The sequence below is a fragment of the Furipterus horrens genome, unplaced genomic scaffold (genome assembly GCF_987537825.1).
Source record: "Furipterus horrens unplaced genomic scaffold, mFurHor1.1.pri manual_scaffold_13, whole genome shotgun sequence".
In the NCBI taxonomy this organism is placed as follows: Eukaryota; Metazoa; Chordata; class Mammalia; order Chiroptera; family Furipteridae; genus Furipterus; species Furipterus horrens.
The window spans coordinates 56,183,033-56,304,928 of record NW_028327183.1 but is presented as its reverse complement, the minus strand read 5'-3'; the positions used below and the strand labels follow the sequence as shown (position 1 = coordinate 56,304,928).

At 60.7% G+C, this 121,896-nt stretch overlaps 14 protein-coding genes and 1 long non-coding RNA gene across 22 annotated transcripts; 8 read left to right on the top strand and 7 right to left on the bottom strand.

Moving 5' to 3' along the window:
• Positions 1 to 567: 567 nt before the first annotated feature.
• Positions 568 to 19,912, bottom strand: SSC5D (scavenger receptor cysteine rich family member with 5 domains). The gene is made up of 14 exons (XM_090260586.1): positions 19,857 to 19,912; positions 19,326 to 19,352; positions 18,716 to 19,024; positions 18,450 to 18,569; positions 18,155 to 18,268; positions 17,563 to 17,871; positions 16,385 to 16,702; positions 15,978 to 16,154; positions 13,575 to 13,892; positions 11,628 to 12,188; positions 11,240 to 11,554; positions 10,914 to 11,084; positions 3,584 to 3,748; positions 568 to 2,201 (listed from the first exon to the last, which is right to left on the bottom strand). Exons 1-14 carry the CDS (start codon positions 19,879 to 19,881, stop codon positions 697 to 699), a joined length of 4,434 nt encoding a protein of 1,477 aa, XP_090116712.1. The 5' UTR covers positions 19,882 to 19,912; the 3' UTR covers positions 568 to 696.
• Positions 19,913 to 20,843: 931 nt separating this feature from the next.
• NAT14 (N-acetyltransferase 14 (putative)) lies at positions 20,844 to 23,735 on the bottom strand. 4 transcript variants are annotated; one of them, XM_090260148.1, is made up of 3 exons: positions 23,433 to 23,735; positions 22,634 to 22,741; positions 20,844 to 22,022 (listed from the first exon to the last, which is right to left on the bottom strand). In XM_090260148.1, the coding sequence occupies exons 2-3, from the start codon at positions 22,703 to 22,705 to the stop codon at positions 21,474 to 21,476; spliced, it is 621 nt and encodes a 206-aa protein (XP_090116274.1). In that variant the 5' UTR covers positions 22,706 to 22,741; positions 23,433 to 23,735; the 3' UTR covers positions 20,844 to 21,473. The 4 variants fall into 4 exon arrangements, with proteins under 4 accessions (XP_090116274.1, XP_090116273.1, XP_090116276.1 ...); XM_090260147.1 differs by lacking the exon at positions 23,433 to 23,735 and adding an exon at positions 23,130 to 23,347; XM_090260150.1 differs by lacking the exon at positions 23,433 to 23,735 and adding an exon at positions 22,993 to 23,059.
• Positions 23,736 to 23,884: 149 nt separating this feature from the next.
• ZNF628 (zinc finger protein 628) lies at positions 23,885 to 29,621 on the bottom strand. 2 transcript variants are annotated; one of them, XM_090260146.1, is made up of 2 exons: positions 29,414 to 29,621; positions 23,885 to 27,077 (listed from the first exon to the last, which is right to left on the bottom strand). In XM_090260146.1, exon 2 carries the CDS (start codon positions 27,070 to 27,072, stop codon positions 23,998 to 24,000), a length of 3,075 nt encoding a protein of 1,024 aa, XP_090116272.1. In that variant the 5' UTR covers positions 27,073 to 27,077; positions 29,414 to 29,621; the 3' UTR covers positions 23,885 to 23,997. The 2 variants fall into 2 exon arrangements, with proteins under 2 accessions (XP_090116272.1, XP_090116271.1); XM_090260145.1 differs by lacking the exon at positions 29,414 to 29,621 and adding an exon at positions 27,268 to 27,730.
• Positions 29,622 to 37,471: 7,850 nt separating this feature from the next.
• Positions 37,472 to 42,200, top strand: CUNH19orf85 (chromosome unknown C19orf85 homolog). Its single transcript, XM_090259253.1, has 3 exons — positions 37,472 to 37,644; positions 40,626 to 41,010; positions 42,084 to 42,200. The coding sequence occupies exons 1-3, from the start codon at positions 37,472 to 37,474 to the stop codon at positions 42,198 to 42,200; spliced, it is 675 nt and encodes a 224-aa protein (XP_090115379.1).
• A 93-nt stretch (positions 42,201 to 42,293) lies between these two features.
• On the top strand, positions 42,294 to 48,532 carry ISOC2 (isochorismatase domain containing 2). Of its 2 annotated transcripts, none has more exons than XM_090259863.1 (6): positions 42,294 to 42,420; positions 45,497 to 45,634; positions 45,771 to 45,980; positions 46,307 to 46,377; positions 46,467 to 46,584; positions 48,117 to 48,532. In XM_090259863.1, the coding sequence occupies exons 2-6, from the start codon at positions 45,500 to 45,502 to the stop codon at positions 48,195 to 48,197; spliced, it is 615 nt and encodes a 204-aa protein (XP_090115989.1). In that variant the 5' UTR covers positions 42,294 to 42,420; positions 45,497 to 45,499; the 3' UTR covers positions 48,198 to 48,532. The 2 variants fall into 2 exon arrangements, with proteins under 2 accessions (XP_090115989.1, XP_090115990.1); XM_090259864.1 differs by lacking the exon at positions 42,294 to 42,420 and adding an exon at positions 42,488 to 42,704.
• Positions 44,083 to 45,362, bottom strand: LOC149995505 (uncharacterized). The gene is made up of 2 exons (XR_016507725.1): positions 45,241 to 45,362; positions 44,083 to 44,212 (listed from the first exon to the last, which is right to left on the bottom strand). It is a non-coding gene; the product is annotated as an uncharacterized LOC149995505 (long non-coding RNA).
• Positions 48,533 to 52,138: 3,606 nt separating the features above from the next.
• SHISA7 (shisa family member 7) lies at positions 52,139 to 60,793 on the top strand. 3 transcript variants are annotated; one of them, XM_090259860.1, is made up of 5 exons: positions 52,139 to 52,881; positions 54,258 to 54,412; positions 55,781 to 55,846; positions 56,594 to 56,743; positions 58,228 to 60,793. In XM_090259860.1, the coding sequence occupies exons 1-5, from the start codon at positions 52,202 to 52,204 to the stop codon at positions 58,869 to 58,871; spliced, it is 1,695 nt and encodes a 564-aa protein (XP_090115986.1). In that variant the 5' UTR covers positions 52,139 to 52,201; the 3' UTR covers positions 58,872 to 60,793. The 3 variants fall into 3 exon arrangements, with proteins under 3 accessions (XP_090115986.1, XP_090115987.1, XP_090115988.1); XM_090259862.1 differs by having other exon boundaries at positions 52,158 to 52,905; XM_090259861.1 differs by lacking the exon at positions 55,781 to 55,846.
• Positions 60,794 to 73,684: 12,891 nt separating this feature from the next.
• Positions 73,685 to 77,750, top strand: UBE2S (ubiquitin conjugating enzyme E2 S). The gene is made up of 4 exons (XM_090260627.1): positions 73,685 to 73,896; positions 74,458 to 74,605; positions 75,936 to 76,126; positions 77,287 to 77,750. The coding sequence occupies exons 1-4, from the start codon at positions 73,894 to 73,896 to the stop codon at positions 77,614 to 77,616; spliced, it is 672 nt and encodes a 223-aa protein (XP_090116753.1). The 5' UTR covers positions 73,685 to 73,893; the 3' UTR covers positions 77,617 to 77,750.
• Positions 77,751 to 82,853: 5,103 nt separating this feature from the next.
• RPL28 (ribosomal protein L28) lies at positions 82,854 to 84,788 on the bottom strand. Its single transcript, XM_090260585.1, has 3 exons — positions 84,700 to 84,788; positions 84,480 to 84,603; positions 82,854 to 83,104 (listed from the first exon to the last, which is right to left on the bottom strand). Exons 1-3 carry the CDS (start codon positions 84,778 to 84,780, stop codon positions 82,896 to 82,898), a joined length of 414 nt encoding a protein of 137 aa, XP_090116711.1. The 5' UTR covers positions 84,781 to 84,788; the 3' UTR covers positions 82,854 to 82,895.
• Positions 84,789 to 85,974: 1,186 nt separating this feature from the next.
• TMEM238 (transmembrane protein 238) lies at positions 85,975 to 90,666 on the top strand. The gene is made up of 2 exons (XM_090260594.1): positions 85,975 to 87,223; positions 90,547 to 90,666. Exon 1 carries the CDS (start codon positions 86,680 to 86,682, stop codon positions 87,214 to 87,216), a length of 537 nt encoding a protein of 178 aa, XP_090116720.1. The 5' UTR covers positions 85,975 to 86,679; the 3' UTR covers positions 87,217 to 87,223; positions 90,547 to 90,666.
• Positions 90,667 to 91,568: 902 nt separating this feature from the next.
• On the bottom strand, positions 91,569 to 92,988 carry TMEM190 (transmembrane protein 190). Its single transcript, XM_090259252.1, has 5 exons — positions 92,894 to 92,988; positions 92,769 to 92,804; positions 92,031 to 92,156; positions 91,858 to 91,946; positions 91,569 to 91,685 (listed from the first exon to the last, which is right to left on the bottom strand). The coding sequence occupies exons 1-5, from the start codon at positions 92,949 to 92,951 to the stop codon at positions 91,569 to 91,571; spliced, it is 426 nt and encodes a 141-aa protein (XP_090115378.1). The 5' UTR covers positions 92,952 to 92,988.
• Positions 92,989 to 97,015: 4,027 nt separating this feature from the next.
• On the top strand, positions 97,016 to 100,420 carry IL11 (interleukin 11). The gene is made up of 5 exons (XM_090260351.1): positions 97,016 to 97,157; positions 98,296 to 98,468; positions 98,633 to 98,719; positions 98,844 to 99,005; positions 99,906 to 100,420. The coding sequence occupies exons 1-5, from the start codon at positions 97,151 to 97,153 to the stop codon at positions 100,074 to 100,076; spliced, it is 600 nt and encodes a 199-aa protein (XP_090116477.1). The 5' UTR covers positions 97,016 to 97,150; the 3' UTR covers positions 100,077 to 100,420.
• Positions 100,421 to 102,324: 1,904 nt separating this feature from the next.
• GARIN5B (golgi associated RAB2 interactor family member 5B) lies at positions 102,325 to 106,165 on the top strand. The gene is made up of 9 exons (XM_090259251.1): positions 102,325 to 102,474; positions 102,640 to 102,794; positions 102,872 to 103,127; positions 103,686 to 103,710; positions 103,862 to 103,926; positions 104,027 to 104,130; positions 104,210 to 104,262; positions 104,355 to 104,468; positions 104,745 to 106,165. The coding sequence occupies exons 1-9, from the start codon at positions 102,325 to 102,327 to the stop codon at positions 106,163 to 106,165; spliced, it is 2,343 nt and encodes a 780-aa protein (XP_090115377.1).
• Positions 106,166 to 107,622: 1,457 nt separating this feature from the next.
• Positions 107,623 to 108,986, top strand: COX6B2 (cytochrome c oxidase subunit 6B2). The gene is made up of 3 exons (XM_090260608.1): positions 107,623 to 107,963; positions 108,594 to 108,694; positions 108,807 to 108,986. The coding sequence occupies exons 1-3, from the start codon at positions 107,861 to 107,863 to the stop codon at positions 108,858 to 108,860; spliced, it is 258 nt and encodes an 85-aa protein (XP_090116734.1). The 5' UTR covers positions 107,623 to 107,860; the 3' UTR covers positions 108,861 to 108,986.
• A 4,308-nt stretch (positions 108,987 to 113,294) lies between these two features.
• Positions 113,295 to 118,904, bottom strand: KMT5C (lysine methyltransferase 5C). The gene is made up of 8 exons (XM_090260509.1): positions 118,685 to 118,904; positions 118,374 to 118,539; positions 117,909 to 118,018; positions 116,888 to 117,051; positions 116,770 to 116,789; positions 114,934 to 115,070; positions 114,654 to 114,826; positions 113,295 to 114,455 (listed from the first exon to the last, which is right to left on the bottom strand). The coding sequence occupies exons 1-8, from the start codon at positions 118,792 to 118,794 to the stop codon at positions 113,950 to 113,952; spliced, it is 1,386 nt and encodes a 461-aa protein (XP_090116635.1). The 5' UTR covers positions 118,795 to 118,904; the 3' UTR covers positions 113,295 to 113,949.
• Between the last annotated feature and the right edge of the window lie 2,992 nt (positions 118,905 to 121,896).

The following is a 121,896-nucleotide window of genomic DNA, read 5'->3' as shown; positions in this document are numbered from 1 at the left end:
AGGAAGCGGCTCAGGTTCACACCCATGAGGACTCTACCGCAGGCACTCGGGCTCCCAAGTTCACGCCTCCCTGCTGAGCTGCGGGAACAGTTCCCTCAGCAGGACCAAGGAAGGTGAGATGCCCTCCCACAGAGCCGGACCTATCGGAAGTGCCCAGTGAAGGTTAGTCACTGTTGTTATTCTTATGCACTCAGGTGTTCAACAGACTTATGGGCATGACTCTGTGCCAGGCTCTCTTCTCGTTCACGCCTGTAAACAAGACAAAGTTTTCTGCCCTCGTGGGGCTTCATCATCACCGTCATCACTACCATCACGACCATGTTCATCAACATCACTATTACCACCACGACTACCTCCACCATGGTCATCCTCATCGCCATCATTCCCATCATTATCATCACCATCCTCACGATGATCACCTTCATCATCATCATATCCATCATCATCATCACCATCACCACAATCTTCATCACTACCACCATCATCACCACCATCATCCTCACTCTCAGGATCACCATCACGGCACCGCCTTGCGCACTCTCTGTGGTATCCATAAAGAGATCAGTCTTGCGGTTCCATCTCACCAGGGCTCCTCTAGTCCCCAGAAATGTTGTCCACCTCTTGTTTTTAATTTGACACTTTGGTTTTCCTTTTTTGGTTGTGCGTGTCTTAAGCCCCCTCGAGTCCCAGCTAGGGTCACACGTCTCCCCTCAGAGGCCTCTCTTCCTCCTCTGGGGTGGTGGTGCTTGGTGCAGGTGTGCTGGGGGGCCGAGCCACCTCTGCCAGTCTCTTCACTGCCTCGCCCAGCTGCCCCAGACCCCGGGCAGCCTCCACCAGCTGGGTCAGCCCTGGTCCCAGAGCCTGGCGCTCTTGCTGGTCCCGCTCCAGGGCCTGGGTCAGCCTCTGCAGCTGGTTACCCACGTCCCGTACAGCAGCCACCAGCTCTACCAGGGCAGGTGGCTCGCAAGCCATGACCCTTACAGGGGGCACTGGGGCCACGCAGGGACCAGCGGAGCCTGGGCTCTGGATCGGCTCTAGGGTGACATTGTCAGGAGGCTGATCTAAGGGACGGGCCACAGGGAACAGGTAGCCGTGAGGGGTCTCAGTGGGGTTGGAGGCTGCGTGTGGTGTCTGCGGAGGTGCAGGGCTTAGTTTGGGGCTCTGGTTTCTGGGTGGTTTGAAGTCCTCAGTGGATGGTGTGTCCACAGTTGGGGCTGGAGAGGCCGTGGGGGGACGGGCTTCTGAGGCTGGAGAGAACTCTAGGCTTGTCATACGGGATGTGGAGGGGTGGGGGGCCCCCCCGGAGGCCAATCGGGGGTGCAGGCTGGGCTTGCCTGTCGGTGCTGGAGTGGGAAAGGGAAGTTCTGTTTCCAAGGAAGTTAGGAGGGACTTAGTAGTGAGCATAGGGGCTGAGGTGGGGTCAGGAGTCAAGGTGGGGTGAGAGGTCGTGGCGGGGCGAGGGGTCGTGACAGGGTTAGGGATTGTGATGGGCTGAGAGGTTGTTGTGGGGTGAGCAGTTGTGGTGGGGTGAGGGGTGGTGGTGGGGTGAGGGGCCATGGTGGGGAAAGGTGTCATGGCGGGGCGAGGGGTCGTGGCTGGGCGAGGGGTCGTGGCTGGGTGAGGGGTCATGGTGGGGTCAGGGGTCGTGGTGGGGTTAGGGGTCGTGGTGGGGTGAGGGGTTGTCGTGAGGTGAGGGGTCATGGTAGTGTTAAGGGTCATGGTGCGGTGAGAGGTCGTGGATGAGGGAGGAGTGGTAGTGGGGGGAGGGCCTGTGGAGAGGTCTGTGGATCTGGAAGGTTCTGGGACTATGTCGGGGTATGGCGCTGTGTCCCAGCCTGGACTTGTGTCAGATTCTGGGGTCAGCTCGGAGGCAGGGGAAACACGAGTCACAGCTGTCGGTGCAGAGGGCTCAGAGGTAAGTTCTTGGGGAAAGGCGGGCGGGGGCGCAGCTGAAAGCTCAGGGGTCAGCGCTGGAAGCACGGCGGCATCGACGGCGGACAAAGCAAGGCCAGGCGTTGTCACGGGGAGGTCCGAGTTCTCCCTGGAGGCCGGGTCCGGGCTGGGTGGTAAAGCGTCTGGAGGCCGAGAGGTCACCTCCGTCAAAGGCGAAGCGGCATCGGGGATGAGCTGAGGTGCCAAGTGAGAGGTCAGGGCAGGGGGCGCGGTCGGGGCCGCTGCGGGCCGCGGTTTCCTCCCAGAACCTGAAGGAGGGAAGACGGACAGCTGAGGTCAGTCTGCCCCGCCCACCCACAGCGCAGCCCGCCCAGGAACGGGACGACCAATAGGGAGGCGCAGGGCCTCGTGATGTCATCGGTCGCCGGCAGAGTTCACCCCGCCCCATTGCCCCCCACACACCCCGCCTCCTCCGATGTCTCCAGGCGCCACCTGGCGGCCTCCGCTGAGGATGGAGGGGGCCTGTGGAGGGGTAATGGGTGCGGGAGGGGCAGAAACAGAGGGGGATGCAGGGCGGTTGGGGGGCGGGTGCAAGCATGCGAGAGGACGCGGGAATTCGGGAGCGTTGGGAGGGGTCCAGGGCAGGAAGGAGCGTGGATGGGCAGGGGGGGTGAAGTCGGGGGTAAAGGGGGAGGGTGAGAGATGCCGGAAGGGGTGGTGCAGGAGGGTTCGGAATGGTCATCTCAGTGATCAGGATCAATATTTTTATGTCCTGTTTTAAAAACAATCAGAATTAATGCAAAATCCACGGTGAAGAAAAAGTTAGCATTCAACCCAAGACAGAGCTGCGATGAGGGGCGAATCTGTTGAGGTGGGTCAGATCCTGTCCTTTACTTAAAATTTTTGATACTTAGTTAACTGTGGTTTACTTTTCCATTATTTTTTATTTTTAAAACTATTGTATTAACAGCCCTGGCTGGGGTGGCTCAGTGGATTGAGCGCCGGCCTGCGAACCCAAGGGTCGCCGGTTCGATTCCCGGTCAGGGCACAGCCTGGGCTTCGGGCCGGGTCCCCAGCTGGGGGTGCGCGCGAGGCAACCACCCATTGGTATTTCTCTCCTGCTCTCTCTCTCCCTTCCCCTCTCTGAAAATAAATAATATCTTTTTAAAAAACCGTTTTCTTCCCCATTACTGAGGGTTTCGGCACCCCCTACGTGTTGGGCCCAAATGAGAAGCCTCTTCTTCCAGGTCAGTGAGAATTTTAACCCTTTTTAGAGATGAGGAAAATCAGGCCAAGAAGGTAGGTAATTTGTCCAAAGTCACATACACAACTGAAAGGACACGATTTGAACCCAGGTCTGAGTGCCTTGCAGAGTACAGGTTAGGGTTTCTGAACCTCGGCACTGGTGGGATTTGAGCCCGGATGATTCTTTGCTGTGGGGGGCTGTCCCGGGGTGATGGTAGATTGCGTAACAACGTCCCCAGCCTCCCTGACACTAGGCTCCCAGTCGTGACATTCCACACCAGCTTCAGAGATTGCCAGCTGCCCCCAGTTGAGGCCAAGGCTGTGGACAGTTGTCTGTTGGGTCTTTCTCGGGTAAGAGATGGGTCACCACGGGGGAATTTGGAGTCTCTCTACCCCACCACACAGACATCCTTGTCTGTCCCCTCGCCCCAGCCGTGTGCCTCACCTGCGTCTCCACGGGCCCTTGGGGCTGGCGGGGGGTGGCCTGGGCTCCTGGTGGTGTTGGTGGTAACGGTGGCTCCAGATACACCCGCGGTGGGGACCCCCTTGGCCAAGGCCCCCCCCGATGGTGTGTCTCGTGTCCGGGAAGGCTTGTGACCATCCTCATCACCTGGAGAGGCACAGGAAAACTGAGTGTCCCTTGCCCTTGATACTGACCCTCTGCTCCCACTGGGCCCCCCACTCAGGCCTCAGCTGGTCCAATGGGACTATCACCCCGATCTCCGCCCCGACTGTGCAGCCACCCTGGCAACTCAGTCGGAATGTTCTCGGCCCCTAACAACAGAAATTGGGAACGAACCAGCTCATTTTTAACATTTTCCCCCAGAAAAAAAAAAAAAAAGAGGAAAACAAACCCTATAGTATCTTTATTACTAAACTGCCTGGAATAGTTATATAGTATTATTTTCCCTGTGTTTTGGCTGAATACTTGGACATCTCTGACAACTTTCGATAAAGCCTCCTTTTGTAATATATATTGTATATACTATTTCATAGAGGGAAACCAGGAAGATCACTCAGGCCTCTCGCCTGGTTGAAAACTTACTTTATCAATAGCTTTGTTGAGATATAACTCGCATGCCTAACAATTCACCTTACAGTACACAATGCTGTCGTTTGTTGTGTGTTCACCAGGCTGTGCACCCAGGGGGTCCCTCAGAAGCCGCCTGCCCACCTCTGCAGCTGCAGCTCTCGGCACGCCTGCTCCCACACATGCTCTGCTCACCCCTAGCCCTTCTGCTCCCCTCACCCCTTGCCCACCCTGTTAGCCCCTGGAATTCCCTGCCCCTGCATTCCTCTGTCCATGTGAGCCCGTGAGGATGTTTTCCCACTCCCCACACAAGACCATTCGGAAGAACCGTGTCCCAGACACCAGGGGCATCTGGGAGCTCGCTCTGGGGCTAGCTGTGCCAACCGTACAAGTTCCTTGCTCTGTCATCTGATAATATATTACATGCTGAGAACAGGGGTCAGTTTTCACTGTGATGCCCAGCACTGCGGACACCTCGGCCAGGCCTGCGTGTTACTGACGGTTCTTAATGAAGTGCCTTTCCCGTGCCTTTTAAATACCGTAAGGGGATAACCGTGAAATCCTACCTGATGGCTATAGTCAGTAGGAATTTTTTAAAATCCGCCCTGGCTGGTGTGGCTCAGTGGATTGAGCACTGGCCTGTGAACCAAAAGGTGGCCGGTTCAATTCCCAGTCAGGGCACATGCCTGGATCTCGGGCCAGGTCCCCAGTTGGGGGTGTGTGAGAAGCAGCTGATTGATATTTCTCTCCCTCTCTTTCTCCCTCTCTCTCTATAAATAAATAAATAAATAATTTAAAAAGACATTAGTGATGCCCTGGTTGCGGGCTCAATTTGTTGGAGCATTGTCCCCATACATCAAAAAGGTTGAGGGTTCGATCCCTGGTCAGAGCACGCTCAGGAGGCAACCAATCGATGGTTTTCATATCTCTTCCCCTCTTTCCTTCTCCCCCCCACCCCCCGCCTTCTCTAAAATTAATAAACATATCCTTAGGTGAGGATTTTAAAAAAATAAAAACCATTCGTGGTGAATCACTAAAGATTTCTTTCCAAGATGCTGGGTTGTACAACACAAATTAAAGCTGTCTCCCCGTTGAAATGTCAGCCGAGCAACTGCGGGCATGCTCCTCGGGTCTGTGGACTCCTGAGACCCGGGGCCACCTGCTCAGGGGCCACAGCGCATGATGTTGACTCATTAAAATATACATTTCTGCCCTTGCCGCTGTGGCTCAGTGGATTGAGCATCAGCCTGTGAGCCAAGTGTCACTGGTTCGATTCCCAGTCAGGGCACATGACCAGGTTGCACGTCAGGTCCCCATTTGGGGGTGCGAGTGAGAGGCAACCACACAGTGATGTTTCTCTCCCTCTCTTTCTCCTTGCCTCTCTCTCTAAAAATAAATAAATAAATAAACAAATTATTAAATATATATATATATATACACACACACATTTCTTATAAAGCAGCAGTGCGTAGTGACCTTGGCCCTTGTGAGGCCAAATCACACCCCATCCCTTTGTTGGGGAAACCACTGCCCGAAACTTAGCTTATTCCCAGGCACGTCTTTGTCCCTTAACTACGGACATAGGACGGAATGCAGCCTCGCTGTGCTTTGGCTTCCTAAAGCGATCTGGCACTGGGCACCTATGCGTACATACTGCAGACACCCTCCTGCCACTTGCTTTTAAGCTGGACCTCTTCCTAGCTGCGTGAGCACATCCCTTAAGTTCCCCATGACTCAGCTTCCTGTAAAATAGGGACCACGATGGCCTGTGTTCTACAGTAGAGTCACAGGGCCTGGCCCGCGATAAGCTGCTCTTTGAATGAAATATGGAGACCTCCAGTTTCTTCTTTGGAACCTCTGGGTAAATACATACTCTGCCATCGGAATATACAAGCACTGATTTATCTATGCTGCTGTTGACAGGCATTAGATGGTGGCCGAGGATTCGCTGTCACAAGTACGGTGGCAGTGAACTCCTTGCCCGAGTCCTCGGGCACAGACAAGCATTCCTCAACACGTGATTGCGCAATTGCTGCAGAAGGCAAACGCGTCTCCCTAGATGCTGTCAAACTGCCTTCCTAGGTGGGTGCTGATTTTCTTGCCCACCTTTACGTCACATCCTGGACGCTGTCAGACACTGTGATTTGGCAGTCTCTTGGGGAGAGGGTGGGCAGAGGAGCCTCAGTTTCACTACAGACCACCAGACTGAAGCCCAGAGAGGGCAAGGAGTTTGCCCAAGGTCACACAGTTAAGCGGTAGCCTCAGGCTTCAGATCCAGGCAGCTGTACCTGGCTGTCACTGGGGACCTCGCTCCCTCTGGGTGCAGACCTCCCAAATCTCACCCCACTCTCTCCCTGGGGAGCTTTCACTCACCCTCCATGCTGTGGTGCCCCGCTCTACTGCCCCTGCTTCTGCAGAAGTAATTCCACCACATGCTCCTTCCCTGCCCCCATCATCCTTTGCTCTCCTGACCTCCCTGTACCTCGATTTCCTTATCTGTATCATAAGTGTCCATGGGGAGCAGGTGAATTAAGTCACTTGGATGGTACCTAGCGCATGAAGAGGATACAATGGACATTAGCTATTGTTACTGTTAGTTATCCTGACTTCTAAATAATCTTGCACGTGACCGTGGACCCCTCCCCTCTGTATGGCTTCATGCAGCCGTAACAAACAGTGCTACCCCAAGTCCATGAGGCACCCTGCCTCCCCAGCTGCGCGTGGGAGCAACATTAGACATGGCTCTCTCCACCTGGCCTCGTCCATTCCCACAGCCGCAAATGCCATCCTGTCCATTTGCAGCTGCCGTCCAGGCGGCCCTGGGCTCCAGGGTTGCAAATCTAATGTCTCCATCTGGGGGTGCCGCACGTGTCACCCATGCACCTGGCGATACTCCCGCTCTGGAGCCTGTGTGCCCCTGCCCAGTAGAAGGAGGGGCCCTTCCCCTACCTCCCTCTCCTCACCCCATTACCAGACTCCATCAGCTCAACCCCCAGAATACAGCTTGAACATGTGCACGTCTCTGTCACTCTCCCCTGCCACCCTGGTCAAGGCCACTGTCACCTCTCCAAGAACCTTCCGGTCTCCCTGCATGCATTCCCCATGCATTATGCTGAGTCAGTGCTTTGCAAATGCACACGTGGTCATGTGCTTCCCAGCTTAAAACGCTCCTGCGAGGCCTGTCACCGCACATGCGCCGAAACCTAGACTGTGAGCCCAGCACCTATTCCTCAGCGTGGCTTGCTCCACTCCAGCCACGCTGGTCTCCCGAGTTCCCACCTCAGGGCCTTTGCACATGCTGCTCCCTCTGCCTGGAATGCTCCCCGCAGGCTCCCGTTCCCAGCAGATGGACCCCAGAGCTCATCTCCGGCCATCACCCCCATCAACCGTCCTACCTCAGCCCCGTTGACCTTGTTGCTATTTCCTGAACCAGCTAAACACACTCCCCCCCCTCAGCACTTTGCACATGCTGTTCCCTCTGGATGGAATACTCTCCAACCACATATTTGTCTGCTTGTGTCCTCAACGTGGTCACTTAAATGGCACTTTCTTAATGAGTCATCTCTTGACCACCCTATTTTATATGTCAACTCAGCCTCCCTTTCCCCTCTCTTGCCCTGCCCGCCACTGCTATGTTCCCAGAGGTGAGCACCCACGCCTGCCACACGGCAGACGCTGGACACACACATCAGTGTCTGCACCTCCACATCCCACCGTGTGGGAAGCCTCAGGCAATGGTGCTTCAAGGAAAATGGAAAATGACAATCCGAACTTCACAAGCCTCTAGCGTCATCTCCTGTACACTCAGCCTAGACTTACACTGTGGTCTCTCATTCATTCATTCATTCATTCAACAAATAAGTAAAAAGTTTCTACAACACAGATCCTGTGGCATACAGAACAATGCTCCCCAGACGTCCATGCCCTCATCCCCAGAACCTGTGACTATGTGACCTTAAGTGGCAAGAGGGACTTTGCAGATGTGGTTCATGGGCCAGCCTCGAGATGAAGAGATTGTCCTGTATTATAAACCAAGGACGGGCCCAATCTAATCACCCAACTCCTTAAAACCTGAGAACCTTTCCCAGCTGTAGTGACAGAGAGATGTGGAGGCAGAAAAGGGTCAAACACATGCTAGTCGCCAGCTTTGAAGAAGGAGGAAGGGGCCATGAGCCAAGAATGTGGTGGCCTCTAGAAGCGGGAGAAGGCAAGGCCGCCGATTCTCCCCCAGAGCCTGCGGAAGGAACGCAGCCCCGTGAGGCCCCTGTCGGACCCCTGGCTACAGAGCTGCAAAGTCAGTCCGTGGTGTCTCCAGCCACGAAATGGGTGGCGATGTGTTATGGCAGCAACAGAAACGGATACAGCTGAACACGCGCTCGAGCTAACGGCCAGGGGAGATGGCACGGTCCTGGACCGGCAATGCCGCTGTCTCAGCTCTGGCCTTCGCTCCCCTGAGGATGCCCTCGCTCCTGGTGTCGCCCCGGGGCAGATCCTAGCGTCTCCTCTGTGCGGTTTTCCTCGTGGCTCGACCCAAACAATCCCTCCCTCCCTGGGATCCTGCAGCTGTTATTCATTTACAGTAAATAACTAACAACGGTTTGTGGTTTTCAACAATTTCACACACATTTGGCTCGCTGGCTTGGGACCGAGGTCACCCAGCTAGTTCTGATCCCAGCGGAGCCGCCCCTGGACTCCGGGGAGCTACACGGTGCCGGAACTCGCGTCTGTCGTGACTCCAGGGATTCGGTCATCTTTCCCAACCCAAAGAGCAAAACGTGTGTGAACTCGTTTAAAATGACCTCGGGCGTGGATCCTGGGTTCAAGTTCGGCTTCTCTGAGCCTCATGGTTTCTTTACCTGTAACATGGCTGTAACAACAAGACCTGTCACCCACTTGTTGCAACCCGCGTGGCTAACACAGAGGAGGCGAGCTTTCCTCGGCTCTTGACAGGAGCCCAGGGGCTGTTTTTTGTTTTGTTTTGTTTTTTCAGAGGAAGAAACTGAGGCTCCAAGAGGCAGAGTCGTATTTTCCAAGGTCACCTTGCTAGGGAGGGTGGGCGCGCACGTCTGTGGTTTCTCCTACGTACCCCCCGCCCCCGCGCGCCTCCCTCCAAGTCTTCCCATGACTGAGGCTGTGCATGGGACTCTCCTGAGAGCTCCCCCGCAGTGTGCAGCTCCGCACGGATCTCGGCTCACGCACTGCCTTCTCTCCCCGCAGGAAGGGCCCCCGAGGGCGGGAACCGGCCTCCTCCGGAGCTGCCCGCGCCCGGCACCGGACCGTCTCCGCCACGAGGGGGCGCTAACGGGCTGGGGAGGCAGGGAACACAGGCTCTGGAACCCTGGCTACCCTGCACCGAGGGGCATCACCTCTAGAAACTGGGTAGATTAAGCCCTAACACAACTCGGGTACCCGCACATAGCCGAGCCCCTAGCGCCTGCTTCTCTTGTCCTTGCCCCACGGAGAGCACAGCCGTGATACCCGCAACTGCCCGCTGGGACCTCAACGCCTTCGCCTGGCTTTTATAGCCATGCGTGTGGACCAGCTGCCCAATCAGAGGCACAGCGCGCCGATGACGTCACAAGACGGTAGGCTGATCGACGCTTGCTCTTCCCACCCATCCGTCCTTCGCTCCGCCCCCTGCACAGGGCAGCGGTGTGCGCATGCGTGCTGAGTTCATGGAAAAGGCGGGAAAGGGAACGAGGGGCGTGGTCATCCTGAGGGGGGACCGAGGGGGCGAGTCTCTGAGGAGAGGGCTGGAGGAGGGATGCGTGGCGGGTGACAGGGGCAAAGCCAGGGCATTGGGGGCGGGCTGGGGTCGCGAGAGAGGCACAAAGAAATGGAGAGGCTATGAGGGACACAGCTGGTGTAACGGACTAGAAGGGACAGAAATGGCGACGCCCGGGAGCCCGAGGGAACCAGGGAAGAAGCCACGTGCGAGGAAGAGGGAGTGAGCAAGTGAGGGGGCGACGGGGACAAAGTGGGCTGGGCGCTTGGAGAAGGGGGCAAAGGGAGGGGCAGCAGCCTGAGAGCGAGAGGGAGGAGGGCGGGAACCTGACCCCGGAGCATTGCAGGGCACCGGCGGCGGGGGCGGAAGCGGACAGTGAGAACCGGAAACGGAAGTACCGGCCTCGGAACTGGGTGCTGAGCTGGGCTGGAACATGGGTCTCGCGCATGTGCACAAGCACACGCGCGTGCACACACATGTACACGCATGCACATGCGGGGACAGGAGGAAGACGGGGCCGAGAACCTAGAGAGCATTTGTGAGTGGTGACCCCACGGGGTCTAGGCAGGTGGCGGCCCCAGTGGGGCAGCAGAGATGGAAGGCGACGGAGTGACCCAGGCCGCAGGGCAGAGAGGGACTCCGCTGACCAGAGGGAGGGGTCAGGCCGGGGACAGAGCCCTCCGTCCAGGTGTCCCCACCCCCCCTCTGAGCAACAGGCCCATCCAGACCAGAGCATCAGCTTCAGAAAGGGATCTGGGGGAGCCCGGGTTGGGATGACGACGGGATGACAGGGCGCCCCCGGCCGTGGGGACGGGCTCCGGGCGTCGCGGCAGAACCGCAGAGGCCCGGGTAGGTTAGCGGAGGGCGTGGGTTCGCGCTGGGCTCAGCCAGGTCTGTTCTCGGGGACACGCGGTGTGTCCCCTTCTAGGCTCTGGAGGAGCGTTCGGATGGAGCCCCAGACCCGCTCACTCCCCTGGGGGCGCGCGTGGAGGCCCCGCCCCGCCCGGCCGTGCCCCTCACCTGGGCCCGGAAGGCGCCTCGCTGCTGCGGGGGAACGCGCCCTGGGGCTCCGGGTGCTGCCCCAGAAGAGAGTGTGTCCAGGTGCCTCTGCCGCTGTGGTCCCCTGGGTCAGGTCCTCTCCCGAGGTGGGGTCCCAGGTCCAGGGGGGATAGTCCTCCTCATCGGCGTGGCCTTGGGAGACGTTGGAAGAGGTTTGAGCCCCATCCGGCCTCAGAGGTCCCTGGCGCTGCTCCAAACTCCCTTTCCAGAGTCTCCTGGGTAGTCTCTGGGTCCCCGATCCCCTGGCACCCTGACTCCGTGCCCCCCCACCCCACTGTCCCCATTACCAGTGCACATGAGCCCCACGTCCTCCTCGTGGTCACAGTTATGCTGTCCCCATGGCCCGGCAGGGCAGTCGCTCAGCGAGGTCTCAGCCCCTTTGCAGCGCACGTCATCCAACCAGATGGGCCCGGTCCCGGGGCCATAGTGCGTTTTGCCCACGCGGGGCCGGACACGTCCACAGCCCAGCTCCCAGCAGACCACAGTGCTGTCCCGCAGGTCCCAGCTGTCATCACACACCGTCCCCCAGCGTCCAGCATGCCACACCTCAAGCCGGCCGGCGCAGCGGTTGGGCCCATCGGCCAGACGGACTCGGAAGGGGCCTGCAGCGGAAGGCCCCAGGTCAGCAGGGGTCGCCTCAGGTCAGCCTCTCCCCTTCAGGTGCCCCCCACTCACCTGACCCCGCGAGGGTGTCCCCAGTGGGGGAGAGGGCTGGGTCTCTGGACGACTCTGGAGAACCTTCTGCCGGGATCTTGGCGGATGGCCCCACAGAGGAGGGAGGGATGTGCTGGAAGGTGGTGGCCTCGGAGGGCAGCTCTCGGGGACCTTGAGTGGCTGGCACTGTCACAGTCTTAGAGGTTCGTTCCCAGGGCGGCCGGGGGGCCGGCGTTGTGGTGGTGTGTGAGGGCAGGCTGTGGGGGTCCTCGGTGGTCAGGGCTGCGGTGGTCTGAGAGGCCAGTTCTGGGGGACCCTGGGTGCCTGGAACCCTGGACTGTCTCGTGGTTGGCGTCACGGGGGCCTGAGTGGCCGGCCTCTTCGCGTGCTTGGTCACCCACTTCTTAGTGCTCTTGGGCACTTTCCCGGGGGCCTTGGTGGTTTTCTCGGGAACGCTGGGGGTCAGCCCGGCAGGGGGCTTGGTGGCCAGCTCCCCGGGGAGCCAGGCATCTGGGTCTCCGCCCAGGCCGGGGAACCAAGTCCAGCTGAAGGGGTCTGAGATGGAGTCCACGCCGGCGGTCCCTGGAAGATGGAACGGAGCGCAGACATGGTGGCAGACCCCGCAGTGCCGAGGTCGCCCACCTGTGCCCCTCCCCTTCTGTCATCTCCCCCTCCCCAGTCGGTCGCCAAGCTCCCTTTCATTCATTCACTCATTCATTCATGCTTATCAAATTATTGACTGAGCGCCTCCTCTGAGCCAGGCACTGCCCCGACCCTGGGGACACCGTCCCCGGCCTCCTGAGCACTTGCAGTCATGTGACTGACGCTCCTCACCTTTCACACCTGACCCGTCTTCTCGTCTCCTTCCTGCACCTCCTGATGGGCCTCCCCTCCTCCCCGGCCGGCTCTCACCGACCCGACAGGTCACTGCGCAGCCTACAGCGCTCCGTGGCTCCCACAGCCCTCAGGAGGAGAGGGAGGGGCCTCCGCTCAGGGCGCCACCTTCCCAGCTGCCACTTACTCACCCTGCGTCCTTCTGATTAGCACCTGGGTGCGGTAGTGGGTCAACGTCAACCAGAGAAAGATCTGGCCGTGGCCCCTGGCTTCTGGGGTGACCTGAAGCCCCTGGAATGTCCTCCCTGATAGGAGAGTCTCCTTTGTCAGTCTGTTTGTCTGACGGAGCTCCCAGGGAGGGCTTCCCTGGTTGGCGCGTGTGTTGTTAGAGCCCCCGGGAGAGGGCAGCAGAAAGCGGCACCCTGTGTCTCCTGGACCCTGCCCCACACGCCTGCTCCCTCGGCTGATGCTAATCTGTGTCCTTCTGCCGCAATTAACCATAACCCTGAGTGTGACAGTGTTTCTGATTTTTGTGAGTCCTTCCAGAAAATTATGGAAGCTGCAGACAGTTTGGGGGACCTTCCAAATTTTAGCATGTCCCACAGGTGTGCACGATTTGTTGGTGCAGCTTTTCCCTTGTGAGCTGTGAGCTTCCCCAAGGCCAGGCCATGTTCACTGCGTGCTAAGGAGCCAGCTCAGTGTCCGGCAAGTGAATGACAAAGGAGGGGGGGCCACGTTTACTAAAGTGGGCCTCCACTCTGGCTTCTCTCCATGTCCTGGTGCCTCACGTCCCCTTCCTCTCACGTTGGGGAGGACAAAGCTCCCCTCTGTGCAGGAGACTTCCCTGATTCTTGGGAGAAGAGGAAGAATCCCAGCTCTGCCACTTAGTTGCTGTGTGACCTTGGGCAAGTTACTGAACCACTCTGTGCCTCAGGGTCTTCATCAGTAAAATGGATGGGTCACCCACAAACCTGGACTTACTGTGGGGTGCGAGTACAGTCACATGTGGGAAAACACCCAGCCCAGGGCAGGCGCTTAGGAGGCAGGTGCTCAGCTGACGTCCGTATGGATATAATTTCCTGTTCCCTCCTCCAGAAAGCCCTCCCGGAGCCAGTGGATGGCTGGGACCCTCACCAGTGCAGGTGACGCCAACATCTTCATTGTGAGCGCAGTTGTGCTTCCCCCAGGGAGTGGCGGGGCAGTCGAAGAGCGATACCTCTGTCCCTGCACACGCCACATCGTCCAGCCAGATGGGGCCGGCACCCCAGCCGTAGCGGCCCGCAGCAGGGTCAGGCTGCTGAGCGCCCCCGCAGCCCAGCTCTCGGCAGACCACAGCCGAGTCCCGCAGGTCCCAGCTGTCATCACACACTGTCCCCCAGCGCCCGGCGTGCCACACCTCCAGCCGGCCTGAGCATCTGCTGGGTCCGGCCACCAGCCGCAGTTGGGGGGACCCTGGTGTGAACGAAACCCAAAGAATTAGAGTTGGGGATGCCGTCCGCTCTCTGAATCCTCCACCACTCCCCCTCAGTCCAAACTTCCTTCCCAGCAGCAAACATTTCCTGAGGCTGGTGTTGTGCCCTTGTCAGCATTGGACACAGGGATAAAGAGCCAGGCACAGTCCGGTGGTTCCTTGGAAAATGAAGCCTAGAATGACCAAAGGATCCAGAAATTCCACTCCTACGAACCTACCTAAATAGGGTGAAGATGGGTTTTCAAGTAGACACTGTCATGCAAAGGTTCATGGCAGCACTATTCACAAAGCCAAAGGGTGGAAACATCCTAAAGTTCCATCGACAGATACATGGACACACAAAACATGGTCCGGTGGTGCGGTGGAATATTATGCAGTCGTGAAAAAGGAAGGACGTGCCACAACATGGATGCACCTTGAGCGTATTATACTAAATGAAACAAGCCAGTCACAAAAGGACAAATATCATATGACTTCACTTAAATGAGGTCTCTGGTGTCATCAAATTCATAGAGACAGCAAGTATAACGGTGGGTGCCGGGGGCTGGGGCTGGGCAGTGAGGAGTTAGTGTTTAGTGGGTCTGGGGTTTCTGGAGATGGTGCTGGTGATGGCTGCACAACATTCTGAATGTACTGAATACCGCTGAAGTGTACACTTAAAAATGGTTAAAATAGTCAAGTCTGTGTTGCGTATATTTTACCCCAATAAAAAATCATAACAAAGAGCCCCGGTCGGGTGGCTTAGTTTTGGTTGCAGCATCGTCCTGTACACCAAAGTGTTGCAGGTTCAGTCCCCGGTCAGGGCACATGCCTCAGTTGGCGGTGCGATCCCCACCCACTCTGGGTGCATACAGGAGGCAACTGATTGATCCCTCTCTCTCCCGCTCTCTCTAAAATCAATAAGTATATCCTTGGGTGAGAATTAAAAAAACAAAAAAAGAATGTGGGCTCTGGGACAAACTGCCTTTGTTGGACTCCTGGCTTTCCCACAATGTAGCTGTGGCCTCACTGAAACGTGGAGACCGGCGTCCACAGTGTAAGGGGTGGGCCGTCACCTGTTACCTGCTGAAGACGTGCAGAGTGCTTGGAACAGCACTGGCCACACGTGAGCCGGTGAACGCTGAGTAGTTGTGGTTGCTGTTACTATTATTATTATTCAGAGATGGAGGCCTGGCCCTGGCCGGGTAGCTCAGTTGGTTAGAGCATCGTCCTGATACACTAACGTTGCAGGTTTGATCCCCAGTCAGGGCACATACAAGAAGCAAACAATGAGTGCATTTTAAAAAGAAAAGAAAAAGGAAAGAAGCCTTCACTAATAGTGAATTAGTCCCCACTTCTTTCAGCCTTGAAAAGACAGCTGTGTTCATCGTGCCTGATAACTTTCTGTGTTTCTGAGGCTTTGACATCTCTGGGCCTTGCTGAGGCCAAGGGTCTGCCCCTCTCCGGGGTAGCTAACCCCTAGAGACAGGAAACTGCTGGGTCCTGCCGTCAGTCTGATGCAAACCGGCCCATCCAGAGCCCACACCCAACCACCTCCTTTGTGGAGCTCACACCCCTCATCCCCCAGGGCAGGGACCACCCAGCCAGACAGCAGCCTGCTTCTCCCACAGGAACCAGTCGCAGCTCCTGCCCACAGCTCCCAGCCTCCCTGGCCTCCTGGCTGACCCAGGTGCGTCCCCGTGTGGCCATGCGTGGCGTGGCACGTCACTTCCTCTGGGGAACTGAGAGGCCACTGCTTTTGCGATGACAGTCTTCTCTGGTCTGTTGGCCTCACCATCCCTGAACAAATCATAATGAATGAAGCCTCGATCTAAGAACCACGGCCATGGTTGACCTGCCCCTTTCAGGATGTGAGGAGGAGGCAGCCTCCAGAAAGGGTCACGCATTTCCAGACCATTAAAGCAAGCGAGGCCTCTGGGCACCAGTCCTGTGCCCCGTGCCCTGTGCCCCTGTCCCTCTTCTCTTTGTCCCGGTGACAGTCTCTGAGCAGACAGGAAGGGCACCGGGGCCGAATGGGGGAGCAAACAGATGCTAAGACCCTGTTTGCGGGGAGAGAACGGACTCACCAGCTTCAGGGCCAGGCTCCCAAGGGGCAGCCGAGGAGGCAGGCGTAGGTGAAACGCCCCCTGTCCTTGAGGCCAGGCGCGCCGTGGGGGGCGGGGGCCTCGACGCCGCCTTCCTGGACACGGAGCTGTTGCTGGCCACCGCGGGGACTGTGGGAGGGACAACCGCGAGAGGCATACCTGGGGCAGGGACGGGAGGAGGGGGTCACTGCCTGCCCCACACTGACCGCAGAGGCTGCACCCTCTGCCCCAGGCCCCTGACGCAGGATGAGGTTTCTCGGCTAAGCTGGGGCCCGTGGGCAGTCAGCACAGAGGGCGTGTGGGGTGTGGGTGCGGGAGGAAAACACACAAGCCCCCCACCTCCTGCCCTCCACTTGAGGCTTTGCCCACCTGCCGGGCTCCTCCCTCACCGTCACACACGGCCCCCGCGTCCTCCCGGTGGTGACAGTCATGCTGGCCCCAGGGCCTCGACGGGCAGAACCGCAGGGCCGTCTCATTTCCCCGACACCGAAGATCATCCAGGAGGATGGGTCCGGCCCCCTCCCCAAAGAAGGCCCCTCCGGGGGCGGCCAGCGCCCCCCCGCAGCCCAGCTCCCGGCAGGCCACGGCGGCGTCCCGCAGGTCCCAGGCGTCGTCACACACTGAGCCCCAGCGCCCGTCATGCCACACCTCCAGGCGGCCGGCGCACCCGTGGGGGCCGTCAGCCAGGCGCAGCCGGGGGGCCGGGCCTGGATATGGGGGCGTGGGGGGAGAGAGAGATGGGAACCATGGTGCTTCCCACCCAGGATGAGGCCCGAAATGAGGAAAAGGCGCCGAGGCGGGAAAAGTGGCTCATGCAGAGTCCAGGTCTGGTCCTCGCACCCCCACGACCCTGCATGGGAGGGGGCGACTGCCATCCTGCTCCCCGGCCTCTGGGAAAGCGCCTGGGGGACCGTCCTGGGCACTGTCGCGCGCATCCGTCCAGCAGCCCGGGTTCCAACCCCGACGTGAGGCGCGCCCAGGGCTGCGCCGGCCCGGGGGAGTGGGGGTGCGGGTGGGGAAGTTGTGCCCCACCCCACCCCACCCCGCTGCACTGAGAACTGCCGGTCCAGACAGTGACCTCTCGCTGGTCCTAGGGAGCATGTGGGTTGGGTCATCTTGGGTCAGACTGGGATGCCTCCCGGGCCGTGTGGAGTCCATCCCTCCCTGCCAACATGGGGGAATCACCCCACGTCGGTGATCGAGGGCGCAGAACAGGCCCGAGGGAAGCCAGAAACTCTTGCTCTGTTCCCTCCTCTGACGTCACCTCGAAACCGACAGGCGCTTCCGAACCGAGTCGCTCTGAGAATTAAGGGTGTGAGGCCCCAAGCTCCCCAGGCGCCTCCTGGGGTTCACTCCGCCCCCCCCAAACCTGACCGTCTCTGAAGCCTCGACTTACGTACCCCCCGCTCCGGCCCCACGTGCTTCCCACCCCGGGGCACGCGGAGGGACCGCTCCCTGCCCACCCCGCTCCGGCCCGCCCTGTCCCGCTGGCCTCCAGCCGCAGCGCGCACGCCGAGCCGCAGACCTGGCTGTGCGGGGACGGCGCGGGCCCAGGCGGAGCACGCACCTGTGCAGACCAGCCCTGCGTCCTCGCTGTGGTCGCAGTTGCTGCGGCCCCAGGGGCTCCGGGGACAGTCCCGCAGGGCCTGCTCGCTCCCGCCGCACCCCACGTCGTCCATCCACACAGGCCCCGAGCCCTGGCCGAACCGGGCCCCTCCGGGGGCGGCCAGCGCCCCCCCGCAGCCCAGCTCCCGGCAGGCCACGGCGGCGTCCCGCAGGTCCCATCCGTCGTCGCACACGGTCCCCCAGCGCCCGGCGTGCCAGACCTCCAGGCGGCCGGCGCACCCGTGGGGGCCCGAGGCCAGGCGCAGCCGCTCTGCGGAGACAGAGAGGGACAGGGGCCTGCGTGAGGTGCCTGGGATAACGTACTCAAACGTCCCTCCCAGAGGACAGTGGCCTGAGGGTCGCCTACCCACCGCGTCAGAAAGGGGAGAGCACGGATCTGGGTGGGCCAGGGCGCCTGGGTGCTGGGAGCAGACTCCTCGCTCCCCTGGCAGCGTTGTTTGGGGGTGGCGGACCAGGCCTGATTCAACGGGGGGCACCCAGGGGCCCGGGCTGGGCCTCCCCTGCCCGCGTCCAGGCTTGTGGAAGGGACTCACCCTGGCGGGGGGCTCCAGCCATCAGCAGGGGGGCCCTGGTGGACTTGGTCTGCTTGGGTGGCCGGGGGCTTTTCTTCCGGAAGCTGCTCTGGGGGGTCCCAGCTGGGTGGGCGGCTGGGAGAGGAGACAGCAGAGAGGGAGGTCGGGAGCCACTCATCCCCCCCACCGGGCCTGGGGAGCTGTGATGGGGACTTTCGGGGCTGAGGGGAGACAGGTGTCTGTCCCCTAAGCGATCAGATGGGAAGACCCCTCTCCCCATGGCTGAGCAGGAGAGGGCATGGACGGGTGGACTCACCATGCGTCACGGGGGGCTCCTCAGAGCTGGGGCTCGGCTCCCCAGACAGTCCTGGCCAGGAGTCCCCATCCAGGAGTGAGGGCGACCCCTCCGTGTCCCTCGAGTTTGCCACACGCTGACCTGCGGGGAGCAGGGGACCTGTGGGGGGCGGGCCCTGCAGGAGGCCAGGCAGGACCCCTGGGCCGTGGTGGTAAGTCAGGGCCCTGGAGGGGGTGCAGGGACCTGTGGGCCCCCGAGTGACCGGGCTGAGGGCGTGGGGTGCTCACCTGCACAGACGACGCCCGCGTCCTCCTCGTGGGAGCAGACATGGGCCTTCCACCCGCGGTGGGGACACAGGCCCAGCTGCCCCTCGCCACCCCGGCAGGCCAGCTCGCTCAGCCACACGGGCCCTGCCCCCTCCCCAAAGAAGGCGCCACCGGGGGCGGCCAGCGCCCCCCCGCAGCCCAGCTCCCGGCAGGCCACGGCGGCGTCCCGCAGGTCCCATCCGTCGTCGCACACGGTCCCCCAGCGCCCGGCGTGCCAGACCTCCAGGCGGCCCGCGCACCCGTGGGGGCCGTCGGCTAGACGCAGCCGCTCTGAGGGGACAGAGGCAAAGCTGTGACATCCTGGAGGCCCTGGGGCCCGGAGCTGTCGTACAGAGTGGGACGGGGCGACCAGCGCCCAGGCTGCTGGGGTGGACCCAACTCCCGGGTGCCGAGCCTGGCGGTGGTCCCTGCTGTGAGTGGCCACAGGCCGCCCAGGTAGTTCTGAGGGGAAAGGTGCCCGAGGTCACAGCCAGATCAGGGGTGGCCAGGGTCCCTGGGGAGAGCGAGGCCAGGAATGGGATGAGCGTGGAGGTGGGCAAGGCCAGCCGGAGGAGCGTTCGGGGCCACTTACCAACGGCCTGGATCCCCATCAGAGCGGCTGGAAGGGAGGTTGGAGGGGTGAGACACAGTGAGGGTCCTCTCTCCTGCACAGGGCCTAGTCTTGAACACCCCAGCCACCCACCCCGCCACACACACACACACCCCCTCACACCTCTAGACCAGCAACCCCCCACTGCCAAGGAAACACAACTCTGGGCCCAGAAGGAGGGGGCCCAGATGTCCCAAGTCAGGGCTGGGGACCAGGCCTTTGTGCTCCCCAGAGGCCTGGCTCAAGGTCAAATGGTGGGTAAACACCCACAAGGGTCAGGGCCGGTTGTGGGGGGCAGGCAGGCCCCTGGGGCTCCTCAGAGAGTGGGACTTGGTAGGCAGAAAGGCTGGGTCCCTGGGGAAGTCAGGCCAGGAAGGGCAGATATCCTGTATCCCCAAGCCCCTGGAATGGCCCCTGGAGTGGACCCCGGAAGTCTGACTTCCTCAAGTGGATGAGCTCAGGGGTCAGGGGGTGGGGACCAGGCCCCTGAGTCCCCAAGAAAGGGCCACTCACCGAGGAGGCAGGCCAAGACCCTCATGTTTGCGGAGTCCGGGGCAGGGGTGGGGTGAAAGGGGATGGGAGCAGCAGAGGGGAGGAGGAAGCAGTCACCGGAGGGAGGGAGGGAGGGAGGGCAGGCGGGGGGACGCGCCTGCTGAGGCGCCCTGGACCCGGGAGGAGCAGGCAGGAGCTGGACGCTTTGCCAGGAGCCAGAGGCTGCCGAGGAGGCAGCAGGGGACAGAAGGGGGGGCGGGGAGGGGGCTGGCCAGCGGCTGAGTCCTGGGGAGGAGGGGGGTTGCGGGCGGGAGGGAGGGAGGGTGGCCAACTGCAGACACCCACACAGAGCCGGCCAGGCTCGCCGGCGCGCGCAGAGATGCTTAGCGGACAGCAGGCTGCAGGGAAGGGACTGAGGGGGTGCACGTGGAGGCGGTGTGGGCAGGGCGCCCACCCCTCTGCCTGCTCTCTTGTCCAGCTGGGGAAGCGTGCTGGGACCATGGTGGAGGAGCTGGAGCCTGGATTCACAGGAGTTGCTGGGCTCAGGGGTCATGGTTCAGCAGCAAGAGGGCTTCCAGCCAGACCAAAGGAAGGACTTCCAGGATTGGGAGAGGAGACTGAGAAATCCCTCTCTCCATTCTCCGGGCTGGAGTTGGATGCAATGCCCCCTTCTCGGGGAGGAGTGGTTGAACTTGGTGTGTCCCCTCAGGGAGCTGGGGTGGGGGATGGGCAGACCCAAGGTCGAGGCCTGGGTGGGGAGGCGACAGCACACTCAGGCACACTCACACATTCTGCCCCAGGCAGCTGGGAGGCGGAAAAGTTCGGTAATGGGGAGCGTGAGTCAGAGGGCTGGCTGGGAGCAGGGCTGCTGTGAGCTCATCATCTCCCCTTCTCCCAGGCCAGCACCCCCACCAACAATTAATGTCAAGTCGAGGAAAGGAGGAGCCAGACAGAAGGGGGTGGTTTGGAGACAGACTGGAAAAGGCATCAGAGAGAGGGAGCCAGGCGCAGAGGAGTTTCAGGCTTTATTAACAATCGGGTGTAAAAATCCAGATGGGTCTGGCTGCCCCTCTCAGCCCCCACCTTCCCCCAGGGAGGAGCAGCCGGGCAGCCCTGTGCCCACCCCCTCCTCTCCTGGCCTCTCTGGGAGACAAACCTCCCCTGCAGAGGCTCTACTCATCCCCTCTGCCTCCAGACTCATCCCCTTCAAGCACATCAAACCCCATCCCACTTGCAGGGGCCATGGCTCCAAGTTCTAACCCTTGGGGGTCAAATTTGCTCATATTCCTCTCTACCCCACTTCTCTCCCAGGCAGGTAGCACAAAGGGTGCAGACTTTGCTGTGAGAGCAAGACAGGAGAGATTTCGCAGTGCAGACAGAACCTGAGACAGGAGGTAGGACAGGCTGACCTCTCCGAGGAAGTTCACACCTTACAGACAGACCTCAGATGCAGTGAGGTCTCTTGCCCTCTGCAGGCCTGAGCTTCTTGGCCCTGGTTGGGCTAGGGATTCACATAGGGAGGATGTGAAGGTGCCTGCACACAGTAGGTGCTCACGCACACAGTAGGTGCTCGCGCACACAGTAGGTGCTCGCACACACAGTAGGTGCTCATGCACATAGTGGGTGGTCAGGTCAGAGTCACAGGTCCTTGCTGAACTCCCTCACCAGTGTGTAGCCCATGCAGCCCCAGCTCCCTTCAGCCTGGTAGCCACAGCCCTCCAACATCCCCGCCACACCCCAAGCCGCCACAGCCACGGGGACCACAAGGCGGGTTCGGGGCTCCCCCGCTCCCCCTGCCCAGGCACGTACCCGGGACTCCGCAAAGGCCAGCAGCCGCCTGCCCACGCCTTGGCGACGGTGCCAGCGGGAGACAGAGAGGCGGGAGACCCGGGCCCCATCCCCGGTGTTGGAGCCCAGAGCCAGGGCCAGGACCCCGCACACATCACCTGAGCCACACACGGCCACCCAGGGACCCCCCAGGCCGCCCGGAGGAGGCAGCGAGCCCCACCGCGCCCGAAGGCCCAGCTTCATGGCCGCCACGGCCAGGAACACAGGCAGGAGGAGGGCCAGAGCAAAGGAAGCCAGGACAAAGCGCAGGCCGCTGCTGGCCGCCGCCAGGAGGAGCAGGGCGGGTGGCCGGGTCAGGGCGTGCAGGGCCACTCGGTTCTCTGTGTCCTTCACGCCAGCCTGTGGGTGGGACGGGAGGTCAGAGCCGGGGACCTGGCCTTCCATTACCCTAGGCCCCCTGTGGGCACCAGTGGACTAGGACAGGCACCTGACCCTGGCCGGCAGGGACCCAGGGTGGGGGCTCCCAAAGGAGAAGGGCAGGCAGTGTGATGGGGCCTGTGGCGGAGGGCCGGGCAGGGCCAGGGCCACAGCTGCTCTAGGCCCCAGCAGACACCACCTCTGGCACCCTGCGCTGTGAGGGAGGGAGTGAGGGGTCACCCAGATCAGGAGAGGGGCAGGTGGGAGGCACCAGGGAGGGCTGAGGCCAGAAAACGGGCATGCTCTGGGCACCGAGAGAGGAGCCTGGAGTGGGGGGACGCGAGCACAGGGCTGAGGCCCCTGGGGCTCTGCTCCGAGTGAGGGGTGGCAGGCGGAGTCCCCTGCAGCCCTCCCTGACCCTGACAGAAGGAAGAAGGCACTGGAGGGAGAAGGGGCCAGGCCACAGGGAGCTTATACGGAAAGCTGCTTCTCCGGGGCTCCGGGCTGGCTCAGGCCCAGGCGGTGGCTGAAGCCGCTCCCCAGGCTGCCCTGCTCCCCCGCGCACTGGTGCCCCCCGACCCTGCAGCCCTCACCTTCAGCATCTCCAGCACCAGGGGCTTCTCATCTTCCCTCATCTCGCGCACCGAGAGGTGGCTGGGGGCCATGGCAGCCCCCGCGCCCCCCAGGGAACAAGCGTGCACCTGGCGAAAATAAGCAGGTCAGCATCAGGAACGCACCTCTAGTCCTCAAGCGCCCCACGGATGGCGACCAGCAGTACCATGTCCCAAATGAGGGCACTGAGGACGCTCGGGGCCCCCTCAAGTGAGGTTCGAGGCGGGACAGGCTGCCTCCTCCACTCGGCGACCTTTCCAACGTCCCCCGGGACCCTGCCCCCCACCCCACCCCGTGGTGTTCACCAATCTACCCCTAAATGCCATGTGGACGGCAACACCTGGCAACAGGGCTCCTTCCCAGGCTCCGGGGCTGCCCTGGGGATAGGGAACCGCCCCCACCCCGCAATGGCCAGGGGATGGACCGCGCTCCCCACGCCCCAGCGCCCCTCTCCCACAGTCACCGCATGACAAGGACCTGCAAGCACCCCCGTGAGTCGCTCCGATCCTTTGACAAGGTGTGTGTTTGGTGGGGGGAGCAGGGTCGGGAAGGGGTCTGCGGCGGAAGTGACGTAAGCCTCGCGCACGTTGCGGGTGGGGCGGTACCTACACTAGGCCTTAGCGATGTTGCCAAGCTCCCTGGCCGGGGTGGGCCGGGGAGGGGTGCGGCAGGGCGCAGGGACCTTGCCGTGATGGAGTAGGGGCTGGAGAGATGGAGGAAGGGGATCCACAGGACAACGGAGCAGATGCCGGCTGGGTGGGGGCAAGGAGTGGTACTTACTGGCCTGAGGAGGGGGCGCGCACGCTTGCTTCCCGACGTTCACTGGTTGCTAAGCAACCTGGGCGTGGGGGTGAGGGGATGATAGCAGCAAATCATTCTGATTGGCGCCCGGACTTTAGCCGGACTGCGTCACCATCCTGAACCCCAAGGGCTCCCAAACTCGGCCACCCGAGGGACTTCCGCCCCAGGCCACCCATGCTCAGTGACCTTCGGGACAAGAACTGCTCCCACCCACTGTTTAGATGAGGGGAGGTGTGGGCGGCTCACAGCGAACAGGTGGTAGGGCAGAATTCTAGATTCCACCGCCTCCCCGTTCCTGTGACTGCAGCCTCCCGTCTTTAAGGGTAAATAGAGCCCCACGTAGAAGTGGCTGGCCCCAAGCCGCGAAGCAAGTCACCTGCGAACGCGGGTGCGAGTGCTAAGACTCCAGACCCCCAATAAAGCAAAATATAGGAGACTCTGGTCTTTATTAGCAAGCCGCGCCTGCAGCTCTCCTGCCCCCAGCCCAGGCAGGCAGTGAGTCAGGGCCCCTGCGTGGGGCGGGCAGCGGTAGCAGCGGCTCCACTCAGAAAGTGTGCACCAGCTGCACGGCGGGCAGAGTCTGGACAATCTGGATGGAGGGCAGGCCCTGCGAGGCCACGCCCCCCGGCACGGCCCCTGCGGGCACCACTTGTACCATCGGGGAGGCCGCGGCCGCGGGGACGCCGGCGGGGGCGGGGCTGGGCGCCGGTGGGGCCAGCAGCTGCAGTGTGGTCGCAGCGCCCCCAACACTGCCGTTCTCCAGAATCTCGGCGGCCGGGGCGCTGCGGATGATGAGCAGCTTCTGTCCTGGCGGCCCGGGCGTGGGCGACTCAGCCAGTCCCGAGGGCAGGGTCTCCACCTCCTGCACACAGAGCTGGGTCTGCTCCCCATCCGCCCCGCTCAGCACCAGGACGCTCTGCAGCCCCTCGTCGGTCTGCAGCGTCTCAAAGAGCACGTCCTGGACCACACCAGCGGTGGCCTCGCCCTCGCCCGACTCCCCGGGGCCAGAGCCCGCCAGCAATTCCTCGGGCGCCTCACTCTGAACCACCAGCAGGTTGGGGGCCTCCGTGGTCACGGCTCCCCCACTGGGGTTAGACAGCTGGCCCGCCACAGGCTGGAGCTGGACTGTGGTCACCTCCTGGGCGGGCTGCAGCTGGACCGTGGTCACTTCCTGTGCCGGCTGAAGCTGGACTGTGGCCACTTCCGGGGCTGGCCGGAGGGGCTGGAGCTGGACCCCACTCACTTCCTGCGGCCCCGCCTCCCCACCGCCCACATTCTGCAGAAGGATAAGGCTCTGCCCTGCCCCGCTGGCCCCTACGCTGCCCGCTCCCTGCACCCCCAGTCCCCCAGGGCCTGGCAGCCAGACTACTCCGGACCCCTGCCCAGCTTTTCCAGCCGCCCGCAGCCCTTGCTTTGCCCCGCCACCCGCACCGGAGGGCAAAAGGATGAGCTTGGGAGGGGTGGGGGGCGGCGGGGACTGCACACTGCTGGGGATGAGCTGGAGGCCTTGGGCGGTCTGCACCAGGAGGAACGTCTGGGAGTTGGGGGCTGCTGGGCCCAGGGACGAGGCCTGAGCTGGGCCCCCTGCCACCTCCAGGGAGAGTGTAGCCTGCAGATGGGGGAGCACGTGGACATCCTGGGTGGCCGGTGGAGCTGGGGCGGCAGCCAATGGGGCGGGGGGCGGGGGGCCGCTGGCCGGGGCGGGAGGGGCGGCGGGGGCGTGCGTCCTCAGGTGCCGCTGCAGGTAGGCCGCCATGACGAAGCTGCGCCCGCAGATGGGGCAGGCGAAGGGGCGCTCGGCCGAGTGGGTGCGCTGATGCAGCAGCAGGTTGGAGGAGTGCGTGAAGGTCTTGGGGCAGAGCGGGCAGCGGAAGGGCCGCTCGCCCGTGTGCACGCGCTGGTGCTGCCGCAGGTTGGAGGTCTGCGCGAAGCTCTTGCCGCAGACGCCGCAGGCGTGCGGCCGCTCGCCCGTGTGCACGTGGCGGTGGCGGCGCAGGCACGACGTGTTGCGGAAGGCCTTGCCGCACTCCCCGCACGCGTAGGGCCGCTCGCCCGTGTGCAGCCGCAGGTGGTACTGGTAGTGCGACGACCACTTGAAGGTGAGGCCGCACTGGCCGCAGGTGAAGGCGCGCAGGCCGGTGTGCACGCGCTGGTGGATGGCCAGCAGCGACGAGCGCTTGAAGGCCTTGCCGCACTCGCCGCACTGGTAGGGCCGCTCGCCGGTGTGGTCCCGCAGGTGGTAGCGCAGCCCGGAGGAGCCCTTGAAGGCCTTGCCGCACTCGCCACACTTGTAGGGCCGCTCTGTGGAGGCGGGCGCAGGGGCGGGCGCCGGCGTCTGCGGGGCGGGGGCGGCGGGGGCCAGCGGCTCCTGCGGGCAGGTGACCTCGGCGGCCTCGGCCTGCGGGGGTGGGCGCCCGGCCGCAGCCTCCTCCACGTGGCACTGCTGATGCGCCAGGAGGCTGGCCAGCTGTGGGAAGGCGCCGTCGCAGCTGCCACAGCGGAACGCCTGTCCGCCGGCCGCCCCGTGGCTGTGCTGGTGGCGGGAGAGTCCGGCCACGGTCCGGAAGGACTTCCCGCAGGGAAGGCAGGGGAAGCTGGGGGTGGCGGCCGCAGGCGGGGGCTGCGGCTCGGCAGGCGGCGGCGCGGCCTTGGGTGTCTCCGGGGGTGCATCCCGGGCTGCAGCCACCGCCTCGGGCCCCGGGCAGGGCTGGTGCTCCAGCAGCAGCTCCTCGCTGCCGAAGCCCAGCTCGCAGCCCTCGCAGCGGTACACCAGCTCCACTGTCGTCTCGGCCGCCGCCAGGAAGAGCTCAGGGACCACGGGCGGGGGCGCGGGCGGGGCGGGCGCCGGCGGGCTGGGCGAGGGCAGGTGCGGCTGCAGGTAGGGGTCAGCGAAGACCTTGGCCGGCTCCCGGGGCTGCGGAGGCCCGGGGGCGGCGGCGGCGGCGGCGGCGCCGTGGGTGCGCTGATGCAGCAGCAGGTTGGAGGAGTGCGTGAAGGTCTTGGCGCAGAGCGGGCAGCGGAAGGGCCGCTCGCCCGTGTGCACGCGCTGGTGCTGCCGCAGGTTGGTGCTCTGCGTGAAGCTCTTGCCGCAGACGCCGCAGGAGTAGGGCCGCTCGCCCGTGTGCACGTGGCGGTGGCGGCGCAGGCTGGACGAGTTCTTGAAGGCCTTCGGGCAGTCGGGGCACGGGTAGGGCCGCTCGCCCGTGTGCTGGCGCAGGTGGTACTGGTAGTGCGACGACCACTTGAAGGCCAGGCCGCACTGGCCGCAGGTGAAGGCGCGCACGCCCGTGTGCACGCTGCGGTGGATCTGCAGCAGCGACGAGCGCTTGAAGGCCTTGGGGCAGTCGGAGCACTGGTAGGGCCGCTCGCCGGTGTGGCCCCGCTGGTGGTAGAGCAGGGCCGAGGAGCCCTTGAAGGCCTTGGGGCAGTCCGGGCACTTGTAGGGCCGCTCGCCCGTGTGCGTGCGCTGGTGGTGCAGGAGCCGTGAGGACCAGCGGAAGGACTTGCCGCACTCCCCGCACTCGTACTGGGCCGCCGGGGCCGGGGCCGCGGGGCCAGGCTTCTCCCCTGCGCCCTCCTCGGTGGAGGCCGGCGCCATGTCAGCGTGGGAGCCGACCATCACACCTGTCGGGGGGTGGGGGAGCGGATTCCGGGTCAGGGGAGGGCGGTGCCCCCGCCACGCACACGCAGAGCCATCTCAGCCCCAAACCTGTGCGCTCCCCTTTCAGAGGCAGGGACCCCTCCCCAGGCCACCCTCACACCACAGGAGCCCCCGCAGGATTAGGGACAAGTGGCCACAGGATGCAAGACTTACGGTGCTAAGCTTCCAGCAAATCGGGGCAGTGGGCCACCAGCCTCAGGGGGCCAGCCAGCTCCTCCAGGGGGGCTGGGCGTGGCCTGTAGGACTATGCCCTGGGAGATGGGCAGTGTCCTTGAAGGTGACCGTGGTCTCTCCAGCACCCTGGCTTCGGCCCCTTGGCCCCACTCACTGAAAAGACTCTCCTCCCGCCGCCTCAACACCTTTTCTGTAACTGAAGCCCCGTGAGCTCCACACACTCCACCGCCATCCACCCTGCTCTCCTGCTCCCTCTGGGCTCCCTGACCAAAATTCCCTGAGCACCACCAGGTCTCTGACGCACCGACCGGACCCTGCATCCTCTGTACCCTCTGCCCACGTCCAGAGCCCTCACTTCCCCTCACGCAGCATAAGGGCTGCCAGTGACCAGAGACAGCGGCGCTGCGGTGTCCCTCCGCATTCACGCCCACGGACTGCAGAGTCCCCAACAACCCGCACTGTTTGTCTGCATTTCTTTCACCCCCCAGCGGATACGTGCATGTTTCTTTACCCCTCAAAACTCTCCTTTCCCCTCCTGCTCTCACCAGGTGCCCCTGCCATCGATCTCAGCACTGAAAAAATAAAAGCAGTCAGAAGAGAACGTTACCGCCCTGGCTGCTGTGGCTCAGAGGATTGAGCGACGGCTTGCGAACCACAGGGTTGCCGGTTCAATTCCCGGTCAGGGCACAGGCCTGGGCTGTGGGCTGGGTTCCCAGTTGGGGGTGTGCAGGAGGCAACCACACAGTCTCTCTCCTTCTCTTTCTCCCTCCCTTCCCCTCTCTCTAAGGATAAATAAATAAAATCTTAAAAAGAGAATGTTACCCCTAACCCCCCATGGCACACCTGCCCCCAGGGGACATCGGACAATGCCTGGAAACTGTTCTGGTTGTGAGGTTGTCAACTGGAGGGGCAGGTGCTCCTGGCATCTAGTGGGGGGAGGCCAGGGGTGCTGCTCCACATCCTACAGTGCACGGGACAGTGCCCCGCAGCAAAGAGTGATCTGGTCCAAATGCCACTGGTGCTGAGGCCGAGAAACTCACACTATCCCCTCCCTGCTGCTTGCCTCGGGCTCATGGAGCCTACCTTCGCACCTACAGCAATGTTCCTCATCTCCTGGACTCCCATCAGTGTTCCCACAAGCTGTCTCCCATCTTTTTTAAAAAACCTTCACCCCACCTCCCCCTCCAGCTTCAATTCTCTCCACCCCTTTGCACCAAAGCAACTCAAAACTGCTGTCAATACCTACGCCTTCCCACCTCAGACCAGGGGACCAGACCCTCCTCCCCCAACTCCACTCATGGACTGGGTGTTTCCCACAGCATTTACCACCTTCTAACCTGCTTTATAATCAGCACTGTTTCACTCTGGGGCCGGACCAGTGCACTGCAGGGTGTTTAGAAGTATCCCCGGCCCTTACCCACTAGATTCCAGGGACAAAGTATTCACTGTTGCACCCTAGGGTCTAGAATAACTCCGGGCACATAATGTGAGTACTCAGTAAACCTATCCTGACTAAAGTCTGGGCATTCCCTTTGGACAGGTCATAAAATTTCCTTTAAAGAGATGAGCGGCTCCTTTCAAATGTAAGCAAGTCGTTTTAAGAGACAGTGATCTCAGGAAGCTGCATGTGCCTTTCAGAAGACCCGGCACACCTTAAACGAGATACTCTGCTCTGGAAGAGCCAGAACACATATTATCCTATAAAGACCCCTTCCAAAAGGCCGGACCACACCCTCCATCAGGTGCGACTTCCCCTTTAAGAAGGCGCTTCTGCTGCACCCCATCGACACCTTTGCTGAGCTAAACTAGGGGCTATTTTGAAGCCACCAGGATTCATAAGCTTTTTCCGTCAATGTCTCGGACACTGTCACCGGTATTTAAAGAGAGAACCCATTCTTAGTCGGGTTGAGAGCAGGAAGCTCCTGTATACTGCGGGACCTGCCCCGCCCCTCTAAAAGCAAGCCCCTGCCCTTTAAGAAGGCGGAGCCGGCATGTCCCATAAAAGTCGGAGGTGAAGTAGCGCCCTTCCCTTTAAGGCATCCCTTCCGGTTTCACTCTCGGCGCTTCCCCAACGTCTCCGCCCTCCGGTCCCTCCCCCCCCCACCCCAGCCCTCCTGTCTCTCACCTGCGGCCCCGACCCGGGGAACGAGCGGAGACCCAGAGCCTTCCCGCAGGGGCCGACGGGAAGGCTGGGCCCCTGGGGCTGCACTGCAGGAGCGGGGGCCAGGGAGGGGGGCGGGGGCGCGCTCCCTCCCAACGGCCCCCGGCGCGAGGCACCCAACCTTTATAAGCGGCCACTCGCGCACACAAACCCCGACGTTGCCGTCACTGCATCATGACGCCACGTGTGCCGAAGCCCCGCCCCCATTGGTCTCCGGCCGTTGCGGCACTGCCTGGCCTTCCAGGGCGCGACGCATCCTGGGAGTTGTAGTTCTCCGCGGACCCGACCCCACCACCACCACCACCACCACCACCTCCCGGCGGATCCCGGCGGCGGTCGTGGGGGGTCAGCCCAAAGCCCTGAAAAGCCGGGTCTGGATGCGGGATCGCACGTTCCCCTTCCTTACTACTGAGCCCCTCTCGTCTGTGATAGACACCTTCCTCGGCGGTGCGGTTCGAGTAGGCCTCACCCACCAGGGGCGTGGTCACTTGTGGCCTGGTCCCCACCCCCAGCCCTGGGGCTCCCTTTCCCAGGTCTGTAACCAGCACAGGGATTGCCCCCCGCAGAGGTCGCACGTGCCCGCGGTTCCGGGCCTCCTGCCGTGTGCGCGCGTGCGGTGGTGCGGGACCCCGCGCCCTGCAGAACAAGGGGCTGCCCAGCACTCCGTCCCGAGCCTTCCCCCTGCTTCCCACACTCAGACCCCAGACGCCGCCGGCCTCGGTCTTCCAGCCCAGTCACATTTTTCAGCGAGTCACGCAACACGGGGTTTCTCGACCGTGCGACATTTGGGCTTGATCAGACTTCGCTGTGGGGGCACCCTCTGCGTTCTAGGGCGGTCGGTGGTCGGCAGCATCCCTGGCCTCCACTCAGGCCAAGAGCCCCCCTCTCCGTCGGCCCCCCCCAGCCGCCTGCCCCACACGTTATGACAGCTGTCTCCAGATGTGGCCACGTGTCCCCTGATGACAAGGGCCCTTAGCCAGAGGGCCACCCTAAGTACTGTTTCTCAGACAGAACGCCCTCCTCCTCCTAACCCATCCCTCCTCAGCTGCTACTGGAAGGCACCCGTTGCGATCTGGGGTCCCATTACATGCTCAGTGGCTCTCGTCTGCGTTCCATGACAGCAGGGACCGGTCTGTCTTTGCCACTTGAGTGTCCCCAAGAAGAGCAAGGGGCCTGATCCAAAGGAGGCGGTACTCTTTGCTTCATGACCGTCGGGTACAGTTCCCCAAGGCCCACAGGCAGGCTGGAACTCGGTCCCGACCTGAGCTGATCTGGACCTGTTCCCGCAGGGTCTTTATGAAGTCCCCGGGATGAGTGCCTGTGACACCCCTGGCTGCCCGCTCGGCCCCAACATTCCTTTCTCTCCAGCTTCTACCCTCCCCGTCACTGCCCCCCCCCCAGTGGGCTATGGGCAGGGGTAGCCCAGGTGCAGAGCCCACACCCACCCGTGCCTCAGGCCCCCGAGGACCCCACAGGAGTACAAGGGGGCCCAGCCAGCTCCCATTTACATGCCTGTCCCAGGTGTTACGGGGAGGGAGGAGAGACAGAGTCCCAGCCCCTGCCTTTGTTATGCCAAGTTTCTTAGCCACCTCCTGCATTGCACAGATGATGTGTCCCCAGCTTCTGGAGAGTCTGGCTCCAGGGGAGCCCTGCCAGGACCAGACTGTGTACCCCGTCTCTTGGACCACAGGGTGGTGGGTATGCCCCATTCACGTGCCCCACCCATGCTCCAGGCGCCTAGGTACTTGAACCCCCAACCCACCCCCTTCCCTCTGTGGTTTTGGTCACTCTGTCTGTCACCTTGGCGAGGGCACAGCCTGCGGTCACCACAGGAGAGACAATTAGGGGCCCGAGGGAGAGGTGTGCCCAGAGGAAGTATCTGGGTCAAAGACAGGAATCCCAGGACCAGAGACTAAAAGTGAAATATCCTTAGGCCCCGGCCGGGTAGCTCAGTTGGTTAGAGCGTTATCCAGATACGCCAAGGTCGTGGCACCCATCAGGACACATACAAAAATCAACCAATGAGTGCGTAAATGAGCCCAACAACAAACCGATGTTCCTCTCTCCCTCCCTCCCTCTCTCTCTCTCTCTCTCTCTCTCTCTCACCTTCTCTCTAAAGTCAATAAAAAATAAAAAATAAAACCTGCAACAAAAAATAAGTAAATAAAAATAAAATATCCTTTTTCACACAAGAGGCAGGCAGGGGCAAAAGGAGTCCTGGGTCATGTTGCCAGCCACCCCATGGGGAGGGAGCCAAGGGGGCTGGCCTGACCCCCCCCACACACAGGCTAAGGATGCTCCTTTCTGACATCTTGGGGGCTCCCATGGGCTGCCTGGCCAGGGAGTGATGCAACTTCCTATAACCAGAAAGTGATGTCAATGGGAGGGTATCAGACTCCAGAGGCAGCCCCGACCCAAAGCTTATTTGGGGGGGCCTCACATGCTTGGGCAGGAGCCCATGAAGCTACCAGGGGTACAGGCCAGGGGAGACAACTCCCTGGAGGGGTAGTTCACAGGGAACACAGATCCCTCCATTTTAAGTACAGAAACGTGGACAGGGACAGACACACACCAAACCCATCCCCAAGGCTGGCCGCCACCTCCTGTGATGGTCCCCAGTGGGTTGTGCCCTTGTAAAATCAGCGAGTCTGCTTCAGGTGGACAGGACGGTGGATACCACGGCACCCCTGCCACAGCAGGTTACATTACAGGTTATAAGACATAGAGGAAAGGATCTTGGCAGGTGCAGCCGAGGCTCCTGCTTAGTTGACCTTGAGTTGATCAAGAAGAAATGTAATGGTTCATTTTACATGTCAACTTGACTAGGCCACAGGGTGGCCAGATCGCTGGTTAACAAGACTCCTGGGGATGTCTTCGAGGGTGTTCCCGGAAGAGGTCAGCATTTGAATTGGCAGGTGGGCCTCATCCAATCCCTTGAGGGCCTGAACAGAACAAAGGTGGGCAAAGATTGGACTTGCTCCCTGCTTGACAACCTGAGCAGGGACGTTCATCTCTTTCTGCCCTTGGCGCTCCTGAGGGCTCGGGCCTTCAGCCCCGGACTGGAAACTATGCCACGAGCTCTCTGGTTCTCAGGCCTTGGAACCACACTGCTGGATCTTGGGACTTCTCATTGGACTTCTCCATAATAACATGAGTCAATACCTTGCAATGGATCGCTTCATATACGCAAAACAGGATATAACACCTCTTTCTCTTGAGATAGATAAATGTCGATACAGAGATGTAGAAATATGTCTGGAGAATCCTGACCGATGCAGGAACAGTTCCCTGGGTGGGCCTGGTCTCATCATGTGGGCGCTTTAAACTTAGGTCTAGAAGACAGAGGTGAGAAGCATGGGCGACTCCTGCTGGCCTTGAAGACCCAGCCTCCGTGGGTTCCCAGCTGCAAGGACATGAGTGGCGCCATGTGACCTTGGACGGGACCCCGACCTCGGGTGCGGCTGCAGCCCTAGCCGACGCCTGGATGCAGCCTGTGGGGCCTGGACACCCAACCCACAGCAGCTGTGAGAAAAGGTGCCCATTGCTCAAGCCGTATGCGTGGTGGTTGGTGACAGCGAATAACTAGGACACTTGCTGTGTCCTTGGCTCAGGCCGCCATAACCCAGGGCTGCAGCCTGGGGGCTTCAACAACAGAACCGTATTTCCTCTCATTTCTGGAGGCTCAAAGTCCAAGGTCACCGGGTGGCCAGGTTGCTTCCTTCTGAGGCCTCTCCGTTGGACATGCAGGCGGCCACCTTCCGTGTGTCCTCCCACGGTCGTCCCTGTGTGTGTGTGTCCCGTGTGTCCTCACCTCTTCCTATAACGACTCCGGGCACACTCGGCCAGGTCCCACCTTAAAGTCCTCATTTTACCTTCCTTCCCTCTTTAAAGACCTTATCTCCAAGTACAGTCACATCCCGCCTCAAAAGAAAAGGTGTGGGACAAATATGACAGGGTTGGCTCCTCTGGGTTCGGAGCTGGGGACAGCAGGAAGCTGCCGCCTGTCATGTTTTACGATACATTTTAAGGGAAACCAAGTCCGTGTGGGACTGGGTGAGAGAACTGGCAGATGACCAGGGGGAGGCAGGGAGGGACGAGCCTCGTCTGGGCTTCCAACCGGACCTGACACCTGGGTTTCTCCCTCCCCTAGGGATGGGGGTCTCCCATTCCAGGTGCAGTGAGGCCTATAAAGGAGGCTGGACGCGGGGCTGTAAGGTCTGGGCACTACCTCTGCCCCTCACCCTCCATGGCTCCCCTTCACTCTTGCCCTCATAACGCACCCCCTACCTGGCCCACAAAGCCCCGCGGGTCGGGCCCCTGCTCAATTCTCCGGCTTCACCTTTTCCCTTGGCTCTGAACCCAGTCGAGCCTGCTCCTGCCTCAGCCCTTTGCACCCTGCGAGGCTGCCGGCTGCCACCTCTTGCGCTCAGGTTGCGGGACACTTGTCACCTCCTCCGAGAGGGCTTCTCCGTCGGAAGCATCAGCCCTCGCCGGCCCGGCCTCCAGCCTGCGGCGCAGTCCGAGCACCTTCCCAGCACACCCCCAGCGGGGACTCTCTTGTGCAGACTCCTGAGGGGACAGATGGGACTTGTCTTACCCACAGCTGCACCCCCAGTCTGCACACAGTAGGTGCTCCATAAATGTTTGCTGAATGACTGAATGCCCGCCCCCCATGGCCAGGACTAGGAAAGCAGCCTGTGAAGGAGTGCCTTCCACTCCCTGCCAGGGCAGGCCCTCGACAAACACCCGGTGAGGGCGGCCGCAGCTGTGCGTGACTCCTAAAACCCCTCCACTCCCACCCCCCCACCCCCACCCCCGGGACAGGAGGAGGCCTCCCCGCGCAGCCCGCGGTGTTGGCGCCCCCTGGTGGCGCGTCCGCGTCAGAGCCTGCGGGGGCGCCCGGCTGGCCCGCAGATGCTGCCCTGGGCTCCTGCGGGCGGATGCGAGTCCGTCCTGGAGCCAAGCGGCGGCGACCCCGTGCCTGTGCTCGGGGCCTGCCCTCCAACCCTCCTGCGACCAGGGGTCCACTCCCCCCAGCGCGCGCGCGCGCACACACACCCACATCTGCACGCACACGCACACACGCGTGCACACACACGACCCGCCCAGGCCAAGGAAGAGGCAGAGAGAGAGACAGGCCAAGAGCCAGAGACTCGTTCCCAGTCGGAGAGAAACGCGGGGGTCAGAGGGGTGGTCAGAGAGGCCAAAGGGCAGAGTCGGGGGGATGGTGCTGGGGGCCCCTGGAGGCACCCGGGCAGACCAGGCCCCCAGCCTGCGCCCACGGCTGCCTGTCCTCCGCGGCAACGTGCCACACTGGTGGTCCTGCGCAAGGAAAGGTGGCCCTGGGCGTCTGGTCGACCGACAGCTGCTGGCCTCACCGCCCTGGACGGCTGGTGACCGCGGTCCGCCTGCTGCTGGCTCTGGGCTGCCTGCCCTCTGCTGGCCGCGAAGGCGGGGCTGCTGGCCCTCCGGGCGCGCTGCGGGCCTCGGCGACCACTCCCATCACCACTGGGCCCCTTACTTGCTCCCTGAGCGTGGACAGGCCACGGAGCCCCCGCTGCCTCGTGGTGCCTCCCTATCCCAGCGTCACCTCTGAGGCCATGGAGGCTTACATCAGACGGGGGTCTCCAAGTAGTGGGGCCGGGATACATACATTTTTTTATTTCATAACATTCCACGTTATGGTGTGGTAGCAGCATGTTCCCACCTCATTCCCTTCGCTCCTCCCAGCCAGAGGGGGTTTCCCACCATAGTCTTTCATAATGGGCTGCTGCTAATTTTATCAGGGTATCATCTGGCAATACCCTGGCTGGTTTGGCTCAGTGGATTGAGCGTCGGCCTGCGAGTGTCGCTGGTTCGATCTTCCAGTCAGGGCACATCAGAGAAGGAAAACTCTGACTCCAAAAAACCTCCGCTGCCTTGCGGCATACCTCTTCAGGGGAAAGGCTAAGGGAGTAAACCCCGACAGAAAATCCGGAGCCGGAGTCCCTAAGGCGGTTTGACGTTGTAGTCAACACCGGCAACTCCTGCGGCGCACCTGAAGCCAAGCTGTATTGACTCCGTCTTTCCCTTGGACCCTTCAGCTGCGAAGAGAGGGGGGGTCTGCTGCATGGGCAACAGCAGACCCTCCATATTACCCTGCCCAGGCTCTGTAGCTTCAGCTTCACTGGAGAGGACACTCCAGCGTCATCGCAAGATGTCGATTCAACACGGGAGGAGACAGATACCGTGTCACTCCCGAGTCAGACTGCACAGCCATTCTCGGCAGTGCAGATAGACTCTTAAGAAGCTACACCATCGTCTCTCGAGACGGACGGCTGCCGCCGACGACGACGACAACATCTGGCAAAAAAAAAAAGAGCATATTTGCCCTGGCTGGCGTGGCTCGGTGGATTGAGTGCCGGCCTGCGAACCAAAGGGTCGCTGGTTCGCTTCCCAGTCAGCCCCAGGCCCAGCCTCAGCAGCTGCACCCCCTGGTCCAGTGAACACGAACTGGAGGGGACCCTGGGAGGAGCCATCGCTGAGGCGCCCTCCCCCTCCTGCGGTGGCTGAAAAACAGTCCCCAAGGACACCCACGTCCTAACCCAGGAATCTGTCACCTTACATAGAAAGGGGGCTTTGCAGATGTGACCGAGTTAGGGATCTTGAGTGGGGAAATGTTCCTGGTTATCAGGGCCCTAAATATCATCGTCGTAAGAGGGAGGCAGGAGGTTCCCAATCGGGAGGACTGGGAGGACAGAAGCAGAGGTTGCGTGACCCACTTTGAAGGCAGAGGAAGGGCCACGAGCTAAGGAATGGGGGTGCCTGTAGAAGGTGGAAGACGCAAGGGCGCAGATTCTGCCCTTGGAGCCTCCAGAAGAAACACCTTGATTTTAGCCCCGAAGACCCACCTCGGGCTCCTGGCCTGCAGAACCATGAGAGAATTCATGAGTACACTTTTAAGGCACTGGGTTCGCGGTCCCGTGTCACCACAGCCACAGGACACGCGTACACCCCCGGCGCAGTCCCCTCAGAGCAACGAGGAGACGCCCCTCCCACCAGGCCAGCCAGCACGCCTGGCCACCCTGCCCAGTGACAAGAGGACCCACTCCCCTCCTAGCCCCAGGAGCCAGCCCCGCAACCTGCCAGCGCCCACCGGTCTCTGCCTCCCCAGACTCTAGGGGCCCTGAAGTCCCTCCGCAAAGTGCCTTCGGTGAAACTGTGTCTGCTGCTTCTCCTCCCCTCCCGCCGCAGCCAGGCTGCACCCCACATGACCCCCAATGTCACCCCCTTCATTAGCCGGCCCAGTCCACAGGTGCCGCTCCCTTCTGCCCTGCTCACTGGCTGCCCTTGGGTAGGAAATGCAGAAGCCAATTCCTCCGGCTGGCTGGAGACCTGGGCCACAATGAGCCCCTCCCTGAGCCTCAGTTTCCCCAGGTGCTGGGCCTGGGGCAGAGGGAGGCAGGGAGGCACCGAGGGACTGCCTGGAGGTGGGTGGGCAGCTGTGGTGTGTCTGCTCCACAGCAGAGGCTCCTGTGCTGTCTCCCCCTCCCTCCCAGCCCCCCTTCTCCAATTAAGGGTCCTCAATGCTAACCGCAGCAGTTGACTCAGCTCCTGCCTCTCCTCCCTGCGGAGGCCTTTGTCACCTTAATTGGCGATCTCCGGGCGCTTTTCTCTGCCTCCCCACCTATGCCACCTGCCCCATATCCCAGGTCCAGCTATGTGCTAATTGGGCCTCTGGAGGGGGGCACACAGAAAGCCCCCTCCCCAGCCCACCCCTGCCTTCCTATATCAACCCCCCACCTACCGTCCCTCAAAACCCCGAGTCCAGCTGCCTGCACGTAGGGACCCGGAGGGCACAGGAGGGACTCCGGGTCCTAATTTCTGGGGCCCTACCCACCTCCTGCCCAGAGTCACCCGCCCCTCCCTGCTCTGCAGCCCTGAGCCCCCAGCCCTGGCTGCCCCTCTCCCCTCACAGGTTTGGGGGCGTGCTTTCTGACCAGCAGGAACGTAGTGCACAGTTGTCCCCAGATCACCCAGGCCATGCACCCCGGGGCTCCCACAGCCCCTCCAGTTCCCGAGCCCAGCCCCCGGGAGCTGTGTGCCTTCGTGAGCGGGGCCGCGGCCCACATGCTACGCACCTTGCACCCCCGGCGGACCCGGCCCCCCAAAAGGAGGCCCAACCACAGGAGGTTCCTGCACAACCAGATCTGCAGGTGAGAGGGGGATGGGGGTGGAGGGCGTGGAGAGGTGACAGGGCCCTGGATCTGGGGGAGACCAGACCCAGACAGAACTGGGAGAAGTGGCCCCGGGGCGGGATGCAGTCAATGCGCAGCATGCATTTATTAAGCGCCGACGGTGTGCTGCCCCCCCCCCCCCAAGACCCAAGCAAAGCACACTCCCTGCCCTCATGGACGTGTGTCTAGCGGGGGAGCCAGGCTGTAAACGATACATGTGATGTGATCCCATGGATGAACCTTGATGTGATGCTGAGGGAAAGAAGCCAGACGCCAACGGCTTCCCGTGTCTGAAGTGTCCAGAAGGGCAAGCCCACAGCTGGCGGGGGCTGGGGAGGCGGTGGGAGTGACTGCGGGTGGGGATGGGTTTCCTTCTGGAGTGACGAACAGCTCGAACTAATTAGAGGTGGGGGTCGCGCAGCATCATGGATGTATTAAATGCCACGGAAGTGTGCACTTTAAAACGGCTCGTTTTAGGCCATGTGAATTTTACTTCAATTTTTAAAAAATTGTATGGTATGCCAGAAGGGGGTAGGTGCTGTGGAGGTGTGCCGGGGAAGGGCTGGCCCTTGTGGTAAGGTGTCAGAGGGGAAGGAGGCCCTGAGGAGGTGACAGGGGAACAGAGGCATGGGGTAGCATCCCAGGCGGGGCCCAGCAAGGGCAAAGGTCCTGACGCAGGAACGTGACCGAGAAGGCCCTGTGTGGCTGAGCAGAGCGAAGTGGGGAGGGAACTGGGGCTCAGAAGAATCAGAGACTTGACTGGAAACCTCATGGCCCCTGGAGGGACCTGGACTCTGAGCAGAGCTGTGGGGGGGATCTGAAAGGGTCCCTCTGGCTGCTGAGTGGAGAACAGACAATAGGGACAAGTGTGGGAGAGACCAGGCGAGGTGCAATGACAGGGCTGCGGGCAGGGCGTGCAGAGACAGGGTCCGACTGTGGGACTCCCTGAAGGCAGCGACAAACTGGCTGCTCCCAGACAGGCCTTCTAACCCATGTGCCACATTTGTCCCCTCTCCTGCTCCAGGACCTCCCATGGCTCCCCACTGCCCTCAGGACAAAGGCTTGGGCCCATCAGCCCTGGCTTCCATCTAGCACTTTGTCATTCAGTCTGTGGGCCTTGGCACATGCTGTTCCACTTGCTGAGTAGTGCGATGCCCGCAGTGTCTCTGAGGTGTGAACAGGGACCTCTGCTCCTTCAGGTCTCTGCTCAAGCCTGTCCTGCCTCCCACACGTCACCAAGTCCGACCTGTGCCCTCCCCTTACCTCGGGACAGTGACCATTGTGTGAGCACTTGCGATCTGCCAAGTACTCAGTACTGAGGCTGCAACACTGTTACTGAAAGCTCCCAACAAACCTGCTCGGCAGGTTCTGTCTTTACCCTTATATTACGGACAAGAAAGCTCAGAGAGGTTTGATGCTTTGCCCGAGGCTACACAGCTAGTGAGTGGACACAGCCCCAGGAAGCCTACTTCATGTTCTGTACCACTTCACAGTCCTGCCTGCAGGCAGCATCTCAGGGGCCTGATGGTGATGATGGTGGTGATGATGATGATGGTGGTGGTGGTGATGGTGGTGGTGATGGTGATGGTGGTGATGGTGGTGATGGTGACGGTGGTGATGATGATGGTGGTGATGGTGATGGTGATGATGATGGTGGTGATGGTAGTGATGGTGATGATGGTGATGGTGGTGGTGATGGTGATGGTGATAATGATGATGGTGGTGGTGATGGTGGTGATGGTGATGGTGATGATGGTGGTGATGATGGTGATGGTGATATGGTGGTGACGGTGGTGATAGTGACAGTGGTGGTGATGGTGATGGTGGTGGTGGTGATGTGGTGATGATGATGGTAATGGTAGTGATGATAGTGATGGTGATGATGGTGATGATTGTGGCGATGGTGGTGATGGTGGTGATGGTGGTGATGGTGATGATGGTGATGATGATGGTGATGGTGATGGTGGTGATGGTGGTGATGGTGATGATGGTGGTGGTGATGGTGATGATGATGATGGTGACGGTGGTGATGATGGTGATGGTGGTGATGATGGTGGTGATGGTGATGATGGTGATGGTGATGATGGTGGTAACAGTGGTGATAGTGACAGTGGTGGGGATGATGATGGTGGTAATGGTGATGGTGATGGTGACGGTGGTAATGATGGTGATAATGGTGATGGTGGTGGTGGTGGTGATGGTGGTTATGATAATGGTGATGATGATGATGGTGGTGGTGGTGATGGTGATGATGCTGATGATGATGGTGATGGTGTTGATGGTGAGGATGGTGGTGATGATGGTGATGGTGATGGGCAGGTGTAGACAGCTGTTTTGTCCCTGTGTGCTCACACAGTTCTCCCTGTGTGTCCTAACACTAGTCCTGTCATTAGGAACCACCCTAATAACATCACTTTAACTCAATAACTCCTTTGAAAACCCTATCTCCAAATAAAATCGTATTTTGATGTCCTGGGGGTTAGGACATCAACATGTGAAATCAGAGGGGTCACAATTCAGCCCATCAGAACTTGTGAGACCCATCAGTATTGTTACTGAGGGGAGACCGTGCCGTCATGCAGGTGGGAAGAGCTGAGACTCCAGCCAGGGGTGGATGGAAATGCTCAGAGGGGAGCAGATTCAAGAGTTAAGGGGAAGCAGATGTACTGCAAGCCCACAGCACTTTCTATGCAGATTTGCATGAAATTATCTTTTAAAGGCACCCTTTCCTTCAGACATTTTTTACTTTATATGTTGGAATGTGGTCTTAACAAATCTGAATGTCAACAATGTGTACAGGGCACAAATAGAATTGTCATACTCAAGAAAACAGACTCGAGGAAGGGGGACTAGCACCGAAAAGGAAAGTGAAGAGGGCGAGAAGGGACACACCACTTCTGGGGTGAAAGGCAGGAGGAGACTCCTTCGTGGTCACCCAGCTAATGCCCATCTCTCCACAGGCAGTTTGCCAAGATTGAGGCTGCCACCCAGCGCCTGGCCCTCTCCATCCTGTCCCAGGAGGCACCTCCCCAGAGACCTTCGCCCCAAAGACAACCCCCACCACCTCCGTCCCCTTTCCTGGGGGTGGCCCATGCTGTGGCCCCCACTGAGGCATCCCAGGCAGGCCCCAGCCTGAGCCTTGCGGCACTGGACGCCTCCACCCTGGACCTCTTTGAAAACATTGCTCTCACCCCAGAATGTCCCTCAGGGCAGTATGAACTGCCCCACCATGCACTGGGCCAGCCAGAGCCCAGGCAGGCCCAATATTCCTATGGTCCTCTGCCCTTGACCCTGCATGCCCCAGGGGGAGGGGATGAGCTCCTGGCTCCTGAGGAGGGCTGGGGGGTGCGGTGGGAGATGCTTTGTGCCCACCATTTTCAGGGAGTCATGGAAGGCTGGGGGGCTTGCTTCCCATGATACCCAATCACAATCAAGCTCAGGTCAGGTCAAACCAGAGGCACCTCCATGACAGCTCTCTAGCCCCCATCCTCTGCCAGGAGCCCCCTGCCACTCCTTTCCTGGCAACTTCTGGGAAAATGACCCAAGCCCAGACTCTCACCTGAGACCATGGCCTCACCGCTGCCTCTTCCAGGCAGGCCCCCTGGCTCTCTCCCTCCCCTATGTTCTCCCTTTTTTCTTCCCAGCCCACCTTCTCCGAGTCCTCACTCCAGCTGCTCTCACTGTGGCTCATTGCTGACTAACGTCTGGTCTCCTCTCATTTATTCTCAACGATGCATCAAGCACCTATTATGTGCTGAGGATTCAGCAGTGAATAAAATAGACAAGATCTCTGCCTTGTGGAGCTCACATTTGGGGGAGGCGGGTCAGGGGCTGTCCTGACAGTAAAGGAGCAGTACATCCACACATTTTTAAATTCAAGATACACTTCCAGTTTCGGATCGGACTGGGTGCCGTGAAGAAGCTAAAGCTGGGACCTTACCAAGTGGCTACTTAACCCTGGGTGTTCAGGGAAGGCCTTGAAAGACAAAAACGAAGCGGGCCATGTGAAGGTCTGGGCTCCGGGCAGAGGCAGCAGTGGCGGCCAGACTGGGGTCGCGGAGCGGGGTGACAGCTGAGGCCCGAGAGGCTGACGCAGGCGGACCAGGGACTGGGGCGTAGTTTAGATTTTATTCCAAGAAGACGGGAAGCTCTCTCTCCGTCTCTCTCAACCGCATTTCCAAGCCCCGAGTCTACAGCCCGTGAACAGCACCCTAGGGGGCAGGTGCTGTACAGCTGGGGAGACAGGCTGCAGATAGGGTGGGGGGGCCTTAAGCTCCAGGCTTGATCGCGCCCCTAACCTTTACTGGAAAGTGCTTCTTGGGTCGCTCTAAGTTTCTGCCCGGCCAGAGGGGCCGGGATTGGAAGCCCAGGCCCTCCCCGGCCCCGGGCACGGCCCCCCCTGCCTCTCTCGGCCGCAGCGATCCCGTCCCGACAGCGCCGCGGGCGGCCACCCACCTCCCCCGCCGGAGTCCGCGTTCCCGCGCCGCTCCGCCCGGCCCGTCACTCACACCCTCTACCGCTACCCATTGGTCTGAAGTGCTGCCGTCCCGCCCAGGGCGGAGCAGCGGCGCTTGCGGATTGGCTGGGAGAGGGGGGCCGGGCAGAGCTGGGCGAGCGCCGATTGGACGGCTCGGCCAAAGTCAGCGGCACGCGGAGGGCGCGGGGGTTGGGCCAGGTGTCGCGACCCCGCCTAACAGCGACCCCGGACTGGGGACCGGGTGCAAGGACCTGAGCGGCAAGTCCGGGCTCTGAAAGGTGAGTGACCCCAGGACTCACCCGCGGAGGGGCGGCGGGCCGGGCTCGAGCCCCGCCCCTTCCGGCGGAGGCCCACGCGGCACGGCGGCGCGGACGGACCTGCCCGCCTGGAGGGTGGCGGAGCTGAAGTTCTGCCGGGACGCCCCGTGCCGAGGTCACAGCGGCAGGGCACGACTCCGGCCCCGGCCCCACAGAACTGGCAGGCCGGGCACTGGAGCCCTCCGCGCGTCCCTCCCGTCCTCTCTGCGTCCCGGGCCAGGTTTCGCCTCGTCCCAGCGGGGAAGGTGGGTTTGACCCCCGTGACTCTGGGCAGGAAACTGAGGCTCAGACAGAGCGTGAAACTTGTCAGTCCGGCCTGCAGGGCTGGGTCCCCCGAGGCCACGGGGGGGTCTAAGCGCGCGCCCAGCCCCTCCCCTAGGTGGTCGCCCACCTGGGGCTGCGCCCCCCGCCCAGCGGTCCGCTCTGGACTCTCCCGTCACTCCCACGGCATGGCGCCCTCAAGGCTGTCTCCAGCCCAGACCTCCTCCCCACACTCACTCACTCCCCTTCGCCCCATTTTTCTTCTCCCCAAAACCAGTTTTCCTGCCCAGGCCCCGCCACCTGTGAACCAGAAGCTTGGGGGCGGGGTCTTCCTCCTGTCCCTTTCCCCACAGCCGGTCCCACCCGCCCCCTGAATCTCCTGGTCCTGCCCCCTCCTCCCTGAACTGGAGCCCAGGCCTCACCCTTGCCCTGGACCGCCCCCCCCCCCCCAGCAGCCCGTGCCGCTTCCGCATTTTAGTCTACATTTTGGAGACTTTTAGTGGACCAACACCGTACACGCAGGAAAACGTACAAATCACAGATACGCCGCCAAACAACTGTTCACAAAGGGCGCGCTCTGCCGCCGACGTCATCCAACTCCAGAAGACAAACGTCCCCCACACCCCGGAGCCCCTGTGCCGCTGTCACGGCCCGCCCCCCCCCCCAGGACGACAGTTCTCGTAACTTGAATGCTGCCCCGGGTTTTGCTGGGGTCTGCTTTTACGCAGCTCTCATCGCGTTGCGTTTATTCCTGACGACGCACCCTGTTACACACTGGACCGCATTCAAAAGGAACAGAAGAGTCCCCAGAGAAAACCGGGCCTTCACACTCTGCCCTTCAGTGCGTGGCCTGCTCCCCGCCCGAAGTCCCCGCTGCTTTCCTGCCGGCCAGAGAGCGCAAAGAAGGCAGCAGCAGTGCACACACTGTTCCCTTCTTTTCTGGGGGTGCACATGGGAGCGCTGCCACACACGGAGTTCTCCCCCCCCCTCCCGCTGTTAACATCCTTTGAACACCTTTCCATATTGTTATTTAAAGAGTTTCCTTGTAGTTTGTCCTGGCTGCCAAGAACAACACAGCATGGATATATATACCATGGCTTGCATAACCAGCACCCTAACCTCGGATGCTTGGCTTCCCTCCGGGCGGAGGGAACTGCATGGGCAAAGGCCCCGAGGTGGCCATGGCCAGGCTGAGGCTGCCGTGGTCCGCAACCTTGGGGGTGAGACAGGGCGTATCAGGGTCGGCTCTGTCTTTTCAGAAAGATTGTCCCCTCTCTTCGTTCGCTTCCTCCGGGAGAACTTCCCCTAGGAGCCCCAGCACGCGTCGCGGTTGTAATGATGCGATTAATTAATTTGGTGTGGTTTCGTTTCCGTTGTATTTTATTGAGATAGAATCCACATCACCTAAAATCCACCATTTCAACTATTCACGGGTTCTTAAATCCCAGATGTGTCGCCCACACGGAACATTTTCAATGGCAGATGTGCTGGGCTGGAAGAATAATTGTCAACACCGGAGTGGGCTCATCAGCCAGAATGACAGCTTCCCCTCGGGTCAGCCAGGTTGGCCCAGCGGTCCCGCCCTCCCTGGGTCTGCAGGGTTGTCCGCTTCCCAAGTAAATTAAGGAGTCAGTGGGTGAGCCCACGGGAGGGCAGGGAGCTGTAGACACAATCTGTGCACCCACTCAGGGAGCCAGGGCCCCAGGCCTCCCGGGGATGCGGCTGGGGCGTGCCGAGACCCGAGGAGCCCAGGGCCGCAGGTGCTGTCACTGGGAGGCAGGCAGGCCTGCAGTCCCTGCCGGATGCTGGGCAAGTCACCCTCTGTCTCCCAGTCCACCAGCCCCGCCCTTGCTGGCTCTTTCTCGTTATGGTAAAATACACGTAACGTGGAATTTGCCATTTTCGAATGTACACTTGTGGCATTTGAGAACCTCCCTGATGTGCAGCCATCATGTGGTCTCGTGCCAGAACGTTTTCATGTCCCCAAGCGTGACGTCTACCCATGAGGCAGTCACTGGTCTGTCCCACGGCCCCGCCCCGGCGCCCCAGCCACCAGGGCGCCTGCCGGCTCTGTGGAGTTGACCCCGTGGCACATCGTGTGGCCTTGAGTGACGGCCCCTCCCATCCACGCTGCAGCATGTACCAGCGCCCCTTCCTTTCCACAGCTGAACACCAACTGCTCCGCTGGACAGCCCAGCAGCCTTCCGTTCTAAGACCTGGGAGGGAGTTCAGCTGGCCGTTACCACCTGGGTGAACTGAGTCACAGAGGCCAAGTGGGGAGCGGGCTTGAAGGGCCCCAGGGCAACGCCCCTCCACTGGCCTGGCCGTGAGGGGGGGCGGGGTGCAGCCCAGGACCACTCGGCAGTCACACCCCACGCCCCATGTTGCTGGCAGTGGGCCCTTGGGCAGGTCTCATCACTGCTTAGGCCTGAGTTTCCCCTGGGGACAGGGTGAGGGTCACAGTTGGAGCCTGAGATGGGATGGGACAGTCGGTGACAGACATGGCAGAAATCCTCATACCCTTCCCGAAAGGAGGCGGCTTCCCAGGAGGGCTCCAGAGGAGCGAGGCTGGGATCTCGGTGATAGACAGGGAGAGAGACTTCCTGGAAAGTGACCTCCCGGATGCAGAGGACACAAGAATAAACAAGTCCCAGGCCTGGGGAGCAGCAGGTGGGAAGAAGGGGGATCGGAGGGCCCTCCAGGGTGCAGAGAAACTACACACACACACACACACACACCGCCTGACCCGTCCCTGGGCCCTTCTGCCCACCCTCAGGACATGGCGGCCATGAAGCCCAGCCTGGGCCGAGTCCTCCCGGGATCGTCCATCCTCTTCCTGTGTGACATGCAGGAGAAGTTTCGTCACATCGCGTACTTTCCCCAGATCGTCTCCGTGGCCGCCCGCATGCTCAAGGTGAGGGCCCTCCTCCCTCAGGCCAGGGGTTCGGCTCCCTCCACTCTCAGACCTGGGGTCTAGCCCCCTCCTCCCTCAGACCCAGGGCCCAGGCCCCTTCCTCGGGCTCAGGCCTTTGTTCCCCCTCCTGGCACAGGCAGCCCGGCTGCTGGAGGTGCCAGTCGTGCTGACGGAGCAGTACCCACAAGGCCTGGGCCCCACGGTGCCTGAGCTGGGGGCCCAGGGCCTGAAGCCACTGACCAAGACCTGCTTCAGCATGGTGCCGGTGGTGCGGCAGGAGCTGGACGCACGGCCGCAGCTGCGCTCCGTGCTCCTTTGTGGCATCGAGACCCAGGCCTGCATCCTGGTGAGACCTCCAACTGACCCCTGGGCACCCCCACTCTCATCTGCGATCTCCCCACCCTGCAAAGGACATCCTTTCCTGACTCAGAACCCTCTGTCCTCCAGCATGACACCCTTCCTGACCCATGACCCCTCCACCAAACATGAGACTTGAGCCTCACTCAGGATCCCTCTCTACCTGGGGCGCTTCTCCTGCCCTAGGATCCTGTTGTAACCTGGGGGCTTCCTGCCCTGGTCTGAGTCTCCCTCATCCCCATCGCAGCGTCCCAGTCCCTCACCCGGGACCCCTGTTCTTGTCGGGGGTCGGCCCTGACCTCTCTCTGTCCCCAGAATACGACCCTGGACCTCCTGGACCTGGGGCTGCAGGTGCATGTGGTGGTGGACGCCTGTTCCTCCCGCAGGTAAGAGGGTCCTACGAGGGGTAGGGGCATAGGACGTGGACGGGGAGCCTGGGTGCTGGGCCACAGCACCGACACGCCTCCCCCCACAGCCAGGTGGACCGCCTGGTGGCACTAGCCCGGATGCGGCAGAGCGGCGCCTTCCTCTCCACCAGCGAGGGGCTCATTCTGCAGCTCGTGGGTGATGCTGCACACCCCCAGTTCAAGGAGGTACTGGCCCCTAGCCCCCACGTCCCATGCACCTGGCAGATGTCTTCTCAACACCCACTACGGTGTTGCAGAGCACATCCGGGAACACAGAAGGCTGCTTCCTACAGAGGGGGCCAAGCTCTCATGGGGAGACACTCTGTCAACCATAAACCAATGATAGGAGAAGCTGCTGGCAGTCCGTGAGGACTGCAGAGAGAGAGAGAGAGAAAGCAGGGAGGGGTTTGCGTAGGGTGGTCTGGGAAGACCCCCGGGAGAAGGGACTTTGGAGTGAAGTGAGGCCTGGAGGGAGCCAGGCAGACATGGGAAAGAACAGGCCAGCAGGGGCCCTGTAGATGGGGCCTCTGGACCCCTCCAGACTCTGGCACTCAGGCCTAGCCCCCAAGCCCACTGCCCAGTGGCTTTCCTAGGACCTAGGTCTGACTGGTAGTTCCCACTGCTGCACACCCTTGGCATGCAGGATCACAGGACATGCCCCAATTTGACATTCCTGGCCCTCTGAGCTCTGCCCTTTTCTCTCCTCGTAGTTCTGCTGAGCCTTTACTGAGCACTTACTATGTGCCAGCCACTGTGGCGAGTCCTGGGGCAACAGCAAAGCCAATCAATATCCCATTACGCACTGTGGCCTGGAGCTGGGAAGGGCATGAGCAGAGTGTGTGAGAAATAAGATACTAAGCAACAGGGAAGGCCCTCCCTGGGGGTGGCCTTGAAGTGGACGCCTGCAGGGGAGGGCGAGCCAGCCATCCAAAAGTGTCTCTGGCAGAGGGACCACCTGGGGCAGAGGCCTGGTGGTGGGGCTGAACTTGCCTCATTCTAGAAACTGTAACAAGGCACCCTGAGTGCTGGGAGAGTGTGGAGTGGAGGCAAGGAGGAGGCAGGCTGTGTCCTCCCAAAGATTTGGGATTTTAGCGAGGGGCAGCCATGGGGGCTTGTGCAGGGCGCTGGCCATGGTCAGGCCTGCAGCTGGGCAGGTGTCAAGAATGAGGGACCCCAGAGTGCATGCGGGGGTACGGGGGTGCAAGCTCTTCTTATTTTTGTTTACTTTCTGGAGGCAGTCACGGGCTCACTAATGGACGCAATGGGAGGCTTTGGGAGAAGGCACCCAGAGCGGGGGTCTGGGTTGTCATCTACTGACGGGCTGAACTACGAGTCTGAGAGGTCCGACGGAGACTGACATCTAAGGGGCAGTTGATAAGCGAGTCTGGAGTCGAGGGGACAGGCGCGGATGTGGGAGCTGCGGGATGGGCGAGGTGAGCCCACAGAGAGAGGGTGTGGACAAGAAGCCCCAGCACAGACAGAGCCCATCACTCTCAGCCACCCAGCCAGCAAGGCAGACCAAGATGGCAGGCGACTGGGCGCCAACTCAGGCGTGTGTGGTGAGAGGGAGGCCCCAGGAAGAGTTCTGAGAAGAGGGAGTCGGCTTGGCCATTTGCCGCCCAGAGGGAAAGGGAGAGGAAGAGGGAGAAGTGTCCCTCAATTATGCCCTGGAGATGGGGACCCTGGACACTGCCTGACCCCGCCCCCTCCCTCTACAGATCGTGAAGATCATCAAGGAGCCCGCCCCAGACAGCGGGCTGCTCGGCCTCTTCCAAGGCCAGAACCCCCTCTTCCGCTGAACGGCCCTGCCTTGAGGGGAGACCCCCGTCCCTGCCGTCGCCCGAGGCCCCCGTGGAAGCGCTTCTCCCCCGTCCTTGGATCCCAAGAGTGGTGCAGTCCACCGGGAGTGCCGCCCCCTCGGGAGGGGAGGCGGGTGCTGCCTTGCCATTGGGCGACAGTTCCCGGAAATGCAAATGACCTCCTGGAAGCTGGGTGGCCGTTGGCTGGGCTGGGCCGGAGGCGGGGCTCGGCCCCGGGCCCCTTCACGCGGGTGGGAAAAGGAGGGGGAGGGAGTGTCACAGACCGTGTGGGACCCAGACTCGCAGAATAAACATTGATGTGGCTGTGGACCAAACCATTCTTGGATTTGGGGGGTATCCCGGGGGCGACTTCAGGCTGCGGATGGGGGGAGAAGCGGGGTCCCCAGCAGGTGGGGAGGGGGAGGTGCCTCCAAGCCGGCGCGAGGCAAAGGCGAGGGCTGGCCCATCGCATCTGCGCTGGAAAGCGCTGACGGCAGGGTCGCCCAGCACGCTGCCGGCCGCCCCCCACCAGCGCGCGCACGCCCAGCCCGGCCGGCTGCAGACAGGCGCTCGCTCTGCCTCCCCCGGCCGGCCCCCAACTGCCGCCACCCCAGAGTCCCCAAGGGTCCCGCATCCGGAAAGTGAGGTGAGCGAGACCGCACCCGGTGCGGAGGGGGAGACTGAGGCACGGGGACACGGGGGTGGGAGGACGGAAGAGACGGGCAGGCGGATGAATGGATGAACAGATGGGAAGGACAGACAGCTTCATCGGAGCGGCCCCTGGACCTCTAAGAGGCAGGAGTCTGGGGATCCACATGGGGCCCCCGGTATTCTGCAGCTCCCTTGGAAACCTGGGAGTCGGGACGCTATGGGGCCCCCCACCCCCATCAAGGCCCTTCAGCCGCTTGAGATTCAAAGTCCTTGTTCCCCACCCTACCCCCAACCTTGGGGACCTAAGAAGGCAACCTCTGAGTCCCCCCCCCAAGAGCCCAGGTGCCAGAGCTCACAGCCAGCCGCCCCCACTGGGGAATCAGAACCCCCCCAACCCTGGATCCCAACCCCTCCCAGAAGGCTGGAACCGGGGCGTCAGAGCACCCAGTACCCCCTCTCCCCAGGGACCTAGGAATCCCAGCCTCCCTACTCCAGGAGCCCCTGGGACCAGGCGTCAGCACCCCCGGCCCCCGCCTTCCGGATCCAGGTGTCCCCCATCCTCATCCCCCAGCCTGAAGCTTCGCGTCTGGGAGGCCGCGGCTCGCGTCGCCATGGCAACAGGAGTCTATTTTGCACTGGGAACACACAGCTCGCGCTGCAGCGCCCCTCCCCTCCCCGCCCCTCCAACCCGAGCCAGCGAGAGTAGGGGGACCAGGAAGGAGACTGGGGGTCCAGAAAGGGAGGCAGGCACAGAGGCACCCCGAGGCGCAGGGATCTGTAGACAGCAAACCTGGGTCAGAGACGGAGACGGAGACATGGGATCAGAGAGTGACAGCGATGGGGACGTGCAGCAGACCGGAGACAGAGACAGGACAGAGAGAGACGGAGGGCAGCGGAAGGAAGGGGGATACGCTGCCACACAGAAAGCGGAGACTCGGCGGAGGGGACAGCCAGGCGAGAGACAGAGACGCAGAGACGCGCGGAGACGCGTAAGACACCGGTAGAGAGACCAGGACCCAGGACGCGTCCCGTTAGAGTCCAAGAGCTGCCACGGGAGGAGGGAGGAACAGGGAGACACAAGCGGTAGGAAGGCCTGGGGACCTGGGGGCCAGGGTGTAGGGGTGGGGGGCACAGCGTCCCAGTCTGAGCCTGAGCGCGCTGCCGCCAGAGTGCTTCCGGGAAGAGTTCACGTCTCTCCCGGGGGGCTAGGGAGGGTGGGGGAGGGGGCTGGGAGGGGCAACGCTGGATCCTCCACCCCGACACTCCCCACCCGGGACCCCTCCGTTTGTCCCTGCACTTCCCCCACCTGCTGGCCCGCCTCCTCTTGAACCCAGATCCCCACCTCCTCTTCTCTGCTTTCCACTTCCCTGCCCCAAACCGGCCCTCACTGCCCCCCCATATTCAGAGGTGCATTCGGACCAGTGGGCTCTGCCCCCACCCACCCCGCCGGGCGACCCTCAGTTCCCCTCCGCAGCCACCTGAGGGCCCCCCTCTGGCCCCAGGCTCCACCAGGCCAGGGCTTCTGACTTTTTCTGGGTCTCTCCCCCTTTGTGGTTCTCTGTCGCTTGCCTGGGCCTCTGCCCGCCTCCCAAGGCTCCCTCTCCCTGGCCTCCTCGCTCCATCTCTCCTCAGCTCGGCTGCCTCCACACTTCTCAGGAGCCAACTCACCTGGCCCCACCCAGCGCACTCAGCCTGGTCCCAGCCCCAGCTGGCAGGGTCAGCTGGCAGGGCCCGAGGTCGGGGCAAAGTGCTGTGCAGGGTGGCAGGTGGGGGAGGGGGTTCTCCAGGAGCACGAGGACCCCGTGGGGCCTGCTGTGGGGACCCTCCCCCAGTCTCTGTCCACCCATCTGTGTCACTCAGTTCTCTTAGGGCTGAGGGGGGTGGGGGCACAGCCAGGTGTCCGGCCCTGACCTGCTGGGCATGCAAGGTGCAAGGAGTGAGGACATCGGGGCTCAGAGGCCCCCTCCTCCCCACCTGTGGAGGAGGAAAGTGTCTGTGTGTGAGTGAGTGGGGGTGGGGCTGGGGGTGTCATTTGCTGAGTGAGGGTGTGTTTGCACGTGTATGTGCACCACAAGTTTGCATGATGGGGGGCTGCGATGTGTGCGGTTGTGTGTCCATGTGTAGCTGGTGTGGGCAGGTCCTGGCCCACGTTCCTGAGCTCTGTGCGGTCCCCGTGTGTCACGACGTCTGAGATGCTGTCTGGGTCTTGTGTGCTGTGGGCTGAAACACGCAGACACGTGTGGCTACATCCACGTGGAGCTGTGAATGTGTCTGCAGGGGACCATCAGGATGACACTGGGTGTCCTTGAATGTGTCTGGGACGCTGCGCGGGTGTCCTGTTTTCTGTGTCGTGTGTATAGGTCCTGTGGTGTGTCTGTGCACAGTTCTGTGTGAGCTAAGGGAGGATAGGCCACTGTCTGGACAGGCCACTGCGTCCCTGGGTGTCTGTGCCCTCCCCACAGTAGGTGCTGCCCTGCATTGCACTGGGAGCTTGAGGCAGGAACAGAAAGCTGTGGGTCCCTTCATCGCTCAAGGGGCCGTGTGTGTGTGTGTGTGTGTGTGTGTGTGAAAGAGACAGAAACACACGCACACAGACAGGCTCAGGCTTGAAATCCCTGGATAATGAAATCTGCATAAGGGAAAGAAACAGCGTCTAGGGGGACTGAGGGCCACCGGGACCTCAGCCAGTGGTTCTCCATGGGGGCAGCGGTGCTCCTGGTGACAACTGGCAATGCCCGGAGGCATCTTATGCTGTCACAACACAGGGGGATGTGAATGCTCCCAAGTGTAATGGATGCTGCTGAACGTCAGCCCCCCAAAGCCAGCACTCTTCCCACCTGCCTGCCTAACACGCAAATCCTCACCTTCAGCCTCTCTCCCTCTCCTCCCCCACCCACATCTGCTTCTCCCATCCCCCTTCCTTCCCTCCACGGCCCACGACCCATCCCAAACTCCCCTCCCCTCCCCCTCTGTCTCACCCCCCCACCCCTCACTCTGCATCCCCACTTGCACTGCTCCTTCTCCCTTCATCACACCTGTCCGATGCCTCCTTCCCAACCCTCTGCCCCCACCCACCACCCGCGCCGAGCCTTTCCGTCCACCGTCATCACGTCTCCTTCTGTCCCCCTCGGGCCTGGTCTGAGCATGTCCCCCCGCCCCACTGCCTGGCGGGACCCCCAGTATTGCTCCCATGCCTCTCCCCTCCCTCCGCCTGCCTTCCCTCGCGCCCCTCCGCAGCCTTTCCGACCACCCGTGCCCGTGGTCCCCCACCTGTACACACCTCTCTCCTGCCCCCCGCTGCAGCCTCGGCTCTCCGCGCAGCCCGGCGCCCCGCCGCACCTCCTGCACGCCCCATGTCGGCCCTCCTGCTCCTCGGGACCCTCCTGCTCCTCGCCTCGACCGCCGGCCAGGCCGGGGCGCGCCCGTCCAACGCCACGAGCGCGGAGTCCCCGGGCCCGCTGCCCGCTCTGCTGGCGCACCTGCGGCGCCTGACCGGGGCCCTGACGGGCGGCGGGGGCGCGGCGGCCCCGGGCGCCAACGGCACGAGGCCCAGCCCCGGCGGCGGGACGGGCGCGGCCGCGCGGGCGCCCCCGCCGGCGGAGCTCTGCCACGGCTACTACGACGTCATGGGCCAGTACGACGCCACCTTCAACTGCAGCACCGGCTCCTACCGCTTCTGCTGCGGCACCTGCCACTACCGCTTCTGCTGCGAGCACCGGCACATGCGCCTCGCGCAGGCCTCCTGCTCCAACTACGACACGCCACGCTGGGCCACCACGCCGCCGCCACTGGCCGGGGGCGCCGGGGGCGCCGGGGGTGCGGGCGGGGGAATCGGGCCCGGCCAGGCCGGGTGGCTGGAAGGGGGCCGGGCGGGGGGCGCCGGGGTGCGTGGGGGCGAGGGCCCCGGGGGCAGCACGGCCTACGTCGTGTGCGGGGTCATCAGCTTCGCCCTGGCCGTAGGCGTCGGCGCCAAAGTGGCCTTCAGCAAGGCGTCCCGTGCACCCAGGGCGCACCGGGAGATCAACGTGCCCAGGTGGGTGCGCGCTCGGGCAGGAGGGCAGGGAGCCTGGGAGCGGGGCCTGGGCGATGGCGGGTGGAGCCGTCGGGGAGGGAACAACTATAGTGGGGTGCGTGGTGGGAGACCAGGGAGGCTGCCATCGTCAGAGCCTGGGAATGCTTGGCCGTTGAGTGTCGGGGAGGCTCACCCCTCATTCCACAACGAACTCCGTGAGTACTTTCTGTGGGCCAGGAGCTGGAGTGAACAAAACAAGGCTCTGGCCTGGTGGGGAAGCCTGGCTTCCCATCCCAGGTCTGCCGCCTGTGGGGCTGTGCGACCCCCGGCAATTTGCTTAAACTGTTCCTGCCTCTGTTTCCTCCTGGGCACACGGGGGCTAGTAAACGTTCCCCACCTATTCGGACTGTAATGAAGATTAACTGGGTTGATTCCTCAATAAGTGTTGGCTACCATTATCATGAAGTCTAGCGGCCGAGACAGGAAGCAAGCAAATACATATGCAACATACTTTTAGATATTGGTAATTGCTATGAAGAAAATAAAGCAGCATAAGGAGCTGGGGGTGAGGGGCTGTTTTATATAAAGCAGACAGAAAAGGCCTCTGAGCAGGCTTGAAGGAAAGCAGCCAACCAAGCAGATATCGGTGGGAATGGCGTTCCAGACAGAGGGAACAGTACGTGCAAAGACCCTGAGGGGGAGCATTTGCAGGACAGCGAAGGAGCCAATAGAGTTGCAAAGCCATGGCAAGGAGGCAGACAGGAGCCGGCAGAGGCCAGGTTATTCCAGGGGGATGGAGGAATCCCTGGAGGGTCCTGAGCTCAGGCTGTGCAGTGAGACAAGACTGCAGGGGACAAGGGCAGAAGCAGGAGACTGGCTAGGACACTGGAGCAATGATCCAGGTGAGCGGTAAATCGAGTGGCAGCGGAGGTGGTGAGAGGAGGTCCGATTTGGGATAGAGTTTGGAGGTCGAGTCCATAGGATTGCTGAGGAATGTGAGGGAAAGAAAAAGAGAAATCAAGGGTGATTCTAAGATTTGGGGTATGCATAGCTGGGTGGATGGGGCACCCTTCATCCCCATGGGGAAGGCTGCAAAAGAAACAGGATCCAGTTCCCAGGTCAGGGAGTGGCGGGGCCACAGGGAGGATGATGTGAGTAGGGTCCAGATGAATTGGGGAGGGGCACTGCAAGCAGGAAGTGAGGTCCCAGGAGCCTTTGGGCAGACAGTGCTCAGATTGGCATTAGCGAGGGGCATGGCCAAAGGCAAGAAGCCCAGCTGAGCAGAGTTGACAGATTACCTACCCCAAAGATGAGAGAATAGGGAGGAGACAGAAGCCTGGGCCCTCCATCCCCCATCCCCATTGCCAGGCCAATGACCATCCCTCTGCCATTCCTAGGGCTCTGGTGGACATTCTGAGGCATCAGGCAGGACCTGGGACCCGCCCGGACCGGGCGCGAAGCAGCTCCTTGACCCCGGGGCTCGGGGGTCCTGACAGCATGGCCCCAAGAACACCCAAGAACCTCTACAGCACCATGAAGCCCTCCAATCTCGGTGAGTGGGACCTGAGCTGCAACTGACCACGGGGCCCTCATCCCCGCGGCCTCACCCTCTCAGAGTGGGCCCACCTGTGACTCCCCAGCTCACCACCCCCAACCACAGCCTCCCTCCCTCCCGGACTCCTGTGGAACCACGGGGTGTAAGCCCTGGAAGCCATGATGACTTAGACTTAGACATTCTCAGTGCATGGACTCCACAGATCCCATGTCACACCACCCAGCACCCAAGGACACACCAGGACGTGCCTAACTATTGAGTTAGACCTTGTCAGGGCCTAGCCACCCAGTGGGCATTTTGGCTCTGCCCCGGTGTGACATGGGACAAGCCCACATCCTCACCCATAGGTGAGAAGCATGCAGTGCTCCCCCGATAGGGCTGCTGCGAAGGGCCAGTGAGCAAGGGAGCCCAGGGCTGGGAACTGTGCCTGGCCCAGACATAGAAAACATGCTGTCTGAATGTGAGTCCATCAAGGAGAAGGCAGGAAGCTGGAACAGGCTGGAAGGGCCTCATCTGGCTGGCAGAGGAGGGCCGCCCCCTGTCCCCGCCCCCCTCCCCCCCCAGAAATGCAGCTTGAGCAGTGGCTGGGAGGGTGAGGGGAGTTACTTGGGCTGAGAGAACCCTGGGTGGCTGGAGCAGAGCCTGTGAGGCCAGGGAGAGTGTGGGCAGACACGAGTGCCAGGCTGAGATGAGAAGCTCAGCCTCTGTCCTGAGGGGCAATGGGGAGCCACAAAGGAGTTTAGAGCAAAGCTGGAAGTGGGGGGAAGCTATCCGATGTGAAGGGGAGAGGCTGGGATGATGATCCAGGCTGAAAAGCACAGGCCTGAGCTGGGTTTGAGTAGCAGTAATAAAAAGGAGACATTTGAGCTGGATCTTGAAGGATGAGTAGGAGTTCTTCAGGCAAAGAAAGGAAGGCAGGGATTCAAGACAAAGAGAACAGCATGTGCAAAGGCCCTGTGGCAGGACTGAGCTGGGCTCAGTCAGGCACCAGAGGAAAGTATGGTTTGAGAGGAAGGGTGAGATGAGACTTCAGACATCAGCTGGGGCCAATTCACACAGGCCTCAAATGCCACTGCTGGCTGAGACTGTCCCCGGTGGGTGATAGCAAGAAATGGGACAGGGGCAGGTGTGGGTGTAGTAGCACCATGGTGGAGCTGATCTTGGACATGGAAGGCCAGTGTCCAGAAAGCTGGTTTGATGATCCAGGAGGGACAGCCAAGTCAGGGCCAAGATTCAGAAGGCAGTCAGGACCAAAGCGGGGGACCACGTGGATGGAACTGGGGAGCCTTCCATGACACCAGGACAGTGATGCCAGCTCAGAGCGGGCGACGGTGGTGACACCACTTCCCTTGTCGGTCCCCACAGATAACCTGCACCACAACTACCTGCACCTCAGCGTCAACAGCCCCAAGCACCACACCACCACACTGGGTACGGCCCACGTCTCGCTGGGGTCAGCAGGGCCCCTTCCTCCTGCTGTTGGCTGAACCCCAGCTGGGTGCCTGGGGTAGAGCAGGTGTGACGCCCTGGGAGCCTGTCCTCACAGTCCAGCCAGGGAACGAAGCAAGCCTCGGTTTCCTGTTTGGACACCAGAAGTGGTCACTCCCTCCCACCCTCATTGGTGGGAAGATGCAGGCATCTACCCCCTTTTCCTGTGACATGTCCTCCTTCCCCAGTGAAGAGCCTGTCTCCTGATGGAGGGGAAGTGAGCAGAGGCAACCTGGACAGCCAGCAGCAGCTTTGAGGGGCTGGAACCCCAGATTTATAACTCCCAGAGGGGCTTGAGCCTGGACTCCTAGATCTGAGGGGGGAAAGGCCGGGGGCCTGGACCCCTGGGTCTGAGGGGGGAGGGGCTGGGGACCTGGACCCCTGGGTCTGAGGGAGGAGGGGCTGGGGGCCGGGACCCCTGGGTCTGAGGGAGGAGGGGCTGGGGCCTGGACCCCTGGGTCTGAGGGAGGAGGGGCTGGGGGCCGGGACCTCTGGGTCTGAGGGGGGAGGGGCTGGGGACCTGGACCCCTGGGTCTGAGGGGGGAGGGGCTGGGGACCTGGACCCCTGGGTCTGAGGGAGGAGGGGCTGGGGCCTGGACCCCTGGGTCTCAGGGGGGCGGGGCCGGGGGCCTGGACTCAGGCCTCGGGGAGGAGGGGCTGGGTTGACACCAGCGGTGCGCTCTGTCCCAGACTGGAGGGCCGCTCCACCACCCAGCCCCTCGTTGCATTACTCCACGCTGTCCTGCTCGCGGTCCTTCCACAACCTCTCTCATCTGCCCCCATCCTACGAGGTCGCTATGAAATCTGAACTCAACCGCTACTCCTCCCTCAAGAGGCTGGGTGAGTCCCTGAAAGGGAAGCAGCCAGATGGATGGGGCGGGATCAGGGCCGGAGCCTTGGTTCAGGACCGTGGACAGGGGCCCAACAGACCTCTAAAGGTTTAGAGCCTCCCCTCAGGTTCTTCTACAAGTTTGTCCCTGAATTACCTGGGGTGTTTCCTTTTTTTAATGCAAATTCATGGTGTTGCCCCCCACGAGATGTACTGTATTTATCAGGACTTGTATTTGCAATTAAGTGCACACACACAAAGACAATTAATTGGGCTTGATAATGGGAAGTCTCTGGATCACAAGCTTCAGGTGTGGCTGTCTCCAGGATTCTACATCTCTCAGCTCTGCTAAGCAGTGGGCTGGCTTCATTTTCAGACAGATTGTTCCCTCCTGGTGGCAAAGAGTGACCAGAGGATTTTCAGGCTGCCACTCCACCAACAGAAAAGTCTCTCCCAATGATCCAGTAACACTCTCAGGCCCAGGGCCCATCAGCCCAGATAATGTCACATACTCTGAACCAATCCCTGAACCAATCACTGTGACTTCGATGGGACATTTCTGGCTCAGTGGCTCATCCCTAGCAGTGGCGTGTTCTTCAAACATTTTAAACTGAGAGCCACAGTAAGAAATGCTTTTTAGATTATGAACCATGAGGTATATGTATATTTCCATATTTTTAAATACACAAAGCTTTGGGACTTGTTATTTTAAGAACATTTTTGGAAGCATTTATCTTAGTCTGTTGAGATCTTGCTTCCAGATATGTCCTCTGGCTCAAATAAATTTTTATTAAAATCCTGTTTATAAAAGAACATTTTCAAACATACCAGAGAGAAAACTGTCACATGAACCCCATGTTCCCACCATCCAACTTTATCAATGAGCAACACTGTGTTAACTGAGCCTCCCTTACATCCCATCTTTTGGTGGGTTATTTTTAAACAAATCCCAGGAATTGTCGCTTCACCCACTAACATTTCAGGAACACACATAACTGGAAAAATGTATGAACCAGTATTCACCCTTATTCCCTTATCATGGGGGTGCCTTCTGATAAACAGACTTTTCTGTGCTGGTTCATTTTGCAAAACGCAGGTCACTACGCATAAAACTGACATCACAACCCACATAAGGGTCCCACATCCAAGTATGAGAAACAGCTACAGGGTGAAAGGCAGGGGAAAATGCTGCCTCAAAAGCCAGCATTTGGGTTCTACCCCCAAAAGAAAAGTTATTCTGAGGCCCCCCCAAAAACAAAGAAGGAGAAGAAGAACTTCCTGCCCAGCACGGCGGGAGGGGCCTGGGAACCTGCACTTTGGCCACACTGCTAGCCCGACTATTCTGACGGAATCGTGCCCCTGCCCAGGCCGGGTGGTGCCGGGGGTCCCCCTGGGGGTGTGGGTCCAGCCTGCACGTAGGATGGAGGGACGCCAGGGGAGAGGGGAGGGCCTGGGCTGGCCGGTCTGACCTCTGTGCCTTTCCCCTGCTCCCCAGCCGAGAAGGACCTGGACGAGGCCTACCTGAAGCGCTGGCACCTGGGGGAGATGCCCCGCGGGACGCTGCCCCTGCACACGCTGCAGCGACCCGGCACCGGGGGCGGCTACCGCATGGACAGCTGGGGCAGTCCCGAGGAGCTGCGCCTGGCGCCCGCGCCCAACCCGCGGCGGGTCATGTCCCAGGAGCACCTGCTGGGCGATGGGGGCCGGTCGCGCTATGAGTTCACGCTGCCGCGCGCGCGCCTGGTGTCGCAGGAGCACCTGCTCCTGTCGTCGCCCGAGGCCCTGCGCCAGAGCCGCGAGCACCTGCTGTCGCCCCCGCGCAGCCCCGCGCTGCCCCCGGAGCCCGCCTCGCGCGTCAGCCTGGCTGCCTCCCACTCCAACCTGCTGCTGGGGCCCGGGGGGCCCCCCACGCCGCTGCACGGGCTGCCCCCGACGCCCGGCCTGCACGCGCACCACCACCACGGCCTGCACAGCTCCCCGCAGCCCGCCTGGATGGCGGACGCCGGCGGGGGCGGGGGCACGCTGGCCCGCAGGCCGCCCTTCCAGCGCCAGGGCACGCTGGAGCAGCTGCAGTTCATCCCCGGCCACCACCTGCCCCAGCACCTGCGCACGGCCAGCAAGAACGAGGTGACTGTCTGAGGCCGGGCCGGGGCTGGGGCTGGGGTGGCGGCGGCGGCCTCGCGGGGCCCCATCTCAGCCTGGATCCCCCAACACGCTCCAGGGGCCCGGGACCCAGAATGGCCTGTGGCCCGGAGGGTGGGGCCGCCTCTGAGGACACCGCCTTGAATGAAACTGTCCCCAGAGACAAGGCCTTCTTCTAGAATGTCACGGCAGATGAGATCCCTCCTCCTGTGTCCCTGTTTGAGGCCAGGCCTCCTTCCCATGACGTCACCACAGAGGGAGAGGCCTGCCTGCGAGGCTGTCATTAACAACAACGTCAACACAGGGACCAAACCGTCCCATGACATCATCACAGACGAAGAGGCCCACCCCTGAGGTCACCCCTAGAGGCCATGTTCCATGATGTCACCACAGATACTTCCTTCTTGTGATGTCATAGCAGAGACAATGCCTTGTCCCCATGACATCATCCCTAGAGACAAAGATTCCTTCCTGTGACGTCACTGCAGAGACATGCCTCGCCCTTATGACGACATCATCTCCAGGAAAGTGTTTTCCTCGAGAAGATGCCCCTGTCTATGATGTCATCACTACAGACAAAGCCATCTTGCTGGGACACTGCAGGGGACACCTCACGCGTGTGTCCTCCCCAGACATACGGCCTCCTTCCTGTGATGCCATCACCAGAGAAGGTGCCTTGCCTGTGACATCATCAGGGGGACTGTGCCTCTCCCCCTGTGACGTCACCACCAGACTGTCTGCACTGAGATGACACCAGGAGACACCGCACTGTGGCTGCCACATCACAGGGAGGCATGGCATGCCCAGAGTCCGTGAGCAAGTGCCCTGTCCTGAGATGTCACCTGAGAGATGTCATCACTGGGGAGACTGCCTCATTGAGAAAGGTCTCCCCAGAGGTGACAGTCTGCCTATAGGTTTGCTTGCAATGAGGACCCTGCCACCGCCTGCTCCCATCTGAGGCTCCGCCCCAGTGCTATGATGTCATCACCAGAGGCTCTGCCCACTCTGGAGTGCCATCCCTTGTGACGGTGCCACCAGTCTCTGCCTTGTCCTACCATGACTTAGCATGGTTGCTCCTTCCCCTAACCCCAGGGAAGTGCTCTGCAGGCTCTCTGGCTGGGCCTCAGGTCCCACCCCTGTGCAGGGCTGTCACCTCTGGTGTTATTTCTGGGGGACAGCACTCCCAGACTGGCCTGCCAGACTCTTGGAGTTCTGAGACTCATAGGTGTCCCAAGGGCCAGTGCCACATCTCTCTGCCATCACTAGAGACATTATTGCCTCTGTCAATCAAGTTCTGGCCTCCTCCTGGGGTCAGGGAGGGTGGAGATTCCTGCTTGCTATGGCTCTTGCCGATGACATCCTCACCACCACAAGACTTCCACCATTCACAGTGGCACTGCACCTGGGTCACATGCTAACCATGCTGATGATGACGTCGCTTCCCAGTATTCCCTGTTACCTGTGGTACCTTAATCTCCCGGGATCCCCCACGACTGTGGCATCATCCTCTTCCAGGCTTTACCATGACCAGACAGGGTAACCACCCCCCGAGCTTCCCCACAGTCAATGGTGTCACCATCTTCCATGATTCTCCACAACTGTGGTGTCATCATCTCCCAGGATCCACCATGACCACTGACATCACTGCCTTCCAGACTCACTGTGGCTGACAGTGACATCCTCTGCCAATTATGACGCCACCGTTTCCCATAGTCCCTGTAACGGTGGTGTCATCCCCTCCAGGGATACACTTCAGACGTGGTGTTACCCCCCAACATCCCTGAGGGTCAGCGTGTCCCAGGACCGATGATATCCCAGTGTCATCGTCTTCCAGGGCCCATGACACCCAATAGTGTCATCACCTCCCAGAATCCATTTCAACCATGATGTCATCATCTCCCAGGATCCACCACAGCCATCACATCACCTCCCAGGGCTCATGACACCCAATAGTGTCATCACCTCCCAGGATCCATTTCAACCATGATGTCATCATCGGCTGGGACCCACGACAGCCATTATGATCATCCCCTGGGACCCAGGCCAGCCAATGGTGTCATCATTTACCAGGACCCACTTCAACCACTTATCATCTCCCAGGATCCATCATCTTGAAAGCCAAGTACTATGACAACTGTATTTTAATTGTCTCCTGGGGTCACGTGGCACCCGCATACAGTTGTTCCCTTAAGGGAACCCAGCACAACACACACCATCTTCTCATTGCCTCAAAAATGGAGAAGGGGCCCCTCTGATGACACCATCCCTTCTCGGGCCCTTCTTGATGATGTCACTGCCTCCAGACTTAGGCTGACGCCTGCATCAACCCCACCACAGACCTGGCCTTGGCCAGCTCCCCATCACCCCTGTGGTGAGGGCATCCAAGCTGCTCCTGATAACTCAATGTCCATCGCCCAACTATCTGGTCAGTGACAGGGTCAACGTGAGACCTCTTATCATCACCAGAGGTGGGGGGCTTCCCAGTCCTCGGGTGAGGTCACTGCCCCTTGCCCCATCCCTCTTACCTGGACCTCCACCTGAAGCAGCATTTCATGGTTCACGTCACCGGCCGGCCTGGTCCTGGGGCAGGTGCAGCTGGAGAGCCACGCCATTGCCGCCGCCACCTGTGGGGGGATGGGGGCAGGCTCTGCATCATCCCACAATCGGAGAAAAAGTATTCTCTCCATCTCCCCCTCACACACCAGGGAGCCCCCAGGGCTTTCCAGGATTCACCAACACCCAATTCTCTGTGTACATAGCCATGTGGGGGGGGATGGCTATTCCCCCACTCTTAAAGGGCTACACGCCCCTCCCCCCAGCCTCCAGGGCATGGTGGAGGGGCCTCTTTTCCCTCCTCTGGGCTGTTCCCTCCTTCTGCTCTTTCCCCCTGCCCCAAATACTGGCACCTCAGCTCATCCCTACTCAGCCTCTGGCTCCCACAAACACTGAGGGAACACAGGGAGGGGTACCCCCAGCTACCTAGGCCTAGTGCCAGTTCTCAATGCCATGCTTACAGCTGCTCCTGTGGGCTCCTCTAATCTCTTCTAGGGCCTCCCCATGCCCAGTGTCCCTCGAACAGACTGTGACTTTCCCCAAAAGGAGCCAGCTTGAGTCCCTGCCCCTCTCAGACCACCCCGCTCTGCTCACCACCCCCATAGAGCACTCAGCTTTCTCCAGCCCCTGGAACTGGGGGGCTCCGTGACCTTCAGCTTTTGTATGCCCCCTCAACCTGCTCTCTCCTGGCCTGGATTCCAGGTATTTCCACCCCCCCTCCCTCACACACACACCCTCCACTCACTCGGCACAGGCTGCCTGACCCTGGGGCCTTGACCTCTGATCTCAAATAAGCCATAGTGGGAAGAGGTCCCGAGGGAGTGAGGAAGTGGGCATATCCTGCCAGATCCCCTGGATGCTTCTGGAGCTAAGACCTCACCATCTGAGTCTTCCCCCTCCCCCCAAAAATACACACACACACCTGCCCTTCTGCAGCGGGCAGCGAGGGGAGGTGCAGAGACAAGAAGGTAAACAGTTCTGTACCAGAAGACCCTCCCCAGCTCTGCATCCCTCCTTATCCCCCTAACCCAACACCGAACTCTCCCCCCCAGTTCCTCGGTAAGGACAGCCAGCTGAGCTGCAAGTTGGTATTTTTGGAATAAATAGATGTTTTCCTGATCCTCAGGGTCAAGGTCACTGTCTGGAAGAGATGGGTTTCTACCTGCATGTTTATGGATCACTGGCGATTCCTTGTGTGGTCAAGGTGGGGGTCTGGCATCTAAATGTCTGCACAGGTGGTCAGGGATGCCTCTCTGCATCCTCACCAAGCAAGGAGTCAGGCATGGGGGTCACGGAAGGTGACTGTAAGTCCCCAGTTCCTTCCTAAGAAAGCCTCTTCCCTCTGAGCATTTGTTGGCACATTCTGCCTGCACTCGCCAGCTGACTATCAGTGGCGACAGGGGTGGGGATGCTGTATTAGTTTTCTGGGGCTGCTGTAACAAGTACTGCACACTGGACAGCTTAAGCACGAAAAAGTCTTGCCCCCCAGTTCTGGAGGCTGGAAGTCCAAGATCACAGAGTCACAGGGTTCCCTCTGAGGCCGAGACTCTGTTCCCTTTCTCTCCCAACTTCTGGTGGCTTGCTGGCAGTGGCTGGCGTCGCTGGACACATCACCTTCCCTCTGTCCGCATCTGTCCCTCTGCCCAAATGTCCCTGTTTTATAGGGACACTGGTCACATGGGATTAGGGCCCACCCTCGATGACTTTGACTTAACGCCACCATCTGCAAAGACTGAAGAGGTGGTCTCCTGAGCTATAGGAGGAATGGCCTAGAGGTTAGGATAAAACACAAGTCAAATGTATCAGAGTTGTCCACAGTCAGTAATGAGAGCTTCTTGCTAGTCTTGTCACTCCTGGACTCAGCGCTCCACGGCTGTCACAACACCCATGCTCTCTCTAGTCCAGCTGAAGACCACATGCTTGCCCTCCAGCCACTCAGTCTTGGCCGCACAGATGAAAAACAGGGAACCGTTGTGCTGGGTCCAGCATTTGCCGTGGACAAGATGCCAGGACCTGTGTGCTTCAGGATGAAACTCTCATCAATTTCTCCCTGTAGATGGACTTGCCGCCTGTGCCATCATGGTGCATGAAGTCACCACCCTGGCACATAAATCCCGGAATAATTCTGGGAAAGCAAGAACCGCTATAACCAGATCCTTTTTCCCAGTGCTCAGAGCACTGAAGTTCTCTGTTGACGCAGCCCAAGGGCTTGCCGTCAGCAGCGCCGTCAAAGAACACGGTGGGGTTGACCATGGCTGGGCGTGGGAATATCCTGGACAGCGGTGGCGGTGTCTGCTAGTCCGTCCCTTTTCTTCTCAGGAGGTGCCAGGAAGGCTTGGTTTTATGAACTTTGGGAAAGCCCTCCTCTAGGGGCATCAAAGTGTGTGTTTATGAACTGCAGACTTTCCCCTCGCAACAGAGCCTTCCTCTGCACGTCCCTCTAGGGTGTGGCTTGTGTGTGGAGTGCATTTCAGTACTGATTTTTCCTTATGAAAACCCCTTTCTCTCTAATGCATTTAAGTGTTTGCTTTCTAAATACTAGATTTTACTATCAGTCAGGGTTCTCTAGAGAACTAGAACCAATAGTGTGTATGTGTGCATGTATATAGATTCATCTTAAAGAACTGGCCCATGCAATTGTGGGGACTGGCTAAACCAGCAGGCAAGCAGACTGGGAACTCAGGCAGGCTTCTATGATGCAGTCTTGAGGCGGAATTCCCTTTTCTCCGAAAAACCTGTTTTTGCTCTCAGGCCTTCAACTGATTAGACGAGGCCCACCTCATGATTTACAATCATGTCCTTTACTTAAAGTCAACTGAGTGTCAATATTAGTCTCATCCACAAAATACCTTCACAGCAACACTCAAACTGGTGTGTGATGCAATAGCTGGGCACCGCAGACTGCCCAACCGGACGCACGAAATCTGACCAGCACACACTCTTTGCAAGGAAGTGCTCACTTACTGGAAGTCATGTTGATCTGAGTTGGAGAAAGCCTTCTCGCCTCAGTGCAGTTGAGCATTCATGACTGGTTACATGTTACCTGCTGAGGTTCGTTTGCTTGGTTGTAGATTAGAGGAGGGTGGGGGTGAGGAGGCATTCAAGTACTGGTGTTATGACCATCTAGGAAATGGCCCCCACCCCATGTATGAGGGCTGTTGGCATATTCTTAGAAATTGCCTCTTGGTTCACAGGTAATGGGTGGGTGGGTGGGGAGATGGGTGGGGAGTATGTTTCCTTGAGCACTCGGAGATGCTCCTCCTGGGCACACAGTAGGACTGCACTTCCCTGTCCTGCCCTCCCAAGGTCAGATGTGCCTATGGCATGTGCCTGACATGTGAGCAGAAGTGCCTTTCCAGGTGGAAGTTTCTGAGAGCTGGTGTGTGGGTCCCCACACTCTTCCTCTTCCGCCTGCCATGGTCAATGGCAGAACTTCAGGTAAGGGCTACTCTTGCCAGCCTGAAATCCACACATCAGAAAGGCCGCAAGGTGAGGTTGATTCCAAGGATGATGCCTTGGCCGACCCTCCATGGACATGAAGCGTGACTGCAAACAACCCTTGCTGCTTTAACAACCATGCTTTGGGCTACTTGTTATTGCAGGAGAGTGTTGCCTTTTCCGGCAGGTGCTGATACCTGTGAAGAGGTGACCTAGTTGGCTCAGAGCTTTTCACTGGATAGTCTTTTGCACTTCTGAATTTTTGTGTTGTTACCTTTATTTTAATCCTCACCCGAGAACATACTTATTTTAGAGAGAGGGGAAGGGGGGGAGACAGAGGAGAGAAACATCAATCAGTTGCCTCTCATTCAAGCCCTGACCAGGGATGGAACCCACAATCTAGGCATGTGCCCTGATCAGGAAGCAAACCTTTCAGTTTATAGGGTGATGCTCCAAGTGAGCCACACTGACCAGGCCATGTTGTACCTGTTTTTTAAAAATAAAGTTTGAAGCCCTGGCTGGTGTGGCTTAGTGGATTGAGCGCTGGCCTCTGAACCAGAGGGCTGCATGTTTGATTCCCAGTCAGGGCACATGTCTGGGTTGTGGCCCAGGTCTGCAGTTGGGGGTGCACAAGAGGCAACCACACATTGATGCTTCTCTCCCTCTCTTCCTCCCACCCTTCTCCCCTCCCTAAAAATAAATAAAATCTTTAAAAATAAAAATAGTAAAGTCTGAACGTAAATGGTTCAGGCTTTGACAGCATCCCTATCACTGGGCATATGCCCAGGAGTGAGCGTGAGCTTGACAATTCATGTCCCGTTCCTCTTCCACTCAGGGCGACCGGTGTCCCACTCTGAGCTGGAATGCCAGGGCTTAAATGTGTGGGGCTTTCATGCAGCACGGCCTCTGCAAGTAAACCGCTTCATTTCTGCTCAACCAAGAAAAAGCAACCTGATCCACATATATGGATAAGTCAAGAATGAGACGTGACAGAATCATTTGTGCCCGTGACCCAACACTTGCTCAGTCTGCAAGTCTGCAGTGTGGATACATACAGCCTCTGAACAGCTATTCTTACCCTGCGTTTGATGGGGCAGGATGTGAACTTCTGGAATCTACACCAGAGGTTGTATACTCCCCCCCCCACACTTCTTTTAACCTTATATTTGCAAATAGTCCCAAACGTGCAGAACAGTTACAGGCATATCTTGAGAACTCACGTATTGCTTGTCAGTTCACCAGTTTAGCCTTCCATCACGCTGCTTTATGGTTTTATTTCCATGTAACTACCCTCTTTTTTTCAGAGACATGTGAGAGTAAGTTGTATACATCACACCCCCGAATCCTGAACAGACATTCCTGAAGAACAAGGGCATTCTCTTACACAGCCACAGTATCAAGACCGAAGTCAAGAACCTAACTTTGATGAAGTTCATGTTCAGGTTTCACCCCTTGGCCAGGGCACCAGAAAGGGACTAGTCTCCCCCTCTGTAATTAGGAAGAACCTCACTTTGAGGCAATCTGACACCACATAGATCTCTCGTTCCTCCCCAGACATCCACCTGCTGCTTCCAGACACATGGGTGCTTCTCTTGCCTTCAATCAGTTATTATTATGGTGTTGGCCAAGTAATCATTTTCAAATTTCACCATCCCTCCGGCATTTACTAGTTAGCATTTACACGTGCTTTTGGGGGAAAGAGGATCCAGTACTTTTTTTAGTCTTTGAGATGCCAGTGAGTTCAACAACAAACTCACTATATGTCCAATGGCTCTAGAGTATTCTATACGCTGTAGCCAGGGCATAATTTTTATTCCAGTCTGTACCACTAGACGTTTGGATTTTTCTTCCATTCTTCACTACCATGAACAATCCTTTGAGGAACCTCTTTGTGTATACCAGATGATGTATTCACTTTTTCCTTGGGTGAGCTCCCAGGAGGTGACCGTCTGGGTGGGAGGTCAGGTGCATTTTGAAGACTTTGCTCCACAAGGCCAAGCTGGAATCCGGAGAGCTTTGCCAATTCCCCATATGTGAGAACGTCTGTTCGCTCCCACCCTCAGCCTCGGGCACTATCCTGTTTAATGTTAATGTGTACCAGGGGGTTTTTACAGCCATTTAAGGAAGCCCCTCGTGCCCTAAAGTATGTTTTTACCCAGCGCCAAGTCTCTGCTCTGCACTTCCGAGTAGAGAGAACCAGAGGCATTACGATACCGGTGTGTCTGTCACTAGAGGGAGCACCTGATCCATCCCACTCGAGAGCTCTAACCTCTGCTCACCACATGAAGGACTGTGGTTCTTGTTAATTACCTGCCACAGCACATGCAGACATGCTTACAAATATGAAGGCCACTCGGGCAGAGGACCTGCCAGCAACCACAGGTGGTGGACTCAGAAATGAGGGGGGATGCCCAGCCTCTCTGGGAAGAGAGGAAATGCAAGTGACTGAGGGGGCCCTTTGTCTGGCCATGCCCTGAATGTATTTTGAGGACTGTTAAGATTCGGGTTCATTCTTGCATCAGGACGTTGACATTGCCGCTTCCTCTGCCTGGAAAGGTCCTCTCCAGATTTCCACAAAACTTGCTCCCTGGCCTCCTTTCCATTCTGATTCACATGCCTCCTCCTTGACCACCATCTGCAATCCCCTCTCCCAGTGTTCCCAGAACCCCTGGCCCTGCTCCAAGTTTTGTTTTGTTTTAATTTTTAAAGACTTTATTTATTTACTTATTTTTAGAGAGAAGGGAAGGAGAAAGAGAGGGAAACATCGATGTGTGAGAGAAAAATGGATCAGCTGCCTTTTGCATGCACCCAACAAGGGACCTGGCCTGCAACCCAGGCATGTGCCCTGACCAGGACTCAAACCAATGACCTTTCGGTTTGCAGGCTGGCACTGAATCCCCTGAGCCACATAAACCAGGGCCCCGCTCCATTTTTACAGTAATTAATGCCTTTTGCTACTCTCCACTTCTCTCAGCTCCTCATCGGGATGTTCCCAGGGTCACACCGACAGTCCTATGTCATGGGTATCCCTGGAAGGTCATGCAGGCAAGTAAAACCCTGCCTAGGGCCACTTGGCGTTAACTGCAAACATGTGTGCTTTGATCCTGCAATTCCACTTCTAGGAATTTCTCCTCCAGAAAAGCTCACAGCTGTGCCCAGAGATAAACATCTATGGATGCTCACAGCAGCTTCAGGCGACGGACAGGACCGGCAGAAACGCTCATCAGTCTGGGGTGTCCCTACAGAGGAACAAAGCTCAGCCGCTCATCTACATGCACGGCCAAGGGAGGACGCATGCGGATGTGGACTGATGAGTCCGTGTAATTGTCCCAGGTGCGCATGGGGCAGGCACAGGGGGTGGGAGCTGCAACTCCAGTTTTCACGTCTTGTCTGGCTCTTCAGTGACAGTGGGGCTTACCCTCCAAGTATGCATTTCTTTGTAACAATGCAGATGAACAGAAGACATGAAGATTAATTTCTGAAGCTAGAATTCCAGCCAGAGGGACAACTCGGGTTTTATTGTACAAAAGTAAGTTTCTGAGTCACAAATACTCAGCAAAAACGTACCCTTTCCCTCCCCATCTCACCCTACCCTCAGCCCAGCCCTGCTGATTCCAGTCTCCCAAACTGACTCAGAAGGCCCACCACTAGGCCACCTCCTGAGTTGTACTCAGATCTGCCCCCTTCTCTCTGACCACCATGGCCACCACCCTAGCCCAAGCCACAACCAATTCCCTACTGGATTTTTTGCTTCCACTTCGGGCCTCCAATTAAGTCTCTACCCAGCAGCCAAGAGCTGGAATCTCAATGTGAGTACCAAAACCACATACACCTCCAGGTCAGAATTCCTCACTGGCTACCAAGGGCTCTACCAAACTCTTTCCCTTGGCCTTCAGGCTTCAGAGCCTGGCCCTCTGTGCGCACCTCGCCTAGCTCAGAACCTTCTCCTTCTCTTTCCCCACTGCTCTGTCCTTCTTTCAGTCCCTCCCATTAAAAAAAAATTTTTTTTTAAATAATAGCTTTAGCCCTGGCTGTGTGGCTCAGTGGATTGAGCACTGGCCTGTGGACTGAAGGGTTGCCAATTCAATTCCCAGTCAGGATACAGCTGATCAATGTTTCTCTGGCACATCAATGTCTTCTCCCTCCCTTCCCCCCTCTCTAAAAAATAATCTTTAAAAATTTAAAAAAAAAATAACAGCTTTATTGAGATATAACTCACATACTATATACACAACTCACTGACTTAAGCATACAATCCAGTGGTTTTCAGTACAAAGTTGAGCAATCATCACCACAATTTTAGGTTATTTTCATAACCCTGTGCCCATGAACTATCAGCTCCCTATCCCCTATTCCCCCAACCCTAGGCAATCACTAATCTACTTTCTTTCTGTATAGATTTGACTATCCTGGACATTTCATGGAAATGGAATCATACAGTATGTAGTCCTTTGTGACTGGCTTCCTTCACAGAGCATCATGTTTCTGAGGTTCATCCACACTGTAGCGGGTGCCAGTGCTTCACTCCTTTTCTATGGCTGCATAGTATTCCACTGTATAGAAGTGCTGCAGTTGGTTTATCCACTCATCAGCTGATGAACACTTTGGTTGTTCCCACCTTTTGGGTGTTGTGAAGAGTGCTGCTATGACTGATCATGTGTATGAAACTTTTTGTGTGGACAACTTTTTCCTTTCTCTGGGATGCATAGCTATCAGTGGAATTGCTGGACCAGATGGTAATTGTTTAACCATTTGCAGAACTTGCAGACTCTTTTCCAAACCAGCTGTGTGTGAGGGTTCCAGTTTTTCCACACCCTCCCAACACTCATTATGTGATTTTTTGATCGTGGCCATCCTGGTGGTGAGCAGTGGGATCTCACTGTGGTTTTGATATGCATTTCCCTGATGGTTGATGAGGTTAAGCATCTTGTCACGGGCTTACTGGCCACTGGTGTATCTTTTTTTTTTTTTAATGTTTATTGATTTGAGAGAGAGAGAGAGGAAGGGAGAGGGAAAGAGAGACAGACAGAAACATCAATGTAAGATAAAAACATCAACCGGTTGCCTCCCATACGTGTCACAACTGGGGATTAAGCATGCAAGCTAGGTATGTGCCCTAAACGGGAATCGAACCCCCAACCTTTCAGTTGGCAGGACGACACTCCAACCACTGTATCTTCTTTAACCACCACCTTGCCTTGGGATTACTGCAACAGCCTCCTCCCTGCCTCTGCTCTCACTGCCCTTCATTCTCTTCTCCACCCAGCCATCAGAATGACCTGGGAGAACCTGAGTCAGACCACAGCACTCCTTTGCTTAAAGCCCCACAGTGACTCCCTATTCCCTTAGAGAAAAGGTCTGCGTCCTAATCATGGCCTTGAAGGCCCCGCATGATGGCCGCCCCCAACCTTGACCACAGACATCTCTCTGACCTCAGCTCCCCAGTCCCTCCCTGTCACTCACACTGTTCCAGCTACACTGGCCTTGCAGTTCCTCGGATGTGCTAGGCCTAAGCTCCAGCTGTCCCCACTGCCCAGAATGCTCTTCCTCAGATACACATGGCTCACGTATTCTCTTCCTTCAAACCTGGGTTCAAATAACACCTGCTCGGTGAGGCCTACCCTGGCCACCCGGCTTAAAATTCACCAGGGCATCACATAGCCTGGCACCCTAGCCCCACACCCCTCCAGTCTGCTTTTTCCTTTAACCACAGCACTCATTCTCTTCTGACAGACCATTATTTTACTTATAATATTTCACTTTTGTGTCTGTCTTCCCCACCACAGCAAGCCCCACAAGGGCTAAGATTTTTGTTCACAGACATATCCCCCATGCTCAGAACAGTGCCTGGCACATAGTAGGTGCTCCATAAATACTTGTTGAATCAATGAACACCTCTGATCTGTCAGGCATTCCGACAGGGGCCAAGGACAAGATCCCTGCCCTCCTGGGGCTGACGTAGTCAGGGAGACAGAGACAAACAGGGAAGCAAGTAGTTATAAATTCCAATGGACCATGAAGATTAGAGAAGGTGAAATGAACTGAGCACAGAGGAGCGGAGGAGTGGAGGACACTGCTCTGAGAAGTGACACTTTAAGGTGCACCTAGGCCACGAGGAGGATGGGAAAGGGGGAAGAAAGCTCTCCAGGCAAAGGGGACTCACATCTGAATGTCCTCAGGTGAGACAGAGCTTGGCTGACACCAGGGACAGACACAAGGCGGCTACAGAGCCCCAGAGAGTGTGCTGGTGGACCTCACTGAAGTTGGGGATTGATTCAAAATGAAGTGGAGAGGGGAGCTCTGGAAAGGTGCCTGGCAGGCGTGGGGCACGCTGGGATTTCAGGGGTTGGTGAAGGACAGTCTCCTGAAGGGCCAACTCCGCCACTGCTGCTTCTGGAAACAGAGCCTGATTGGACGGCTGCCCCCTCGGGCCTGCATACTGTCATGGCAGCGAAGCTGAGTAGACGGGAGAGATGGATGGCGGGAAAGCCAAACCCCCCCTGAGCCCTGGCCGGTGCCGCTCGGCTGGCTGGAGCATCACCCCTTCACTGAAGGGTTGCGGGTTCCTCGCCTGGGCATGTAAAGGAGGCAACCAATTGATGTTTGTCTCTCCCTCCCTTTCTCTCTAAAAGCTAGGGAAAAATGTCCTCAGGTGAGGATTAAAAACAATAACGAAAATAAAGAACCTTTCCTAAAACGGCTTGCTGACCGCAACGATCGGCTGTTCAGGGTAGAGGTGCTCCGTCGCCCTCACACCAGGCCCACCCTAACGCCAATTCCTGTCGGCGTCACCCAGCCCCACCGACCGCTCCCGTCCCCGTCCCCGTCCCCACCGGTACCGACCTGTCGGAGCCGCCGGCATCCCCAGCTGAGCAGCTGCCACCATCTCATTGGCTTCTCCGTCCCGCCTATCACACCGTCCGGGAAGGGAAGGGAAGGACGCCCTGCTGAGCACAGCCCAGGGCTGTGACATCACTGCTGCTCCCCTGACCTCTCTGACCTCAGGGGCCCCCACACCAGCAGGCACGATCCCCTCCCTGGGCCTTCGCACTGCGGTTCCCTCTTCGCAAATGCTTTTCTCGCAGACGCTCCCATAGCCCAGCGGGCCAGCCCTTCCTCAGAGAGGCCTGGGCCTGCCGCGACAAGGTCAAATACAGACTCCCCTCCTTCCCCGGTCCTGTCGTCTTTCGGTTTTGTTTTTTTTCCCCTTTTTAAGAGAGAGCAGGAGGGAGAAAGAGGAGAGGAACGTCGATCAGTTGCCTCTCAAACATGCCCCGATGGGGACCGAACTCCCAAATCCAGGACCACGGCACGTGCTCATGGCCGCTCACCCGCAGTGCGGCCTCCACGGACGCGCGTACCCGGCTCCCCGACCAGCACATGAGCACCGTGAGCGTCGGGGGTTCTCTGTCCTGGCTCGGCCGTATCCGTGCGGCCAGAGGGGACCCGCCAAGCGCACCCCGGATCTAGCCCCGGCCTGGCGTACAAGCGGGGCGCACGCCACAGCCATGGTTCTCATCGTCGGACGCTGGCCGGGGCACGTGTGAGGCGCGAGTCCGTCCGACCGCCCCTCTGCCCGGCCCTGACTGCGGTGGGGGCCGGGGGCCGGTGCCTGACCGGCTCCTCCTTCACTGGCCGCGTCTGTAGCAGGGGCCGGGGCGGCCTGCGCCCAGCAGGGCACGACGGAAGGCCTCTCCGGGCGTCAGCACAGGTGCCTGGCTCAGGCCGCTGCTACGACCCGGTTTCTAACTGAGGCCTGGAGGAGCTCCCCTGTCCCGGCAACGGTGCGGCCCGGGAAGGGGAGGCCCAGGGCCTGGAGGCCGTGCGTCAGCCCCAAGAGAGGCTGTGCCCTGAGGGAACCTGGTTGCCTGGGCGGAGGGGGGACTCCCTTCTTCTTTCTCGGGCATCACGAGGGATTCTCAACGCCCACTTCCCACGTGGGGAAACTGAGGCCCGGCGCCATGACTGAGGCCTGGCCAGCGTCAGGGGTCACACACCGCAGGGACAGGCGTCCAGGCCTTCAAGGCCGCACTAACTGGTCTCAGAACCTCCACAACACAGGACACAGGTCACAGGTCATTCCCAACACAAAATGGCGCCTCGAGGAAACATGTAGACAGGTCCCTCAGCGCCCACCCCTCCCCCCGGCTGAGGAGGCGGTGCGGACGGCCCGCGCACCCCTCATTTGCATACAAAAAAAGAGGCGAACCTCATTGGCTATGAGCGGCTCGGTACGCGCTAGGCAGGGCCCCCATTGGTCGCGCTCCATTCCTCCTTGTCCCCTAGCACTGCCATTTCCCGCAAGGATTGGCCCGTGCGAGTCTCGTGACGCCATCCCACGATTGCGCATTCCTATTGGCCGGAGCGCCGTCCATCATCCTTTTAAACTCCCCCCCATTCTCCCCGGCTCCCTGAGACCTGCCGGCCCTCGCTCCGCCCAGGCACCTCGGCCGACCGTTAGTCGCGTGCGCGATCTCTTGGGCTTAAGGGCGTGCGCGTGTACGCCGCCCGTGGCGGCGTCTCATTCAAACGAGCCAATCAGCGGTCGCATCGCCTCTCGCGCTCCTTTCCTCTCTACTACTCCTCTTCAGCTTCTCTGTATTCCGGGGGTCCCCATTCCAACCCCTGCGTGCCTCCATTGGTCCGCCCGCCGCGCGCCCCCTCCCCAGCTTCTCCCGCTTCCGCTCGAGGATTACGAGAAGGGGGCGAGCGCGTCGCACACCGAGGACCGTGCGCGCTGACGTCACGGGTCGGAGCGCGGCGCTCCGGGGCCGCGAGGGGGCGTCGCCTGCGGGCGGGTATAAAAGGCCGGCAGTGCGCGCGCGGCCGGCTCAGTACGGCCGGCACCGCGGTTGGAAGTACCTGTCGCCGCAGTGTTCAGTGGGCGTCGTAGGCGGCTGGGAGCGGAGCGGAGCCGCCGGGGCCTCGCCAGGGCCGCAGCGGCAGCACTTGGGCCCCCCGCCCCGGCCGGCGGCCCAAAGAACGCAGGAAGGGGGCCGGGGGGACCCGCCCCCGGCCGACCGCAGTCATGGTGAGCGCGGCGGCCAGGCCCAGCAGGGGCGGTGGGAGGCCCCCTGGAAGAGTAGGCGGGGTCTCGGGGAGCCCCTTGCGGGCGCTCTGGGGGTTTGGAGGACCCGCTTGGGAGTCCTGTGTTAGGGATGGGCCCACAAGCCTTCCTGTAGGCGGAGCGGGAGCCTGGGCGGCCCGCAGGTTCCTTGGAAGGTAGGCCTGGCCGAGCTCCGGGACGACGGGGGCATTGGGGGCGGGGGCTGCCCCGGCTTTGTGTCGCGGCCGTGTGTGTGCCCAGGGTAGGTGGGGAATGGGACGAGGGTAGGCGTCGGCCTGCCCGGAATCGTTGGCGGCCCCTGCAGGGCTACGAGCGGGATTTGGGGGCTCTTGGGGAGGGTGGAGCCGTGCGCGGGGCCCCTCGGAGAACCGCCATTTCTGGTGGGCTCTCAGGCTGGGACGGCGGTCTGCACACCGGCGGCGGTTGACAGCCTGGGACGCCAGGGTCCGGACCAGAGCAACGACAGCGTCCTGCAGGGCGTCCCAGCTCTGCGGGCCGCTCACCCCTCCCCTTGTCTGTGCCCAGAACTCCAACGTGGAGAACCTGCCCCCCCACATCATCCGCCTGGTGTACAAGGAGGTGACCACGCTGACCACGGACCCGCCTGATGGCATCAAGGTTTTTCCCAACGAAGAGGACCTCACCGACCTGCAGGTCACCATCGAGGGCCCTGGTGAGTGCGGGAATGGAACAGGGAGGGGCACACGCACTTTTATGGATTCCTCCTCTGTAGCACGAAAGGAGGGAGGTTCTATTATACACTGGACCCTGCCAACTGCTGGGGACGTAATGGTAGACGGGACAGGCACAGCTCTCACCGTGAAGGTGCTGAGCCCGCAGGGCAGGACACCACAAGCGGCAAGTGACTGCGCGCACTTCCGTGCGTGTGGCGAGGCAGTGCTGGTGGTCGGGGCGCATTCAAGGCTGCCTTACCTGGGGTGGGGGCGGGGCGGTCAGACAAGGTTCCCTCGGGCCGAAGGGTGGGTAGGCGCCCAGCCGCAGCGGGGAGATGGTGTGAGGATGGCATCAGCAGCCTGGAGGGCAGGCTTGGCTGGCGACCTCAGGCCACCTTGCTCTCTGTGTCAGGGAGGGACACTGGGGACGACAACAGTGTAGCGCAGTGACCACGCTGATAGTTCCATTCTGCACAACCGGACACATTGTTTCAGGCGTGCTACGTTTCCGTTACTAAAGAATTTTACAAAGTAGGCCAAGATGTTCCACGGGCGTGGGGTGAAGGACGGAGTCAGGAGTGGGGACAGTGGGGAGGGGGACAGGGAAGACGTGCCAAGGTGGTGCCAGTTCAGGGGGTTCCTGCTGTGCTGCATGAGGGGCGAAGGGCGGTGGGTGCTTAGTTTGTAGGGACGGGACCAGTGAAGCTTTTAGGGAGCAGGTCCCTGAGGGCATTTGGAAAGGAAGCTGTTGGCAGGTTGAAAGCAGGTGTGATGGTCCCTGCAGAAATCACTTTGACTTCAGTGGCGGTGGGGGGAATAGAAGCTGAGGGCCAGGTGACCGCTGCTGGCAACAGGTGAGCGGTGCGGGGTTTGGCTGGACTAGGAGGCAGGGACAGGTCAGCGGTCCTGAGGTTAGCTGCCCGGGCTGCGGACGGGTCAGATGTCGGGGCTGGGGCATGAGAGCCACTGGCTGAGGTGGGCAAGACCACGGAGTTGACAGAACTGCCCTGTCATTGGCCAGGAGGCTTCGAGGAGGACAAGTGGGCGCACGTGTCTGTGCCTCTTGGGAAGGGAATGTGACCGGGGCCTTCACATGGGAGAGAAGAGGCATCCGTGGGTGGGGACTAGGACTTGGTGGCAATACAGGTGGGGCCACAGTCAGGGCTGAGGGGGTGCCTACGGCCCCTGGGAACCGAGCCCCGTCTTGCTCTCCAGAAGTTTGGGGAGTCAGACAGAGGAGGCAGCAGGACCTCTGGCTCCCAGCCAGAGCATGGAGATGGGACTTTGGGGTCCCTTGCCTCCTGACCTGGTCACCTCCCCGCCCTCCAGAGGGGACCCCATACGCCGGAGGCCTGTTCCGCATGAAACTCCTGCTGGGGAAGGACTTTCCTGCCTCCCCACCCAAGGGCTACTTCCTGACCAAGATCTTCCACCCAAACGTGGGCGCCAACGGTGAGATCTGCGTCAACGTGCTCAAGAGGGACTGGACAGCTGAGCTGGGCATCCGGCATGTGCTGCTGGTGAGGCTGCCTGGACCCCCTGTGGTGTCCAAGCATTCTTTCTTTTTAGATCAACTGAGATAGTTGGGGGCTCCGATGGAAAAAGCAGGTCTCCGGCTTTCCTGGGAAATTCTGGGAGACTTGGCAGTGCTGGGTGGCCCAGCACAGCGAGTTCAGCTGTACAGGCTGTTCAGGGCCGGGGCAGACGCCTTCGCTGCGGAGCAGGTGGTGGGTCAGTGGCCTGGGGCGTCGCGTTTGTCTGCAGATGGTAACTCGCTGTTCCAAAGGATGCAGTTGGCTGCGTTTTCAGTGCTCACAGAGTTAGTGCAGCCGTCACCCTGTAATTAATTCCAGACCGTTTTCACAACCCTAGCTTCGCAGCCATGGCAGACTGCCCCACCCAGGACATTTTTAATTGTTGAGTGGGGGGGGGGTGCAGGGGCAGCCCCCACGGATGAGCAGCAGCCTGGCACCCTGGACTGTACTGTGGTCTCCTAAAGCATTAGGTGTTCTCTGCCCTCCCACCACCTCAAAGCTTAAGAAATTTTTTTTGAAAACTGAATTTCTAACGAGCCCCTGGGGCTGATGGTTGAGAGGACTGGGATTTGGCGTTTCCTGTGGGGCTTGGGGGCAGGGAGGTCTGAGCTCCAAGGTAAACAGACCTCCAGCCCTTTTCTCCCCATTCCTAGAGTATCAGTGGTGGCTGCCAGGGGACGCCCACACTGGAGACACAGAGTGTCCTGGTGCTCCCCAGGGGCCATAGTGCCCGCCAGGATCAGGCTGGGCTGTGAGGAGCCACAGACGGGCCTCTGGTTGGGGGGTGCATTGGTGAGAATTAGGGTCACATCTGCTGGGCCAGAGTGCTGCCACGTTTGCAGGCTAGACAGGTCAGGCCACCTGCCCAAGGCCAGGCCCAGTCTGGGATGGCGTGGGTTCCCTTTAGCCTGGAGGTGGAGGCAGGGCCACTTGACATCCTGGGGCCTTCCTTTCTCTGGTGTGGTCCAGCCCAGCCGTTGTCTGGCTCTGCTCTTGGTGAAGCCAGTCACAGCCCGAGGTTTATGTATCTTTCTGTGGTTTTATAAAAGGAGCTTTGGAGTCCAACAGGCGCAGGTATGGGTCCTAAGTTGTCCTCGTCATTTCCTGAGTGGTCCCTGGTCGCTGACCCTGGGTTCTCTCCACAGACCATCAAGTGCCTGCTGATCCACCCCAACCCTGAGTCCGCTCTCAACGAGGAGGCCGGCCGCCTGCTCTTGGAGAACTACGAGGAGTACGCGGCCCGCGCCCGCCTGCTCACAGAGATCCACGGGGGCGCTGGTGGGCCCAGCAGCGGGAGGCCTGAGGCCAGCCGCTCCCAGGCCAGTGCCGCTTCAGCCTCCTCCACTGAGCCCCTGGCCCCTGGGGGCCCCGGCGGGGCGGAGGGGCCCATGGCCAAGAAGCACGCAGGCGAGCGCGACAAGAAGCTGGCAGCCAAGAAGAAGACGGACAAGAAGCGGGCTCTGCGGCGGCTGTAGTGGGCTCCCCTCCTCACGCCTGCCCGACCCCCAAGTCTGTCTCTAAGTTATTTAAGTTATGGCTGGGTGGGGGAGGGCATGGGGCACTGGGACCTGGATTTGTTTTTCTAAATAAAGTTGGAAAAGCAAGCAACTGCTGTGCCTCTTAGTGCCCAGGACCAGCCTCTGCCGCGGGGGCGCAGAGCAGTTGGCACACAGTCCGCTGCAGTGGGTCCCTTAGCTCAGTGGGCCTCCTGGTTGGGCTCTGGGGCCAACTCTGTGTAGTCACAGACCCTCGGGTCAGATTCCCCATCTAAATGGGTGAGGGGAGGGGCCTGGGGCCTGCCTGGCCAGGTGACAGGTGTGAGGTGCCTTGCTCTCCTGCCCTCTGGTAAGCCTTGTCTGTGTGTCCCTCACGAAGACAAGTTCTGCCCCTTCCCAACAGCAGATCCAGCTCTGGCTTCAAGATCTGGGTAACAAAGCGTGTTCCCGAGTGTAACAAGTCACCCAGCCCAGGCCCAGTAAAACTGACACCCGCCTCTCAGTTTCCACGGCCGCAAGTCTTGGTGTGGTGAGCTGGGCACTTGGCCGAGTTTCACACTGAAGTCGAGGTTATCTGCCTGCCACATTTCCTTCTCAAGGCCACGGTGGGTTGCGGTTCTGGCCCCCCAAGCCCCACATGTCCAACTTTAGGGCCCTGTCCTTTGCAGGGTCAGGTGAAGAGATGAGCTTTTGATTAACCAAGGGATGTTGCGAATTCACTCCCGCCGCCCTGGCCTGGGCCCCCAGGATACAGTGTCAAGAATGGTCATAAAATGAAGAGAGGAAAAACGTCCCTACACAAAGGCTTGTCCGTGAATTCCTACAGTTGCTACCTTTGTAGCAGGCAAACACTGGATGGTCAACAGGGGAAGGAGGAAGGGAAGTGTGAACTCGCCCAATGAGATATTACTTGGCAAGATACTGGTACACAAAACGGGATGAGTCTCAGAACAGATGCTGATTAAAGCCTTAAGCAGAATTGTGCAAATGATTCCACTGGCATGAAATTCCAGAGCAGGCCAAACCAGTCACTTCCGGGCTGCATGCAGATCCCTGGGATTGGGGGACCAGGTGAGGAGCCACACGGGAAGCATCTGAGTGATGAGCATGGTCCATGGTCACGTGGGTACATAACTGTCAAAACTTACCAAACTATACTTTAAATGGGTGTATTTTACTTTGTGTAAAGTATATGTCAAGTCAATTTAATTTTTTTTCTTTTAAATCAAGTAGTTTAGAGTGAGGCAAGTCAGTGGGACAAGATATTTGCAAAAAGGACCAATCCAAAGAATACATTTAAAAACAAAGAACAAAAAAACCCTCCACTTTGGCTGGTGTTCCTCAGTGGATTGAGTGCTGGCCTGTGACCCAAAGGGTCACCAGTTTGATTCCCAGTTGCAGGCTGGGTTGCCGGTTGGGAGTGTAGGAGAGGCAACCACACCCTGATGTTTCTCTCCCTTTCTCTAAAAGTAAATAAAACCTTAAAAATTTTAAAACAAAAAACCTACAAATCAGTGGGCAAAGGCACTTGAAATCAGATGACTGCCCAACATGTGAAAAGGTGCTCCCCCTCAGCAGCAGCTGGGAAAATGCACCGTCAGCCAAAGCTGGTGCCACCGCACTCAGGAACGCAACAGTTCCAAAGTCTGACGATACCAAGTGTTGCCACAGCTGCAGAGCGACAGACACTTTGCCCCTATGGGGGACATGAAATGCTTGTGATCCCATTGAAAGCACACGCAACCTTATTACTCTGCGCTCTCGCGCATCATGTCACAGGCTGTAAACAACACGTGCTGATTGCAAACAGTATAAACATACTTAATATTCAAGAAACAACACAAAAATAGGGAACTTTTCACTACGAGCAGCCACGAGAACCACAAAGTCATGACCGAACAAGTCACAGAACCCGCCGTTTGGAGTCCTTCACACCCCCAACGCAGGCAGGAACCAGAAGTGCCGCGAAACACACCCCCAGGTGCTAACCCTATAAAAGCAAGGCTGTTTCCACAGAGCTCGGGATTCTGGTCCCTCCAGCCAGCAAGCCGCCCAGGCCCGCTTCTGAGTTGCTGCTTTACCAGGGGAAATGCTTACACGGGAGCTTGCGTGACAGTTTTGTCTTTTTTAACATGGAAGTATGGTTTATTCACTGTTCTGTATCCCACTCGTCGTCGTCGTCGGCAGCCGTCCGTCTCGAGAGACGATGGTGTAGCTTCCTAAGTGTCTATCTGCACCGCCGAGAATGGCTGTGCAGTCCGACTCGGGAGTGACACGGCATCTGTCTCCTCCCGTGTTGAATCGACATCTTGCGATGACGCTGGAGTGTCCTCTCCAGTGGAGCTGAAGCTACAGAGCCTGGGCAGGGTGATATGGAGGGTCTGCTGTTGCCCATGCAGCAGACCCCCCCTCTCTTCGCAGCTGAAGGGTCCAAGGGAAAGACGGAGTCGATACAGCTTGGGTTCAGGTGCGCCGCAGGAGTTGCCGGTGTTGACTACAACGTCAAACCGCCTTAGGGACTCCGGCTCCGGATTTTCTGTCGGGGTTTACTCCCTTAGCCTTTCCCCAGAAGAGGTATGCCGCAAGGCAGCAGAGGTTTTTTGGAGTCAGAGTTTTCCTTCTCTGATGTACCCTGACTGGAAGATCGAACCAGCGACACTTAGCTCGCAGGCCGACGCTCAATCCACTGAGCTAAACCAGCCAGTGTATCCCACTATAACTTCAGAATTTTAAAAACAGGAAGCTCGTTATGTACTGATATGACCCCATCTCCAAAATAGGTTGTGAAAAAAAGCAACAGGGAAACAGTATAGAATATGCTACCCTTTTTGTTCAATTTTAAAAATTCTGTTTATAATATAGGATGCTTGCGCCTTTGCTTGCATATGTATTTAATGCCTCTGGAAGGTCACATCAGAACCTGCAAATACGTCTCCAGGAAGGAGAGCCTGGGAATGTCACCTACTCAAAAAGCAAAGGCATTTTGAAATTTAAAGGTAACAGAAGTTTCTACAAAGAAATGGCTCCCCTCTGTCCTTTCTTCCCAAAACCAAGTTCTCTTCATCAGGACAATGTTCCCATGTGCTTGTGTATTTTGGGGGGGAAACTTGAGCCGATTTGAGTATCTATTCTTCTAAGCACCTGGCAGGGTCCTGTACACAGCACGTCACACCTGCGCTTTCCATGCAACAGCCCGTCTGGAAGCCTGGCCCTGTCAGCAGTACGGCCCTCGTGGGTACCACAGCCACCCTTTGTCCTGGAGTCACGGACTGACCACGCAGGAACGTGACCTTTGCCAAGGCAAACGCCCCAGCATCTGGGTGAAGGGAGGTGAGCTGCAGGTGGACCTTGTCAGCACCGCCAGGGGTCTGCCTGACCCTCACTTGGATGTACAGGAACTGCGGGAGGGTTCTGAGCAGGGATGGGCAAGACAGTGGGTTTGGCACGCAGCGGTGAGGGTCCCGTCGTTAAGCTGGGCAAGGCCAGAGAGCTGGAGTGGAAGCCAGCAGCTCTGCACTTGGGTGTGGAGCCTCTGGAGGGAAGGCTCTGACCCGACCCCCTGACCCCAGCGGGGTCCTCAGGGAGGTCCTTTGCCCTTGACCACAAGGCTGTGAAGTGGGCACAGGGAGTGGGGTTCTCATCTCTGCACGGGATCCCCACAAAGGCAGGGACAGGTGGTCCCTTGATGCTAAATCCCTGGCTCATCATAGTGGCTGGCACATAGGAGGTACAAAGGAAACGTGTCAGGACCTGACATCGGTGACCTTCCCCCCCATATGAGCCTGTTTCTACACCTGTGACGTGGGGATGACCCCTGCTTCGTGGGCTGTCTGGGGTGCTTGGATGAGAAACGTCCACCCCATGTGTATAAATGTGTGTGTGTGTGTGTATACACATACACAGCGCACGAATGGAATACAGACCGGGTCCAGCTTGTCACAGGGCTCATTTCTCCACTAATTTACTCACTCAGCACTCGCCACGTGCAGGCTGTTCTCAGCCTTGCACATTCATTAACCTCCTGAATCTTCACGACAGATGCAGAGACGTCTAGTTACTTGCCCAAGGGCACACAGCTAGCGGCCCAGGTGGCTGACACCTGTTACCCCAGCTCCTGGCGAGCACCAAGAGGCCTGAAGACCACAGGCAAGGGCGAGAGGCCAAGGACGGGGGAGAGCTGAGGAGACAGACTTGTGAGCCCCCGAACAAGAGGCCGCCTCTGGAAGTGGGAGCGTCAGAGGCAGCAGGGCAGGTGGAGCACAGGAGAGCCAAGGTGCGGCTGGAGCAGCAGGGCCCGCATGCAGTGGGGTGGCTGGACCCCAAGGCCTCCGGCAGTGGCAGGTGAGACACAGTCTCACACTCCCCGTCTAGCAGGAGGCAGCAAGTTGGCTGGCCAGGCCCTTAGACAAGAACAGCCTGTTTAATGATGTAGCAGCTGGCTGGCCGGAAGCCTGGGGCTGCCACCTCCCTGCTGGGTGGATTGTCTCAGACAGGTAGAGATGGGCACCCTCAGCCAAGAACCAGGAGCCATGGCACACGGGGCCCCGGGCTGTCCTCCCGCCCTGATGGCATTCCTCATGTCACTCTTGTGGGGCTCCTGGAGGGGCTGTCACCTGCCCCAGGACCACAGCAGGGAAGGCCAGCCTGCGCCCTTCAGGATGGAAAGGGCCGCTTCTCTCCTGAGGGACAGCCAGCCCTCTCCCCAAGTTCCTATCATGCGCACCTACAGGCAGGGTCCACAGACAGCGAAGACCCGGACGGCAAACACCCCCACCTGCACAGGTCACACAGGCACGGCTCTAACAGAGACGCAGGTGGGCGCACCCAGCCCGCACCCAAGGTGCCGGCCTCCATCCTGAGTCCCACCCCTGATCAAAAATAGTCACTTACGGTCTCAAAACCATCACGTTCTAGCAGGGCGAAATGCTGAGGATCCCAGGGGACTTGTTTAACCTGCTCTTTCTAGCTTGGGTGCTGAAGCCATCGCTGATGCGCTGAATGTAGGGATTTACACCAGCCCCAGCCCTCCCCAGGAGCAGAGGCTGGGCCAAGCCACGCACTGCGACTGGACTCCCCCACTTGAACCTGGTCCCTCCAGCCCAACACTCTTTGACCTGTTTGGTACCAGTGAAGTGTGGGAGCCCCTCAGGGACAAGCTGACCATTCAGTGACATGGCCCTGGACACACACAGGAGGCCCGAGAGAGAGCACTGAAGAACGCTGGCTGATACCTTTATTGCGTTGGGGGGAGGGGGTGCTCAGGAGCTCTTGGTGGGACGGGCCCGCTTCCTCTTCACCATCACGGGCTTCTGGCTGCGCAGGATGGCGCTGGCCCTGCGGATGGCGGCCATGCGCAGATCTGGGCGGTACTTGTTCTTGCGGATCATGTGCCGAATGCTGCTCAGGGTGGCCCGGGCATTCTTGTTGATGGTGGTCCGCACGTAGGAGGTGGCTGGCTTTCGCTGGCCTGATGGGGGAGAAGGGGGCCCCAGGGATCAGTTGCATGGCCTCGGCCTTTAATGCACCTTGCAGGTGTGAGGGCGCACTGCACCCCAAGAACCCAAGTCACGGACATGAGCCTGGACAGGCAGCTAGCCCCGCCTCCACAGATTTACGGGACACACCCAGGCCAGACCACGGGCACTATACAGGCATCTCCTCATCACTGTGTCCCAACAGCATTCACAATCATCTCGCCTTACAGAGATGAGGGCTGACACAACAGATGAGGACTTCCGTCCAAAGCCACACACGCAAAGCATTGTCACAGGCCACCTGTCACAGGCCGTCAGTGATCACTCCCAGCACCACAGCTGCCCTCCTCTCCCTGCCCCACCCTGCTGGGCCCACGGCACCCACTCTGACAAGGGCCTGAAACACCAAGCTGAGGCTTGGTCCCGAGGCTGGGGTGACAAGAAGTCATGGAGGAGTCCTGGTGCACAGGTGGCATGTGGACTCCACTGCCCAGCAGTCAGCCAAGGACCCGTCCACACCAAGGGTACAGCCGACTCACTGACCGCAGAGCAGGGCCCATGCCAACTCCTCACATCGGTCTGGGAAAGACCGCTGAACAATCCAAGAGAAGGAAGTTTTCAGGACCCAACACCCGGAACGAGGAGTGGTGTCTTGAGGAGCCCACTGGTACAAGTGATCAGGTGCTCTTGGGCTGTGTTCCCAAGAAGGAAAGGTAACCCCCTCCACATAGCAGGAGTCCCTGAGATCAGGAGCTGGCGGGCCATGGCCGCTGCTGACACTGAACACGCTGCTGACCCCTGACCCCTATCAGAGGCCGATCCTAATCAGGGACCTGGGAAAACCTCACCCCTCTCTGAAACACCGCAGCCTAGAGTAGAAGTGGTGGGAGTATAAGCCATGACTGAGATGAGTCCCCAAACTCCCTGACCTCCTCTAAGACACTGAAAAGGCCCCTCCATGCCTAAAGGTGCAGTTTATGGGGGTGGGTGCTCTGCCTGGGTCCACGCAGCAGAACGGGGGTCCAACTGCTGCTTCTGGCCCAGCCTGTCACTTCCTACAAGCGGAAGGAAGACGGAGGCTCTTCTATTTTGCCTACATTTTCCCACCGGCAGCAAGATGGAGACACCCACCTCCCCCTGGGCTGCTTGAAGGATTTAATCTGAAACCATGGGATGGTGCAACCCTGTAGTCTAATCTGCTGCACCATCAGCAGTACACACAACTCAGTTCTTATTAAAAAGCCCCAGCTAGCTTCCCGGAGGAACACCCAGCCCCAGGAACCCTCGAGTGCGTGGCAGAATTACTCGTTCCCATCCATGCAAAATCACAGCCCCCTGCCGTCTGGGCGAAGCCAGGGAAACGCTCACCGGATCTCCGCTTCATGACGACCACCACGCCTTTGCCATCGGCCGCGGGCTCCACGCCCACCGTCTTGCGGTGAATCAGCCCGTTGTAGCGAAAGGAGTTGCGGGCCTTCAGGTTATTGGGTTCCTGGGAGGGAAAACGCAAGGGGGCCGTTAAAGAAGGAGGGGGTCCAGCGACCGCGAAGAGGCCTCCCCAGGGCCCAGGCGTCCAGGCCCCACTCACGGTGCTGTACGTCTGCTTGTTCCTCTTGATCAGGAAGCTGGAGCAGTTCCGGATGACCATCCATTGCAGGTGAGCAGACATGGCGGCGGCTGCGAGGACGGGGCCCGGGGAGGTGTCAGAGGGAGCCGCGGGGGCCGACGCCGGTCCCCGGGACCCCACCAGGGCAGAGGTAGGATGTGAGTGGGGACCCGGCGAATGCGGGCAACGGAGGGACAGACAGCACTAATGGGTTTGCCAGGCGACCTAAGGCGGCGGCGGGGCTGAATCAGGCGCCGAGACTGATTGCGGGGAAGGACGTGAGAATCTACACCGCTTTCGGGGGGGGAGCCGGGAGCAACCAAGGACGCGAGGGACGCAATGAAAAAGCTCGACAAGAGGGCGCAGAACCCAGCCACGCGGACGAGCGGAAGGCCTCCACTCACCTCCTCTCGCTGCGGCAGCCGGAGACGGAAAGAGGCAGGCAAGGGGCGGGGCGACGCCTTTAATACTGATACGCATTTCCGCTTCCTCTCTGGGCGCCCGAGCGTCATCTCCTAGTTCCCGCCTTCGGGTATGCTCGGGAACGTTCGGCTATTTCCGCCATCCCATCGCACACCGCTCGGAAACCTTCGGCACTTCGGCTAGAGACCCGGGGGCGTGTTCTCAGACGCGGAGCGACTGCATGCTGGGTTCCTTCGTGTTTTCGGAACTCTGGCTGAATTTCCGAATGGGTAAAGCTCGACAGACCCCAAAGTCACTTTCCCCGGCGGCCTCTCTCTAAGGTTGTTCACCCAGTGCTTGCCACAGGATGGGTGCTCAATACTCATTTGTTTTAGGATTTGTGTTTATGAATGACCACGTGAATGCGTGCACTATTTAAGCCTTGCCCTGGTGTCTCACTACTTCCGGGCTTCTTCGTGAGCCCTCGGGTATCTCCGGAACTCTCCGGAAACGCTCTTCGGAGAAGGTAGCCGGCCCATGCCTGTTCGGGTCTGTTCGGAAGTACTCGGTCCTTTTCGGCCATGTTCGGAACCCTTCGGAATCGCAGCAGCCCCTCTGTTCCTCTCTCCCGGGTCCTTTTATACACTATTAAAGTGTTGCGTTTAGAGAAGCTAGACCTTCCTTCTCGCAGACTGCCCCACCCAGGGGGGCGTAGGTTTCCTCTATGGGCGAGTTGTTGGGAGGAAAAGAGACTTGCCTGAGAAACTCTTCGGACCATAGCTGTTCGCTCCGCCACACCCTCCACCCATGCTCCCCCTTGAGTCCGCTCTGTCCCACCCGTTCAACTTCCTGGAAGTCCACTTTCCGTTCATTTCGACCCTGTTTATTGTCAGAGTCGTCTTTAAAGGGTAGGTGCCTTGCCTGATGAACCGGAGTCCTCAGCATCAGCAGCACAGGACCCGGCGAGACGCCTGCTGAACCAAAGCAATGACAGTGCCTTAGGTCACCTCCCTCAAAGCGCCGTGAATCTGGCGGTGGGGTCAGAGCCCTGGTCAGGGTCCACCTTTGCGCCTTCCGCACATTTGCTAGGAAGTGGCACCCGGAAGGCTCCAGGGGACTGGCAATGAGTGAGCGAGACCTCCGCTCCACGGGGCCCGTGACTGCTGATCCCTGCGTCTCAGAGGTGCTGGGGGGTCGAAGGCTTTGTTTTTGACACCATCTGTCCCCACCGTGGGTGCGTAGAAGGCCCCTGGAGGCAGTCTGAAGAGAACAAGACCCAGACTCCCGCCGCGCCCTTATCTGCCTCCATTAGAGCGTCCATGATATTGACCACGTGTTGCTTCCGCTCCTCGGGGTGCAGAGGTCCTGGGCCACCCTTAGGCCTCAGCCCCAGGCCCTGCACGGAAACCCTGGCCAGGGCGCACCCCGGGCCGGTCCGCAGCCTCCCGGCTCAGATGACCTGACGGCTGCCGGGCACACCTGGCGCCGTCCCCGACCCCGCCCCTGCCCGGGCGGCACCCGGAAAGCTCCCCGCCAGAGCCAGAGCAGCGAAGCAGGGCCATGGCGACAGCGCCAGCGGTGTGCGCCTCGCAGGGTCCCCCGCCGGGCGCGCCGTCCCCGCCAGCCAGCGCGCCCGCGCCCGCGGCCGGCCTGGGCCGCTGCCGGATGGCGTTGCTGCTGGCTGTGGCGCTGGACGTGGCGGGCATGGCGGCGCTGCTGACCGGCGTATTCGCGCAGCTCCAGGTGCACGGGCGCGACTTCGGCGACCTGCTCATTTACTCGGGCGCGCTGCTCGTCTTCATGAGCCTGCTGGGCTGGATCCTCTGGTACACGGGCAACATCGAGATCTCGCGCCAGGAGCTGGAGCGCGACTACGGCCTGCGGCCCTCCGCGCTCGCCCGCCTGGCGCGCAAGCTCTCCCGCCGCTGGTCGGCGCCCGCTTCAGCGGCTGCGGGCCAGCGCCCCGCGCCCGGCACCCGGGGAGCGCGCCGTGCCACACACACTCCCGTGCCACCCAACGGCGGCTCCCGCCGCGTCCGCCTGCAGCTCGCCACGCTCGAGGCCGCGCCCGGGGCGTCGGGCGCCAGCACCGAGTGAGCCCGAGGTGAGGGGCCGGGGAGAGACTGAGGGCCAGCTGGAGAGATGGCAGGACCGAGGGGAGGGAGGGAGGGACCGAGGGAGAGATGGAGAAATGCAGGGACCAAGGGTAGAGAGGGAGGGACAGATGAAGGGGAGGAAGGGAGGGACTTCGGGAGAAATGGAATTAGACCCATAGGAAAAGCTGAACAGAGAGAAACAGTGAGAGACAGAAGAGGGAGGGAGACACAGGACCAGGTCAGGATAGGAAAGGAGAGAAGCAGATACCCAGAGGATGGAGAGAGCAGGCAGGGGTGCTCCTTTCCCCCTCCAGATGAGGGAGAGTCACGGTTGGTCGGAGGTCCCTCCCTGCACTCCAGCCCCCATGCGCATCAGATCCCACATCACCCTAAGTGTAACTGGGTCTCCGAGGTCGCTATTCTTACCCTCCACATCCCAGTGGAAGACACTGAGGCCCCAAAAGGTGCCAGCTTTTGTCCAGGGGCACACAGCTGGAATTCTCCTGGCAAAAGTCTAGAGTGAGGGGGTAAGAATCAGAATGACCAACCAAGGCAGGAGAGTGATGGGGACCCGGACCAAGACGCAGAGCAGGCTCCTTCCCTCCCCTGTACCCCTCCTCTATTTTCTTTCTTTAAAAAACTTTTTTAAAATTTATTTTTAGAGAGAGGGGAAGGGAGGGAGAAAGAGAAGGAGAGGAAGGTCAATGTGTGGTTGCCTCTTGAGATCCCCAACTGGGGACCTGGCCTGCAACCCAGGCATGTGCCCTGACTGGGAATCAAACCAGCGACCCTTATGGTTCTCAGGCCGGGGCTCAATCCACTGAGCCACACCAGCCAGGGCTCACCTCTATTTTCTATTCCTTTTCCTGCACACTCTCCAGCATGCATGCCTCTGCTCAAAGACCTGCTGTGGTTCCCCATTGCCCTCCAGAGAAACCCACACCACTCATGACAGGTGGGCCCGCCATGTCTCAGCACTACACCTTCTCTGCCATCATGACAACACGCCCCAGACCACGGACAGCCAGACTGTCCCAGCACTTGGCCTCTGTTCGTGCTCTCCCCACAGCAGGGGTGCCATTGCTGTCTGTACTCCACAGAACACTTCCCGTGTGCCCTTTAGGAGCCCACCCCCCCTCCGCTGCCTTTCTCTGGGTCTTCCTATTGTGAGTTACCCATGATGGCTTGTATCATCATGTCGGTGGCTGTGTGTGCTGGTACTATGTCTCCCACCCAACAGGGAGCCCCTTGAGGTGAGGTCTGGGTCTCTGGTTTCTATGTCCTTAGCACTTCCCAGTGGAAAGGGAGCCCGAGAAGTCCGAGGTTGTTGATGACCTGAGTGGGTGGATGGATGGACAATGGATGGGCAAATGGATTGATGGATAGATGGATGGATGAATGGGTGCATGGATTGCCTGGATAGGTGGATGGAGAAAGACACAAATGGATGAGTTGGTAGCTGGATGGATGGATTAGTTGTTAGGTGGGTGGGTGGATTAGTTGATGGATGGGTGGGTGGATGAATTGGTGGACGGATAGACGGATGGATTAGTTGATGGATGGGTGGGTGGATGAATTGGTGGACGGATAGACAGATGGATGGATTAGTTGATGGATGGGTGGATGGATGGATTGGTGACTGGATAGATAGATGAATGGATTAGTTGATGGATTGGTGGACGGATAGATGGATGGATTAGTTGATGGATTGGTGGACGGATAGGATGGATTAGTGGATGGATGGGTGGGTGGATAGACGAATGGATGAGTTGATGGATGGATGCATGAATGGACAAATGGATAGTTGAATGGATGGATGGATTGGTGGACGGATAGATGATTGATGAATGGATAGGTTGGTTGATGGGTGGCTGTGGTTGGATCAGTGGATGGGTAGCTAAATTGGTTGATGGACGTATGGTTGGGTAGATATGGTTGGACTCGTGGGTGGGTAGATGGGTGCAGGGGGTGGTAGGCCAGATGGTTTGGATGAGTGGACAGTTGGGTTTGGGAATGTGTGAGTGGTTAGGTGGAACAAATGCATGGATAAGTGACTGAATCAGTTTCTCAAATGGGGTTTCCATAAAACAATTAAACTCTAATGTCCTACGACATTTTTTTTCTTTAAGATTTTATTTTATTTATTTATTTTTAGAGAGAGGGCCAGGGAGGGAGGAAGAGGGGGAGAGAAACATTAATGTGTGAGAGATACATTGATCGGTTGCCTCTCACACGCCCCCAACTGGGGACCTGGCCTGCAGCCCAGGCGTGTGCTCTGACTGGGAATCAAACCGGTGACGTTTTGGTTCGCAGGCCAGTGCTCAATCCACTGAGCCACACCAGCCAGGGCCTACGACATTCTCTATATGTGATGAATTAACTTTTATACACCCAGAACGATACAAGTCATATACCCTTCTTTGTGAGCATTGAGAAAACAACCACTCCAGTCATACAGTCTGTCCTGTGGTTCAGGTGAGGAAACCACTGTAAGAAAGGATGAACAGCTGTGTGAGAGGAGACGCATGAGCCATCGCACAATTTGGCATAGAAGGCAGGAATAACCCCCTGCGGTTACAAGTACCCCTGAAAATCCTTTACCAGGCCCAGAAGTCTCCCACCGCTGGGTGGACCTCCACTGCTGGGGCCCCCTGCCAGAAACTGGCCAAGCTGACTTGAGTGTGGGCCCCTCTATTAGAAGGGACAGGTGGATGTGGTTGGGTTGATAGGTGAGTAGATGGATGGATAGGTGAGTGGTAGGCGGATGGATGGATGGATGGATGGATGGACGGAATCCAGACACAGGACTCCTCCTCAGTGGGGAAGGAGAGGTGCTCCCAGCTCGTGAAGGAGAGAGAGCTTGAATTTTAACAGAGGGACCCATAGGTCCTGACTCCAGTGCCTCCTCCCTTGCCACTCTGGGACCAAAATTAGTTGCGTGGCCATGTCCCCTCTCTGCTGTCTCAGTCTCTGCCTGCCTGCCTGCCTGTCTGTCTCTCTCTCTCTCTCTCCTCTCTCTCTCTCTTTCTCTTTCAGTCTTTCTCCCTGTCTCCCGTGGCTCTTTCTGGCTCCATGCCTCTTGTCTCCTGGTCTGTCACTCCCCACCTGTACCATTGTGCTCCGGTGAGTTCAAGTCCCATGCACGCTGCAGCCATCAGGGCACGGGGTGGGGGGTGGGGAGCCAGTGGGCAAGTGCAGGAGTCCGTGAGTGAGGGGCTGAAGCAGGTGGAAAGGGCTTCCCCTATATTCCCCAGGCCGCCGGGTGGTGGGTGCAGGGAACATGTGGACATGGGGACCCCCGAAGCCACTAACACTGGCCTCCCTCCTGCAGACGAACTCATGGCCCTACCTACCAGGACCTGCCTAAGACGCGCGGCTGCCCCCAACATCCTGTGGCCCCCAGGATGCCTGCCTGTGCTTCTCCGTCCCCTGGATAAAGGACTGGCTTCCAGCTCTGCTTGTCTGTCTGGGAGAGGGATGCGGCTGGGGCAGGGGTGCAGGGTTGGGGGGGAACCCACATGAACTAGGTCCCATTCACCTGCACTTGAGGACCCCAGAGCCCCAAGGGACATTGCAGCCCGGCTTCACCAGGATCCTGAACCCAGATCCACCCTCTCAGTCCAGAACCCCGTCCACCCAGGCCCCTCTGTTCATTTGGGACCCTTCGAGAAACAGGGAAAAATTAGACTTGTAAGATATGTATGGGGGGGGACTACAGAGGGGAGGTTGGTGTGGGTCTGAGGCTGAGAAAGGACAGGGAAGGAAGGAGGGTCAGGGTTAAGATGAGTCTTAAACTGTAACGCACCTCCGAGAAGATTTCCGCAGGTCCTCTGGGGCTCTGAGAGCTGAGCTTGTCCCCTGGGGGAGGCTCATGTCCTGCAGGGACCCCTGCTGTGCTCAGACACTGGGTGAGGAGCCTGGCAGATGCTGTTGGGGGGGGGGGCACGTGACACCCAGGGGGGCAGCAGAGGCCGTCAGACAGTGGCGCCTCCGGCAGGGAGACAACTGAGGGGTCCCCCCCGCTGGCTGGAGCATGGCCCCCAGCCCGCTCCAGACCCAATGCGCTTATTTCAGATCCCCTCAGTCCAGAACCCCCATGATCTCAGCCCCGGGACCCCATCAGTGCAGGTCCCCTCTGCTCACATCCTTCCCACCTACCCCCAGGCTCCTCATTCCAGCCCCACGCAGTTCACACCCCCCTGGCCACAGCCCAGGCTCCGCCCTCACACCCCTGCCCGCGCCCAAACACACCCATACATACGCTCATCCACCGCCCGGCGCCCATGGCTCTCAGAAAAGAGGTCACGCGTCAATACGCTATATCTTTATTGAGGGGTCCCCCCAGGGGCACCCCTAGTCATCCTCCCCTTCTGTTTCTTCGCCCCCGGAGGTGTCCAGGGTACTCCTCAAAGGAACAGTGTTTGACGTGCCGCCTGTAGATGTCTTTTTCTTGCTGCGACTGGACCGGGGCTGGGAGGACGGAGAGACGGTCCTGGGCGGTTTGTGTTTGCCGTGTAGGAATCTTGGGAGGTGGAGCATGTTCTGTTTCTCAGCGCACCTGCCCGGAGGGGGTGACACTCAGCCTTAGCCTATCTGCCTGCTCCACCGGGGGGCACGGAACCCACCCTCACCCCAACCTCACTTGCCAGAACAAGACGATGCTGCCCATCAGGAGCAGAAGACCTGCGCACGACCAGCTCAGCGCCCACATGTGCTTCCACCGCAGGTTTTCTGGACGAAGTTCAGGCCTTTTGAGACCTCGGGGTCCCAGCGGCCAGCCTCCCCCGCCAGGGACCCCGTCCTCCAGGCACTCACCATCTAGCCGCTGGTGGTAGCAGAACCCATCCCGGTAGCAGCATCGTAGCCGCAGGCAGAGATTGGGGTTCTGGATGGCCGCCTGACCCCCACAGCTCTCCCAGCCCTGCACATCTCCCTCACAGCCTGGGGACCAACCGCGAGTGGTGACTTTGTCACAGAGCCTGGCCCCGAGGGCCATAGAGTTTCTGTACCCCAAGGCCAAGCTCCCCAGGCTGACCGCCTAGAGCTTACTCTGTACTGACCCAGGGGTCCGGGCCCCCAGCCCCTCCTCCCTCAGACCCAGGGGTCCGGGCCCCAGCCCCTCCCCCCTCAGACCCAGGGGTCCGGGGCCCCAGCCCCTCCTCCCTCAGACCCAGGGGTCCGGGCCCCCAGCCCCTCCTCCCTCAGACCCAGGGGTCCAGGCCCCCAGCCCCTCCTCCCTCAGACCCAGGGGTCCAGGCCCCCAGCCCCTCGCCCCTCAGACCCAGGGGTCCAGGCCCCCAGCCCCTCCCCCCTCAGACCCAGGGGTCCCGGCCCCCAGCCCCTCCTCCCTCAGACCCAGGGGTCCGGGCCCCCAGCCCCTCGCCCCTCAGACCCAGGGGTCCGGGCCCCCAGCCCCTCGCCCCTCAGACCCAGGGGTCCGGGCCCCCAGCCCCTCCGCCCTCAGACCCAGGGGTCCGGGCCCCAACCCCCTCCTCCCTCAGACCCAGGAGCCTAGCCTGGGCCCTGGGCACCCAGGACTCATCCGCCGCTCACTCCACGGGTAGAAGAAGCCCTGGATGCCAGTCCCATCTGCGGAGGAAAACAGGGTGTCAGGAGCTGAGTGGAGGGTGAGGAAGCCCCCTGCTCGGCTCTCGGTCCCTCTCTTCCGGACCCCTCACCTACTGAGCCCTGCATCAGCAGGAAGAGGCTCAACGCAGGGATCCCATAGCCCACCATGTCACCTCCTCAGACCCCTGGGGGCCTCTGTGATGAGAGACCTCAAGGGCCATCCTCCAGCAATCAGTGGGGCCCACCCGCCTGGCCCCCAGGGTTCTAAGTTCTGTTGCTAGGGAGCCCCCTTAGCAGTGAGACAGAAGGAAGGGGGTGTCACACTAGGCTGGCCACACCTGGTTGCTAGGGAGTTGCTTTCTTAGCAACCAGGTGGATGGGGCTTTGGGAGTGGGGTGGGGGTGTGACAAAGTCCTTAAGCGACCTGCATGGAACTATGGTGGGGGTCCAAGGTCCCTCCTCCTTACCCTCCATGGGGACCTTAAAGGCCGTGGTAGGGAGTCCCTCTCCTAGTTGCCTGAGGCCTGCAAGCAGCTCTGGGTGGCCCCAAGTCTGAGGCCTCATGACCACGGGTCCAGCCCCTAGTAACCAGGGGCAAGCGGGCCTGGGGCTCAGAAGGCCTCACTGAGCCCCATTGTTCAGGAGACAGCTCCCCCCACCCCCAGCAATCAGAGGACCTTAGAAGGCAAGGAGACAACAGGGATCCTGGGGGCACTTGCTCAGGAGTCCCCTGGCCTTGGGGGCGGTCCAGGCACCCTGGGGCTGGGGGCGGGGGGATCTATGACCAGAGTAGTTAGATCTCAGAGCCCAGGGGTCAGGGGGACTCATGGGCAGGGGGACCCTTTGCCCACCTAGGCCTGTCTCCCCAGCAGCAAGTGGGGAAAGAGGTCCAATGGGACGTCCTCAGACTCCTGGTCTGGTGTCCTCCAGAGGTGGGAGCACAGTCCCCAGGTCTTCCCGAGTGACCTCCTCTCACCTTTGCACAGTGAGGAGAGAGTTCAGCTCTCCTGGGGCAGCGGGTCTTCGTGTCCCCACTCCTCAGTCCAAGGCGAAAGGGACCTGGGGGGCCTGGACACCTGGTTTAGAGGGAATGGGGGGGGGCTCAGGAGGGGGTCAGGACCTCTGGGTCTGAGGGAGGAGGGGCCAGGGACGAGGTCTGAAGGCAACTCTTCAGGAGCCCAGACCCTGTTTCTCGGGAAGCCCCGTGAGGCCGACTCCAGTCTGTCATCTGTAAACATCCTGGTGGGGAGCTGAGTGGGCCCTCCAGTGCCTCCGTCAGCAATGACAGAGGTCAGAGGGGGCTCGGCAGGGGGCCGGGGGCGGGGGTCAGCGGGGTTGCAGGGCCCAGGCCGGGCAGCTGCGGACCGTTTCCTGTGTGCGCATCATCTGGACCCACTTCCAATTCCCGGGATTCCTCAGGGATCAAGGAGGGGGTGGGGGCGGGGCTGCCGGGCCCTGGACCGCGGCTGGGGACTGGGGGGGCCCACCGTCACGGCCCTCACCGCTAATGACAGGTTTGGGCTGCCGCTGCGGCTCGCCTGCCCCGTCACCCCCCAGAGGCCAGACAGGACCCCCCAGGGACAGACAGACGGACACACACACACACAGCCTGGGACCTGCTGACATCACACCGGCCAGCCCCGCCTCGCCTGGGGGCCAGCCCGGGAGCGAGGACCCTGGGCTCCCTGCTCAGGTCCCGGGGGCATCTCCCCGCCATGTCTGTGGCCACCTCTGTCTCCTCAAGCATCTCGGCCCCCGGGCTTGTCTCTCTGCATCTCTGGGCTTTATGGTTCTCGCATCTCTGTCTCTTCCCCAACCTGTGCTCACTCTGCGCTTCCCTGCTGGTCCTCGCCTCTCATCGCTGGGATCCCCCAGTCCCGCCTCTCTCCTTCGTGCCCTCCTTTCCACTGAAGTAACCCAAGCGTCCCCAACCCCGAGGAAGACCCAGGAGTCCCGAACGATACCCAGCCCCCGGTCCTGCACCCACCTGGTCTCTCTCAGCCTCCTGCGGCCACCTGGGGGAAGAGGACCCCACCGCCTCAGGGGGCGCGTTAGGCAGGTGGGGAACCGGCCCCAGACTCCTGACCTCCCCCGACGAGGTGTTCCCCAAATTGTGCTACGATAACACATTTGCCTCTACTTTTCTAGACTAAAGTTTAAGGCCCAGGCCCCTGACACCTGGGTCTGAGGGAGGAGGGGCTGGGGGCTGGACCCCTGGGTGATCTGGGTGGACTGGGGCCTGCACCCCAGGCTCCTGTAGGTGGAAGGGGCTGCTATGACCAGACCCCTCTCTTTGCTCTCAGGCTTGCCCCAGGCCCCGGCCCCGTTCCTTGAGGCCAGTCCATCCCCCAGGCTGGTGGCCTGAGTCACCTTGGCTGGCCCCCGCCGGTCTGGGGGGGCTACGTCAGTTCTCCCCTCACTGACGCAGCCTTGGGCCCCCCACGCTGACTCAGCCGGAAGCAGGCCCCCTGAGGGGTGGAGACCCAGTGGTCAGGAGCCTGGGTCCCAGCGGGAGCAGGGGCCAGGGTGGGCCCCTTGGGGGGCCGTGGAAGGGGTGGCCACGACTGAGAGAGGAGGGGGGGAGAGCAGGAGTGAGCGCGTGCTTACCTGAGGCGATGAGGTCATGTCCCACCATGGGGGGGCTGTGACCTCACCTCCCTGGGGACGTCTCCCCAGCAGTGGGGGATGACTCCAGCTGCCATTCATCCCCAGAGCCCCTCTGCCAGCTCAGCACAGTCTGGGGGGCCAGAAGGGAGGGTCCTGCAGGGAGACCTTTGGAAGTGTTTGTCACCTTCTGTCTGCTCACTTTTGTCACGTCTTTCTCTGCCCCCCTGGGGGTTGGGGTGCTCCCGGGGACTTGGGTTCTGTCTCGGCCCCTCACTGGCTCCACCTTGAAGCCCAGGGCCACTTCTGCCCCATACACCTGCATACCCGCCTCAGTAAGCATCTGTCCCCTGGATCCTCTGCCACTCCTGTCCCCATCTCTGCAGAGTGTCCTCCCCGCAGAGCTGCTCTCTGCATGTTTCTCGATGACAACATCAGTGTCCCCCCAGTGGCGACGTCTTTTGCCCTCTGTCTCCCTCAATGTGTTAATAAAAACCAACAAAAGCAGCAATAGTTCGCATTCATGGAGAGCTGACCGACGGGGCGCTTTCTTTACAGAAGTGAGCTCACTCTGTTCACACCGGGCGTTTGGGGGTTGGGACGGGGACTCAGCTGTCCCCAACTTCCCAGGGAAACAGGGGGCCCAGAGGGGTGAAGCCCCAGGCCTGGGTTCCCGCCTCTACTGAGAGCCTCGACATCTGCCTTGCTCCATCCCGTCTTTGCCTCTGGTTCTCTCTCACTGTCCTGTCCCCACCTGTCACCTGGGGAAAGGCCCTGCCTCTCTCTGCCCCCACTGCTGACTCCTGGCCCTGACTCTGTCTGGGTCTTGGGGTCTCCTTCTCTTCACTGCCCTTCCTCGGTGTCTCCTTCTTCTCCGTGAGCGTCTTCGGTGCCACGGTGTTCGGTTTCTGAGGTGCTGTCTGTCTCCCTTCCTCAGGGAGTCCCTGTGGGCCTCTCCAAACCTCTCACCGCCTCCCTCATCACTGACTCCCATGTCCCTGGTCCCCTGCTCTGCAGCGTGTCTTCTGGCTGTCGCCCTCTGTCTGTGGGCCGCTGCCTCTCTGTCCCAGGGAGCCCATCTGCCCCTGTGTCTCTGGCATCCTTGCCTGGGTCTCAGTTTCCCCAACTCTACCTCACTCTCTGCCCCTGGGAGTGTCTCCCCACTCCCCACCCCCGCCCAGAGCCTCCATTTCCCCAGGCTCTCCCGGCTGCTCAGCCACCCGTCACCCCTCCCCCCCTCCCGCCTCCCCATCTCTCTGCCCGTCCTGGTCAGGCAGGACCCCCACCCGCGCAGCCGGGCCCCAGCTCTTGAGCCGCATGTGTCTGCCCCGGCGGCGGCCGGCCGAGGAGGTGGAGGGAGGGGACGCCAATGACCTCACCAGCCCCTCTCCGACCCCCCCCCCTTTCCCTTTCAACTTTTCCAACTTTTCGTTCCGTGCCCTCCTCCGAGCGAGGCGGCGTGAGCCCTGCGAGGCAGCCGGCTCCGTCTGAATGGAAAAGGGAGGCAGGAGGGTGAGTCAGGATGTGTCAGGCCGCCCTCCCCTGCCGCCTGCCCCCCGCCCGCCCGCCCCGGCCCCCTATATAACCCCCCAGGCGAACACGCTCCCTCAGTGCCGAGGCCCTGGCTGCTCAGTGCACATGCCTCCCCTCCCCAGGCCGAGGCCCAGCTGACCCCTGGGGCTCCCCCCCGGCAGCGGACAGGGAAGGGTTAAAGGCCCCCAGCTCCCTGCCCCCTGCCCTGGGGAACCCTGCCTTGTGGGGACATGAACAGTAAGTTGGTTCAAGTTCATGGGGGAGACCGGGAGGAAGGAGGGAGGGACCTAGGGCGGGGAGGGTGGGGAACAGACAGACAGCGGGATCGGACAGAGAGGAGCGAGAGGGAGCGATGGGGAGGCAGGCGAGGAGAGGCTTGGGGAGCCTGAAGCCTGGGGAAGCCCGGGGAAGCCCGGGGAAGCCTGGGGAAGCCTGGGGGAGCCTGGGGGGGCCTGGGGAAGCCCAGGGGAGCATGGGGGAGTCTGGGGAAGTCCGAGACCCGGAGTGGCAAGGGCGGAGGGAGCTATGAAGGGACAGAGACTGGGCTGACCGGGAAACGGGGACGCACAGAGACAGAGGCGAATGCAGCGAGGTGACCCCAAAGGGCCCCGGCGCCCAGGGAGGCAGAGCAATGAGAGCCGCACACACCCAGGGACCCCGACAGGGGCCGCACGGGGCAAACTGAGGCAGAGAGCCAGGAGGAGGAGAGAGGGAGAGAGAGAGGCAGGGGTGCAGACGGAGACGGGAAAGCCAGACGGATGCGGACAGATGGACGGACAGACAGCAGACAGCAGCGGGAGCAGTCGGGGGGCGGGCTGGGGGTGTGCGGCGGGAGCGGGGCGGCCCGGGGGGCGCTGATTGGCTGGGGGAGGCGGAGGGCGGGGCCCGGGGGGATGGGCGGCCGCGGAGGAGGCAGCGAGCCCGGGCGCGGCGCGGTGCTGTCCCGCTCTCCGGCCCAGGTGCGCGGGGCATCCCGCACTGCGGCGCGCCCTCCGCGGCCCTCCCCGGGGCGGTCTCCCAGGGAGGGTCCAGGGCCTCCGGGTCTCCGGCCCGCGCTCCCTCCCCTGCTCTCAGTCCGGCCCGGGTTCCCGGGGCCCGGGGAGGGGGCAGGTTCTGGCCTGTGCCTCCCCCTCACGCCCCGCCCCGGGGCCCAGATTCCGGCGTCCGGGGGCGGACGGGAGACGCCCGGCCCGTCTACCCGCCCGGGGCCGCGTCTGCTCCGACGGGCGGGGCAGCCAGAGCCGGAGAGGGAGAGGGAAGCCCGCCCGCCCGGCGACCTACCCTGCGCGCTCCGCCCTGGGACGCAAGACCCCCCAGCCCCGCCTCCCTGGGACCCCCAGTCCCTCCTGAGCCGTCTGCCTTCTCCCGCCCGCAGGTGTTTGCTGCCTGGTCCTGGTCGCGCTGAGTCTGTGGCCAGATCGCGCTGCTGCCCCAGGGCCACCTCCTGGCCCCCCGAGGGCGTCCCCGGACCCGCGCGCTGAGCTGGACAGCGCTGTGCTCCTGACGCGCTCGCTCCTAGCGGACACTCGGCAGCTGGCCGCGCAGCTGGTAGGAGAGACTCCAGAGGACGGGCGAGGGACCTGGGCCGAGGGCGCGAGTCGGGGCGGTATCTGGGCTCCCACGGCGGCAGCGCCAGGGGCAGAAGGAGGGGTGGGGGATGAAGGGACCCCCAGAGCTGGACAGGGTCCCCCTCATAGCTTTTTTCCCTCCAGAGAGACAAATTCCCAGCCGAGGGAGACCACAACTTGGACTCCCTCCCTACCTTGGCCATGAGTGCAGGCGCGCTGGGAGCCCTGCAGGTAAGAGCAGGGAAAAGGGCTGGGGGCGAAGATCGGACCTGAGCCTTGGAGGGGGTCCAGGGGTGTTGGGGGACAACGCGGACATGGGCCAGTGTTCCTGACACCGCCGTGCCCTCTCCCGCAGCTCCCGGGCGTGCTGACGCGCCTGCGGGCAGACCTGTTCTCCTACCTGCGGCACGTGCAGTGGCTGCGGAGGGCGGGCGGCCCTTCCCTGCGGACCCTGGAGCCGGAGCTGGGGGCCCTGCAGGCCCGGCTGGACCGGCTGCTGCGCCGGCTGCAGCTCCTGGTACGACACCCCTGCCCAGAGCACCCCGGCCCTGGGTCCTCAAGCTCCTGTGGTCCTGGGGCACCCAGACTCCCAAATCCTGCCTGGAAACTTCATCTCTCCTCAAAAACTCAGACACCCCACCATCTTGTGACCCCAAAACTCCCCCTCTGAAGCCCTAAGGCTCGACCGTCCACACCCCCACCCGTGGCGTGGAAACCCTGGCCCCAAGCCACCACATTCCAGAACCCCAGCCCCAGAAACTCTGAGTCTCAGACCCTGAGATTTCCAGATGCTAAGATGACAGACAGACTAGACAGACTTGGCAAACCCCGGAGCTCAAGAACCTAGACTCTGAGCTCTCCGCCGATCAGACCTTCATCCCAAAGGCTTCAGATCCTGCTTAGGAGCCCTTGAGACCCCGAGATCCTGAGCTCCAAAGCCACACACCTAAGATCCTAAGACTCCCAAGCCCGACCCCAAAGCCTCTAGACCCCAAATTCCAGCTCCCAGTTTTGAGACCTCACACTCGAGACCCTAGTTCTCACCTGTGAGTCCTCAGATCTAAGACTGCAGCCCCAAGACCCAGGGCTTCCCCAGACAGGAGTCCGCAGTGCCCAGCCCTCACCCGGCACCCAGATCCCAGCCCTGCCTCTACAGACCTCACCCTCAACCCCCTGGATGTGGCCGTGGGACCCCAGCTTAAGACCCCCCACTTTTTAGGCACAGCCTCCATTTTCTGAACCCAACACTCTGAACTCCCTACCTGGACCCTCATCCCATAGGCCAGAGACACTCCGGAAGTCTGCAGCCTGGACCTCCCAGCCTGATTCAGCAGAGGCTCCAAACACCATTTCCCTGACCCTCGTCACCACCACGGTACCCCTGGCCTGTTGCTAACTGTCTGTCCTCTCCCAACAGATGTCCCGCCTGGCCCTGCCCCAGCCACCCCCAGACCCGCCGGCACCCCCCTTGGCCCCACCAGCCTCAGCCTGGGGGGGCGTCCGGGCGGCCCATGCCGTCCTGGGAGGGTTGCACCTGACGCTGGACTGGGCGGTGCGGGGCCTGCTGCTGCTCAAGACTCGGCTGTGACCCGCCACCCAGAGCCCCCAGCGTCCTTCACCACCAGACCTTATTTATTTATTTATTTTGGGACTGGGGGCGTGGCAGCCAGGGGACCCCCCCTCCCCATGACCTCCCCCTAGTTTGAGAAAGTCCCCCTAGGAGACCTGGGCAGGGACATCTGTGCCTTATTTATACTTATTTATTTCAGCGGGGTGGGTGGGAGGCATGTGGATTCAGGGGTCCCCAGTGGGAGGGGACTGGGGTCCCGGATTCTTGGATCTCTAAGAAGTCTGGCTACAGCATCTCCCTGGCTGCCCCCCGCCACCTCTGGTCCTAAGCAGGAGCACTTATTATTTATTAAACTAGTACTTTTTGTGTTGGGGTGGGGAGGGAGGGGAAAGGAGGCCTGGGTTTTTGTACAAAAATGTGAGAAACCTTTGTGAGACGGAGAAAGGGGGGATTAAACTTGTCATACATATCCACTCAGAGGCTATTTCTATGGGGGCCGATGGCTGGGGGCTGGACGTCGGGGCCCCTGGGGAGGGAGGGACTCCAAGTGGGCAAGACCACGGAGGGGAGACCAGCAGGGCCCCAGGGCCCCTGAACCCGGCGGGACAGGGTCTGAGCCTCACCTGGCGCCCAGCACTTCGTAGGCATTCAATACTTATTTCCTGGAAGGCTCCAGAAGGTCATTCTGTGACCGACAGTGCTCATACAGGGCAGCGCTGGAAGGGGACGGCCGTTCACAACGGCTGAGTCCACACCAGCAAATGGAAAGCAACCTAGACGTACAACAGGGGTGATGGAGGAAAACAATCAGAGCACCTCTCACGACGGAAGAGAGCTGTGAGGGAGCCCCAGGGGCTGCTTCAGACGGAGGAAGAGCAGGCTGCACAGCAGGGCAGGGTCACCGCTGTGTGTTTCTTTCTCTCTGTGTGTGGTCTTCTAAAAAACCCTAGAAGGAGCCCTGGCTGGTGTGGCTCCGTGGATCGAGTGCTGGCCTGCACACCAAGGGGTCGTTGGTTTGAATCCTGGTCAGGGCAGGAGAGGGGCAACCACACACTGATGTTTCTCTCCCTCTTTTTCTCCCTCCCTTCCCCTCTCTCTAAAATAAATAAATAAAATATTTTTTAAAAATCCTACAAGGAAGTTTACCGAACTGTTGACAACGACTACCCCCAGGTAGAAGGTGTGGGGTGGGATGGCGGGTGACTTAGTATCTGTGTTTGTAATCTCCGGAATGTCTACAGTGACCGTGTATTTTGCATGACACATTGTTAAAAAATAATAAACATTATTTTTAGAATGACAGAACACCAGTCCCTCTTCCCCCAAAAAACGCTCTCAGAAAAGGGGCAAGAAGGGCCATTCATTGAGTTGCCTGGCCTGGGCTGCGCCTTCAGTGCAGGGTTTTTATTACACGATCCCCTGGATCTCACAATACACCCCACTTGACAAGTGAGGGAACCCGAGGCTGGGGCGGGTACCTGTTGCCCCAGGTCACACAGCTAGGGAGAGGCGCTTGTGACCTGCCACAGGCCTGGCTCATGGCAAACGGTGTGTCCCTTTCTTCATAACTCAAGAGACAGCAAACGTGACCATGGACGCAAACCCATTTGATATGGGGAAACGGAGGCTCCATGGGGCTGTGGGTCTTACTCAAGGTCTAGAGAAGGCTCCATCGTGGGTGGTGGCTGTATTTGGGGCTCCCTCTTAAGAGTCAGAAACTCCACGGCCTGCAAACCAAAGGGTCGATTCCCAGTCAGGCGCATGCCTGGGTTGCAGGTCAGGTCCCCAGTTGGGGGCGTGTGAGAGGCAACTACACATGGATGTTTCTCTCCCTCTCGCCTTCCCTTCCCCTCTTTAAAAATAAAATAAAATCTTAAAAAAAAAGAGAAACAGTCAGAAACTCTTTGTTTAACCACCCATTTGTAACATCTCAGACAGACCCTCCCAGAGGGCCCTGTCCTGTGGCCGGTTTGAGTCCAGGGTGGGCCTTCTGGCTCATTCCCCCCTCCCCCTCCGCCCCGGTGCCTAGAAATCCAGGCCACATCCCCTGAGGAGAAAGGAGCCCATGGCCCCCAGGAGAGTTCCTCTGATGAGGTCACAAAGCCCCTCCAAGGAGGGCTCCTCCCCCAGGCCGGGTAAACCAATGGCAGGCCCACAGCCAAGCCCTGGGGAAGTTGGGCTCCAGACCAGGGCCAGTGGGCTGGAGGGTGCCGGGTCCCTGACTCTGTGCCCCGGGTGACCTGTCCCCCAACTTTCTGCACCCACCATGAACAGGCTTCGGAACATCAGGCGCCTGGACCCACTGCCAGGCCCCCCGAAGTGGGTCCCCATTCTGGGCAAGCTGCAGAAGACCCTCCAGGAGGGCGAGTACCTGCCCCTCCGCCCGCTGCCCATGTTCGAGAGTAACTTTGTCCAGGTTCCGAGCTCCCTGCGCCCTGGGGCAGAGAGGGGCAGAGTGAGACCCCCTGGGCTGAGGGAGGTTGGGGGGCCCTGGAGACCCTGGGGGTGGGGGTTCAGTCTGGGGCTGCCGCAGCAGTACTGCAGGAAGGAGCAGTCCCAGCCCTTCTCCCTGGCCCCCCAGGTGACCAGCAGAGGGACCTCCGTGTACCTGCACCACAAGGCCAACCATGTGACCATGGGAGTGGCGGCCTCCCTGCCTGGCCCAGTGCTGCCCGACCTCCTGCTCATCGCTCGGCCCTCACGGGGCAGGGGCTGCTCCAACCTCGTCCTCACCAGGTGCCTCGGCCCGTCCGCCCCCCACCGCCCCTGCCTCCCCCTCCTGCTCTACCTCTCCCATCTCCTGTCTCCCCCAGGATGATCCCGCTGGACCTGGTGCACCTCTACGTCCACAGCCTGTCTGCCTGGCGTTTGAAGCTTCACCTGATCACAGGTCGCCACTACTACCTGGAGCTGGACGCCCCTGACAGCGAGGCTGCGTTTCTGTTTGACTGCTGGGTCCGCCTCATCAACCTGCTGCGAGAGCCAGCCACCTTCTGGGCCCCCAGGACCCTGAACACACCCCCCTCACACCCCCAGAAGGCACCTCCGGCCTCCACCTGGTGTCTCCAGGTGGGGGCATGAGCACAGAGACCCCAGGGGGCAGGGATGGCTCTAGATTCAAAAGGGAGCCAGGACCAAGAGCCTGAAGTCCAGGTCCCCAGCAATGGGGCGGGGGGCTGGGTCAGCTGGTCTGAGGGGGGAGGGGCTGGGGGCCCGGACCCCTGCGTCTGAGGGGGGAGGGGCTGGGGGCCCGGACCCCTGGGCCTGAGGGGGGAGGGGCTGGGGGCCTGGACTCCTGGGTCTGAGGGGGGAGGGGCTGGGGGCCTGGACCCCTGGGTCTGAGGGGGGAGGGGCTGGGGGCCTGGACCCCTGGGTCTGAGAGGGGAGGGGCTGGGGGCCTGGATCCCTGGGTCTGAGAGGGGAGGGGCTGGGGGCCTGAACTCCTGTGTCTGAGAGGGGAGGGGCCGGGGGCCTGGACCCCTGGGTCTGAGGGGGGAGGGGCTGGGGGCCTGGACCCCTGGGTCTGAGGGGGGAGGGGCTGGGGGCTGGAGTCTAGACTGGGTACTAACGGAGATGTGGAAGCCAGGAAGAGGCTGCCCCTTCTGACTGTCCCTTCTCTGTCCACAGGGTCCATCCCGCTGCCACCATTCAGGTGAGCAGGCTGTGGCACCCACTGAGTCAGCTTCTCCTCCACCACGTGCAGCTTCCAGCACTGCCCCTGGCTGAGCAACCCCACGAGTCTCCTCTCCCACTGTCCTTCCCAGCATCGGGACCGTGACTCAGGTCTCCCCCTCTCTTTTCAGTCAAGGTTGTTCATCCCACCTTACCTTACAAGATGCTGACATCTCAGAAACAGAGGAAAGCCAAGGTGAGCAGGGCCCTGGGTGGGGGCTGAGGAGCTGGGGGGGTGGGGGTCGAGGGGCCATGCCTCCTGACGGCCCTCCCTCCGTCCCTTGTCCTCCTGCCAGACTCTCAAGCGCAGATTCAAGTCCCAGGCCGTGGGCGATTCCGTGCCTCTCATCTGGTCGCAGCTGGAGCATCCTGGCACCCAGAAGAAAGCCACAGAGCAAAAGTAGGCTTGGGGCTGTGACCCTGGTGCGGTGGGAGAGGGATGGGGACACCAGCCAAGTCCCACCATATTGTGCCTGCAGGTCCCACCCAGACCTGGACCTTCACAGCTCTCAGACCAAAATCCAAGTTCCTGGTAAGCACCCCCCCAACCCCCTACTTCTGTGAACAGCCCCAAAGCTCTGTCCCTACCCCTAAATGCTCAGACTGCTGCCCCGCCCCCTGCAGGGAAGCCCAGCATCACCATCCGGACCATCTTCAGCATCGTGTCCAGCACCATCAACCAGAAGCTGTCCTCTTCCAAGGCTAGCAGTACCCTGGGGTCTGGGACCAACTCCCAGGGTCAGGGAGAAGGGGCTGGGGGTCTAAACCCCCAGTTCTGAGGTTGGAGGGGCTGGGGGCCTGGACCCCTGGGTCTGAGGGAGGAGGTGCCTGAGCTGAGAGGCTCCCCTGGCCCTGACCATTCTTCCCCTCATCTCCCTCCACTCCAGGGTTGTTCATCAGCATCTGATGGGGCAGTGGTCCCTGGTGGTTTAGTGGGGACCCCTTCACATTGCATCTCTGAGTACAGCCCTGATATTTCCTGGCTGGTCTACGGTCACTTGGGTATGCAACCAGACGTGGAAGACCTGTTGGACCTTGAATCCAGCACCCTGTCCTCCAACTTCCTCAGTCAAGCCACCAACTGCCCCAACTTCCACCCCTACTCCTCTGTCTCCACACACAACAAGAACGCCAGGCCTCCATCCCCCCAGAAAGCTCCCTCCATCCCTCCCACCTCTTGGAAGACTCCATTCATCCTTGACCAGTCCCAGAAGCTCTCAGCTATCCTTGCTTCATCTTGGAAGGCCCCAGCTGGACCTTCTGCTCCCCAGGAGACCCCAATTCCAGCTGCTGTTCCTCAGAAAGCTTCAGCCATACCTGGCTCATCCAGGAAGACCCCACGTGTACTGTGTATTCCCCAGAAGGCCCCAGCCATACCTTCCCTGTCTCAGAAGACCCCACGTGTACCAGACACTCCCCAGAAGGCCCCAGCCATACCCTCCCTGTCTCGGAAGACCCCACATGTACTGAGCACTCCCCAGAAAGCCACGCTGTGTCCCGTCCCCCACCAGAAATCCCTGTCTCGACCTAACCCATCCCAGAAGGCTCTGGCTTCACCCACCCAATACCAAATGACCTTGGATCCTGCCAATTTTGGCACATTGCCTATGGGAAGTCACGTTGACAATGTGCTTGAGAGGAGACAGCCTGAAGGGAAGACAGAGCCGTTGGTGCCGCTGGGCACCCAGGAGACAAAGGTCGTGGATACGCAGGCCCAGAAAATGTCCCCAGAGCTGCCCTTCAACACCGCCAGGAAGGAGACAAAGAGGGTCACGATCAGCAAAGCCCAGGAGATCCGCGTGGATGGCTTGAAGGGCAAGGGCAAGTTGGAGGACAAGGTCCACAGTATGAAGGAGGAGAAAGCCCTGGACTCGCCTGGCTTCACATCCCAGGTGACGGGGCAGCAGCAAGAGAGGGTCCCCAGCCAGGAGCTGGCAGCGGAGGAAGCCGCACAGGAGCACAGAAGGCCCTTCTCTGTGAAGGAGCTCACCCTTGCCAGGATGGTGATCATGGCCAACTCCAAGGAGCTGCCCTTGACACCAGAGCTGGTCAGTTTGCCCTCCTGGTTCTTGACCCCCCAGGTGTCTACCAGGTCAACGATGGGCCCACAGCCCCTCAACCACAGCCAGGTGACAACGTTGCAGGGGACACCAGTGGCGGTCAGAGAGAGGCCCCGGTTGACCCCCTGGATGAAGGGTCGCATGGATCTGTGGATGGAGGAGTCCCCGCATCCACGGGCAGAGGTAGAGGCAGAGACGCCGCTCTCAGACCAGAGGCTGCCTTTCAAAGTGCTGCCTCACTCCAAGCGTGTCCCCGGGAGCCCAAAGATGAACAAACAGAGTCTCCCAAGCGCCCAGTCCTTTTCCCATGACAAGGTGGGAGGACTTGCTGAACTCCAACTCAAAGACAGAGGCCAGTGTGTCCCAAAAGTCTAACAGAGACTCTCAGGAGACCAGGGGGGTGCCAGGCCAGTGTCCCCTGGCCACAATGGGGTCGCCCGTGGAGATTCTTGTGCCCAAGCTCTTGGAAATTGAGAATATGAAGAACACAGTGAACAAGGTGGAGAAGACAAAGGAAAAACTGAGTATATTAACACCTTGGCCTCGGTACGTGGGGAGAAAGGACCTCTGGAGTTTTCAGCAGGAAGGGGATGTGATGGGGATGGAAACCTGAGTGGGCAGGCTTAGGGAGCACGGAAAACAGGGACTTGTCGTGCGGCGAACCCTTAACGACATGATGCTCAGTGGCAGGACGAAGGACGCACAAATGGCAGCTATCTAGCGCATGATTCCTTTGTGTAAAATGTCCAGAACAGGGAAATCCATGGAGAAAGGAGTTTCATGGTTACCAAGGGCTGGGAGCGAGGGATGGGGGCATGGGGAGGGACGGCGTCTCCAGCAGGGGTTTTATTTGGGGGTAATGAAAATGCTCTGGAAGTAGATCGAGGCTGCTGGTAAAATAAGTGTTTCTTTAAAAATATATTTTTTACTTATTTATTTTTAGAGAGAAGGGAAGGGAGGGAGAAAGACAGAGAGAGGAACATCAACGTGTGTTTGCCTCTCGCACACCCCCAACTGGGGACCTGGTCCACAACCCAAGCATATGTGCCCTGAATGGGAATCGAACCGGCGACCCCTTGGTTCACAAGCAGGGGCTCACTCTACTGAGCCACACCAGCCAGAGCAAAATAGGGGTTTCTTAAGAGGAAGAGATATTCGCGCATTTGGATGCTGGGGTGAAGAAGCCAGGGTCAGGCTTGATATTTGCGAGGCAGGAGGGCGAGAAACCTCGGAGGGACACAGCAGGTGGCGGGGGGGAGGGGGCGCTGGAGGAGGCCGGCTGGAGCAAAAGGGCTCTGTTCAACCCGTGTTTACTGAGCGCGCGCTGCTCTCTCTCCAGCAAGCACCGTTCCCAGAGCCTTCAGTAGCAAGATGCCGGGACTCAACCTCGTCGCCACGTCAAGCGTACAGAGGAGCCCAGCGTGGCCAGGTAGCCCCTGACACCCTCAGACCCGCCTTACACGTGGCCCTGAGTCCAGGCGCTCGAACCTGTGTTCTTTGCTCTTCCCCGCAGGCCCCAGGCGCCATGCGCCTCTGCTGTAAGAAGCCGGGCGCGGAACAGGCCAGGCTCGGGGAGCTGCGTCTCCTGCAAAGACCAGAGCTATCTATCCATTTGTATATTGGGGAGCGGGCGGCGGGCCTGGGGAGAACCCGCGGGGTGGCCCAGCTTCGCAGATTAAAAGCCTGAGTCTGAGACTCGGCAAAAGTCGAGCCTTGGTGCGTGTGTGTGCGCACCGGGGCCGGGGAGGGGGCGTCGGGTTGGAGGAGGGGGGAGGGGAAGGGGAGGGAGAGGGCAGGGGGAGGAGAGCTCCGCGCCCACCCCGCCTCGTCCCAGACCGCTCTCGGCTGCGCGGCGGCTCTCATTGGCTGGGGTTCCAGGGTCCCAGCCAATGCGGCCGAGGGGTCGCGGTTTTCCTGAGCTGAGACCCTCGAGACTCGGAAAGGAGAGGCACCCGGACGGAGCCGCAAGCCCAGCGACGCGCCGACAAGACGGGTGGGGTCGGGGCTGGGTTTCGGGGTGCGGATCGGGCACGGAGCCCCTGCTGCCCGCAGGTGCCTCTGACTCAGAGCATGTCCGACGAGAAGCCCTGCAAGGGGCGATGGCGCACGCCGCCCTTCGACCCGCGCTTCCCCAACCAGAACCAAACCCGCAACTGCTACCAGAACTTCCTGGGTGAGCCCTCGCGGGCCGGGTAAGGGGAGCGGGGTGAGACAGGGAGGCAGGAAGGGGCGCACTCCAACGCCGGAGGACGGGAGCAGGGCCCAGGCCCGACGTGAGCGAGGAGACCGTTGGGGAGGTGGGGCGAGCCACGGCCGACGGGGCGGGACGTTGCCTGGAGGGGGCGGGACCAGCTCAGTAAGGGGCGGGGCGATGGAGGGAAAGGCGGGACTGGCCCGGGGCGGGCGGGGTTAGGGGTGAGGTAGAGAGGGAGTCGGGGCCCGGCCAGGAGCGGAGTGGGACTATCCATCCCGGAGCGGTGAGGCCTGGCCGTTAGGGGGCGGGGCCTATTCTGGAGAGGTGTGGCTGCGTCATGGTGGGGCGGGACGAGGGAGGAGGTGGGACTGGATCTTGGAAAGGCGGGGCCTATTCTGGAAGCACGTGACCAAGTTGTGTGGGAGCGGCGAAAGGAGAGCCTGGGAGTGGCCGGAAGGGGGCGGAGCCTGTGGTGCAGGGACTAGGGACAGATCATTGAGGGCTTGTCGGGAGTGAAAAGGAGGGGAATAAGGTCGAAAGGGGCGGGACCATCCAAAAGAGGCGGGGCTAGGTGCGCGGCCCCGCCCACCGCCCCGCCTCGCCCGACAGACTACCACCGCTGCGTGAAGAAAATGAACCGGCGCGGGAAGAGCACGCAGCCCTGCGAGTATTACTTCCACGTGTACCACTCGCTGTGCCCCATCAGCTGGGTGAGCCGGCGGGCGGGGTGGGGCGCGGGCAGGCCGGTCGCACCGGGCGAGGCGGGGCGCCCGTCCGAGCTGAGCCTGCGCCCCTGCCTGCCTCCCTCCCGTCCCGCCCCAGGTGCAGCGCTGGACGGAGCAGATCCAGTCGGGGACCTTCGCGGGCAAAATCTGACGGTCTGCGCTTGCGGCTGCCCCGAGGGGCCGACCCCAGTACCCCATCGCCTCGTCTGCCGGAGACCTAACCCCAGCTCCCCACCCCCAGTCTCTTAAGCCCCAAATAAAGCTATGTTGTCGCCTGTGTTTCTTCTCAGTGTCTGCCCAGTGTGCCGTGGGGCGCGGGAAGGTCCTCCCGGTGTTGCCCCGGAGCCAACGCTACAGTTCTGAAGATTGGGGGCGGGGCGGGAGCGGACTGTGCTCTCTCAGGCTGAAGTGAGGGGAGGACCGTCAGGTCTCTCAGGCCACGGCCACCAGCCCAAGGTCACCTTAGGCTCTCTGGGTGCTAACACTTGCCCAGTAGGATGGCTCCAGGGCGCTCCGGCCTCTCCATCCCCACACCTACCTGTCACCGGATCCTCCTCCTTCCTCAGGGTCCTCTTCTCTCACCTGGCCCGCCTCCCAGACCCCTAAGTCTTTCTGCCCCTCTGTCCCAGTCCGTTCCAGTCCATCCCATCTCAAGTCCTGAGGGGGATCATTTTTGGACCACCCAGCGCTGACCCCCACCCTCTGTCCCCTGCTCCGAACCCTTCCAGGCTCTCCGCCACTCTCCAGCGCTCCCCTCACCCCAGGTGACTCCACTTCCCTCTCAGCACAGCTCGGTCCCGCCAGGTGAGCCTTCCTCACGGCCGGCCTCTGACCCACAGCACCGTCCACAGCCAGGAGCAGCCCTCCTCCCTTCTCTAAGGAAACAGGGCGGCCGCTCTGCAGACACGTCACCCCATTTCCCCCGCAGACCCCTTCCAGATTGAGCTCCAGGACGCACAGACGTCCCACCTGAATTATTCTTTGCTCCCACCCCATTGGGTGTGGGCCTGTCCTCAGCCAGCTGGCCCTGATACTTGGGCAGGGGAGGATTGGATTCTACTCTTTCTGCTTAAAGCTGTCTACCCCCTCAGGCAGCCTGGGACCCCAGCCTGAAGCTGTCTCACGAGGTCCTGACCCAACCTGGAGTTCAAAGGTAGCTGTTACTAATCATGACCACCTTCTGGGTGACCCCAGACAAGCCTGTTGACCTGCACGCCCACCCCCCACTCCCCCAGCTGTAAGCCAGACAGTGCAGTCCTGTGATCCCGGAGGAACAACGGGAAGGGCTGGGTCAGCTCACGGGAGGATGGGCTCCATTCTGTCCCCTCATTCCCTCGATGTTCTCATCACCCCACCCAGGGCACACCCCAGACATACCATCTCCAGGAGGGCCCCACCCCAAGGCCTTGGGCCCCCAAGGATCCTCTTCAGGACCCTGCCCCTGAGAGGCAGGGGGAAGACTGAGGGCACAAGGTGGGCCCATGCCCAAGCAAACCTGGAAGCTACAGGAGGAGATGCGGGAGTGTCCTCTGCACAGAGGCTGCAGGGCCGCAGGAAGGGAGCAAGCAGCGGGACACGCAGGAAAGGCAGCTCTGAGCCACAGAACGGGGTGATGGCTGTCTGAGCACTCGGTGAGGTCACCCAGGTAACGTCCGAGCACAGGGCACACACCTGTGCAGCCATGGCCAGCCTCTAGACCTGACCAGAGCACCTGCCTGGAGCGCACATCGCCCCGTTGGCCAGCAGCCCCTCCCAGCCTTCTTTCATCCTCCTGCCACCATCCCGTGACCACCTGACCGCTTTGGGGGACATTTTTACACCCCGGTTTTCCCTGTGGCCACCACTGCCCTACAGATGCCTGAGCCTGGGCCAGACCCGCCCAGCCTCCAGCCCTCTGCACCAACACCACCGCAAACCCCGGCCCTAATCTCTGGCTCTGGACACCTCCCCACAGAGCCTCGGCCAGCTTTTCCTGCCACGTCCTGACCCCTAGTGCCAGCCTCTGTGCCCCAGAAACCTCCCAGGTCAGAGGACACTGAGGGCAAGCAACTTGCTCCCCAGCCCCCCACCTGCATCCCTGCTCTCCTTCCCCACTCCTCCTCCCCCAGAGCCCACCCCCCAACCTCCTTCCACCCCTCCCCCAGTAGCAGTTCCTTCCTCCCAGTCTAGACTGGTGCTTCCTGGTCAGAATCACAAAACCTCTCAGCTGCCCTCTGCCCTTTGCTCCATGAACCCTCCACCCCTCCAGGCACCCGCTCTCCTTCTCTTCTTTCCACCCCACCAGCTAGCTGTCCCTTGGTCCCCAGGGGGCGCAGCTCCAGCCTCCCTGGAGTCTGCCTCTTTCCCAGCCTGAGGACCCCAGAGCCTGGAGGAGTGGGTTCGAGTCCCAGCTCTGCAGCTTACCAGCCACATGACCCCAGACCCTAAGCTCTAGGCCCCTGCACGCAGTCCGTTCATGTAAAATGTGTTTCGCAGACACTGGGGGCGGGAGGATGCTGTGAATGTCTTGCAGGGTGTGTGGTCTCTGTCTACGTAAACAGATTGAGGCACTCAGCATGTGTGGCCAGTTCTGGTGCCAATCCCGCACTGGATAGTGGGAGTCACCGGGATGGCAGCCCCAGGAGGACTGACCCCATCAGCAGGGTCCTGCAGCGCCTGGAAGCAGCGCGCAGCGTTAAAGAGTCAGAGAGCACCCTGAGAGGAGAAACGAGGTGCAGGCTTGGGTCATCCTGTTGCTGTAATTATGTAGTTTATCTCGGCTCCCTCCTGCCTCTGCCTCCAAGCCACCTACCTGTGTAGCTTGCTCTGGTCTCCACACATGTGATGGGGTTCTCACTGACCCCGCCCCAAGTTTGGGGTCCTGATGCCAAGCCTAGCTTCGCCTGGCCACCCAGGTCCTGCCCGCTCACGGGACCTGACATGAACTCCCGGCACTTCTGGCGGCTGGGTGCCATCTACCCAGTGGCTACACAAGCTGGGTGGCCCTGGTGCCGCTGTGTGTGAGGGGGTGATGATGTAGGCCTGTCACTGTCCTGAAGGCTGACACCCGGGTGCACACGGCCGGCGATCGCTCTCAGCTGTGACGTCCTGGAGGTCTTCCCTCTGGTCAGCCTATCACTCCAGCCCAGGCCTTCTCCGCTGGGGGTGGCTGTGGCCCCCAGGGGGGACATCGTGCAGTGTCTGCAGATGTTTTTGTCACAACTGAGGGGGTGCTGCTGGCATTGAGTGGGTGGGGGCCACGCAGGCTGCTCCTCACTGCAGAAGGAGCCACTCACATGGCAGCCCTGTGCTGGGGCGGGAGGCCCTAACACTGCTTTCTAACCCGGGTTTTTGGGGTTCCGGATACTCTTTGAGAATTGGACAAAGGCTTGACACCCTCTCTTTCCAGAGCATGCATGTGAATGTGCAGTTACTACGGACAGGACATCCGGGCCAAGGACCCCTGCTGTGCTGCCACTTTCTTCCAGAAGCCACCGTGAGGGCTCGCATTTCAGCTCATGCAGAGGGACAAGTTCTTGAGAGACTGTCCTGTCGGCCATCTCTCTTCACTCTCCTTCCCTGCTGGCTGGCCGGGAGGCCCCCCTCTCATTTTATTTTAAACTTTACTTATTTATTTTTAGAGAAAGTGGGAGGGAGGGAGAAAAAGAGGGAGAGAAACGTCAGTGTGTGAGAAAAACATCAATCGGTTGACTCTTGCACAAGCATCTGGACCAGGACCGAATTCACAAGGCAGGCATGTGCCCAGGCCAGGGATCGAACCTGCGACATTTTGTTTGCAAGATGACATCCAACCCACTGAGCCACACTATTCAAAGCTCTCCTTATTTTTAACATCACAAAGAAAACTAACACAGGAGAGTATAATTTTCATGGAAGAAAGACACATTTGCTCACTCTGAAAAGCATGAAACAGGTCACATGTAAATAAAATAAATCATAAAGTAAAAAAAAAAATTACCTGCTCTAAACCAGCGGTCTTCCTGTGGCCTTACCACCGGTTCGTCCCCTTTCCTCAAGTTCCCCAGGTCCCTCAGGCACCTGGCCTGGCCTCAGCAGCCTCTGGGGCGAACTTCTGCAAAGCCGGCCAACACAGAGGGGACAGACGGGATCCTGCAGCCCACCCCTGGCCTCTGAAGTCTGTGTGAGGCCAGGAACCCCGAACTGTTAGCTATACTTCCTTCTGCAATTAAGAGACAAGGCAAAATCAAGATGCTGAACTGGATCTGAAGGCACCTGAGAGGATCCATGTAGTCCCAGAGCCAGGCCAACCCAGATGACGCAGGTGTGGTGTGGTAGGGGCGTCTGATTCTGCTAGATTTGTCCTCACCTGGAAAATGAGGGGAATCTCCCCCTGCTGGGAGGGGGTCTGGCAGCATTCTTTCCCAGCGTGATTTGTAGGGGGATGTGCTTCTGGCCCCAGTGCTCCGCCTCCAGAGTCCTCACCCTCGTCCATGCTCCCAGAGCTCCCAGGGCACAAAGCCCGGCTACCTCCTCTGTGCCTGGCATCCCCGGCAAGGCCGAGGGTCTGGCCCTCCTGATGGACATCCCCTCCAAACACAGATCAAAATGAAAGGCTTCCGCGGGCTATGCTTATAACAAGGTTTTAATAAAATAAAAAGTTCAAGTGCTTCCAATCCCCCAACATACCCCATTCTGGTGTGGGGGAGGGAGCCCCCACACCCCAGTAGCACCAGGGATAGCACCATGAGAAAGATGAGGTCACACCCGGCCTCCCTGAGACCCACGGGGTGGTGAGGATGCGTGGACACCCCCCACCGTGTCCCCAACCTTAGACAGTCACAGAACTGAGAGTGAACCCTCTCCCCTCCACAGGGCGGTCTCTGGAAACTGCCACCTGCAAGTCAGTTCCCTCCTCCTGAGGCCTGGGCTTCTGGGGAGACGCCAGGGGTGGCCTCCACCCCCTATGGCTTTGCTCCCTGGGCAGGAGAAGGTGGTGGGAAAGGGACCGGCTTCTTCAGCCCTGAGGCTGGGGCTGGGGGTGTGGAGGGCAGCAATGGCCAGGGCTCCCTGCTGGGGCTGGGGTGGCTCAGGGGTCAGCAGTCACAAAGGGTCAGGGGTCTGATCCCTGGGGGTGTTTGGAGCAACCCCACCCCCGGGTCACAGTTGTGCTGGGGTCAAGGGTCAGTTCCCTCTTGGAGGTCCAAGAGCTCCGTCTGGAGGTCGGTGAGTCCCCGAGAACCCGGGGCCGGGGGACCGAGGAGGGTGCCCCGTGCAGCCCGTCACGGCCCGTCGCTGTTGACGTCCAGGTCGATGGAGCCGTGGCTGACCACCAGCCGCAGGCGCTTGGGCGGGCAGAAGGGCGCAAAGGCTAGGGCCTGCTTGGGGATGGGGACCGGGCCGGGCGCCCCCGCAAAGGTGGGGGTGGGGGCGGCAGCGGCAGGCGGGGCCAGGACCACGCGGCTCAGGCTCACACGCAGCACGTAAGGCAGCCCGTAACGCCGGGCCCAGTGCCAGTCCTGCTGGGGGGACCAGCGGGCGCGGGGGGCCTGGTCCAGGGCCACGGCCGCCTCCGCCTGCAGGCAGCAGTGGGGCCCACAGCCTCCCCACCGGTGCAGGGAGACGCGAGCAGCACGGGGAACGGGGGGCGCAGAGGCCCGCCGCGGCTGGGGGCGCCGGCGTCTCCGGGGGCGCACACAGAGCTGGGGCTGCGGCAACCACTGGAGCCAGAGGGGCAAGGCGTCGGGGCTGGTGACACAGGGCGGGGCGCGCAGGGGCTGGCAGGCCGCTGTGGAGGGGGGAGGGGGAGAGAAAGACTAACCCTGTGAGCAGGCCCCTCCGGAAGGCGGGGCGGCCCCTGCTCAGCCCACCCTCAACCCCAGCAGGTGCCCAGGGACCCGACGGAGGGCGGACGGGGGCTGAGGACCTGGGGACCAGGAGCGGCTGAGAGGCGGGCTGACGGGATGGGCCCCCGCCTCGCGCTCACCACAGAACGGGTCCTGGCGCAGGGGGAACCGGTGGGCGCAGGCCCTTGGGGTGGGCCGGCCGCCGCCCAGGCTCTGCAGCAGCCTCCGCTTGGTCTCCCGGAGCTGGTACTTGTCCAGAGGCCGTGGTGGCAAGGGCTCCCGGGGCCGCAGGCGGAAAGCCCCCTCCCCTTTCCTGAGGGATATCAGCCCCGAGGTTGCACTTCTGGGCTCCTGGGATACCGCCCCCCCCCCACCCCCCGCCCGCCACCACGCACCGCCCAGGCCCGCCCCGGCGCGCACCTCTCGCAGGTGTAGCATTCACAGTGCTCATTCTTTTCACCAAAGAAGCCTTCGCCGTAGAAGCAGGTCACCTCGTCCCCGGGCTCAATGTCCCGGAGCACCTTCACGCAGGCTGCGTTCCCATCTGCGGGCACAAACTGGGGCCCAGGCTGCTCAGCGCCCTGGCCCAACGGGGCGCCCTGGCCCCGAGGGTCCTCCCCTGGGATGGGCAGGGGCCAGGGGCCTCTGGGGGGGGGGGGTGGCAACCTGCCTGAGGCTTGCCCTCCTCAGGCAATCTCTGACCATCTGTGGCTCCCTCCCCTCCTGCCAGAGGGTGATCTGACCCCACCCTGGCAGTGCCATGTGACCTCGCCCTTCTGCACGCTTGCCCTGGCTCCTACAGCCAGGCCCACCCCTCGGGCCCCCTACCCTGCTCCCTGCCAGGCTGCACCCAGGAAGGTGTGTGTCCCTGCCACAGCCCCAGTCCAGGACCACTGCCCCCCACGGCCCCTCCCTGCCTGCTCCTGCCTCAAGATGCCCACGGGAGAGGGGCACCCCCACCCACCCATCTATCCATCTGCCCATCTATGCTAGACAGACACAAGCCTGGGGGTGGCCCTTGCCGCCCGCCTGACCCAGGCCAGCTGGCGGGAGCCTCCTGAGGGCCCGGTGTCTGGTGTCCTCATTCCATCAGCGCTCAAGGCCCTGTCTGGAGCCGGCCCTCGTCACCTCTCTCTCAGTGACAAACTAGGTTACACACCAGCCTCTGCCTCCAGCCCCGCCCCTTCCTGCTGGGCCTCCTGCTCACCAGCTGCCAGGACACCTAAACGCCCAGCTCCCTAATCCACTGGCCGGGCGCTCCCATGGGGCAGCCCGGGCTCACGCAGCACACCAGACCAGAGTCGCCATGCCTGTGACACGTCCTGACCCTCCAGTGTGATGACACGTCCCCCTGTTTCTGACACACCGAGGAAAACCCTGCTCCTGCTCCAACGCCTGCTCTCGCGCCCCAGGTGGCTGTCACCTGCCTTGGCATGGAGCCTCCCACGGAGCCTCGCCCCGTTTTCTGTCCTGTCCAGCCCAGGGCCTCACATCCTCCACCCCGAAACCCGCCGGAGGGGCCTGCAGAATCCCAGGAGCACTTCTGACACGCCACTGCGCACCGTGCGTCTGACCCTCACAGCCAGCCGGGGCGAGTCCTCACCGCCTCCGCCCCAAGATGCCTGGGCCCGGGACCGACTGAGCCCGGGCTCAAACCTAGCTCTAATTCAGACCTCCCTCGCGCCTCGGGGCCCCCACAGACGCAGGACGAGGCCCACACCTGGCAGGGAGCACGCAAGGCACCGTCTCAGCTCCGTCCCCTGCTCCACCGCGGAACCAGCAGTTGTCAGCCCACTCCCTGTGCCGGAGCCCTGCCTCCCTCCCCGAGGTCCCTGTCCCCCGCCTCCAGGGCTCTCTGACCTCATCCCAGAGGTCATGCACCTGCAGGTCCTTGCCCCTCAGCCCCCCTCTCCTGTTATCACAGCTGCCCCAGTGTGGCCGTGAGCATCTCCCACGAAGTCCACAAAACCCAAGAAGCCCAGGGCCCAGACTCAGGGTCACTTTCTTTCTCCCCACCACCGCGCTCCCCCGCTGGCCCACCCCCGTGTCAGTTCAGAGGCAACCCGTGTTCCAATGAGGTTCTAGCCAAAACCCCTCCCTCCCTCCCTACTCTACCAGCCACAGGGGGTGGGAACCGGCTTTGCCAGGGAGGGAGACCGGGGACAGTTCTCACGGACAGTTTCAGGCTGGTCACTGACCAGAGAGCCCTCCCCTCATTTCCCACGTGGTCAATCCTCCCGGGGGCCCAGGTCTCACCTTGCAGTTGGGTTTGCAGTCTGGACACAGCGGAGGAGGGGGTAGGGGAAGAGAAGAGAGCGTGAAGAAGCCGCGGGGAGGGGCGTCCCCAGGCCCCGCCCCGGGCCCGCCCCCTCACCGTGGTTGATGAAGGCGGCAGGGCCCAGCCACAGCTGCGCGCTGCGCTTGCGGGTGGAGTACATGATGCTGAAGTCGTTCTCCCCGGCCCGCAGCAGCCCCTCGTCGGCCTCCCGCAGCTCCGCGATGCAGCCCACCAGCAGCTCCAGCTTCTCGTTCTTCTTCCTGCCGGGAGGCCGGGCGGCAGTCTGTGAGCAGCGCCTCCCACGTCCCGGCACCTGCCGGGCGGCTGCAAGCCTCCCGGACGCGGCCCTCAGGCGGGTGACTCCCGCGTCCCCTCCCGGCCTCCAGGCTTCCCCAGGACTCCCTCCTGCCTCGGGCGGGCCCGGCCTCCTGCCTGGACTGCGCACCAGTGCCGCCCCTGACAGGCCCTCTCCAGCAGAGACCCTCCAGCTCACCCTCCGGGTTCCGGCTGAGCGCCTGGTTTCCCTGCACGCTCCCAATTCCTCGCGGGCCCCTGACGCTTGGAGCAGCTGTGGTCACTACCTGCCTGCCCACTCGGCTGCAGCAAGCCCATCAGGGACCCCCTGCTCACTGTCCTGCCCCGCACCTGCCCAGTGGCGCCTACTACGTGTCAGGCTTGGGTCAAAATCAAGAAAGGACAGCACAGCCCTGGCTGGTGGGGCTCAGTGGATTGAGCCCCGGTCTGTGAACCAAAGGGTCGCCAGTTCGATCCCCAGTCAGGGCGCACACCTGGGTTGTGGGCCAGGTCCCCACTTGGGGGCCCACAAGAGGCAACCACACATGGATGTTTCTCTCCCTCTCTTTCTCCCTCCCTTCCCCTCTCTCTAAATCTAAATAAAATCTTTAAAAGAGAAACAAAGAAATAAAGAAAGGATGGCACAGTCCTGGGCCCTGGGTCTGGCCTTTGGGGCAGCTCCGGAGCCCCGGTCTCCTTCTCAGCAGGAACACTGCTCGCCCTCGGGGCAGGTGAAATCTCTCTCCTCCACCTCCCCTGGAAGGTGACAGAGGTCTCTCCCGGCAGCCCCAAGGAGCCCCCATCAGGAGTTCTGCCCTCTTACCAAGCTCGGGTGGACACAATCTTGGCTCCGTTTCTCTCCATGGAATAGCGGGTACAGGGCAGGATGGTGAAGCCACTTTCAGGCAGGAAGGCTCGGAGGTAGCGATAGATCTGGGGGGAGCGAGGGGGTGGGCAGGGTGAGGTGGCGGGGCAGGGCCGCCCTCGGCCCTCTCTCTCCTGGGCTCTAGTCCTGCTCTGCCACTGACTCGCTGTGTGGTCTTGGGGAACTCACTTCCCCTCTCGGGGCCTCAGTGTCTTCATCTGTCAAGTGAAGAGCTGGGACTCCATCTCAGAGGGCCCGCCAACTCTCCTCTGCTAGGGTTCTCTGAGCCCGTCTCAGATGGTCCCGATCAATAGCTAGCAAGTCAGAGAGCCCCCGAGGGCTGCCCGAGGGGCACCGGGCCAGGGGCTCCGAGGTGAGGGGAAGAGAACCCGCGGTGAGTGGGGAAGGGAAGGGCGCCCTCACGTGGGTCTTGAGGGCAGCCTCCTGCCGCGGGCCCCGGCTCTGGAAGTAGTGGGTCATCCAGCCTCCCAGCGTCAGGGCCCGGTATGCAGCCTCCAGGTCCCGCTGCCTCAGGAAAGCCTCCAGCGCTGAGCGCAGGTGGTGCTGTCGCCGCAGGGGGGGCACAGGGCTGGGGGAGAGGGCATGCCTGGGTCCCAGGGCCTTGGCCTATTCCCTCCGGGCCTTCCCGGGCCCCGCCCCCACCCGCACGGGGTGGGCCTGGAGCAAGGGAAGGAAGCCCAGCCCTCCGGCCGCCCTGCCCCAGGCAGCCTCACCTGACGTTCATCTTATGGGTGCGGAAGCCCAGGTAGGGGTCCAGGACCAGGCTGGTGGCGAGGTCGTCGTTCTCGCACAGTTCTCTGGCGGTCACTCTGTCGGGCCCCATGGTGCCCCCCAGACCATGCTGCCTCCGGCTGGGAGCGGGGGGTGGCCTGCGCTGGCTCGGAGCCACCGATGAGCTGTGCGGGGCTCTGCCAAGCCCGTCGGCCTCCTCATCTGCACGCGGGGGGAGAAAAGCCACACTGACTTCACGGCGCTCTCCGCGCCGCTGAAACGCAACAAGTCCTGACAGCGAGGAAGCCCCCCAAACAGTGGCCAGTCCCCTCCACTGGCCTCGCAGTGCAGACACAAAGCCCCCAACACACACACCCCACCCCCACCCCCGATTATGATCGGCTGACAGTCCGGATGACCCTAAAGGCTTAGCCCTGTGGGAGCCGGGAGTCAAAAGGCTCAGCTCCACCTCTGGCCCCCCCACCCTCCCCCGCCGACCCCCAACACACACGGGTTGTTCCTCCCTCCACCCAGTCGGCACCTCCCCACCCCCCGGCAGCCCGGGAGCGGCAGGGAGGCCCTGGGTGAAGCCCCAGGCAGCCTGGAGGGGGGGTGGGGAGGGAAGTGGAGGAGGGATCCCAGCACCTGCTCCCTCTCCAAGGATTCCGGGGGAGGGAGGCCTCAGAGGACAAAGCGGGGGCGGGGGGCGGGGGGGAAGGAACGGCATGGGGAGGCAGAACGTTAAAGAAGGGCACTGGCGAAACGAAACAAGACCCCGAACCCCGTCCTCCTGTCCTGACTTCGTGGTGCGGGCGCCCCGCTGGGGTTTCAGGGAGAGTCGGCGGGGGACGGCACGGCGGAGGGAGCTGAAGAGGGGCCGGGAGCTACGCGGCTGGGGAAGGGGGTCTGGCAAAGGCCGGGGGTCAACCGGGAGGGCGCTGGGAGGAGCGGAAGCTGCCGAGGGGCAAGTGGGTGAAGACCAAACGGAGGCCGCGGGAGCGGAGCCGGGGCGGGGGCGAGGCCGGCAGCGAGGGCCGCGGGGGTCCGAGGAGGAGCCAGGAAAGCCCGACGGGAGACCCGGGGTGCGGGAAGAGAAAGCAGAGTGGGGCGTGGGGGTCCGGGGAGGGTCCTGAGAAGGCAGAGGAGCCGAGGCGCCTGGAGAAACGCTGGGGCGGGGGAAGTGCCGGGGCCCCCGGCAGGAGCGTGTGAAGGCCGCGGGGACGGAGCCCGGAGCCCAGGCACGGCCCCGGGGAGGCAGAGAAGGTCCCGGGAGGAGCTGGGGCAGGCTCGCGGCTCCAGCGACCCGAGCGGGCAGTGAGCGTGCAGGGCACCGGCCCGGGGTCCGGCCGAGGGCCCGGAGCCTGAGGGGGCTCGGGGAGGGCACGGGAGGGGCCTGGTGCGGAGGCGCGCGGACGGCTGCGCGCCGACAGCCACAGGACGCGCGCCGAGCGGCCGGGAGACTTGGGCGCCAGGACACGAGGGGCCGGGTCGCGCGGGGGACAGTTGGGGCTGGGGGCGGCCGGGAGCCAAGGCGGCGCGGGGCGGGGGCCGAGAGTGGGCTCAGACGCCGGGCCCCGCGCCGCCCCTCACCCGCTTCTGCTCCTCCTCAGGCGCCCGCGCTGCCGCCGCCGGTACTACCTCCCACTGCCTCTTCCAGCAATCCTCAGTCTCGCTCGTCGCGCCTCCCGTCTGCCCCACCGGGCCCGCCCCCCCACGGCCACTGCGGCCTGCCATTGGCCTCTGCCGCCGCCACTCTTCAGTTGCTGTGGCGTTCGCACCTCTCCCATTGGCCGAGCTGCACTCTGCCTCCCCGCCCACCCCAATAAAATCCCGGCAGTAGCCCCCACAAAACCCCGCCACGCCCGCGCTGCCCCACAGCGCCGCCAAATGCTGCGGTTGGTTCCCGCCGTTGTCCTTCCGATGCTGCCATGGAGACGTATCCCCGCCCACGGACCGAAGTCGGCGCCGTCATTGGCCAAAAGCGCCGTAACTCGGGTTTGGGTCAGGTTATTCGGGTCCAAGTGGAAAGAAGGCGGGCTTTGCCTGCTCCAGGACTTGTAGGTGGTTGGGTTGCCTTGGAAGGGCTCATGTTCCCATTGGCTGAGGTGTCAGTCCGTCACCACAAGTCACGACCTCCTCTTCTTTTTCTCTCAGGAAACCTTCCGTCACCACAGGCAGAAAGCAGGGAAGGACAGGCGTGGTGGATGCGCGCGCACCTCCGTGCTCCGCCCAGAGAGGCCTGCGGTTGCCAAGGCGACAAAACTTTATTGACAGCCCAGCCCGGGTACAAAGGCCTCTCATTCTCCCTCTTGAACGACATTCTCTCCCCGAAATACCCCATTTAATTTCAGGAGTACCCACAATAATACTCTGTGGGCAAACAGGTGAGAAAGAGGGAGACAGAAGCTTTGGAGAAAGCCCTGACTCATGGGACCTTCCCACGGGGCAGCCCTCCTCCCTGCTCCAATGTGAGACGCAAACCTAATGAGGAATGCCTCGTAATTACGCCCAGAACAATAAGCTCCGCACCTGGAACAGGGGGGCTTTGTTTGGCTGGCCGCTGTGTATCCTGCGAGGAGTGGGGGTTTCTCTGCACCCCCGCTCTGTGACACTGGGGAAGTGGCCTGCCCTCTCTGGGCCTCAGGCGCGCCACTATAAAACAAAGACCGTAGTGCTCCCTCTCTGCGGGGTACTCCTTAACACCTCCCAGGGGTCCTTCATGCAAGCATCCAGCCTCCCACCCTCTCTGTTTATAGCGTTCCTTTCTCAACTGGGGCTTCCCCCAGCTCTGAGACACACCCAAACCCAGGCACCCCAACTCCCACCCCCAGAAAGAACGGCTGCAGCTCCAGAGGAGAGAAGTCGCCTCAGGCAGAGAAAGGGAGCCCGCCGCCCGAAAGCGAAGCTGAGCTGTCTGGAAAAGTCCTATCAGCACTTAAAAGATTTACGCCTTCGACGCGCGGGCGTGCACAGCAGAGAAACTCGCACCAACGTGAACAAAATGATAAACCCACGACTGCCTCCGACTGGAAACGGGTTAAATGTCCATCGCAAGAAGAACGGATCAGTGGATCATGGCACCACAGAGCAGCAAAAGGGATGCCTGCTCATTGCATACAGCTACCTGGACCACCCACAGCACCCGCTGCTAGAGGCAGAAGGCTACATACAGTCCAATGCAGAAGTTTTATTTTTGTAATCTTTTTAAAAATAT

Excerpts from the sequence above, each read along its gene's own strand:
- SSC5D (XM_090260586.1), bottom strand. The coding sequence starts at position 19,881 with ATGAGGGTCTTGGCCTGCCTCCTCG. Across the intron at positions 16,703-17,562 it reads CGCAGGGCTGGTCTGCACAG|GCCCGGCCCCCCGGCTGCGC; the intron begins GTGCGTGCTCCG and ends CCCCATATCCAG. Across the intron at positions 3,749-10,913 it reads GAGGCGCCTTCCGGGCCCAG|GTGATGAGGATGGTCACAAG; the intron begins GTGAGGGGCACG and ends GTGCCTCTCCAG.
- NAT14 (XM_090260148.1), bottom strand. The coding sequence starts at position 22,705 with ATGGCCCCCAGCCACCTCTCGGTGCGCGAGATGAGGGAAGATGAGAAG. Across the intron at positions 22,023-22,633 it reads TGGTGCTGGAGATGCTGAAG|GCTGGCGTGAAGGACACAGA; the intron begins GTGAGGGCTGCA and ends TCCCACCCACAG.
- ZNF628 (XM_090260146.1), bottom strand. The coding sequence starts at position 27,072 with ATGGTCGGCTCCCACGCTGACATGGCGCCGGCCTCCACCGAGGAGGGC.
- CUNH19orf85 (XM_090259253.1), top strand. The coding sequence starts at position 37,472 with ATGCACCCCGGGGCTCCCACAGCCCCTCCAGTTCCCGAGCCCAGCCCC. Across the intron at positions 37,645-40,625 it reads CTGCACAACCAGATCTGCAG|GCAGTTTGCCAAGATTGAGG; the intron begins GTGAGAGGGGGA and ends ATCTCTCCACAG. Across the intron at positions 41,011-42,083 it reads CTCCTGAGGAGGGCTGGGGG|CGATCCCGTCCCGACAGCGC; the intron begins GTGCGGTGGGAG and ends TCTCGGCCGCAG.
- ISOC2 (XM_090259863.1), top strand. The coding sequence starts at position 45,500 with ATGGCGGCCATGAAGCCCAGCCTGGGCCGAGTCCTCCCGGGATCGTCC. Across the intron at positions 45,635-45,770 it reads TGGCCGCCCGCATGCTCAAG|GCAGCCCGGCTGCTGGAGGT; the intron begins GTGAGGGCCCTC and ends CTCCTGGCACAG. Across the intron at positions 46,585-48,116 it reads CACACCCCCAGTTCAAGGAG|ATCGTGAAGATCATCAAGGA; the intron begins GTACTGGCCCCT and ends CTCCCTCTACAG.
- SHISA7 (XM_090259862.1), top strand. The coding sequence starts at position 52,202 with ATGTCGGCCCTCCTGCTCCTCGGGACCCTCCTGCTCCTCGCCTCGACC. Across the intron at positions 54,413-55,780 it reads CATGAAGCCCTCCAATCTCG|ATAACCTGCACCACAACTAC; the intron begins GTGAGTGGGACC and ends CGGTCCCCACAG. Across the intron at positions 56,744-58,227 it reads CTCCTCCCTCAAGAGGCTGG|CCGAGAAGGACCTGGACGAG; the intron begins GTGAGTCCCTGA and ends CCTGCTCCCCAG.
- UBE2S (XM_090260627.1), top strand. Across the intron at positions 74,606-75,935 it reads GGTCACCATCGAGGGCCCTG|AGGGGACCCCATACGCCGGA; the intron begins GTGAGTGCGGGA and ends CCCGCCCTCCAG. Across the intron at positions 76,127-77,286 it reads GCATCCGGCATGTGCTGCTG|ACCATCAAGTGCCTGCTGAT; the intron begins GTGAGGCTGCCT and ends TTCTCTCCACAG.
- RPL28 (XM_090260585.1), bottom strand. The coding sequence starts at position 84,780 with ATGTCTGCTCACCTGCAATGGATGGTCATCCGGAACTGCTCCAGCTTC. Across the intron at positions 84,604-84,699 it reads ACAAGCAGACGTACAGCACC|GAACCCAATAACCTGAAGGC; the intron begins GTGAGTGGGGCC and ends TTTCCCTCCCAG. Across the intron at positions 83,105-84,479 it reads CGTCATGAAGCGGAGATCCG|GCCAGCGAAAGCCAGCCACC; the intron begins GTGAGCGTTTCC and ends CTCCCCCATCAG.
- TMEM238 (XM_090260594.1), top strand. The coding sequence starts at position 86,680 with ATGGCGACAGCGCCAGCGGTGTGCGCCTCGCAGGGTCCCCCGCCGGGC.
- TMEM190 (XM_090259252.1), bottom strand. The coding sequence starts at position 92,951 with ATGGTGGGCTATGGGATCCCTGCGTTGAGCCTCTTCCTGCTGATGCAG. Across the intron at positions 92,805-92,893 it reads GCTGATGCAGGGCTCAGTAG|ATGGGACTGGCATCCAGGGC; the intron begins GTGAGGGGTCCG and ends TTTCCTCCGCAG. Across the intron at positions 91,947-92,030 it reads CTACCACCAGCGGCTAGATG|AAAACCTGCGGTGGAAGCAC; the intron begins GTGAGTGCCTGG and ends AACTTCGTCCAG.
- IL11 (XM_090260351.1), top strand. Across the intron at positions 98,720-98,843 it reads GCGCGCTGGGAGCCCTGCAG|CTCCCGGGCGTGCTGACGCG; the intron begins GTAAGAGCAGGG and ends CCTCTCCCGCAG. Across the intron at positions 99,006-99,905 it reads TGCGCCGGCTGCAGCTCCTG|ATGTCCCGCCTGGCCCTGCC; the intron begins GTACGACACCCC and ends CTCTCCCAACAG.
- GARIN5B (XM_090259251.1), top strand. The coding sequence starts at position 102,325 with ATGAACAGGCTTCGGAACATCAGGCGCCTGGACCCACTGCCAGGCCCC. Across the intron at positions 104,131-104,209 it reads AAGAAAGCCACAGAGCAAAA|GTCCCACCCAGACCTGGACC; the intron begins GTAGGCTTGGGG and ends TTGTGCCTGCAG. Across the intron at positions 104,469-104,744 it reads GTCTGGGACCAACTCCCAGG|ACGTGGAAGACCTGTTGGAC; the intron begins GTCAGGGAGAAG and ends GTATGCAACCAG.
- COX6B2 (XM_090260608.1), top strand. The coding sequence starts at position 107,861 with ATGTCCGACGAGAAGCCCTGCAAGGGGCGATGGCGCACGCCGCCCTTC. Across the intron at positions 107,964-108,593 it reads CTGCTACCAGAACTTCCTGG|ACTACCACCGCTGCGTGAAG; the intron begins GTGAGCCCTCGC and ends CTCGCCCGACAG. Across the intron at positions 108,695-108,806 it reads CGCTGTGCCCCATCAGCTGG|GTGCAGCGCTGGACGGAGCA; the intron begins GTGAGCCGGCGG and ends GTCCCGCCCCAG.
- KMT5C (XM_090260509.1), bottom strand. The coding sequence starts at position 118,794 with ATGGGGCCCGACAGAGTGACCGCCAGAGAACTGTGCGAGAACGACGAC. Across the intron at positions 117,052-117,908 it reads ATTGTGTCCACCCGAGCTTG|GAAGAAGAACGAGAAGCTGG; the intron begins GTAAGAGGGCAG and ends GCCTCCCGGCAG. Across the intron at positions 114,456-114,653 it reads GCGCCAGGACCCGTTCTGTG|CGGCCTGCCAGCCCCTGCGC; the intron begins GTGAGCGCGAGG and ends CCCCCTCCACAG.